Source organism: Diuraphis noxia, unplaced genomic scaffold (assembly GCF_037042655.1).
Source record: "Diuraphis noxia isolate RWA-SAM2 unplaced genomic scaffold, SU_Dnox_SAM2 contig0001, whole genome shotgun sequence".
NCBI classification, from domain to species: domain Eukaryota; kingdom Metazoa; phylum Arthropoda; class Insecta; order Hemiptera; family Aphididae; genus Diuraphis; species Diuraphis noxia.
The window spans coordinates 90,761,216-90,876,363 of NW_028301711.1; the positions used below are offsets into that span (position 1 = coordinate 90,761,216).

The 115,148-nt window shown below is 28.2% G+C and overlaps 6 protein-coding genes across 13 annotated transcripts; 3 read left to right on the forward strand and 3 right to left on the reverse strand.

The window, feature by feature from the left end:
- Positions 1–1,296: 1,296 nt before the first annotated feature.
- LOC149062391 (trehalose transporter 1-like protein) lies at positions 1,297–7,385 on the reverse strand. The gene is made up of 2 exons (XM_089216451.1): positions 7,349–7,385; positions 1,297–3,214 (listed from the first exon to the last, which is right to left on the reverse strand). Exons 1-2 carry the CDS (start codon positions 7,383–7,385, stop codon positions 1,857–1,859), a joined length of 1,395 nt encoding a protein of 464 aa, XP_089072577.1. The 3' UTR covers positions 1,297–1,856.
- Positions 7,386–10,190: 2,805 nt separating this feature from the next.
- LOC107167525 (ATPase phospholipid transporting 8A1) lies at positions 10,191–47,925 on the reverse strand. Of its 4 annotated transcripts, XM_015516615.2 has the most exons (24): positions 47,570–47,925; positions 29,954–30,060; positions 29,585–29,737; positions 27,705–27,925; positions 19,869–19,967; positions 19,628–19,788; positions 19,339–19,536; positions 19,001–19,278; positions 18,826–18,935; positions 18,668–18,763; positions 18,495–18,611; positions 18,292–18,418; positions 18,027–18,223; positions 17,676–17,960; positions 17,462–17,614; positions 17,200–17,400; positions 16,983–17,141; positions 16,733–16,918; positions 16,395–16,652; positions 16,207–16,325; positions 15,477–15,611; positions 15,306–15,401; positions 14,784–14,875; positions 10,191–14,641 (listed from the first exon to the last, which is right to left on the reverse strand). In XM_015516615.2, exons 3-24 carry the CDS (start codon positions 29,634–29,636, stop codon positions 14,544–14,546), a joined length of 3,438 nt encoding a protein of 1,145 aa, XP_015372101.2. In that variant the 5' UTR covers positions 29,637–29,737; positions 29,954–30,060; positions 47,570–47,925; the 3' UTR covers positions 10,191–14,543. The 4 variants fall into 4 exon arrangements, with proteins under 4 accessions (XP_015372101.2, XP_015372104.2, XP_015372102.2 ...); XM_015516618.2 differs by lacking the exon at positions 29,954–30,060 and having other exon boundaries at positions 29,585–29,682; XM_015516616.2 differs by lacking the exon at positions 29,954–30,060.
- Positions 47,926–48,054: 129 nt separating this feature from the next.
- Positions 48,055–56,634, forward strand: Vamp7 (Vesicle-associated membrane protein 7). Its single transcript, XM_015516620.2, has 6 exons — positions 48,055–48,898; positions 53,624–53,853; positions 53,929–54,066; positions 54,140–54,230; positions 54,290–54,450; positions 55,071–56,634. Exons 2-6 carry the CDS (start codon positions 53,650–53,652, stop codon positions 55,128–55,130), a joined length of 654 nt encoding a protein of 217 aa, XP_015372106.1. The 5' UTR covers positions 48,055–48,898; positions 53,624–53,649; the 3' UTR covers positions 55,131–56,634.
- Positions 56,635–63,498: 6,864 nt separating this feature from the next.
- On the reverse strand, positions 63,499–74,914 carry LOC107171747 (phenoloxidase-activating factor 2-like). 4 transcript variants are annotated; one of them, XM_089216887.1, is made up of 7 exons: positions 74,399–74,914; positions 70,663–70,884; positions 69,820–69,941; positions 69,517–69,673; positions 65,672–65,961; positions 63,896–64,059; positions 63,499–63,829 (listed from the first exon to the last, which is right to left on the reverse strand). In XM_089216887.1, exons 1-7 carry the CDS (start codon positions 74,629–74,631, stop codon positions 63,641–63,643), a joined length of 1,377 nt encoding a protein of 458 aa, XP_089073013.1. In that variant the 5' UTR covers positions 74,632–74,914; the 3' UTR covers positions 63,499–63,640. The 4 variants fall into 4 exon arrangements, with proteins under 4 accessions (XP_089073013.1, XP_089073012.1, XP_089073009.1 ...); XM_089216886.1 differs by having other exon boundaries at positions 69,517–69,676; XM_089216883.1 differs by having other exon boundaries at positions 69,517–69,676; positions 69,757–69,941; positions 74,399–74,911.
- Positions 74,915–92,284: 17,370 nt separating this feature from the next.
- On the forward strand, positions 92,285–100,205 carry LOC107167522 (ATP-dependent RNA helicase vasa-like). 2 transcript variants are annotated; one of them, XM_015516610.2, is made up of 9 exons: positions 92,285–92,481; positions 97,242–97,891; positions 97,958–98,179; positions 98,245–98,421; positions 98,529–98,727; positions 98,812–99,012; positions 99,075–99,247; positions 99,307–99,417; positions 99,929–100,205. In XM_015516610.2, the coding sequence occupies exons 2-9, from the start codon at positions 97,250–97,252 to the stop codon at positions 99,950–99,952; spliced, it is 1,749 nt and encodes a 582-aa protein (XP_015372096.1). In that variant the 5' UTR covers positions 92,285–92,481; positions 97,242–97,249; the 3' UTR covers positions 99,953–100,205. The 2 variants fall into 2 exon arrangements, with proteins under 2 accessions (XP_015372096.1, XP_015372095.1); XM_015516609.2 differs by having other exon boundaries at positions 92,287–92,477.
- Positions 100,206–107,667: 7,462 nt separating this feature from the next.
- On the forward strand, positions 107,668–110,603 carry LOC107167520 (leucine-rich repeat-containing protein 51-like). Its single transcript, XM_015516608.2, has 3 exons — positions 107,668–107,767; positions 108,702–108,919; positions 110,280–110,603. Exons 1-3 carry the CDS (start codon positions 107,668–107,670, stop codon positions 110,601–110,603), a joined length of 642 nt encoding a protein of 213 aa, XP_015372094.1.
- The last annotated feature ends 4,545 nt before the right edge of the window (positions 110,604–115,148 follow it).

Consider the following 115,148-nt stretch of genomic DNA (forward strand, 5'->3'; position numbering starts at 1 on the left):
TTTATAATCAATGGCGCCATGGCGGTACTATATGTCTATATACAAACGAGACACAAATATTATAGGTAGGTACCTAACACAATAAGTTATTTATAAGTAATTCCACGCGTATATTATTTTTGTGATCAAATAATGTACATGTGCACCCAAAACTATTAAACATGTTATAAAAATGATCGAATTAATTAAATAAAAGTTATGAGTGTAGCTAAATTAAACATTTAAAAATAACAATTAAAAACGTTTTTATGACTTATACATATTCAGTCAGATGTTTGATTATAACTTAAATATTTAGGTAGGTAAATCAAATCTTAACCAACCAAAAATTCAAAATAAATAATAATGTAATAATTTTTATGATATATAGGGTGTCCCGCGAGGATTTACCCATTGCGATATCTAACGAAATAATAGAGATATCAAAATTCTGGTTTTATAATAATAGATTCACATGGATAAGAACTACAATTATTTCATTTTTAAATTTATTTTAATGTTTGGGTAAAAAATCTAGAAAATATATTTTTTTATTTAATTATTTCCAAAAAAATTAAAGACAGCCATTTTGTAGAGTTTATTTTTCTGAAAATATTGACGTTTCAAAATTTTATTTTCATTAGTTTCCTGATTTTTAATATTTTTTCTAGTTTTGAAGAAATAAAATATGATTATAAATTTATAACTATTAGGAACACGGATAGTATTCGGCCGGCCGTATGCCCGTATGGGAATGCGCGCGGAGCGGCGGGTCACATGTTTGATAACATTACGGTGTTAAATAATTCACAATTTTTCTCGGAACAAAAAAAAATATTAAAAATCAGGAAATTAATGAAAATAAAGTTTTGAAACGTCAATATTTTCAGAAAAATAAACTCTACAAAATGGCTATCTTAAATTTTTTTTGAAATAATTAAATAAAAAAATATATTTTCTAGATTTTTTACCAAAACATTAAAATAAATTAAAATATAAAATAATTGTAGTTCTTATCCCTGTGAGTCTTATTACAAAACCAGAATTTCGATATCACCATTATTTCGGGAGATATCGCAATGGGTAAATCCTCACGGGACACCCTGTAGGTATATCTATCTAAAATTAATAAAACGAATAGTTACATATTATACCAAACAATACGAATAAAAATAAATCTCATTATCAATAAATTAATGCAACGAGGTCATGCAAGAATTATTTATCATAAAATATATAATGTTGTAAAGAGAAATACATGCTCGTATATAATTATCCAAGTTAAGTAGGTATTTCATAACATAACCAATATAAAGATAATAATTATTTATATATGCATAATATAAAGCGCTCGTTGTGGCAGAGTAGGTGCGTTATTTTTGAATAGAATAACCTCAAAAGAAATTTATCGAATAACGAAAAAAACAGTAGTATTTTAAATTGACTGAACGCATGGTCTGGTGATCGTTTCTGGATCGTTTAGATTATTTATGCTCGTGAAATGATCATCAACATTGTTCAATCTATATATTTTTTTAAACGAAAATTCATCGAATATTACGATTGGTTTCATATTCTATACATGGGTGGAATCGGTACAAGATCTTTTACAAGTACAGAAACTACGTTTGTTGTCTTCGATTTCGAGCATTCGTCCATATCTAGCAAGAAACATGTAGGAATTCAATTTAAACAGATTAAACGCGATGACGAGTATTGGACAGCCTGGCGCGCAAAAGCAACGCACGAGAGCTGTTCAGAGACAACTACGGGGATGATGGTTGTAAGTGGTGGGTGTGGGTGAGTGACTGCGGCGTGGTGTCCAGTGCGAGTGAGGGGTCAACAAATAAACAGGTGGTTACGACGGACATGATACGTTACAAACGTGCACCGGGGCTGGGCAGTTTGTCTTCGTTGTCAGATGACGATGAGCTGTTGTAGTCGTCAAGGTGATCTTGGATTGCGGACAGCGACATGCCTTTTGTCTCGAACAGAAACACGTACGCGAGGATGGCCCACGCGGCGTTTACGACGCAGAACACGAAGAACATGACGTGCACGCCGAACGCGTCGCTGACGGGCAGGTACGCTTTGTTGATGATAAACGAGCCCAGCGACGAGATGACGGATACCACGGTGACGGCGCGCGACTTGACGTTGGCTGGAAACATCTCACCGACCAGCGCGCCGGGCACGATACCGGCTCCCATCGAATAGGCCACCGAGAACAGGACGACGCACACGGATGGACCCCAGTTATCCGGCCGGTCCTCGATGTACATCAGGCAGAGGGCGTACGCGGCCGTTATGACGGCCAAGACCAGATGCGAGCCAACGAGCAGCGGTCGGCGGCCGTATACGTCGATGAGCGATACCACGACCACAGAACACGCCAACCGGACGACGGCGAACATGACAGCCACGTCTCCGGGACGGACGGGACCGTGGGTGGGCATCGTTGTGGTCGAGTAGGCCAACACGCAGCCGACTCCGCCAGCGCGCTGTGCGAAACACGCTCCGACCACCAGCAGCACTGCGGCCCGGTTACCGTCGTCAGTGAACAGCTCGTGGTACGTACCGGGATCGCGCATGTCGTCTCGCACGGCCAACGTTATCTGGTTGAGACGGCGGTTGTTTTCGATGGACGTGGACCGCGGCTGGTACCAACGGAGCGCTTTCCTCGCGTCGTCCAGCCGACTCTTGGACAGCAGGTAGTGTGGCGTCTCGGGAACGCGTATGACGGCTGCTAAGAATGCCAGCCCGATGGCCAGCGAAAGCCCATTCATGATCGCGTACTTGATCCGTGGCCCTAAGGATAGGGCGACGAGCATACCCAACGAGTCGGACAAGACCACGATCACGTTGAGCCGACCACGTGCCTGATCGGCTGATATTTCGGCCATGAACCCGGGCACCGTAGCGTACGCCACAGACTTGCAGATGCCGGCCAACGACCGCGCCGCAAACACGGCCCACCGGCTCGGTGCGAAGAGCACCCCGAACGACGCGACAAGGCCAACACCCACGGCCAGCAGACACCCCTTCCGGCCAGCGTGTTCCGCCAGCAAACTGGCCGGCCACGCGCTCATCAAGTTGGCCAGATCGAACGACGCCACGGCCCAAGAGTGGTCTTCCCGACTCAGCCATTCGGCTGGCGTGTCAGCTTCCGGCCGCTTAGTCAGCGCCCACGACGGCCACCCGGCCCATAGGCCCATTATAAACTCGCTAGCCGATACTGTTATAAAAAATATTATAATATTATATGACTTAAATATTATTTAATATTTTGATAATAAAAGCATATTTTTAATTCTTTTATTCTTTTTTAAAATAATTACTAGCTGATCCCCTATCTTTTATTGTATATTATAAAACCAACTTTAGTTGTAGTAGTATTAATGTATTTAGCTGTAAAATAATAATACACATCATAAACTGATAAGTGTGTGACAACAGGTGAGTAGGACTCCCTCCTACCTCCCTATACGACTAGTCGTGGTCTAAGGAAACTGCTGAATAAATCTTCTTGAACGGACTACCAGCTCGTATGCGGGGACTTGCACATATAGCAGATAGTCTTTGAGTAACGCATTACCATTACAGATCATTTTAGGGTGTTTTTTTTTATTAAAACATTATAACAATTAATTAAAGAATATAATTTTAAGCCAAAGTAATTTCATCTCGTTATTTTCCTTTGTTGCGGAGTCTCTAAGCACGCATCCATAACAGTGTAGCGAGCTGTGAGGCTGTGACCTATACCTATATATAAATCCATACTATACGTAGGTAATAAGAATATAATGATAATAGTGATAGCACGCAACAGAGTAATGACCATTATGTCAATACATAATAATAAATTACGCGACATCATATATATAGTGACCTACTCATATGAATATCCATTAAAGTCAGTCACGTAGGAATTGTGCGTTTAGCGTAAAACTAATATCACACCATAAAATATATGTTTAAGGGACATCCAGTTTGTGTGGCGCGAATAGCCGCACGTGCTCGCTTTATGGCCATGATATGAGATTTACGGGGATATTAAAATGTAGCGGTGACTAGGGATTATCTCTAAAAGAGAAGCTCGTCGACGACAATAAGACGACTAGCGACTGGATGACCAGAAGACCACACCACTCTGTCACACCTCGCTCATCCACATTTAAATTAATTGAACTTAGAAGAAATTCATTAAAATACCTACATTATTCAATACTATTATACAATATTTCAAAAAGTGTCTATTTATCCATCATTCCATTGATCCTCCTATTGGAGATCGTTACATATGATTCAAAATTTGTTTGATCTGTTATTTAATATTAGGCGTTTGTTATTCAATACTTAGGTAAATATGTTCTTAAATCACCTTGGATCTTAAAATACTTATGCAAGCATTACATTAAAATGCTAATTTCGGAAAATGCATAGGTATTATTTGTCATTTGAATACATTGTCATTATATATTTTTGCCAATTCACAACTTTGGTTTAGGTTAGAGTGTTAGACTATGAGTTTATGGCTCAAATTAATAATGTATGGTAGGTATTAAAAATAAAACAAATAACTATGCAAGTAACAATAAAAAATAAGTGTTTAAAAATCGCTTTAATTATTTGAACAAAACATTATGACGTTAAACCTTTATACATTATAGGTAGGAACTATTCATTAACCTTTATACATTATAGGTAGGAACTATTCATTTTTTTTTTTTTTTATTATAAGAATAACGCCAACCGGCTTTTACAAAATAGTGTAGGTATAAAATAGGTAGTATAATATTGATAATTATGATGATAGGTAATGGCAATACTATAAAATATTAGGCTATGAAACTATATAAGTATAACAGTAAATTAACTACCTATAAATACAATTATATGGTGAAAGTTAAACTAGATTGGCAGATTTAAGCATTCTGTGCATAGGGAGATTGTGGCTGAAGGAAGTCGAATGAGTGGGAATATTTAAAGGAGTATGATTTCGAACATTGTGAGAGGTATTTTAAATATAACTTAGAAGGTCTGATGCATTTATAAAATAGTTGAAAAGTACATAAATCAATAAAATTACGGCGTGAAGACAAAGAGTCAAAGAATTTATATTTTAATCACATCTAACATAAAAATAGTTATGGTGCGGTGAAGGTAAATTAAAAATAAAAGCAGAGTATGATAAAAATGTTTGTTGGGCACACTCAAGGCATAACTGATCCTTACTTCATAGCGAGTTGAAGGTGCCAGACGATAACCCCATACTCAAGTATGGATCGAACAAGAGTTAAATACAACGAACGAAAGGTATTAAATAATGAGAAAAGCTTATAGTACTGTGTTTATACGTTTATATAAAATATAAAACCTTTAGAGCAAGATCTATGTGATAGCTAAAAGAGAAAGTGGATGAATAATAAATACCAAGATTTTTAATAATAGATAAGTACCCGTTGTAACTGATATAAAATCATTATGAACGTAGGGGGAGTGTAAAGGGTTTCTGGATCTAGATGAAGAGATAACATTTCACTTATTAGCATTAAGAGAAAGATCTAATTTGGACACCAATAAATTAAATTGATTAAGCTCATTTGATAAAAGTAGCTGGTCAGAATTGTTATCAATTATATAAATTCTTTTTATGTAATTGGAAAAGAGAAAGAAATTAGCTTTTTTTCAGATACAAACAAAACTAAAAACGTCTCAAATGTCCACTCCTTGGTACTCCATAAGTGACATCTACCAAGTTAGGAAAAACACCATTTAACTTAACAAATAGTTTACAGTTAGATAGGTATGAACGAAACAAAAACAGAAGTGGATCACTATAATACGGCAATACCAATACAATAAAGTTCGTTGATAAGAAATTTGTGTGTAGAACAAAAGAACAATCATTATGGAACACTATCAAAAGCTTTAGAAAAAGCGGGAAGGATGACGTTAACCTAAGAGCCTTTCCTAAGGCTGTCATAAATAAAGGATCAGAAAGATACACTGTAGTTAATTGTACTCCTTTCTGTATTAAAACCATGTTGCTGAAGAATAAGAACATGGTTTAATATGGTTCTTAAATAATCATAGATGATAGATTCGGGTTTTTTAGCAATGTGAGGTGATATGGAAATTTGAACGATAATTGATTATTAGCAATGAATCAGAAGACTTAATAACTGGAGTTATATAGTTTATTTTCCGCACTGAAAGAAAAATAACTTCATCTAAGCATTTCCTGAACAAGAAATTTAAAGGGAAGAATAGGGAGGAACGATATTGGTAAAATACGTAAGTTATGATTCCACCAGAGCCTTTAAAAGAAACATGTTAACTTAACTGTTCTGTTTCTAATATTACAATAACAAGTTTTGGAATTTGTAATGTCATATAATATAACCTTACATTAATGAAATTGGTGTAATGGTGTCTGACATGGCGTTAGACTGGCAATAATATATCAGTGATAAAACTTCATTAATCATTGGTCACCGGTCGCCACTCACCGAAGATCGATTCATATTTTGTTTCTGTCTCAGGCGTATTAATTTAAGGAATAATATTATTTAATATTAACATTGACCAATAGATATATAGATTTGATTCTTTTTTAAATTTTACACCTGAAATTAATTATATATTTTAGCTTCGTGTTTTCGACCTACATTTTAATTACGTTTTAAATCGAGAAAAAAAAGAGTTCAAAATGTATGTATTATTGTATTTATGAAATAGACTGTATTATAAAACAAAATTGTTCGGAAATTGAATTCCATTCAAGTGAAGTCAGAGAAATATTTTATTAATTTTCTTCTGAGCTAGACAAGTTAAGACAACAGTCAAGTAACAAACTTGAATTTATAAATTTTTAAACGGTAAAAATAATTCCCTTAGTTGCTTACTCTCCAAAAATACAAATAAATATTTATAAAATATAAACTTAACCTTTTCAGCTGCTGTTGAACGACTATTTTAATTTGCTAGGCTTATTAATTTTTTCATGTAGATCTATTTGTCAGATGATACTTTAAAAATAGACTCTTTGAAAGGTAATTTATTTTAAAACATGAGTTATAAATTACTTTTACTGTAATATTACTTATAATTTATTTAAATTTAAACTTTTAATAGTTAATAAATAAACATTGTTAATTTATAAATATATATATATATATATATTGTACCTAATGTAAATGAATAAGTATTTTGTATCTTGCTATCTTAAATGTATCTCAGATACCTGTATCATGTACTTAGATACTTTGTTTGAGGTATCTTGCCCCCCAGCCCTGCCTACAATATTGCTTAGTATTTTTCGAAAAAATTATATCAAACTTATTCGAATATCCTGTTATAATCATACCAGTAACAACCGCATAAATTAATCGTTTTCGATTCATGATGATGGATTTTGACGAACTTCTGTGATCAAGTATTCAAGTTGGATTTTCCCAACAAAAAAATATCAGGTGCTGGTATTTTTTTTGTTTAAAATATATTTTCAACTCATAACCCGAGTAACATACATTCATTGTTTGTACGCTTTTTCAATGAGCTAATAATAAAAAAATAATAATAACTGTAACTTAACTAGGTACCTATATTCTAAATAATATATAGAATAACGTAATTAGTCGTTTAATACTTAATAAAAAATACTAATGTTACGCACATATATATATATATATAGCCTATAAAGTAGGTTTAGTTTACAAATCGATAATAATTATTAATATATTTTTAATATTTTACTGTAGGTGTATGGTACATCGTGAGATGATTTTCAATAATTGTATACCTATTTAAATTTGCGTTTGTCAATATTCGATTGTCGAGCTTAATAATTTGAACGGAGTCAAAAACTGTTGATATTTTGGGTTGGTAAGTTATTCTATATTGTGTATTGAGAGTATAATAATGTATAATAATATTTTATAGATTGTAACCAAATGTTACAGTGTATAAAGTATATACTATAAAGGCACATACGATGAATATTTTCTCACTAGGTAGGAGCCAAACGTAGGGTGGGTATTATTATGTTTTGTATATTGTATTACCTTTATGTATTACAAAATTAAATTGAAACATTATTTATTTTAGTATTAAGTAGTTACTAATTAGTATTTACTTACCTGCCTTGGTTGGCCACCTCATTTATAGGTAGTGTAGACTAAGACCAACTTAAATTTATTTAATATCTTATAGAGAAATAACTATAAAAATACTTTTAAAAATCACAATTATTTTTTTAGACGCGTAGGTATATACTAACCTACTTGAAAAACCTTGACCCAATAGCCCAATTTTAGCCTCCGAGTGATCGTCGATTTTTAAATATGTCACTTTCCTCAGTTACTATCTTAGGACTGTAATTAACTTAATAAAAATATAAGCCAAAGTCTAAGGATCCTTTAAATATTATTATGTGTGTGTACTGAGGGGAACATAATATTCCGCGGAAAAAAATGTAAGACTTTTACATTTTTTTTAAACCTTTTACAGTAAAAGTACGACATTTTGTTCCGTTTTAAGATTTTTTGATCCGATTTTGTTTATTTTGAAAGAGTAATAAAATGTCCACAAAAAATAACGAAATATCTCATCACCGGCTGAACGTGACTCGACTTCAAAGTAAATGCGGATAGTTACTGTAAGCAAGCTTTAAGATTTAGCCATGTAGCCTTGTAGGTACCTACATCTTCCTCTTTTTACGGATCTAGCCTAAATACAGCTATATATACGCATGGGATTACTGGTCGTCCACGCAATACCTACATCACTCGTACAGCCATATATATATAAAACATACTGGCAAAATCGTTCAATCCAATTCACCATTCATATATAAGTATATTTACTATATTATATTTCTTATTTAAAATTATTTTTCGGTGTTCGCTGGAATTTGGTGACACGTTTATAAAAAAGTCTAGGTAGATATATACTTTATGATGGAATACAAAATAGCTTTTTTATAGCTTTTTACAATGTTATTTATGATATTATACAGTATACACACAGACGTGTGAGCATTATGATGTATTTATAATCATATCTACCTAGCACCTACCTATATCTATTTAAAGAGTTTGGGACTAGATAAGATTTAACTTGGCAAACATTTACACATCTATGAAAAGAGCCTTCAAATTGCTAAATTCTAAAACCACACAATCAGTAATTACTTAAAAATGTATGTCTAGGTATATTTTAATGTAAAATATAGTATTTGTAACCTACCTGGGTATCTATTATACTACCTACATAGTTAAACTATAGTTTATAGCATTAATTTGACTGGTGAATAAAGTACCTAGATAGATATTTCATGAAATAACACCATTTGATACATTAACTCGAACATATAGATATTTTTGAAAACGAAATAATAAGTCTCTGGTTTTTGAATCAACACCTCAAATAAAATTTTCACTCTTTCAGCTATATCCTAATTGCTTATTCTTTCATCAATTGTATAGGCTGCCTGACTGCCTACTGCATAAATTGTATAAATACAGTAAGTAGACTGATCCATCCTATATGGCTAAATCTATAGGTACCTATAGATAGTGATTTAAAAATGATCTTCAAATATTTTAGCACTAACAACTAAATATGCTAAGGACAAGCGCCTTATCGACCACGACACGGCTACTTAAGCCACTCGAATACTATGATATACGAAGACCTACACCAACTGCTTTAAAATATGAATACTTGTCTTGTTGAATACTAAAAAATGACCAGAAGCCATCATAGGTACTCATTTGGTACTTATTTGTCTATGTATAAACTGTGGCAAAACAAATTTATTGTACAATCTGCGACAAACTCGATAAGATCTATATTGTAAAAACTAAGGCAATCTATTTTATATACCTACCTTCTATACACTGACATACGTATCGATACTATAATATAAATTATATAGGTACCTAAATCATATATACTTATATGCTATATACTTACATTGTTTCCACAATTAATTATATTATTTTGCATACCTATAAATTGGTAAAGTGAATCTAAATATATTTTTAACTTTTTAAGTATAACGCAATATATTAAATATTGATTCCTTAAGTTCCTTTACTTATGATGATAGTGATAACGTAGTATCTGTGAGTAGTTAGTAATATAATGTTGTAGTATTGGATAAGTTGCGAGCAAATAATTTACAGGCTGTGACAAATTTACACAACTTATGTAGAAATTGACATTTATATTTATCTAAAAACAGCATTTTGTATAAATAATATGTTAGGTACTACAGTATAAATAAGATGTATTTTGTAATATTAAAATAAATATAATATATGCATAGGTATTAGGTATTAGGTAATATATAGCTGTAAAAAATATTAAATTGCCCAGATCGTTCAGACAACACACGAGATTGACACATTACAATAGGTATATACAATGAACAACTGTGATGAAAATGAAACTCGTGTTTTTTTACTAAAATAGACAATATAGTAGACGGTTCCACAGATCAGTTTAGTGAAAGTAGTTATCACATTATTGTTGTTTAACAATTTAAAAATACACATTTATTAACATATACCTTTATATAGGTACTGAATTATAAGATAATATTATACATGTATATAAATACATATTTATGTATAATTAGGTAATTGCTTAATCGATTTGACATCAAACATGAAAAAATAATAAAAAAATAATAATGAACGTGCCCTATCAGTCATTGTTTACCTCTTTAATTCAACAGGCGTTGAATACAAAATAATATTATTAGGAATTAATGTACCCTGCACTGAACGAAACGACGCGCATGTCCCACTATATTCGCTAAACCGAATAAATAAATTTCGCATTTAACGTGAACATTTGAAAGAAAATGGAAATTGGTCTGTAGTGTAATGAATAATGATGCACAATTTTCTGTGATGTTACTGCCAATTGCCAAGGTCTTACTTACACAGCACATTGTCACATTGATATTTGTATCGTAGAGAGCTAACAGCAATGTTTAGATATTGTTTACCTGTTGTGTAGTATGCAATGTATGGTGCAGTTACAAAGGATAAGCCAAAATTAGAGGTCCAAAAGGAAAAACTGACTTAAACGACTATCAATTTAGTATAAAAAATGGGTGACCGAAACATCGAATACGGTCCGTGTATATTATAGGACATGCGGCGTTCTATGTACGATGACGTAAGTCCAGAGATTGGTTCATATACCTACTTATGTTTTAAAATGTGTAGGTATTATATCTACGTTATTGTTTTAATATAAATTAGTTGGTACGAAAGTACAATTCCTATAGAATGCCTAAGTATTGTACACACAGGTGGACGATATATACCTCCTATCTAGGAAACAGAAAATAATAGGTGTAACAAATTATATATTGACATATTATAATAGTTATAGGCACGAATAAAAATATTATTATCGACTAGTATCATTAAAGAAGGGAGAAGTGACGAGCGTAGCGTTCGTGAATCAGAGAAATGCTCAACGAAGACATTGAAGCACGGTTTCCGACTTAATGATGATCCTAGTCGATTACCGAGTTTTGTACGATTCATTTAGGCCTGTCTGAGGTTTTATTGGTCGACGAATTCATAGAAAATTACAATAATAATAATAACGATGATTAAATAAAATTAAAACTTACAATAATAATTTTTAATATGATTTTACAATCAACAAAAGTGTGACCGGAGAAAAATCAGTTGTGGTAGATGGTCACTCTAATAATGAGGGTTAGTGCAGTGGTGCGCGTAGGGGATGGGGAGGGGGTGATGGGGGATATCTCCCCCCAAGGGTTTTTTTTTTCATCAGGACTCAGGTCGTTAAGTACTAGGAGAAGAGCCTTTAGAAAATTATAACCTTCCGGGCACTACTCCGTTATCGAGCTACAGGTGGTGATGTTATACTAACCTAAGCATTTAATAATTGAAGCATCAAATAACGCAACTTATTTAAGTGGAAAAATGCAGAATGAAATTAATGACTCATGTGGAGCACTAATTCAAAGATAAATAATGTCAACAATTAATAAATCATAATGTTTTACAATATTTGCAGATGAAACAGCAGCTGTTCCAGGTCTAACAGTTTTCAATTTGTATCCGTTACTTTGATACAGATTTATCAAAAATCAGGGAAGACTTTTTTATTTCTGTGCCAGTAACAGATGGAACAGGAAATGGACTAGCCATAGTTATCTTAAATTCTTTAACAATTTTAGGCTTAAATTTAAACTATTTAAGAGGTCAAGAATATGACGACGCTGCTGCCACGAGTGGATGTTTCAATGGAGTTCAAACACATATTACTGAAAAGTATCCTTTAGCGTTATATCTCCATTATACTTCTCATTGTTTGAATCTAGGTCTTTCATATGCTTGTAATGTAAAAAGTGTTCGAAATTCTATTGGATCCATACAAGAAACTGCAGTATTTTTCTGGACGCCAAAAGACAACATGTTCTTGAAAAAAACTTAGAGAAAATATCACCTACCTCAAATATAAAGCGGTTAAAAATGATGTGCCATACACATCGGGTTGAACGGCACAATTTAATTTTAGTATTCTTTAAGCTTTTTGATTCCATTTTAGAAGCACTAGAAGAAATTAGGCAATGGGTAGATTTAGATACTTCATATAAAGCTAAACGACTCTTAATCGCAAGAGCCAGAATTTGTAATAACTGCTCATACTGTTGCTCGAGTATTTTCAATCAGTATGCCACTTAGCCATCAGTTACAAATTGAAAATATTGATTTGTTTTTGGTACTGCAGTTGCAAACGATGTTAAAACAGTTTTCCAAGATCTAAGAAGAGCCTCATCTGAAGGATTTTCCAAAGAATTCGAGAAAATTTAAGAATAGAGTAGAACTAAACATTTTGATATTGATTTTTATAAGCTAACCAGAATAAATAAAAGATCAATAAATGGAAATATTACCGCAGAAAACTATTACAGATCCAATGTAACCATTCTTGGACAATTTTTTAACACAACTAGAGGGTAGATTTTTAAAACATCGTGAGTTGTTACAATGTTTTTGCTGTTTTCTTCCAGATATATAATTCATTCAGACACCGACAACAACTTCAAACTTCTGATTAAAACATACAAAGATGATTTAGACTGCAGTGAAATGCAAATCCATGAGAATATCAACAAATATTGTGCAATTGTTTTATGAATGTGCGAATACAATTTTTCCACGTGTCTAATAAACTTTTAAAAATTCTTATAACACTTCTAGTAACCACAACGACCAGTGAAAGCTTTTTTTCTACCCTTATATGTTTAAAAACGTATTTAAGAAATTCAATGGGGGAGTCAAGTTAAATGGATTGGCGTTAATGAACATACATTGAGACATTTCATTATCTACAGAACAAATAATTGATGAATTTAGTGTAAAACACAGGAAGATGAATTTCCGCTTTGATTAAATTTTTTTTTGTATAATAATAAAGAATAACGATTGAAAATAATATATTTTATTTATGAACCCCCCCCCCCTCACACCAAATTCCTTCGAACGCCACTGGGTTAGTGTTAGTCGTAGGAGTACATAACTGAAGAAAATGCTAAAATGAGCTAAACCACAGAGAACGAAACAAGTCTGGCGTTGTCTTAAAAAGTGTTGCATGACTAGAAGTACTTGCTTTAAAAAAAGTAAAAACTTACGTTTTTTTCACATTAGTAAGTTTATCCTTGAGTAAGGAAGTTCACTCTAATAAAAAGCACTACATATTTTATCGAGATACTTTAAATTAAAAAGTGTGAGGTCCACTTAGTGTAATAGATCAACAATCTAATAGTTAGGTACTGTATTTGTCATGTACATTGTACCTACAGAAAAAAATGTTAACTTGTAATTAGGTTTACTATGTGCGTTCATATTTAAAACCTACACTTTTCGGTAGGTACTACACTAGATAAAAATTAAATGTCATAAAGATTCTTTTCCTAACATATCCATAATTACTGGAAAGCAAACATTGATAAAATATATATATATATATATAAAATATATTGTTATGCAAATTACGAGTTAAAATATAGCAGATTGACTATTAATTATTTGTTTCTAGTATCAAAATCTATAGCATATTATAGGCTATAAGATTTTTTTATTCTTCTTGTTTAATTTAGCAGTTAATTTTATTATCTTTATATAGTGTAGAATATAGCCATCTTTGTTTTTAATATATTCAATGAATAGATGAGGAATAAATGTAAAATATAAACAAATATCAATGAATATTGATCAATGAGATTTGTACCAGATATTTTGATGTACTTAACATTAAAAATAACATTATTATGGTGAGCACAATGTCAAAAAAAATGTTCACGATGATGATGATAATAATAATAAAAACAATAATAGTAAACATCATAACAAAATATTATAGCGACAGTAATAAAATTAATAATAAAATGAATATGTGTGACCAACTAACAGATTGTAAAACTAGGTGCTTGACACGTGGTATTATATGTTTAAGATTATTATTAATTATTACTAACAGTGGTTTAGGGACAGTTAACACATTTATACGACTTCTGGAGTTGGTGAGCACGTGTTGTACACGCGTATCATATCTGACTGACTGACCGCGCCTCCTTCTTCTTGTGAAAAAGCAAAACCATCTAAAAAATAATATTAATTAACCAATAAATGAACACCACCAGACATTGATCAAACCGGGTCACCGAACAAACAAAACCGCGTGCAGATTCCAAACTAATGTAAAAAACAATAAGTAACAACACCCAATATTTTGTCACTTACGGTTCATTTCAACTTCCGTGGTCGATTGTAATCGAGATTTGAAATTGAAAACATTTTTCACGTTCTCAAGGAGACGTGCCTTTTCGTTTGTTCTAGAAACAATAAATAAATAACGTGCACACATATTAACATACGTGATTACACTTGAGAACATTAACACAACAAATGAATAATTTACATATTAAAATATGTGCCACAGAAAATAAATAATATTGCATGTCACCACCAATGGTTTTTTATGGATATAGTTCAATTGATATCATTTTACATTTCAAATTGTATGCGAGATACCATTCAACCAATATCAATTTACATTTCAACTTAAGTACAATAGTTCAACAACACAATATATCTACTACAAAATCATTATCATTAAATATTCCTGAATAAAATATTTTACTAACTAATTAATAATGACACTTTTTACACGGTATAAAAATTTATTCATCTATTAAAAACTGTACATCAAAGGTTATTTCAAAAACAAGAATTTTTGTACCATACCAAACATTTTACACAAACCTATGTCTCGGATTAACAACATTGTTAGTTTCTGGTTTTCGTAATTCGTTTTCTCTCAATGTTTGAGCCAAAGTTTTTTTGGTAGTTGTTTGAATTCTAAAAATGAAATAATAGTTCAAGGATTAAAATATACACTGGGTATATAATGTTTTTTAAGCATCGTTTACTAACGATAAAGCTGCTAAATCCAATCCTATGACAACAGTTACTGAAAACAGCATCAAAATCCAGAATATTGGTGACGTGAATACCATGACATCCATGCCAGTAAACACAGAACCAATAGGGAATACCTGCCAAACACGACTGAAACAAAGACCTAAGTATTAATCATGGAAATGTAAGTAATTTAAAATTTTATAATATACTCAATTGTATGGAAAAATACATAAAAATCGATTATTATTAAGATACAATAAATAATTTGTCGCATTTTATAACAAACTGTGTTAATTTATATTTGAAAATCAATATACTACATGATATTTCAAATAATAAAGTTATAAAAACTTTTGAATTTTAATATAATTAAGGGGATTGGAATTTGCAGTTAGATATGTCTATATACAACTATATTACAAAGTAATACATTATACTACAAAAATCAGTATAGTATTAGAATTAGAATTTTACTAATAAAACTATTTTGGAATATTAAAAATTGCTTAAATAAAAAAATGTTAATGAATCAAAATCCATTAAAACAGAGTACAAAATTATTGCTAATCAATAAGGTCTTAATGCCACATTTAGTGTAATTACTGCAGTCACCTTAAATTGTGATACACAATAATATAAAATTATATACTTAGCTTTAATATACAATATTAATGACAGTAACAATTATTATAAATAATATTATTTTTTTCTTTCAAAATCAATTAAATTTAAACACTCTTACCTGTAGATGACTAGAAACACAAACCAGGCAGCAATTGAACCCCATATAGCTATGTGTACAATAATAGACCATGACTGTATGTGAAGTCCAGCTTTGAGACACACAACAATGACAACATACTAAAATACAAAAATTCAATGTTTAGTGTATATTTTGTTAAATTTCAGAAATAATGGAGTTTCATTTACTGTGTATATAAAATTTCCCATGAGTAAGTAACCGCCTTCTTTTCCATGAGACCAGACGACTTCATGTTTTAATGCAAACATACAAATCCAGAATAACAAAAACGAGTGAAATATAGCATTAAACACCCATATCCAAAATATCCGTACATTAAATGTATCCAAAGTCTGTGAATAGAGTTGAGGGAATTTGAGCCTTGTCTTCGCAGTACACACTATGTCAAATATTCCAATAACTAAGGGTGGAGCAGCAGTAAACAGCTATAAATATAATGAAGTGAGAACTTTAAAGTTTATTAAAGTAAACATTTTTAATTATAGTTAATTTTAAAAATACATACAACATTATACAGTCCAATTGTCCACCTTTCAAAAATGATTTGACCAGACCATCCGGAATAAATTGCAAACCACAATTCAATGATGTACAAGCAAATATTTTTGTAGAAACTATACAAAATCAACTTTGACATTCTATTATAATTCCAAGCACCGTGGACAAACAATAATTTCAACAGGAACTTAAACTATAAATTATTAATGTTATTGTGGAAATGTTAATAGAAAACAAAATATAATTATAATGCATACTTGGGCTATCGAATAATCAGATGCACATGCAGCCTGTAATCCTTCAACACCTGATATACCAACACCAACATGTGCTTTTTGGATCATTGCCACATCATTTGCTCCATCACCAATTGCTAATGTCACTTGATGTGTATTTAATGTGACTAATTCTACAACCTATTTCAAGATAAAATAAAATAAAAATAAACAAGACGATTGTAGAATTAAAACATACTTCTGCTTTTTGCATAGGTGATACACGGCAACATATAACAGACTTGCAACTCATACATAGTTCTAAGAAATCCATTTTTAGATCATGTGATAGAGCATGTTTCAATGATTGGCCATCAATTACCAGCGTTAAAGGGTTATCAGGCTTCCCTACAGCTGGTTGCCGCTCACTCATATGCTGTCGTAATGATTCTCTAAGTTCCTTTAAATTAAAACCGACAATAAATTATAATGATTTAATACTGACTGAATAGTATACTAACATCCAATGTAGGCTCATTGAGTATAATTAAAGGAGTTCCTTGTGTAATCAAATTTGTTGAGAATCCAATATTAATGGCAGTTTCTTGTTTATCTCCAGTCAGTACCCAAACATTAATATCCGCTTTAATTAGAGCTGCAATGGTTTCCGGTACCTATGTCAAAACATATTCATTAGATACTCATTATTAAACATTTAAATTGCTGCAAGCTGACTTGATCTTGTAATTTGTCTTCAACAGCTGTAGCCCCAAGCAAAATGAGATTTACTTCAATTAATTTGGCTACTTCATCAATAGCACCCTCTCGATTTGTGAGAACATTACCCGCTTTCAAAAATTCTTCATTCCAAACAGAGTAAGTATGCTCAGGAATCTCAGCATAAGCAAAACACAATGTACGATAACCATTATTTGCAAACTCTTCAAGATGCTTTAATGTTATTTCTTTGTACTCTTCACCTGCTCTTGAAAGTCGTTCAAAAATAACAGTATCTGCACCCTGAAGAAAATTAAGTTTAAATATTAAAAATCAACTATCTATTGTTGAAGTAATCTACAAACTTACTTTACAATAAAGATAAATCTTTTTATCTGGTGCACGCACAATAACAGACATTCTCTTTCTAGCGCTGGTAAATTCTATGACAGTTAAAACTTCATATTCCTCGTTGATGCCCATTGCTGAAACAGTGACTCCTCTTGGAGTACGGGTATGGAACACATAACCAAACAATTGACATCCTTTTAACAATGCTTGCTCATCTAATGATAATAATAAAAACAGGTTAATAAAATTGTACATTATTAAATAGTACGAGCAATTTAAAAACCTGGAGATGATGCATGGTATAACATTTCATCTGAGTCTTTAACCTTCTCCGGAATAACCGTATGACAAACGGACATCATTCTTAAAAATTCTAAGACATAATCTTTTGTTGGATGGTTTTTTGAATTCTATCAAAAGACAAATCCAATATTAAATTTAAAAAAAAAATTTTTAAAGCTCAAATGAAACAAAATATTGACATACATTTATTAAAGTATCTTGTGAACCTTCTAGGTAAAGGACTCCGGCTATTGAACAATGTTTAAATTCCATAACGTTTCTTGTTAACGTACCAGTCTTATCAGAAAAAATATATTTAACCTGAAAAAAACTGATATAACTTTTTTTATTCATACACAATGCTTAACACCAATTACCATGCCCAATTCTTCATTTAAATTCGAAGTTCGTGCCATAGCTGGTGTATTACTTTCTTCATGATACATTTCAATGTCATTGTTGATAAACAGTGCCTAACAAACAATTATGATTATAAAATACTGCATAACCATTAAGAATTCATAACATAACTTACTTGCATAAAGCGTACGACCTCAACAGTTACTTGCAACGAAATAGGAATTAAATTGTTAAATAATATAAAGAATGTGAGTAAATTAAATGCGAATTTGAATGTAACAAAATCTGAAAATAAAAATACATAAAAATATTTTTAATTCCACAGCTAGGAAGTAAATTATCTTACGTACCATCTACTTGTAAATACCAGTCTTTTGATCCCTTCTGTTTGGTCCAAATAATGTTGCAAAATGCACTTATCAAACATAATGTACACAGCAACAAGAAAAGCATTATAATCTGTGTGTTAACAATTTTGTCTACAGTTGACCTTTTCAAAGGAGCTGAAGTCTGGTTCATCATGAGCTTTGTCTCGTGGCCAGTGTAGATAACCACAGAACACACCCAAGCGGTGTTACGTAACATAGCACCTCGCAACAGCAAATGGTTGGGACCCAAAGACAATGGACTAAAAGTAAAAATTATTATAATGCTAAATTCTACACTATCTGCATAATCTGATACTCACACTCTATCTACCAATTTTAAGCTGCCAGCAAAATCGTAGATCAACCGATTTGGAAGCTCGCACTCAATTACTCCTTTGAAGCGCATGAGATCATTTGCATCGACGTAACGTGACGTTTCTGGAAGACCTTGTCGTATTTTGAGATTTGTTTCACCATCTAGGTTCATTGTTTCGATATAACACATACTTTGTGGTTCACTAGAAACAAAACAATACAATTACCATAAACCAGTAAACCAATGAACTATAATATGTGTTTGTATTTACACACATGATAAACATTATATACCTGGAAGAAAGTATTAGAAGATCGGCGGGGAAGAACGTATTATTTTTTACTTTAACAATGTCTCCTACATTAATGAGATCCCATCGTTGTGGAGTCCAAATACCGTTATTTAAGACTTCCACCTTTCGATGGTTGATTTCGCGGTCTGCTCTATGTCTTTTCTAATAAAACAAACGTACAAAAAAAATCAATAATAGTTTTAGTATAATGATTACAAAAATTAGAATTAGAAAACACTTACAAAGTCTTCAATAATTTCTTTAAGTGCAGAGACTAAGAGAATAAAACATAATGGTACTAAGGTTGTGAATCGACCAGTAGGAGACACTTCTGGTATTTGCTATAATAAAATAATAACAAAATATAAAATATAAATAACGATTTTAGTTTTTGTTTGGAAATGTGGCTACAATACTATATGACTAACAGCCATTGATATTAAAAAAAAACTAAGAAAATAATTTAATTAAACTTATATAAACTATGTTATACTAAAAAGTATTGATAAAAATATCAATGTTTGAAAGCGATATTATGTACCCGTATAAAAATAAAAATATTATATAATTTTTCTGTACTAATCAACTTATTTTATCCTACTTTATCTGATTATTATTTAACTAATTCTAATTTAGAATAATTTAAAATATCAAATATTATACATTTTAATGTAATATATAATTAAAATTATAAAAATAACTAAAATAAAATTTAATAAATTAAAATGATATTCATAAAAAAAAACAAATAGTTTCAGTTATACCAATTTTGAATGTAGGGGAGGACCTAGGCGGGGGTTTGGGAGGTCAGCTGACCCACTGTTTTTTCCTCAGTAAAATGTGGCCCCTCAAAATGACAAACTACATAACATCTATACTATTAAAAAAATATATATATACATGTAAAATAATGATTAATAAACAAATATTAAATAGTTAATAATAATTTATAAAATGTACACAGACTCTTATCAGTAATCTACTGTGAGGAATAATAGAAACTAATAATTCAATTTTGATAAATTGTTTTCTCATTTATTTAAATTTTATTATTTTATTATTTTATTTTACTATTCAAAAAATATTTCCAACAAACATTTAAAGCCTTGTATTTAGTCAGCATCATGTATCTTACAGTAGGTATATACAGGGTTTTCCATGAGGATTTATCCATTGCGATATCTCATAAAATAATAGAGGTATTAAAATGCTGGATTTATAATAAGACTCACATGGATAAGAACTACAATTATTTCATTTTTATTTTTTTTTATGTTTTGGTAAAAAATTTAAAAAATATATTTTTTTATATAATTATAAACAATAAAAACAAGCATGGTCATCCCCTGGGAGAAGGCAAGACAGGAAACTTGCCCCCTCTAAAATTTTACATTTGCATACTCTTCAAAAAGTAAAATTTAAACAGATACAACGTTATTAGGTAGGTACATAAATTATATTGATTTGTATTATACTTATTTAAACACTGAATAAACCAAATTTTGAAGTGTATTTGTAGATTATAAGTTGTAAGTTGTATAAGTGATGATGTATAAAACAAGTGTGTTTAAATAAATAACATCTAACCTACTTCATTTTAATGATATATTTCACTTTTTCAAAAGATGTTTTTAAAAAGGAACATAAATTATATTTTTCAAAAGTATTTAAAAGTAAAGACAAAATCACACTACCCTTAGTTTTATTTAATTTAATTTACATGCATTTAAATTAATCTAACTCAACAGTAGCATGTTATGTTATTGTGATAATGAATAATATTCCATAATATATGGTTGAAAATGTAACATCTGTGAATAAATAATAATGTAGTAAAATAAATTTGTATAGCTATTTATATTTTTTTTTGTTAACAATCAATTTTTTTTTTTTTTAATTAATACTAAAAGAATATACATAATTTATTCATCCAAATTTACTCAAAATTTTTTATAGGACACGTATAAGTAAAGGTACATATAGATAACCTAAATATTTTTACTGGTAATTTGTACCTGTGAATGCATAAATCAAAGTATTATAGAACATTATTAAACTTGATTAATTATTCTGCTGTTTGAAAAGCAATTAATTGTTTACACAAATACGCAGTGCTGAAATGATTTGAAAAACAAAACAAAACAAAACAAACTCCCGGACTTGAAAAAAAAACTAGTGTCTATTGAAATGTTATGTTTGAACTCAACTTAACTAGAGGAGGTGTGTTGCTACCCACATCACCATCATCAAGCACTAGAAAATTTCTAATATACGACTATTCGAGCCAATATAAGATGCTAGTAACCATTAACGATAACTTTAATTTTAATATTTCAATACTTTTTTTTAAATTACATTTCTCAGCTATTATGGAATATCAAAATATAATAAGTTGTATAGGTAATGTATCAAACCAAAGTATCTTATTAAATCTAGTTAAGAATAACGAAACGGCTAATAAAAATAATTAGTTGGGATGCTCTTAAAAATAGAGAGAAAACGTGGAGGAACTCCATTCCCCACCATCATTTGAAGTTCGAACATTTCACAAATGCCTGGAATTATATTCGGACATCTAATAAAGATATTTTTAATTAAGAACAAACCTAACGTGTGAACATAAATACGCAGATTACGTTTTACAAAATGTTTATATACGTAGATAATTTTAAAAAATATAAAAATATTCTGTCTGGTATTCTATGCATAGTTTATATTATTATCATTTATATAAACGTGTTTAATATAAATATATATTAATCAGAGCTTTTCGATGAATATAGGTAGTCGATTTTGTTGTGGACATGTATTTTAAATTAAAACAATCAATACGTACAATCATCAAATAAAAATATGCATAGTTGGAATGCAAATAAACTATGTACCTACTATATGTGATGTATAGTGTATAGAGTATACTACATACCCAGTGACTGCTAGATTCATAAAAATATAAAATGAATAAACCATCTCTACCACTATCATAATATATTATATGCGACACAATATGCATTTTATATATTATATCATGTATAATGTATGTACAATATTATTCCACTGGAAAAAAATTACTGAACTTTTCCCGGGCACTAGTAGTTATAATAAATCAGAACTCCGATACAAAGGTCACAAAGCCATTAACATTTACAGCCGAGTGGCCTCAACTGTAAGGTCAGTTAATATCAGAGTGCATAAAATATCATACTTTTAGCAAATTACACGTCAAATACTCTTGGGAAACGTTGTTTTCCTTATTTTATATTAGTTTATCGTTCAAATGCGTCGGCGGTGACACATAAATCCAAAACGGCGACGCCCAATAATAAATAAGTCTCACCTGTGACGACTGATGGTTTACGTCCGGCGCCAGGCAGATAACTCGTATAAATGTATTCAAATTACGATTTGTTATCAATGTGACAATGTATATACTATTCCGTATTCATAGTTATTTTTCTAACATAAAATACCTGATTTTAAACTTTTAGCACAAAAACCAAATTATTGATATAACAATCAAACATTCTCAGAATTGTTTTACCCTTGGATGTTATAAATTATATATTACACCAATGTACCTATAACCTATATATATATATTATGCACACATACGTAGGTATACTATATTATAAGCTACATATAGGCATATTGTTCATGAAATGAACCATTTTATCTGTAGTTTACGACTTAGACCATATGCTGATATGTATATATTAGCATAGATGATTACCTATATGTATGATCATTGATCAGTCTAAACAAAATTAAAAGGACGTGAAACTTATGTCATTTGTACGGCCAGTGATAACTTATGTACAAATTTAAAGTGAATTGTAAAAAACGTTTTAAAATTAGTTTATAATTGAATCTTAATAAATAATATTAATTTAATTTGTCTTCAGTAAAACGTAGCACTTGAAAATATTCAAACAACCTTACCAAACTTAACTAAGGTTCATTGTTAAATAATTAAATGCATAGAAAAAGATCATATTACAAAAAATTGTGATAGTTTTTTTATTTTAAATATTTTTAAATTGGTATGACTTAGCGTAAATTTATGATGAACCTTGTATTAAATTGTTTGACTTTCGTCCGAGCATAAACTATGGCCAAAATTCCCAATAGTATTCAAAAGCGTCAGAAGAAACAAACAAAATATTAAACTTTGAATTAAACTTTGAATTAAAACTAGATTTTTACGCAAAACAATAATAGCCATCGAAAAATTAATTTTGTTATTTAGTATATACCTCTAAAAAAATTAACAATAAATACATGTAAATATGTAATTTATAAAGAATGTTTATCATTATGATTTCTATGCAACATAAAATTTTTGAAGTATTGCTACTCTTTTTGAGTTATTTATAGGCATAAGACAATTTCAAGTTTAATTAATTAACTTAAAAGACTAATTAGACACCAAAACATGTACAGAAGAACGTTAATCACTTCTTAAATCTTAAAAAGAAAAATTAAATTAATTTTAAACTATAAAATATTGTTAGCGAATTTTAGATTCTAATAAATTGTTTAAAAATTTTAACTTTTAATGCTTAAATTTTTATACAGACATTTTTGACAATACCCACATGTGATCACTGCCTCATTCGTATTTACATTGATTTGAATCCCATACTTTAAACTTTAAAATATTATGTTAACCTTAATTATTATTTCATAAACTTCAAACTGACGTTCAAATTTTATTTTGAATACGCGGTTTTTCTAAAATCGTTTTTATGCAACATTTAATATGATACAGGTGTAATATTATGCAATTTAATGAGACCTAAATTCTGCGAAAGGGGATGTAACAGTGGAATTTTTTCTCCGTCTTACAAGTGTATAACATACCAAATATTCTATCGGCAGATCAAGTTTAGCGTCTTTGGTTAAAAAAATTTAAGAATATTGACCTATTATAAAACTTTATGGTAAAAGTATTATCTATGTTTGAAAATGGGATTTTACAATAGTTCAATTATTTAGCAAGTTTTGCGTATATGGGCACGATACGATACGATTGCGCGCGGCCCATATCAGCGGTACCTCTTTAAGCGTACGATTGCGCACGCTATAGTATTTTAACTTTTAAGCAACATTGCCAAATATATAGGACATAGGTCCATGGTAAATCCGTAAGATACTATAGTAGATTATAGTAGATTATTTACTAATTATTTTTTCCGATATCAGACAAACTTCCCATCACTAAGAATTAATTGGTTATATTTTAGATCATACTTTTATAACGACGGAGTACGATTGCGCGCGTCTTAGATCAGAAATATCATCTTTATTGTAAATTCCCATGCATATACGAATATACCTATACTGGCTATACTTTAATCGTTCATGATGTGACTATATCAATTTACTATCAGTTGTGTTCGGTGTTTAAATTGTGTCAGTGTTAAATTTTGTATTGATTTTTTTAAATGGAAAACGAAATTCACCGTATTACATCAGAAAGGGGAAATGATTTGTTGCTAGTGAATGGGCACAAATTGAGATATATCAAGCAAAGGGCTGATGGATATGTAAGATGAAGGTGCAGTAAAAAAACAGTGTACGTCCACGGTGTTAATGACGATTGATGATTTAATTATAGAAAATGCTTGATCTGATACAAAAAATTGATCGACAAGTATTAAGAGAAAGTTGCAAGTGAAAAGCTACAAGTAATATATCTACCCGACTTTCTTTTTTATCGCTCCAGATGATGTCGAGGATGCTTTTGTTCAAGTTATAAGTGTATGTCCAAATATTTCAGTTGGACAACTTTTTTCGGATTATGTTTTAGAAACGTATATTGAACTTAGCTGGTTGTTTATTTCCACCTATTTAATGGGCTGAAACACCATCATAAAATCCTAGGTAAATATTTACTAATAATTGTTTTAAAAAAAAATGTATTAACACTATCAACTATAATATATTATTTATTTTTAGAACTACAAACGGGGCTGAAAGTTTACATAGTACATATAATACACAATTTAATAGTGCTCATCCACCAATATTTGTTGTTATAACTACCCTTATAGAAACTCAGACAGATACAGTTACCAAATTATTAACCATTTCCAAAGGTATAATCAAACCATTATCGAAGAAAGAATAATTAAGGAAAGTTAAAAATCTGGAAATTGAACACAAAAATTAAATAAATAATAAAAAACCAGAAAATTTACTCAAGTATTTGGCAATAATTGGAAATAGGTATAGGGGGTTTAAAATTTAATTTCAATATTGATGTACGAGTATTATATTTTTTGAATTATTAACTTTTTTTATTTTGTATTATTTACCTACGTAAATTTCATGATATTTTTTTAATAATAATATTTTCTTAATATTATATTAATTTTAAATTAAATCTGTATTTAAATATTAAAAATAATGATAAATTTGACCACGTCGCACCCAATTTTGCGCGCAATCGTAAGCCTTTGAGTAATTAAAGTTTTATCTTTTGTTATCCTGGCACTGCGCGCAATCGTTTACCTAAAAAGGTAAGATGCGCGAAATCGTATGTAATAAAGCGTACATTAAAAATTGAATGATCGTAAAAAAAACCCACATACAAACATAGATAATGTTCTTACCATCAAGTTCTATAAAAGGTCAATTCACTTTAATTTTTAAACTCACGAAGTTAAATGTGAATATTGAGTGTAAATTTGGTATGTTCCGCACTTTCTTGTAAGTTGTAAGACGGAGATAACAAATACCAATGTTACGTCATCTTTAGAGTGTAATAGACTATAGCATATCAAGATTAATATATTATAGTTTGTTTGAAAATACGTGACCGAAGAAACGGCCGCATATAAATTCCGCCCAAAAAATACAATTAAAAAAAGGTACATGTAAATTCAACCAGAAAAATAAAAATATAATAGTAAAAATGCCAAAATGCCAAAATGCCAAAATGGTAATATTTATAATAAAAAAAAAGAGTCAAAATATATAATTATAATCAATACTTACAACATATGTAATGTACATATAAAAAATAAAAATAAAATAGTAAAAATAGTAATATTTTTGTAATAAATAAAGAGTCAAAATATAATCATAATCAATAATTACATATTATCACTCCTTTCATATTACTATTTTTTTTTTTGTCGAAATCCCCAAAATAATGAGCCACATTTTCTACATATTCATCAATACATATTTCATTATTTTTATATTTTTCAATTATATTTTGCTTGTATATAATATATTTTTTACTAAAAACACGATTATTATTTCAGATTTAAAAAAATTTTAAAATTTAGAATTAAATTTCCAATTTTAAATATATATACTCTATAGTACTTATACCTATTCGCTATATGGCTATGATCAACATTTTGTTCAGCGATGTTAATAGTTGTTTCACCAAAGGTTTTCACAAAAGTTTTACAAGTTTTAATTATGCATCCATTTTATTAAACCAGTAGCCAAAGGTCTATTATTTACATTTGAAAATTTAAAATTATTTAATACTAACAATTTATTTCCACGTTCCGATTCAATAAATTGAGTTGCCATTATAGATACGTACGTATGACTCTAAACGAAACTTAAGTGATCAAACAATTTATATTTTATAATAGTTCTATCTGATATTTCCAATTATTATATCCACAATATTATAGTAAAAGCTGATAAGATAATGACATGATTGACGATTGTCGTCAAATACGATTGTTCAGTGTACGTACATTTTGAACTTCCAAAGTTCCAAATCCTATATAACACGCCGCGTACAGTACGACGGTCGCGTCAACGAGTTGTAGTCACGGAACGCTTAGTTTAAAAATATTTGTTTTCCGGACGGAATTTACGAATCCATTTTTGTACCTGTATATTTTTTCGGTTGGAATTTACATGTATCTTTTTTTGCTTGGATATTTTCCCCGCGGGTGGAATTTATTATAGATATAATTTTTACCTGTTAATTTCAGGCGGAATTTACAATTTCCCGAAGAAACAATTCGATCACAATTATTATTTGTTATAATTGTATGATATTAAATCAAACGATATCGCCGTTTTAAGATAACACTTTGACTTACCTGTAAAAGCGCTATGAGCAGAAAAAAACAGTTCGAATAACGCCGGAACTGTTCGAAGAGGAATATGGGCAAGAACGACAGTATACTGTATTTGGCCGTGGATATACAGTTCGAACAGTGCTTTAAGTTATGAACGCTGTTAACATTTATTGTCCTGCTGTCTCTTGCACCCAAGCAATCGACAGCATCTGGTGGTCCATCGTCTTCGAACCCGTACTGATCTGAAACAATGATCGAAAACTCGGAGATTAACATCGGCCTGTGAATGTCCAGAAACCGCATTTCCTACTCAGTATTTACACAATCGCATAGGTACATTATTATTAATACTATACAAGTTTTATAGTTAACAGTGGGTCAGTGGCGTAGCTGAGGGACTAGGTTGTTGCTACCATTTGAAATTTTTAACTGCTGATGTATTAATCACGGTTATAGCCTATAAAGGTAGTACAGTAATACATTATTTAAATAGCCCCCCTCGCTTTATTGAGCTCCAGCTACGCTACTGATAGTTGATCACACACTAAGATTTTATATATCCGTGAACAGTATTCAATGTAATTCGAACAAAATGTACAGTATACCTATAGTGTGTCTGTGTGTGAAGTTTTTTAAAATGATCGAATCGGAGCAAAAAGTGAGCAATTATTCTCCCTGTAATCGGTATTCAAAATAGATATAAACCATAGGTAGAATCGTAGAACACTAAACGAACAACGATGATAGATATATAGTATGTGCTTAGTGCGAACTACACCGGACATTGTTTACGGATTAATAAAACCGTAATCTATCACCAGCTTGACTCACAACACTGCTGTCCATTATTGTTCCGTAAACAATTTTACTATATTTGACAACAGAGTCCGTGGAACAGCCTGTATAGTGTATACCTAAATATGCAAATATGAATTTTTTATTTTTTATTTTTTTCACAATATTTTTCGTACAAAACGTTTTTGGAAGCATTCTAATAAAGTTTTTTTTAACACGTCACTATAAACATCGTAGTTTGTTTGCTTTAAGATGATAGAAAATACTACGTAAAAAGTTAGAAATATATCGCTAAGGCAGTATAAATTATAGTAGTAAGTATATTAAACAATTTAGATTGAAAATGAACGTGGGAACCACACGCTACACTGTTAAATAAAAAAGTGTTTACAGTTAGTTATCGTTAGACATCTGAAAAGACCCAGCATAAGGTTAATAGTTTCTTTAATTTGATTTAATTATCTGGGATATTTTTAAATGTAAATATCTAGTAACAATGCGTAGTAAAATATGAGATAAACTGATCTGAAAAAAACCAATAGTTATAGTCTTTGGATTTTTTTAAATTAGTAGATAGTTGACAAGTTATTTAAATAAATAATGATCTTTTTATTCTAATGATGTGTTATTATATTAATAAGCATATATTTTGAACATGCGCACTATCTATACATACTTCTAAAAACTACAAAAGCAATTTATACTACGTGTTGAATTAAATTCGATTTTGTGTAATCATAAATATTTAAAGCAATATACATTTATCATTATTCTGTTGTTAAGTTCGATATTCATATGTCTAATTATTGAGTGTGAAATATAGTATGATAATGATAAAATAAATGGTCTTAGTTACATGTTAAATATAACAGGAACATAAGCATAGACATTTAGTTCATACATGTTTAAGAATACATAATATTAAGTACCAAATTAGCGAATGAAAAGAAAATTAAACAATAATAATAATAAATGTATACATATGGGTGTAGTGTATAAATAATATACGCAATACGCATATAATATAGGTAATCATAATATATAATTATACATGTGTAATATATTATAATATGTAATACAAATATATATTATTTTATTTTTCTTACCTATGCCTTGGCTACTGGATTGTGGAGCTAGTGAATTCCTTTTTTTTGACATTGATTATAATATTTGCACACTGAGGTAAGAACGATAGGAAGACAAGCTAGTACAACATTATATTTTGTCTGTTCATAAAAACCAAATCAGCACACACACTACTACATACAAATATAATTATACCAACTAAAATTTTACGATGTAAAATAAAATTAACCAACACCAAAAAAATTAAAATCTTATTTAATATTAAATAATTTATGAGAAAATTAATAAGATCATTTTGGTGTTTTATGGGCCATTTTGTGAGATAAGATAAACACGTGGACATAATAATTATATGTAAGGAAAATCATTTTTAAAGGCCAAACACGTACATTGTATATCAGGATAGCGTCGTTCATAATACGCTTCGTGTAAGTAATTACATTTTGCCAACATAATGTCCCTGCAACCATAATACCATATAAATCGCTATCTGAAACTTTAAGCCAACAAGGTCATAATGCAATTACCAATAAAAAAGTACTTAATGAATAATTTAAGACATGTTACTTTATAGACCATTAATCAATGATTTAAAAACGTATACTATATTATGGTACCTATAATATATAGTATATACATGTAATATATTCATAAAGGGTAAATAATTAACTGTATGTAATCCCTAATCGTAAAGTAGTCGAAACTTTAAAAACTCACAGCCTATCACTAAATTAGCCATAATGATAAAACTATCATATATTGAAGTGCATAATAGTTAAAGATTAATAAAATATTTAAAACAATAGAAATTCGACTATATATAACTTAATCTTATACAAAGAATATTGTCTTAATATGAATAATATTTATTTTTTTCAAAGCATTGTCCATTGGGCCTTGATAAAAAAATGATAAGAAAACAATTTTTCACTATATTTTACAATATTTTTACAACAAATTAAAGAAAATAACATTGTAGAAAAACATTATTCAAACTCACATTATTCGTGAAAATAACTATAGATAGGGATTAAAAAAACAACATTATTTTAATGGGTAACTGATACAAAATCAGATTGGACATTGAATATTATATATTTTTATCACAGAGGTTATACACTTTTTTTAAATTATGTGTGTTTTACTTTTACAATGTATACTGACTAATTGACGTAGGTAACACTTGTTTAATGAAATGTGACATTCACTGTAGACGAAAGGTGCATTGCACTCAAACCATTGAGTATAGATTGTACAACAGTTTTAACGAACAATAAATATTTCAAAGTTTTTTGTATTCATTATACCTACTGAAATAAAAAAAGTACAAAAATATTGTAAGCTAAAGTAAGTAAAAGTTAGTAAAACTATAAAATTAAAAAAGTCTGATTCCACTACCTAAGCTAAACGAGACAGTAGATACTTTAAAAATGATCTTCGATGATTATTTAAATAAAATGCAAACCAGAAAATTTAAAAACTATGAAAAAACGAAATATTTCAGGTACCTATTTCAGAGTTAGATAAAAATCAAATTTAATTGTAAAATGTATGAATTAATATTTTTAGATACTTTTCTAGATTTTATAGTGGCAATAGAAATAATAAGAACGGCTGAACCCACAACTGGCTATGACATAAAAACTCTTCATCATATTCAGAACATTTGATGTACCTAATTAGATATATTATGATGCATGTATAATATAATTTAGTATTTTAACAATAGGAATTGAAAATTAAATTATCTAATCTATCTGTGTTTAGTATAATATAATATACTTAATAGTAATATTAAATTATAAAATACATATTCAATACAATGACATGTTAATTGAACACATACGAGAATATGATATATATTGTATATAGATTAATTCATTTTAAAATCTGATTTAAAACACGTTCAAATATATATAAACTGATAATCAAAATATTTGAATAGAATGACTACGATCAAAATATACTTGAATACAACCAAAAAGTATTAATTTTTGAACAATATTATGAACTAGTTATTAATTTAATCAATGATACATACCAAAGTCTTTTAAAATATTATTGATATTGATATGGATTAAAATCACGTATTTAAAAAATACTATCACCCTAACACAATGTAAATTATAATTTAATATTTATAACTAAAAAAGATTTCATTACTCACTAGCACGCAAGAATAATTAAAACAACTTCAACATTTTATAATATGACAATAACTATACTGAGTTACACGAAATACTACACTAAGTTTAACAGTTAACAGTATACACAACATTAAATATGAATCATCAATTAGAATATTAGACTTTAAATGACCGATAAGGAAAATTTAAAGAAGATGAGTGTCTACTTAAAACATGTATCCACTCCAACTATTCAAATAAGTATTCAGATAATAGCAACGTTCAGTAGCTTAATCTATTGACTATTCCAAATATATTTTAAGCAAGTAATTCTACGATAAAATGATGTCGTTCAAAAAACGAATTAATATATGACAATTTAATGACAAAATATCAACAAAATAATTGCTATTAACTATTTCACTAATATTATTTAATTACGATGAAAATATTATTAACTTATATGTTTATAGGTATCTACAATAAACATAATGAAACTATCACATCATACGATCATCGAAAGACAAATTTCTACATTCCAACAAGATGTGAACTTTTATACAGACCATTTTTAAATATTTGAATACAAATATCACACGTCTGTACTTTCATTTAAACCTGCTGAAAGAGTAAAAAAAATTTAACTTAGAAATTTAAAAACTTGAATTTACCAATTCTACAAAGGACGACAATTAATAACGTGTAGATATGTATTTTTTTCTTTTACCGTTTGAGATCAATAAATTGTAATATTTACATAATTTCATATATATCAATGAGAAGGTATATATATATTTAACTGTGAAAAATGTCTAAAATAAACCTCAATGGTTTTCGTTTTTTTAAAATAATTTATTATTTAAAAAAATAAGCACTCTTACGGTCTAACGGTCTACAACAAACAACTTTCATACGTCCGCAAGCCGCAAGTATAAGTGAAAGACTGATGGTTATGCCATGTCAGCGGGTGAACACAATCAAATGCCATCCATACAAGGGTGTATGTTTCCTTCCCGCACTCCTTCCAATAGCACATAATTTTATTACCCACGAATCACGATAAAAAAAATAACTTTTCACAATATTAGGTTAAAATTAATAGGTAAAACAATAAACGTTGTGATTTTAAACACTAAAAGAGACAAAATGAATCAAACGATATTTATTTTACGCAATAGGTACATGATATAATGAAAATTAAACGTGTGCCTATTGATAGATTTATTTGTGTAAAAATAATTTGCCATAAATATAAAAATAAACTACTACAAATATTAGTATTATATAGGTATTATTAATCATTCGAGCATATGGAGCAAATAGGTGTTAATAGGGTGAGAGGTGTTGAGGCGGGTTTGGCCTCTTAGAAAGTTTAACATCCCCTCCTTCAAATTAAAACTATTCGAAGGATTATTGGATTGTTATAATTGGATTATTGTATCCACTAGATATTTTTATATATTTCCACTTCAAAAATTAATTGAAAATTTTAGTGATTTATACGAATTTTGTCGCATTTTAAATTCAGACGTTCATAAAAAAAAATTGTGAATTTACGCTTAACTAGAGTTTATTTATTTCCACAAACAATCGTTTATGATAACCCTTTGTATTACATTTTCAAGTGTTTTGGCCGAACGAAAATCTTTTATCACCATTAATTTAAAAAAATCAGTGAAAATGTCATGTATATATCAAAAAACAACGTCGATTTTGTCAAAAAAAAACTGGGTATTTTAAATTTTGACCTGCCGAAGCATCAACTAGATTCACTTATCTATCAGAAAAAATACTGAAGTTGAAAATCAGAGCATTATTTCGACTCCTTATCGTGTACAAAGACACAAAATATTTTAAAAACACGGAATAAATACATCGCTCTGCAGCTCTGCTTATAACCTAAAATATTATTAACTAATTGTATGAATCTTGGCCTTTGGGTATTAAACTTGCATAAGTATTTACAGGAAATTAAAAAAAATTAAATATTTTCACTTTAAAATATAATAAAAACAATCATCATTCATTACAACTAATCGCTAATACATATATATATATATATATATATATATATATATATATATATATATGGAAACCGTTTTATCGTTAAGTTAGAATTAACATACGAAAAATTAGAATCAACCTGTATAATTATGAATTGTGAATAACTAGTGGCAAAAGTACATCGTTAGTTAATTCGCTGTTTTGCAAGTAACATTAATAATATCATGGAACAATATTTAAACTAAATAACACGTAAACTACAGCGGTAAGACTTAATTCACGCTCATATACTATAATACATTTAAAGACTACAAAAGTACAAAGCTGTTATCAACAACAAGTTTTAACAAAATAGATTCAATACAAAATATATCAATGAAAATTTCTGTTTTTACTTTCACTTTATTTTATGTTTTTATGCTGCTTTATTAGAAAATTTAACACCAGTTTGAGAGACCTACATTTATAAAACGTATCAATAATATGCACGTTACTATACTTTTAAATTATTATAAGGAATTTTTTTTTATTAGCGTTTTAACTTCAGATTTTGATGACATTTTAAATTATAATAACTAATAAAACTTGAAAAGTTTGTTGGTCCTCCGGTATTCTAAAAATATCAAAATATATTAATTTTTTTAGTTTATAATTTTACAAAAAATTATTTTTAAACTAGAATAAGTATTTCCTTTAATTATTTTAGTGACTAATTTTATGTTACTAAAAAAATATTAATTTTCAAACTTTTCGCCATTTCGTTTATTATTATTTAATAAATATTTCTATACACAGTGAATTTCCAAAATATTTACACCGTTCAATATGGGAACGTATGTCAATTTATTGACTAATTTAAACTTTTAACAATAATATAACATGATATAATATTATTATCATAAAATAATATAATATGCCATATGTATTAATATAATAAAAATAAAACAACCCACTGTATTACTGATAGTAACGTAAATAAATTAAAATATTCTTAGAAATAGGGATGGTATTTTCAGTTCATAATCGTATTTCATAACATAAAATGATTAATCATTGAATTAAAATTTCACTCGATCATTTCTGAGGCTATTTCTACTCCATGGGTCAACTTTAAACCTATTCTATGCATTAGAGCAATTTGCCGGTTGTTTTTATTATTTATTCCAATCAAAATATTATTTTTCAATTTCCAGATAAAATAATTATAGCCCGTTGGAAATTAATTAACAATAATCATCAGTTCTATAAAAAAAAAACCTATATAGTTATATTAAGTTGTACATTTTTATATGTATACCAAAAATGACATTACAAATCATAAATATTAATTAATCATTAATTATTATCTCAATTTAAAACTGAAATACTATAATAATAAGCTAATAAGTTAGGTAACTAATATCTAGAGCACGGGTTTGAAGGCAAAAAGCCTTTTTTTAATAATAAAAGAATAATTATTTTTACATAAAAATGTGTTTTATTTGATATTTAAGATCATGGGTGTATTTTTTCGCCTTTTTGCTTTTTTATTGGTTTAATTTAATTTAAATTAAAATATCGATATCACTTAATACTTTATCTAGGTATAGTATTTGGTATGACAAGTTAATTTCAAGTTTGTAAAAGCTCACACTATATCTATCGATAGATTAAAAAATACCTATTCAAAATTCGCAGATTCAAGATTGTTCGTTACATAATATTGCATTCGTCGATTGTCATTTAGTCGTTATTCCATACTTTAATTTCAAAACGTCAAAGTTATTCAATAGGAATTTGATGTAAATGTATAAAGGTAGAATTTTTTTTTTAAATAAACAAACTAGTAAAATTAAATTTAAATAATATATTACAGTGTTTTAGTTAATTTATTACCTAATTGATGTTTTGTAAAACTTTTTAAGCTTTTTTAGCCTTTAAGTATGTGTGTTTTTTTTATTGTTTATATTGACTTAAAATCCTAATCAAGGTGTATATGAATTTTTAAATGACATTTTTAAATCAAAATTTTCTTAAATTGTATATTTCAAAAGAAATTTTCTATTTTATTAGATTTTATACGTTCAAGATACACAAGCGTGCTCAGTATAAACTCGTCGATAATACCTATAGGTAGGTATTAGTGTTTGTAGGACAACTCATGAAAACAAGGGAATATTAAACATTGAAATACATAATTCATAAAATATTAAAAACGTAATTAATATAAACCTTGTACAACCTTTGTACTCATTGCAAAAATATTAACCTAATATTATAGCTATAAATATTGTTGTTGATATTAAAATTATATAAGAGAGGATTATAAGAAATAAGAATTGTGAAATACTAATAAAATCATCCAGATATTACGTAAAAGGTTATTTTTTGTATGTGGAAACAACTTAAAAAGTTTGGTTGTCAAAACTTCAAGGAATATCGAGCTCTTTTTATTAATATTCAATCTAAATAAAAACAAGTGAAATTAATTATCTAATTTATCTAAATCCATTTTCAGCAATTTTATTATTTCAATTATAAAATTTAATTATTAGACATTCTTTCTATCTCATTCTTTCTAATCGTTCTTCTCTAACTCAATTCAAACAATTTCTGTTTTCAGTTTTTTTAAACTTTAAAGTGTCAAACAATTTAATTTCAATCACTACACTACGGTAATGTTCTCACCACTAATGAAAGTATAAGAGAATTAGTATCACAAAAAAAAGCTTCACATTTTTTTTTACCCCACGCTACACGCATATAATGATTTATTATTTTTCTAATTAAAATATAATATATATATATATATTATTAGATACGTATTACATCAATATTTGTATTTCGTTCTTTGCTTGTCATAATAAACGTCAAATAATCACGGAATCGTATAAGGTATGTTAATTTATTACAGCACAGCGGTAGACTGCCTTTTTATCTGATACATTTATTACTATTAATCAACTTCGATTGTCAGCACTTTTTATACACAGTTTTTTAGTCATTAAGAAAAAACTCAATCTAGATATACTTATTGAATCTGGCGTATTATATTACTTGACATAAATGCAATTTATGAAAAATTACAGTGTAGTATAATATTAAACACGAATAAAAAAATGATAATACAAATTAAATTAATATTAAGTATCGTTTATATTTTATAACCTCTATTCATCTTACGGCAAAGGAAAGCGGACATTTTATAGGCAATACAGAAAGCTTTAGAGTAAAAACTATTTCTGAAAAGTAAAGCTTAGCATGCTATCCAAACAAAGAATGTTGGATTTTCTTATAGGATATATAAATTATTGATTATCTTGGGCGGGGTGTTCCAATATTTCAAATATCTGTTTACATGGGTGTGGCAGGTTAACAAGGATTTAGATACTATCAAGTTCGTCTCCTAATTCAATTGGAAGGAAGCAATAACAACTAAAATAATTAACTAGCAAAAATAAACAAAACAAAATACGGATAACAATCTGAAATAATGAACAAAATAGTGTTTTTTTGTTTACTGAGTTCTAAATAGTATGGTAGTTTTACTAAATTAATATGACCATTATGTAATCAGATTTCACTTCCCACGAGGGAGATCAATATACAGTTTACAATTATAATATATAATACAATTTACTTTGTTAGTTGAATTACCTATGCGATTATTTAACTACTTATAATATGAGATATTAGGGAAAATATGTCTTTTAGATTTTTCGAATTTTTTTCTAAGCATTATAAATAACAATATATGCATTTTACTTCATGATTATTAATAAGTTTTTAAACCATTTTGATTTGAAGATAGCTAAATGCTTATTATTGGATATTACAATGTTTTAATTTAAGTATTTGATTAGGCCATTTTTGTATAGTTAAAATACAAATAATTTACTATTTACTACTTGCTTTTATTTCTGTTTATGATTTAACACGTGATATCATCGAGAATAGGCAAAAAACCCTTCATCGTCATAATCTTGCACCTAGGCCTGGTCGTGATAACCATTATTTTTCGATCGTTTGACACATTCCTCAGTTGTGAATAAGGTGTCACGTATATATTAATACGTATATATTAACACGTATATATTAATAAGTAATAACTAGGGCTCGGAACTTAATGCATTTGCATCTTTTTTTCTAATGCTCACATTCGATGCTCGTCTATACAGAAATTTGATTGATGAAAATTAAATGGTAAAATTTTTATTTTGAATTTTTTACATTTTTAGGGAATTTTGATTTACGGTCATTTATTAGTATTTTTGGTGCATTTTATTTATTTTTGCACTTTTTTTCACACATATTATTTGCATTTTTCTTGTTGAAAGTTATACACATGCAGTTTTCATTAGCTTGTCGATTATCAACGTTCATTATCTTCTTTTTTTTTGTCACGAAAACAAGAAATTCGACAAAAAAAGAAATTTTACTAAAAATAGTATTTTTTAATATATAGTTTTATTTAGTTAAATAATTTCAATGTTAAATAATAATAGTATGATATAATAATTTTAAAAATTTTTGTATCAAAACAATATTTATCAATTTATACAATAAAATATACATTTTAATATCATTTTTTGTGTAATTTTTTAACATTTTTACGTTATTTTATGCATTTTTCATGTATTATAGATTCTGAGCGGAGCGAGGAATGTATTGGTTTTACAATGATATATATTTCTTTTTCTTTTTTATTCTGTAAACAGTTTTTCTCCCTCTAAACTTGCTCAAAAGTACCAGGTGTAGCATCTTTTCTGAAAGATAATGTTCTTGAGCTGGTACTCTAGACAGGTAATTTTTCAATTTTCGAAACAGTACTCGAAATAAAAGCGGTTAAAGTAGAAAAAACGTACGATTTCACGATTTTATAATATTAAATAATCACGGACGACGTTTTCTACCAGAAATATTGCTTCAAATGAAAAATGACAAGTGATGTTTGTTGTTGTATTTTGGATTTTGTTCAAAACAGATGACCATAGATATAAAATTTTCACCGAATGTTTATATGATCGAGTATATTCTATCCACTTGCAATGTTCAAAAAATTTCGACTTAAGTTGAACTATAAATAGGCATATGCAAGTAAGTTTTTTTAAATTAATATCCATAAAAATATATTTATTGGGTAGAAAAGCTTGAAAATTTAATACAAGGCTCATAACAGATTGTTACAATAGCAGTTGAAAAATAAAATAAATTCATAGTCAAAGTTTGAATTTTGACAAAATACGTAATGTTTAAATTATCTTAGTTAGAAATTCATAAACATTTTTATTTTTAAATCTACGATTTGAAAACTTAATTCAAGATTCCTTATAATTTTGTCTAGTTTTACCAAAAAAAAAAAAAAAAGTCCACTGGAAAGTCAAATATTTTATAAGTATTTATAATCTGTAATAGACCCTAGACAGATAAACCGTCTCCGCTCAGAATCGTTTTTCGTATACAATGATATAATATCATTGGATTCAAATTTCAAATTTAATTCCATCCATTACAGTAACCCACTTGTAACCTACTAACTACTGTACAGCAGAGCGATATACACTTATCCGCTTTTAAAAAAAATATTTTTAGGTAATGAAGGTCTGGGCTCTAGTAATAACTAATAAATAATAACTTGTTTTTGAATTACAATAAACTAAAGACATTAATTAGGTCGAAAACTGATTTTAAGTAACAATTCCCGTCAAATCAATACATTTTATCAACAATTCTGAGCCGGAGACTGCCTATCATTTATTTTATTATAAGTAATACGGTAGGTTGAATATTTATTTTTACCAAAAACATTAAAAATATTATTAATATTTAACTAATATAATAGTATACATAGAGTATTATTATTAATAATATTTGAGCCAATGCTGATTTACTGTAGAACGGTGTTAATAGGTTTATAATATAAAATTATAAATAAGCAATCGCTTTAAAAAATTAAAGCTTTAAATTTTTGGAAAATGTTATCTATATATATAAAAATGGAGACAAAAAATTCGAAATTGCATCAGTGAGAACGGCTGGGCCGATTTGGCTCAAATTTTTTTTAAATGATAGTGAATGTCGGGGTTATAGCATAAATCATGGACCTAACTCCTGTGAGTTAGAGATTTAGAGACAAAAACTGAGTTACACCGGTGGCGCCCTCTAGCAGATAAAAATAAAAATATAATCTATATATATAAAAATGTATAACAATTCATCAATTAAGAATGGCTAAACCGATTTCACTCACTCTTTTTTTTTTGGGTCATTAATTACATAATGATATACGAAATTGAATATCGTTGTAAGATTATAATATATTTTAACCACTATCTATATCATTATGTATAAAAATATACTGATAGCATCATCACATGAAATGAATTAACACACAATAGGAACTATGGACCATAAAAGAGATAGAAATTTAACGGGTTCAGCTAGTTCTGTATATAAAATTAGAAAATATAATAACGTAAATGTTGAAAATCCATAATAAAATTTTTGAATAAAAACAAAATGATTAATTTAGTTGAGTATAGAATATAATAGCTTAAATAACATAAATGAAGCATTAGGACCAGGCATAAAAAATTTGGCAAATATGTTAGCTTTTCTAAAAAAAACCTACCAATACAATACAATTTTAACCTTATGCTAATGATAGCTATACTATTAATGGAAATATAAATTACAAAAAATCAACACCTTATTGATTGTATAATTTTAATTCTAGAAATCACTCAATATATTATATCAAACAAAAAACTAATAACCTTTGCTGTTGATGTTTCTAAGTTCAATAAAAAAAATTAATAATTTAAATAACAGTTGGATGTTTAAAGGTTCTACAACAAATATACAATTTAGTCCAAATTTAACTCAGGCACTCACACAAAATATTTGTGAAATCGCGTTAAATTTTTTTAATAATTCTTGCAAAAAAAACTTATAAGAAACTGTGTATTACATTTTAAAACTTAAGGTAATGAAAGTTCGATATTTTAAATTATGAAATATATCTTGGAGTTTACCTTGATGAAAAATTAACATAGAAAATGCATATAAATAAAAAATTAAACCAAGCCTATACACAATTTAAATCTTATACCCCTTAATAAATTACAGTTCAACCCTTCAGATCAAATGCTCACTTCTAATATCCATTAATTACATATGCATGCTCAGTATGGGCAGCCACATCTTAAACAAAAAATTAAAAAATTACAAGCAATACAAAACAAATTTTGCAAAATGGCTTTTAAAGCCCCATGGTACAAACAAATCATACAACTCCACAACGACACTGGAATACCATACCTAACCACATGGATTAATGAAAAATTTAAGAAATTTCATTAAAAATTAAAAACAATAAAAGGTGCCCTTCACTTCAACATTGGGAAAAGAACCAAAAACCGCAAACTAAAGCTACGGCTACCACAAGATGTTTTACTTGAAGCAATTGAAGCTCAAAAAGAGGACTATCCAGATTTTAAAATCTCCTTAAATAGCACAAGAAGAGCCGAAATATTTTTAAAATTATTTCAAGACTAGAAAATTCAATTATAATTATTTTTAAGTGAAAATTTTAAGTCTACAGCAATTCATTATTACTTATTAGTTATTAGTAACAAAAAAAAAATATAAAATTTTCCAAAAACTGGTCTGGCGTAAAATTATTTTATTTTAATATTAAGATAAGTATGGAGAAATTTTTTCTCTAGACTTTTCAAAATTTACTACTAAAATCCCCCTCAAAATTGGAGATTTAATTGATGACAAATGATACGCGAAAAAAAATCACATCACTGTAACAACAATACATTCATTACTCTCCTCAGAATCTAAAAGAAGTGTGAACAAAAATAAAAGTGACAATATCAGTATCGAGATAGGTACTATCAATTAAATACTAGAAAAAATAATAATAAATTAATCTCAACATGTATAGTCTTTTTCACAAGTCCAATCTCAAGTATGTTAAATGCTTAAATATAAATTAATAAGAGGTAATAGAAACTTAGACACTTTTTACACTATATACCCCTGACAAGATTTGTTAACAAAAACTCAACCCTATAATCACAAATTTTACAAGTTCTAAATTTAAAAAAACCTTATCAATGAAAGTAAACACATAGAGTTATGATTGAAAAATAAACATATTCATCATAAAATGCTTTCTATATGTAAATCGCCCTTATCAAAATTATAAATCAGCATAAATACACTAATGTATGAAACAACTGAAATAACTCATTAAATACAGAAGTTTTATATCCATAACCATAACAAATTTTAATGAACAAAAGAAATATTCCAATAATACATTTCTTCATATTTTTTTTTTTTATTTTTTATTAAAGAAATAACCCTCGGCAACTTGGCCATGGGGATAAAATAAATTTTTTTTTTGAAAGGTGTTACATAATAAAAAAGGAAAAGTTTAATAACAATAACAATAAATGCTTAAATTATGTGAGAATAATAATAATGTTGTGTTTTATTTTTTTTAAATGATTTAATAAGTTTGTCCAGTCCTGTCTCCTAGAGAAACACGAATATGTCTGGTGATTGCAGAAAAGGTCCTAGTATATCGTATATATAGATACATAGATATATAGATAGATTATTTTTTAAATTTATTATGTCCACTTTATATATTACTACATCTGTATTAAAGATCCATATATTTTAATAAAGTAATAACTTTGTGACAAATAAATTTATCTTAATACGGGCTTTTCAGTAAATTATCAGAAATTATAAACAGGACATTATTAAAGCTGATCTTAATTATTCGTACTAAATTTAAATTAAAATGTTGTTCAGAATCAATTCAAATTCTTAATAGACATATAAGTTAGTATAACTGTTAGTAGATATACAACTTTGAATGATAGAAATATAACATGAATGCATGAAGGTAGTGATTTTAATAATATAATTTTGAAGTTTTAAAAATAGAAATAAACCTTTAAATGTGATATCAATATCAGTTTTAAAGTTACCCAATCATACTAAATAAATGTGTAATAAAGTACATATTAGTATATTAAATTATTCTTACATAAGAAAACTTCAAAAAATAAATTTATAATTAAAGTGAAATTTATTTAATAAATCTTACTTTTATAAGTGTAATAGAAGATTTAAATCAAATATTTATACATTATAAATTATATTTGGTATCATAATTCAATTATTAAAATGAACTGAAATCATTTATAATCAACTATTGATTGTCACAATGTAATTTTGATTTGACCGTATTGACTTTATTATTTTTACCTCAAACAATGAGTTTTACAGAGAAATCTGTCAGTAAACAATCAACAATAAGCAAAGAACGATTCAGTAAACATTGTGTGATGGACGTACACCGCAAGAAATATATATAAAATTAATAATTAACCTGAAAATGTACTAATAAAAACTAAATTTACTAATAACTTCTAAATACAACTTTTATACGGCTTCTAGAAAAAACTACTAATAAAATAAAATTAAAATTGTACCACAACCCAATAAACAAAATTTATAAGTGCACCCATAATTAAATTTAAAGCTATTGCCAGCCAATAGCATACCTGTAGACAGTCATAAGAAACAATTTAAAAAAATACTAAGTTCTACTTGATGTTGAAGAAATATTTTCAAATTGAAATTATTTTTATTTTATTTGATTGTATTATTAATAAATGAGGTTTTTTTTTCAACCAATTACATTTTGCATAAATATTATGAAAAATTGATCTGATTAGCTTGAAGTATTCAAGTTCATTCAAGATGAGTAATTATATGACAGTAAAACTTAATGTTGATTTTATATCAAGAAAATATTCTGGTAAGGTATATAAATGAAATCAGTTCTGAGAATACCTACTGGTATTCTTGGTAGAAACGGTTTACAGCGCAATTATCATTAGGTTATTAATTATGTTAATTTTTGGCAAAAAATGTCAATATAATTATTCAGTTAGGGTAAATTGCTCCAAAAATATTACTATATGTTTATAAAGGAAAATAAACTTTTTCAAATTGACACTCATATTTAGCGAAATGATGAATAATAGACGACTAATTTGAATGTTTGATAAGAAAAATCAAATAATATACCAATACAAAATAAATATTTTATACATAAGTATGTAATGTCGATAATGTAAAAAAATAAATTACTGTATTTAGAACTAGATAATTAAATAACTGAGTGAAATTAATATTACATTTATGTATTATTAAATTATATATTTTACTTGATAATATTGAATAAATATGTATATTTTTTTTTTTGCATAAATGTATTTATTGATAATTAGGATGTATTCTGTTTTACTAGACATCCTTTTTTTTATTTTGTTAATGTATGCTTAAAACAATGGTGAAGTCAAAATTTTACGGTTGGACTTAGTTTTAAAGTTATAACTAATTTAAATTTATAGTATTTTCATATACACTCAACGGTGATCACTCACTAGCTGCATTCGTTCGGACTACAATTGAAAATGTCCCATGATTTGTTATGTAAAATCACTTTGGGCAGGTCTCTGACATCAAATAGCTATGACTTCAAAACTAGACTTCATTATTGTTTTGAGCATGCTTAACTGCATAATATGTTAAAAACAAAAAAAAAATTGATAAAAAAGGTGTCTGATAAAACAGAAATATACCGATATTTCAATTAAATAAAAAAACATGTAGTAAGCCTCATATAGTATAATATATTATAATGTTTAGTAACATGTTTAGACTACATATGGCATACAACAAGAATACCAACCTACCTACCTATTAAGTCAACAAACAGAAATATATTTAAATTTTTATAAATAAAAAATTTCAATGTGTAGCCGTGTAGGTACTATTTAATTCATATCTAGAACATTTTAGCGATTACTTGTGGTGTTTAAACTTAGTGCTTACCAATTACCACTAGTGTGTAAACGACATTTTTTAAAAGGAGATATAATAATTTAACTTTTATGCTGTTCTGAAGTAGTGATTTCTACCTTTTTGTAATCGCAGATTATCATATGATTAAAAAAATAATAATTTAGGACAATCGAATATTGTAGGTAGTTCAAAAAATAAAAAAAATAATGAATTTTTCTTAAACTGACTTTCAGATTGATAAATCAAATTTAATAAAATGTTTACAAAAAAAATTGTACTTAAAAAAAAATAGGTATATTATCAATATTAATTACCAATCATAATAAGAGGATGTGATACCCACATGTGTTGTGAATTTACCTCTCATACAAATTAAAGGTACTATTATTATCTAGGGCTTCTCATAGACTTTTTATTATATTTTAATTTTAAAGCGAGTTATGACTATTTTAAGATATATAAACAATTTACAGTTTAAAAAATACACACAACTCGCTTTAAAACTAAAATATAATAAAAAGCCTGTGAGAAGCTCAAGGAGAAGTTCTAGATAATAATGTAACCTTGAACTTTTATAAGAGGTATATTAACTCTAAATTTTAGACTGACGGAGCTAAAGTGATCTACTGAGCGTAAAATTTGTTATGTTATGCACTTGTAAGACAGAGACAACACATGCGGGTATCACGTCTTCTTAATACAATTTCACCATGAGAAGGTTAGATAGGTTTGATAAAAATTCCTAAAAATATGTTCTTTACTTTTAAATTTGGTATAAGAAATGAAACAACACTAAAATTGAACAACATAAGTATATGTGAATTATACATGGTACCTATATGAGACAGTTAAGAGTACATAACATTGACATTTGTTGTCTCTGTATTACAAATGTATAACATGGCAAATTTACGCTCAGAAAATCCGGTTTAACTTTGTGAAATTAAAAATTGAATTGAAATGACCTATTATCGAACTTGATGGTAAGAACATTATCTGTGTTTGTGTATAGGTTTTTACGATAATTTAGTTTTAATTGAATTAAGAGCATTTTTAATATATCCTATACGAGGGCGTACCCAAAAGAAACCGAACTGATGTTGTGCGGGACAGAGTATTAGTAGTACCGTGTTTTTGTCAGTAAGGGCGTATAGACATACTTCTCAACATTGAGTATGCCAATGGCCGTTATCGTAGAAGGCTGTGTTACGTTGATGTGATTTTTTTTCAAAGTTATTTTGTGTACTCGTCATTTTTGTAATGGCTGATTAGCGTGAACAGCGCACGGCAGTCAAGTTTTGTTTCCTGATCGGGAAAATAGGCACAGAAACCCTTGAGATGTTGAAAACAGCTTACAAAGTGATGCTTTAAGGATAACTCAAGTATTTGAGTGGTTTTCCCGTTACAAAAGTGGTGAAATGTCGATAGAATATCAAGCTCGCTCGTCCTTCGACGTCGCAAACCGACAAAAATGTAAAAAATGATCCTGGAAGATCGACGGCAACCATTGAAGAAGTAGCGGAGAGATCTAGTGTGACATGGAGTTTAGTACAGAGAATTTTAAGAGAAGGTTTGGGGATGAGACGGGTGGCTGCAAAATTTGTTCCTCGACTGCTGACTGAGCAGCAAAACCAAAGCCGCGTGGATTCATGCTCTTCTTTGAAAGAAGAATTCCAAAATGACCCAAATTTCTTTTCCAAGGTCATTACAGGTGACGAATCATGGTGCTATGGATATGATCCTGAAACCAAGCAACAATCGAGCCAATGGAAGACTCCAGCAAAAAACAGAGGAGTTGGCAGGCATCACAAAAGATGAGTTTAAAAAATGCTTTGAAAATTGGAATAAAAGATTGGACAAGTGCATTAACTCCAACGGAGAGTACTTTGAAGGTAATTAAATGTTTTTTTGTAAAAAAAATAAATAAATAATTTGTACAAAAATAGTTTGGTTTCTTTTGGGTACGCCCTCATATTATACACGTAAAACTTGCTAAAATTTAAACTATCATAAAAAATCTACACACAAACATAGGTAATGTTCTAACGATTATGTTTAATAATTGGTTGATTAATTATAATTTTTAAACAATCGAAGCTACTTGTGATTTTCCAAGTGAATATTTGGTTAGATTAGGTTATGCACTTATAAAATGAAGAAAAAAAATGACAGTGTTACATCTTCTTAATATGATTTAGAGTTAAATCTATTATATTGAAGTTAATAGTAGTATAGAAGTATTTAGTATCGCTATTGCCATTTACCTACGTCTGATATTATTTTATTACAAAATGAAATTTAATTATAAGTTTTTTCTTAAGGAAAATTAATAAAACAAAAGACAACTAGAAAGACTTAATTCTAAGCTAAACTCAGAGCTAAACATTGTAAAATGTGTTTCAATTGTTACCAAGTAAAGATGGTAAACAAGAAAAATGTTTTTAATTGAATAATGAAGTCTTAAAATTAAATGAGTGCTGATAAACGATAAAAAAAAATAAGTAAGTGGTATCAGCAAAAGCCAGTATTATTTAAACAAATTAATGTGTCTTTCAGTCAGCATTCAATACTTCGACCAACACAAAAAACTAACTGATCCTACATATTTCAAATTAAGCTGAAATAGTTTTGGATTCAAATATAATACCTACTACATTTAGATGAATCATTTTAAAAAATAAGCTAAAACATTATGAAAAATTGATCAATGAGATTTGTAAAGTGGCTTTCTAAAATATGTGAAAGTGAAAACGCCCTATTTCTCAAAATAAGAAATAAAATTGAATGATCTTACAAATGTGAATACTAGAAAATTGTGGAAATTTTTTACTGAATTTCCTGTGTATAACATAAAAGAAGAAATGTTATGCTAACTAAGCAAGTATTAATACTCATTAATTAGTTTTTCAGCAATTAGTTAGTATTATCAGTGTTAGTGTAAATTGAATATAATTAGCAGATATAAAAGCAACAAAAACTTATTAATATACTAACCAAGTCTGGTCAATTGCCTCCTGTTGCGAATCCAAGAAAACATGGTCATAGATTGTTCGTACCTTGAAACACAACTAACATTAACCACAGCCTAAGTATAAAACGTCACTGGAGTGTCGGCACATTATTGAGTGTCACAGGAAATACATAAATGCACCATTAACGAGGTAAAAAAACAAATAAGTTTTACGCGTTCGAACCAAATGTCGTAAACATAAAAATACAATTAGAGAAGTGTGTTTGTGAATTGATTTCTAGCGTTTTAATTGAAAAGCGACAAATAAGTTCTCTAACCCAAACAATGAAACAACCGCACGATGTGAATATGTGATGTCTGATGTCTATGAACTCGTTATCAGTATTCAGCTGCACTAGAGCATTAAGTTGTTATCAGTAGTCTTTTACTATAAATATTTTGTCATGCCCTTTGTGATGGCGTCATTTGCCCAACAACAACTTACTCCTATCGTCCACGACAAAGTTCTTCTGTTTTTCATTTTCCTTATAGATTTTTTTTTTTTTTGAGCCCAAAACACTCAAAAAATCAATAGGCACGCAATAAAACGCTGGATGTCGGCACGAAATTGATTTTTTGGGGAGCGAGTAAATTCAAAATAGTCGACGTAAATGTGCGTCACGTGACGGTACAAGTGGTCGATCTCCGAGATATCAATTTTTTCCCTGTTTTTCTTTGTCTATTTTTCATGGTCTTCAGATCACGTAGCTTGGACGGTGCCATACTCGAATAGTCAATTCAGAATTCAGATAATCAGCGGCGGCAGAGATAACGCGAACACTCGGCGGTCAGCAGGCTACGCATCGACAAAAACAACTTTAAATTAATAATTTTTTACCGATAGACCATTATGGCATTGTCGTTTTTTTAATGGCGACATCGATCATATTATTATAGTTGTAAGTTTGTTACAAGTTGTGTGTCCGTTATTTAAGTCGTATGCGCACCATCATCGAAAAACAATAACATTTCGAATAATAATATAATATTAATATCGTGTGTTGTCCTTGCACACGGTTGCGTCACACATATCATTTTCTCATTTCTGTTAGCGAACAGTTTCGTGTCTGGTGTTTCACACAACTGTCGTCGTCTGGCTTCCCAGTTTCCCACCCAAGCAACTAGCGGAAAGAAACCCCAAAACCAAAAGTGATAGGTATATATGCACCAATCGCTCGATCGAAGACAAGTGTCAATTACTACCCGTGCACATAATCAAGTGGTACTACACATTTGCCCATTGAGCTTTTGATACTTTAGATTTTCGAACAATGAACAATGAATGCTGATGTCTGAAAACTTTTAATTACGCAGTAAGTATCTAAGTAGTGTGCATCATAGATACTAACTAGTGCCTTCATATTTGTATAATGTTATTTTTTCCTTATTGTTAATCATAACAATTTTATGTAATGCAATCATCACTAGGACACTATTATATTATATTCTTACTTGCTGTATCCTTACTTAAACAATCACTCAAGACTAATCATGTTACAACTTGATTAAGTAGTTTTTTGATAGTTGATCAATATTTTTATTGGTATTTCTGAGTACTAGGAAGGTTCATAAATAGGTTTAATAATTAAAATTAGTACAACTTCACAAAAACAATTTTCATTTCTTTAGTTGCACATTTGAGACTGAAATATTTAGTTCTGTGAATATTTTCAATTTGTATATGTTGCTAAAAAAAGGAAATTTTTATCTCATAAGAATGAAAATAAATTAAAGTAAAAATTAATATATTTTTATGCTTCCTTTATATGATTGGTTCTTATGTAAAATATAATTGTTGTTAAATTGTATTTGGAAACTAATTAGATACCTAATAACCTATTCATTCATTAATGCCAGATTGCATGAACATCACTAAATATTTAACAAATCAATATAATGGTCCCTTAAAAACTAGCTTAAACATGATTTAGTGGGCCATTATTGAACCATTGATTTAATCAATTTTTCATGCAACATGGTTGTAGCGGCTCGTGCTATGTAAAACATGAGCACATACCCTACTTAAAATATTAGAATTTGTTAAATTTATTTAAGAATTTATATTGAATTAAAATATCATGTATTATTTCCATAGATTTATTTACATATTTAGTTAGTAATTTTGACAATATTGTAAAAATACAAGAAGGCATGAAGGCATATGCACCATAGTACGCAAGCACCAGGCAGCAAAAATAGATAATTTAATTTAGATTAGTTATTATAATTATGACTGTGAGTTTAACGTAGTAAATAACCTGAAAAGATGCATTTAAAATCTCAATCAATTTTTTTTTAAATGGACTTTATATATGAGTATATCTAAAAAAATGAATTCAGAATATAAAACAAACCTAGGTATATAAATCTATCAAGCTGTGCTAAGAAAAAACTATACTTATTATTATTTTTAACCATTTACAAAAATGTAAAAGAAATAATTAATAATTATGCTTCTGTGAACACCTCTCATCAACTTTTAAACCACACTACTCATTACTCAGCCCCACCAAAGTTGATAAATAAACATATATCTTGAATTTCCTTTGCCTATGACAATGCAACTCAAGCATATATTATCTCCTCATGAAATTGCATATCTAATTAATTAATCTTAAAAACATAAATCTCCCGGTTATGATTTAATCAAATTGCAGTTCATATCCCCAAAAAAAAAAATGTTCCTCACTTTTATATACAATTCTATGATAAGGCTCACCTACTTTTCTGTACTCTAGAAATATTCCATGATAATAATCCATAAGTCAGGCAAACCCACAGAAATTCCCCAATCGTTCGGACCAATCGACTTATTGCCCTATTTCTCAAAAATTTTCAAAAAACTGATCCTTAAACATCTTCTACCAATCATAGAAATAAACATAGGCGTACGGACAGGGGCAGCAAGGTGTGCTCTTGCTGCCCCTGGATGGTTTGAATATATTTGTATGGGCCGGACTATATAATAATAACATAACATAATAAATTAATAATATAACTGTATTATAATGATAAAGAATAATGTGTTATTGATATTTGATGTATTTTTAATTTTGATATGGTAACTGGTGTTGAGCAAAAACAATCTATGATTAACCAATGATTATCGTTTAAAATATTTTTATTTAATGGTCAGAGGTTAATTTTGATTTTGAGCTTAAAAATGTTAGTTTAATACCCATGTATGGGCCGGTAAAAATATTCGCTGCCCCCGACTTGAAACTTTGCACGCCTATGGAAATAAACCTTCCCAATACTCAATTCTGATTTAGGCACAATCATTCCACAATACATCAGATCCACCGTCTTGTAGATAAGATCTCTTTTTCTCTTGAAGAAAAGCTCATATGCACAGGAGTGTTTTTAGACGTTGAACAGGCATTTGATCAAGTTTGGCACCAAGGGCTCCTCCACAAAATCAAAGCGATTTTCTCCTCATAATTTAATCTACTTATAAAATCATATCTTAGTGATCGCCACTTCTCTGTGCACTCAGTAACAACTTTTTCAAATATTTCTAAATTGAAACCTGTGTCCCGCAAGGTGCAGTTATTGCACTACTCCTTTTTAAAATCTATACCGCGGACAAGTCTACTACTCTAAACACAATGGTGGCCAACTTTACGGATGATAAAGCACTGCTTGCATGCCACATTGACCCATACATAGCTGCCTTTATTATGCAAACCCATCTTGGCCTGCTATACACAAAATGGGGCCCTGAAATTAAACCAAGCGAAATCGCTTCATTCTATTTTCACACTCCGCCCCAGAGACTGTCCACAACTATTCCTTAATAGTCAACCTCTACCGTACTCTCAAAACGTCAAATATCTTAGACTAACCCTAAACACCGGCTCACATGGGCTCCTCATATATGCTCCAAACGTTTAATGCTCAATGATTGTAGCCGCCAGCTGCGACACCTACTGACCTCTAAACATATTCATCTGAATAACAATCTCCTTTTGTACAAAATTCTACTTAAACCAATACGGGTCTATAGTATATAGCTCCGGGGTAAGCAAAGCCTACCAACATCAATTGAACCTATCCAAAACTCTAAGACAAATGACTAAAGTACCTTATTACGTTTTCAATCACGCATTCCATCACAACCTCTCCATGCCCTTTGGCCCATGTGGGCCCCAATCAGCACGGCACTGGGCCGCGAGCCATAGGTATAATATTATATATTATATATGTATATTTATAATATAATTAAGTTTTTTTCTAATAAATTTTTTTTTTTTAATTTTCTTAATTTTTTTATTCCTAATAACTATATATACATGTATATAATATATATTATAGTTTTATGAAAACGTATATATAGGTATGCTATGGGTGGACCTCAAATATTTTTTTACAAAATTAGTGGTCCGCAAAACTAAAAAGGTTGGGAACCGCTGATGTACCTTATTTAAAATTTTTTTGGAAATAATTAAATTAAAAAATTTAAAAAAATAAAAAAATAAAATAATTGTAGTTCTTATCCCTGTGAATCTCATTTCAAACATTTTAATATCCATTATTTCATGAGATATCCCAATGGATATATGCTCGCGGGACACCCTGTATATAAATGGATTTCTGTCTATTTGTCCTTAATGCATTCCCATTCCAATCGCTGGACCAATTGCTAAAAAATTTGGTACAGAGATATATATTAAACCTATAGACAGAAGAGAAGCTAAATTCAAAATTAATAGGCCCAAATTATAAAATTATTAGTATCAATAAATATTATTCAATTAAATACTTCAATGATTAGGCTTTTCTCGATAAAACAAATAAAATTACATAATGTTAAACTAAATTGAATATCGTTGTAAGATTATTACTTAATATATTTTAACCATTATCTATCTATGTGTATAAAAATGTACTGCTAGCATAATCACAGGAAACAAATTTAACACAGTTTGAGATACATAAGAGATAGAATTTTTAACGGGTTAAGAAGTTCACAGGTTCAGTTAATATGTTATATAATAATAAATAATTAGAATAATAAAAAAAATAAGCAACCATCTATAAACTAAAATTCCCATCGTAAGTATCAAAATGTCTTGCACCTCCCATAGTTGGGCCTATCGCTTTTTAACTTAATCTATCTTCTGCCCATAGGTCTTATATTTATATCTGTACCAAATTTTGTCGCAATCAGTCCAGCGGTTTAAGAATGCATAAAGGACAGACAGACAGAAATCCATTTTTATATACATGTATAGATAGATAGATTAAAAGAAAACATTTTATGAAATTACTTTCCAACAAATGTCAAAGAAATCTAGTTACAAGAAACTAATCTCAGCTTATATTGTTATTTTTATTTTTACATTTATGATTGATATTGTTGAGTGCATAAAATTGGATTAAAAAAATGTATAAAATATTATATAGATCAATTGTCTGGTTATAGAATAGTAAGTTTAATATCTTCATGATGTATATAATATATATATAATTCTTGTGATGATCTTAATTTTGTATTTAAATATATTTAAATAGAATACAGAATAAAATGACATAATGTAATAAGTTGTGTTTTTAATCAAATAACTTATTTCTAAGCTTATAATTATAACACTAACTGCCTAAATGAATTAATCCTTGATTTAATTTATCAAACGTTATTAATTATTCAAACAAACTATAGGTAATAGATATAATGATGTAACTTAATTCTTTATGATACTAAATTTAAATATTCATTTTTATTATCAATATTAAATTCATATGGTTAATACTTAATCGTATATAATAATAACAACAATAATAGATAATAAATAATCATACATTATATTTATTTTCAATCAAGTAAAATTTAAAAAAAAATTGACATATTATGTATATTATAACAATTAATTGGTTATATCGGTGATTTTAGAATAGTTTAAAACACTGATTAATTTCTTTTACAATTAAATCGATAAATTCTTAATCAAGAATCAATTAATTTGAATAAATGATTATAAATTTCATAACATATGATACATTTATCAGGTTAATCAAGTTAAAACTATTTATTTCAGGCAGTTCATAAAATAATTGATAAACAATGCCGCTCTTCTACAGTGTAGTAGCCAGAGGTATGGTTGTACTAGCCAAGCATGCCAACTATCAGGGGAATTTCGCAGAAATTCTTGAAGGAGTCTTAATCCAAATTGGACCAGAAAACAAAAAACAAAGTTTACTACATGACCGATACTTGTATCACTACATTTGTGAAGATCAAATAGTTTATATGTGTATCACAGATGATGTAAGTGAATTTATGAATTATATAATGTTTTATGATCAACCTAACTAATATTTTATAATTCTTATGTGTTTATAGGAATTCCAAAGATCTAAAGCATTTTTTTTCTTAAATGAAATAAAACGAAGATTTCAAGCTACATATGGTCAACGAGCATCCAATGCTATTGCATATTCCATGAATTCTGAGTTTGCTCCAATACTTGCTTCTGAAATGGTAAACCACTTCAAGCATTCATCTATATAAAATATTTATTTTCAAAGATAGTAACGATAATTTTTTTTCATAGAAACGATTTTCTAGTCCTAATGAATTTGATACATTATCAAAAGTACATGGAGAACTAGATGAATTAAAAGACATAATGGTTCGAAATATTGGTAAATATATAATTATTATAAGCTATCATTTTATTACTATTTAATAATCCTATTTTCAGACAGTGTAGCTCTTCGCGGTGAAAAACTTGAATTATTGGTTAATAAAACTGAAAACTTGTGTTCACAATCCATGAATTTCAGAGTTCAAAGTCGTACACTACGTCGTTCATTATTCTGGAAAAATGTCAAAATATATGTTTTATTTATAGCTATAGGACTTGTAAGTAAAATATTTATATTATGTGGTTACATTCAACAACTTAACAATAATGCGTTTTAAAAAAAATAGTTAATACTTTTTTATATGATATTGAAATTATATATACAACATTTTAGAATTGGTAAAAAACCTGATGTTTTGTGTTTTTAGATATGTTCTTGTCAATATCCTGTTTCCTTAATAAAATAATTTTAATTCCAAATATTGTTGAAAAACAATCATTTAAATCTGCTATATTTTCTATCAACTTGAGTTTTTTCCTTATTATATTTTTACCAATATTAAAATGTTAATCAATTTTTTTTTTTTGTGTATTGTATTCCAGATCTATAAAATTAATTTTTTTTATGGAGTTTTAAAGAATCTGAAGTTTAAAAATGTAAACCACTTGAAAAATAGTATTTATAGTAAATTCATAATATTCCAAAATACAATTATCACATTTTCCCCTTATTTTTGAAATTGCTTTAATAAATTTTTGTTTTTAATTAAAATTATTTCAAAACCTAAATAGAAATAATTTAAAATGTCAATTAAGAATATTCATAAAAAAAAATAGTAAAACCTATTTAATTTTCAACTAGAAATTTTAAAATTGACTAATATGATATTTTTTTCAGGCTGTTATTTATTTCATGACTGCTTTCTTTTGTGGATCACTTGCTCTCAATTGTAGTTAATTTTCATGAAATTATAATATTTGTTTTATGTATAATTATGCCAATAAAACGTCTCAAATTTTATATTTACAAGAAAAATTCCAATACCTATGCTTAAAACGTATTTTTACTTTATTATTGTAAAATATATAAAAAATTTTTTGTTATATCTTTTTAGTCAATTGTTATACATGTTAGACATTGAAATATTGTGATAAAATATATTATTGTACAATAAATTATTCTATAAACAATTTTTACTATAAAATATAATCTTTTATCTCACAAATTATACTTTACTTACATTAATATTTTCCAATGTTTTTATTTTTTAACTAGAATGATTTATTTAATTCATAAGTATTGTTTTTTTCTAACTTATGAACGAAATAATTTCATGGGAATAATCAACAATCTCTTCAGTTGTCAAATAAATACAATATATAATATAATATTTAAAAATGTTGTAATTTTTATTTAGTTTACATTATTCAAAAGTAGAATTAGAGTATCATATTATTTTATTGAATAATCAATTCTTAAAAGTTAGAATTGAATAATAATGATTGTATGTTTGTTTAATATACTATCTAATATCTACAATCTAACTATAAAAAATTGTATTTAATTTTTATTGTAAGGCCAATGTTTGAATGATGTAATGAGTGAAATGGTTAAAATAGCATAATACTATGGTTGCATTCTGTTCACGTTGAACAACTATGAAGTGGAACAAATATTCAAAATATAAAAAATTTAAATACACTAAATTAAGAGTATTTAAAATAACATAAATAAAGATTAAATTAAATTTAAGAAATTAATCATTGTAATATTTATAATAATATAAACATAAGTGTGATTTAGTGACTTATACTTAAATATATTAAATTAAAAATTTTATTAAATAAGTTAAAAGTAAGACACATTTGTCTGTAGCAATGCTTATTATAATGTTATGATGAATTACTTATCAGTAGGGTGTTTGGATTTGAAGGCAAAAAGCCTTTCTTTTAATAATCATAATGGAAAATTTTTTATACAAAAATGTGTTTCAATTAATTTCTAAGACAATGAATGTATTTTATTTTTGCCTTTTTTATGTTTAATTTTCAGTTGATTTAATAATTGTATACACAGATTACATATTATTGGTACAAATTGATAAGAGCTTATGAAGACTGTGCATTGTCAATGTTGTTTCTATAATGATCTATCTGTTACTGTCTTTTCGAGTATTTTATATGACCATAAAAGTACCGTACTAGCTATTTAAAGATTTAAATATGTCCATAATACATAGATTTAAGACTGTTTGTTAGTTCGCATTCGTCGACCATAATTGTCTTCTAATAATTTTTCCACGTGTATATTTTATTCTATTTTTTGTTTTTAACTATGCCGAAAATTAAATTAAATTCTAAGGTGATTTTTTTTTAATACCAACTAGTTACTGAATTTATTTTTGTAGAATATTTTTAAATTGTTTTTTATATAAATTAAATGCCTTTTTTTACATTTTAAATACTTTTTTTATTGATTATGTTGCCTTAAAATTCAAACCCTACTTATCAGTTATCAGAAATATTAACCCTAAAAAAAACGCCAGAAATTTGTTGATTCTACAAAAAAAATTTGAATATTGTTTATTTTATAGGCATATATTCCTATATTTGAGGAACAATATGAATTTGTGAAATATCAAGTTGAATTTAAAAGTATTATTAATTGTTACTCTTGAAATATGATTTCTTTCCACGCAATCCACCAGTCTTTAGTTGTGCAACTTTTTTACAACCGTGTGAGCAAGAAATAATTTCTATAAATGAGAGATGGGCATGATATGACAGTGTGTCCAATCTAGTCTTTTATACGATAACTGATACAACTTAAACAGTTTCATGATAATCTATTCAACATAAACATATTTGAATATGAAATTTTATCAATATCAATAAAATCTACACATTTAAAATATTCAGATTAATGTAGAAATATTATTACATTATTGAGTAATCAATAACTGTTTCAGGAAACTATTCAAGTTGCATAGTTGTAAAAAATCAGGGGTTCTTAAGTAATAACTGAAAAGTACCTTGTTTTAAGGTACATAGCCTTATATTTTACAGCTATAGTAATAACTCATGGACCAGTTTAAATAAATAAAAATATAGATAAACTACTATACATAACTGTGACATACTTCTTTTTCCCTTTTTAAATAAAATGTATTTACATTTTTTATTTGTAAATTTAATATTACATTATTTAATAGTTGAAAATTAAATAATACTATATACAACTTAACTGATCTTTAAATTAATACACTACTTAATTTAATATGTATAAAATTTTGTATAGTACTAAATATGTCATAAATAAATAATATTTGTGTATATTTGATAAACGAATACTTTTCATATTTCATGAAAAGATGGATTTCATTTGATAGGTACTTCAAACTTTTACCTATTCTCCTTGAGTTTCAACATAATAAGATTTGTTTACTGTAATATGGAACTAATAAATATCAATCGATGACTAACAATTTATACTGTGAATTCCCCACTCCCATTAACCATTTAATGCATATTTAAATTTTATATGACTATTTGAGTGATAATTAATAATAAACTATATTTTTCTTTTAAATGTACATTGAGGTTGAATAAGATGAACAACAAACTGTAAATTTAATAAATATTAAATAGGTACCTATACCTAATTGTTGTATGAATATATTTCCTAAAGTAGGTAACTTGTAAGTGGTTATGGCCAGTACTAGTATCTACATTTTTATACCTTATTCATTATTCCCTAATTAGGAAATTAATATTTTAATTTTTAGAATCCCATACTCTTATATATGAATTAAATATAAATTATAATTAACTAGTTGTAACTTGTAATGTTGTAGTATAAAGAAGCAAGTGAAATTCTTTGTTTGAATGCTATTAAACACAGAGCATTGAAGCAATATCAATTAATATTGAAATGTAGATAAGTAAATCATCTGAATTTATCTTTATTTCAACTGTTTAGCGCCCATCTTGGAAATATTTCACAAATAGGTAAGTAGTTAAATATTAAAATAGTCTTCAACTAATTAATATTCTTTTGACTTTTAGTCTGAGTAGGTATATAGATTTTTTGATAAATTTGGATGTTTTGCTGGTATAAAGTGGCATTTGATGATGATTCATCTCAAAGTGACAGATTAAAAAAAATATTATAAAAACATACCATTGTAAAATCAATAGGTACATTCGTTGCTATTAATTCTTATTATTTTTTTTCATGTTTTCATAGCATTTAGTTATATATTTGATTTAAATAATGAATAAGCGCTTATAGGCTAGAAATTAATTAGTAATTACATATTATTACAATTTCTGATTTAAATTTATTACAATCTATTTTCAATTAAATCAATAATTAATTTAAGTCTATACCTATGGCTATATTAGATATTTGTAATAGGTACCTATATAAAAGCTTTGTATAGATACATCAATTATAGGTACATGTATAAGTATAGTATGTCTCACGAAAGAACTGGACCGTTTCGCGCATGTAGAAAGAGCTCACCGTTTACTCCTCACCACGACCGCCGGCAACCACCAGCGACGACCGTCGTCGTCGTTGTAGTGCTGTGGTGCGGTGCGGCGTGGGGATGCGCAAGAATGACCGATTTTGGTCGAGACACGGTCCCGTTCTTTCGTGAGACAGAGTATAGTGCCGTATTTTGTGGGCCCAAAGTTCACATAAATTACATATTTACTAAATATTATTATTTTACATTTTTTTATTCTCAAAATTATTTCAATATAAATATAGAACGAAAAAATATTGAAATGACCTTTGAATACCTAAAAATAAAATAAACTTCTAAATTTCTAAAATGTATGGCTGGTAACACAAGTAAGTAAGTAGGCACACAATTTCAACGTGCGGACATATGGTAAACTGGAACCGCAACATTATCGAAATTTCTATTTGTTTTGCACAGAACTATTGCGAGCAATACTTTTGATAAGTACTTGCAATAAACATAAAAATCGAAATTTTCGGCTCGCAAGTATTACATTTTTAATATAATTTGTTGTACGTAAGTATACTTTACACTAAACTTAATGTTGATAATTTTGTTAATTTATAAAATTATAAATTGATAAATTACACGTGCTTTTTTTTTCAGTTTTCAATCGACGACGCCGCGGGAACTGCTTTCGCATTAACTTCCGCGACGCCGCCAAAATTACACGTGCTTAACTAAATGGAAAATAATTATTTAGGTACAGTTCCTATTAATGACATACCTATTCGTTTAAAACGAAAGCCGTGGCTTAATTAAGAAAATGGAAAAGTTGGAACATATTGTCCTTATAGAAGTTGGAAATAAAATCTTATCAAGAACTAATGGAATGAACAAAAATTTACTAAAAAAAAACCTAACTATTGACGTAGACTTAAACTTTAAATTAGGTTTTTGATTCGCTGCTGCGGTTTACTAAGTGAGATTATAGGTGAATTTTATAATTATGAAGTTATAGCTAGAAAATAATTTTCAGATTCTGGCTATAATATGATTTAGATCAATAAACTAAAAAGAGGAGTTGGTATTCGTTAAACTTTCCGCTGCGAATGACGGAAGTAGGTATTAAATTTTTTTCAAGTTGTGAAAAATTCTAAGTAGAAATTTCAAATATACTTCCCAACAATTGACACATTAATAACTACATGAAAATATTGTGGTAAATCTTATATATCAAAAAATAATTGTTTGGATTTTTCCTCAATTTGAAAAATTTAAGAGAATAAAGAAATACAAATCAATTGTAAAACATTCGTGGAATTTTGTCAAGTAGGCATTAATGAAAATTAATTAATCGAAACATTCGAAACTTAAAACAAATAAATTCAGAGTATTTCTTGTAAATGTTTAAAACTAAATAGACTAGAAGAAACATTTTCAAACATAATAATATTTATTTTTTATTTTTTTATCCATTATGATACACGCTATAGTTAATACAATACCCTAATATAAGAAGTCCTAATTATAAATAATTTATATATGTCTACTCGTGCTAATCACGCTAGCTATACCATATTGTTATCTATCTGACATCTGTTCATTAAAGCAGTCTGTTTATTTTCTCCTGTATTTTGTACGTTAATTCTATTATAAATATAATATATATTATATTTTGACTTCGGCTGTTATTATATATTCAAACATTCAATTATATATAACGATATATTTTATTACCCTTATCTTTGTTTTGTCACGGCTTTATTTTTTTATAGTCAATTGCATAATATTGTTATTTTTATAATAATTGTTATACTACAAAAATTTTATTAAAAAAAGGACAAATAATTCACTTTTGATTGATTGACTTATCTTATATTATAGGTATTTAATATCTATAATATTACCTCCCATTATATATCTGTATCAAGTATCAACATGTAGTCATGGGTGTCCCCAGGGGGGGGGGCAAAACGGGGCACTTGCCCCCCTGGATTAATGTTATATCCACAGCAATTGGTAAAATTCTGGCATAATAATGTTTTTAATGTTTTAATTGTAATAATAATACCTACCTAATTGTAATAATGACGAAACATAATAATTAACTATGAATAAAATGTATAAAAAAAATGTCATTTATTTTTAAAATTAATTTTGTCCCCCCCCCCCCCCTAGAAAAATGTCTGGGGATGCCCATGCATGTAGTTAGTAGGTTACAGTACCTACCTACAGATTTGATTTTCTTTTCATAATAAGTTTTAAACATAAAATAATTAAAATATATCCAGCCATACTATAAAACGATTCAGACAATGTTCAAATGAAAATATGTTTAAACCACAAAATTTTTATTTTACGTGGCATTTAACGTGCTGAATTAATTTTTTCACATTAAATGAAAATCACAACTCTTAAAAAATTATATATTTATAGTTTTCTTGGAGAAAAATAATAAATTCACTATGTTTAGTAAATCATTGTTTAGAACGTGGGTTCTCGGTTCTATCATTATTTTGAAACATAATAAGTAATTACTAATTACTAATAATTATAGTATCACTTAATTCACAACCATCGTCCATCATACATAATTATTAGAGAAACACCAATCGAAAAACTTAAACAATCTAATAGTGTCTACACTTACAACTAGAGAACTTCTGTTAAACATTTACAGTTTTACATAATGCTCAAAGTTTAAAGATTACATTTTATTATTAAAATTATGAATTGTTTATACATCTTAAATTCTTAAAATAATCATAACTCACTTAAAAATTAAAATAAAATAAAAAGCCTATGACATTTTTCCTGGATCAGGGGTTACCAAACTGGCCACAGCCTACAATAGTTTTATTGACTTTTACACATATTTATTTGAATTAAATATGAAATCACCCCAAGACCATATTATGAAATTAGATATGATTAAGTAGACCATTGTTCTGATTTTACCAAAAAAGGAAGGTGTCTTTTTTGTTCAACTGGGCAAACAAGTGTAATTTGCCTAAAATATAACATAAAATTTGTGTTATGTAGAGGGTAGGAACGGTTTTAAAATGTTTCACTACAAATGATAGTTTTAGTTAGTAACTAAAGATTGAAAAACATGTTAATTTGTTTTCTGTTATTCCACATATACACATACCTAAGTATTATATTTTAAATTTCTTATATTTACAATTACCTATATAAACAAATTTTATAATAAAATGTTATGATTATAATAAAATGTGTTTTTAAAAAATACCCTTAATTGGTTTTTAAATCTAATAATATAATTTGTAAAACTAAGTAATAAGGAATATGGATTATGAATCTTCAGGGATAGGTACTAGTGTAAAACAATGGTCTCAAGATTTTGTTGTGTCCTAAAAGATACATCTCAAATTTCAAATTTGGGTAGTCAAATTTTTTTAAGGCAATGTTTTCTAAGTTTAGTGGCCTTATATTAACTAGAAAAACCTTACTTAAAAATTGTCTGTAGCTTTTTTCACCTAGTGAACATTTAAGGGTTAACATCCCAAAACATTAGCTTCCCCATTTATATGAATGTAATAGGAATACAGATTATTTACAATTACTTAAGTAATTCTGTCAATCTAGTATACATTTTATATTTCACGCTTATAGTTTTTATTTATTTATAAATTATAAAAATTTAAAAAACTTAAAAATTCCTCCGCGGATAAGTGTCTGTAAAAAAGTGGTAACCCCTGGCCTAGATCATAATCTTAATATACTATAATAATATAGTATGATTTATTATGTTACTGTAAGACTTAGTGTAAGCTGTTTAATGCATGAGGAAAAACAAATCAAATAACTGGGAATAATCATTGCATCACATATTTATACTTTATAAATTGTACCTACTTACCTTTTCAAAGTTTAGAATTGGGACGTCACAAATTACAATCAAATAAATCATGACAAGGAAAATAACAGATATTTGTAACTGTCAAGGCATTGAAAAATTAAATGATTGATAATAGATCATAATATAAGGAGTGAATATTTTCGTAAACTTATAGTTGTAATATGTTAACACTAACACTTAACAGTCTGCTGTACACTAAGTAGGTATCTAGGTGTCTGTTACTGTAATAGATGTGATGAATTTGAATTCAATAAATTATTGTTTACAAAAAACTATTCTGAGTGAAGACGTTCTCCTATCTGACTATAATATTACCAAGTAAATATAATTATGTATTATTGTGATTAATGTAATTTATTTTAATATGACCAGCAATAGTATTTAGTACTACGGTAAATTTTTATCATTAATTATAGTACTACAGTAAATTAAATACATTTTTGTCAAAAAAAATTGCATCAAAACCTAGACGGGGATACCAAAAATAAATTACCGGATAAATTGGCTTGATACTCCAAGGTCGTTTAAAATCTTTGTCGAGTTTCCGTATTAACAATAATATTAAGATTTATAATTATGTGAATTACACAAAAACAATTACCTATTGCGTATTGCAGAAAAGTTATTTTACTATTTCATTAGTTGTTTTGTTTTTGTTTTCAAAACGACATTTATTTGGTAAGCTTATAAATAACACTCAAAAGTTTATACACACATGCGTTAGAATATATGATTATTAAAAAACGAGCTCTTTTCAAATAAATTTTAACCTCTAGTACGAATTCAACTATGTATTTATGGAATGAGAAGGAATTCAAATAATATAAGACAAGGAGGTAAATGCGAGTAGTCGTGCTATTTTAGTCCAATTAATGCACATCAATACGAAATCAAAGGAGAAGTTTTATTCACAATGGACATCCTTTGCTGTCGAGTGTCGACTAATCAGGAAAAAAACAAAAGTTAAAATGTTCAAGGCGTAAAATTGTAGTATATTAATGACCATGTAATAATATAACGGAAAATAAATCGACTCAAATTCGATCAATAACTCGGTCAAAATGTGATAAAATATAAATTAAAATGTCAACGGTTGGAAAAAAAGCGACGTTTTCATTGTGATGTTATCCTTTTCAGCTCCTTGTTGATCCACTGAGAATTAACCACTACCGACGAGTATACACCAGGTATATTTTCATCACCGCACCCAATACCCCAAGACACAATACCCACTTGAATATATTTTTTAGGCTTCCCTTGGTATCCTTTCACTGCACATATCAATGGACCGCCACCATCGCCCTGTACAAGAAAAAAAACGTCTTGAGCTGCTAATCTGAACAAAACAAATACAATCGATTAGCTTACTTTGCATACATCCACTCCCTTTATGCCACCGGCACAAAGAAAACTTTCATGTAAACGGAAAAAATTCCCAAGACGCGTGCCCCGTAATTGCTGCTGGCACAAATCATTGGGCACAAGAGACAAATCAACTTTTTTCAAAACAGTTTGATATCGGCTACCCGGTTCTGTTGAGTAAAAATAATACAATTTATAAGTTTTAATGAAGCATTATTAATTATATATTTTTTATTACATTTTTAAGCTTTTCAGGCGGTTTCAAATGTCTATAAGTACATTAAACGGGTTAAAATGTTAAGGAAAATGTATCATGTACAAAAAATGATGAAATAAATATTTGACGAAAATTTAAAATACCAAGCATTATAAAGTCTTTGAATAACAACTAAATAATAAAATCAAAAATAATAAAGTCTTGCCAATTTTCGTGAATTTTGTAAAAATTCATTTCAACTTCAGGAATTTTCTTCAAAATTTCAACTTCAAATTTTTTGACCAAGTGAAAGATTTATTATAGACAAATCAAAAAAAAAAAATTCGAAATTTCCTTACAACTATAAAATAAATAGCTAAGAAAAAATCGCAATATTTCGAAATTGTACTTAAATAAATACTGATATAGTGTTATATTACTAATAAATTTAGGGTGGCCACTGGCCAGATATAGAATACGAAAATACGGGACAAAAGTAAGAATTTTTTAATTATAAATAAACATCTTTTTTTGATGAAAAATGCTTAAATATTTAAAGTCTTAAATCTTAATGATAATTGATAACTAACAAATGTAACCTACTAAAATAATATTTTTTGGATATTTACGAGAGAAATCATAATCTATTTACAAATATAAAATAATATACACATATTGTGCTATAATATTATGTCTTATTGTCGGTCGCGATGTCGTGACTCGTGATCGTAATCGTCTCTATGCGGGCTGTGATCCATTACGACGGAGACCAAAAATAACTTTATAGGTATTCGAATAATCGAATTCGATACTTACAAATCGGCTACCATAATAATATAGCAAAAACATCATTATTCTACACGTGTATACATTATACATTATACATTTACTCCGTAGACCGAAATTAATATTTAATACATAGAGATGAAGATTATATTTTTAATTTTATTTACATATTGTTTATTACCTATATGAAAATGGTCAGGTTAGGCTCGGTTATTAAAAAATTAGTAAAAGATAATATTAAGATTAACCAATAATTTATAATTTTAATTTTATGGTTGATGACAGGTTCGTGGTTGCATGTTTTTCCTAAATATCATTAATACGGGTACCTACCAATACTATGCGGTACGCTGATGTATTCATTCAGATTCCCAATGTTCGGTGTATTACAAAAATGAAAAAATAAATGTAAATTTTTTTTGTTATTTAAAAATGTACTTTTCGGATTTGGATACAATATGTTTTAAAAAAACATACTTGGAAACCCCTACCTGAAAAATCTAGATACGCCTTATAAAGCCTTGCAAACATTAAAATATATATTATTTGTATAATTCGTTGAATACTCGAGTGGTGTTGATTATGGTGATTTATGTAGACACTAGACACATATAGACGTGTATAAGGTAGATCCAGATCTTGGATGTCATGTATATTATTATAGTGATATATTAATGTAAATCAATTTTTCTGGGTTTTTCCTACAAGGCATGAACCATAATATTATTTTCTTCGGTTTTGTCATAAATTACTATAATTAAACAACTCGCATTATTTTATATCAAATAATTTATACTGACCGAATCCATTTTTACCCCATCCTGTTGATACACACGATTGAGGGTCATAGTTTATTTGTTTTTCATTGTTAGGAATGCATATAACATTAACATGTGGATGTAATATAATTTCAGATTCGAGTTCGACTAATGCGACATCATTAAACATAGTTCCATTATTATGATTTGGATGATAAACTACTTTTGAAACACCACGATCTTCGTGTGACTTTTCTCGATCATCTTCGTTACTGTTGGACTGGGTATCCCACACGCCAACTCGTACTTTCATTAATTTCCCATCCTTACCTCTATTTTAATACAAAAATAAATTAAACATTTAAAATTAAAATTAAAAAGATTCACTAAAAAACAACAGTTGAAACTAATAAATTAATGTTAATAGTAGATACTGCATTGTTGAACAATAAAGAAACTGCAATTTATTACTATTTTTTTTTTTTTTTTTTATGATTCGTTATTATCTCTAATCAGTCTAATCATATAGGAAATTTCTGCACCATTTTCTATATCATAGAACATGTTATTTAATACTATATAATCAATTGGTCAAATTATGTATAATATGAAAAATTAGAGTTTATGAGTACTTTACTTAATAAATGGAATTGATGTATGTAAATCATCAAGATGTATGACTAAGTAAGTAGCCCATACACGATACAATTAATCGTACAACAGATTGCATAAATTTGTTTGATACGATTTTACAAACGATTATCGTAACGTGTATGGTATTGTTGTACAACGTGTAGTACGACGAGATGACGTTTGAACTTGCATAAAATCTATCGTACGACAAATCGTAATGACGCTCCTACCAATATATACTATGAGTTGAACAACTTGTAGTACGATAAGTCGTATCAATGTGTGTCGGATATCGCGTACTGCAAATTGGTACAACTAGTACATAAAACCGTTGTACAATCGGTCGTGTGATTAGTACAACTAGTACATAAAACCGTTGTACAATCGGTCGTGTGATTAATTGTATCGTGTATGGGGCGCTAATTTAACGTGACCATACGTACCGCTTTGGGCGGGATAGACCCGCGTTCGAGATAAGTGTCCCGCTGTCCCCAAATAATTTAAAAATGTCCCTCTTTCAAAAAAATTAGACTTGTGGTAGGTATTTATTTATTGATCATATATTTACAATCATACATTTAAACTGTACCTATTTAGTTAACATACTATGTATAATGTATATCTACATATTTTACATATACTGTAAAATACTAAAACCCATGTGATCTATCATCCATGACTGTTGGGAGTCTATTGTTATTAATATGTTATCTGCGTTTTTCTGTTGTCATTTTTTATAGAAACAATTATTAATGTTTTTTTTTTCAATAAAAAAATTTTTATATTACGCAAAATTATATGGTTTTCTTATTAAAATGTAGAAGTGTCCCGCTTTCAAGAAAAAAAATTATGGTCACGTTATGTATGACCTACATTGATATTTTTTTTGAATATTTAATGATTTAAAAATGTACTTATTTTAAAAATGTAAATCTACTCAGAGGTGTAGCGAAGATTTTTAATGTATTGAGGGAAAATGTAAATAGGGGGGAGTTAAACATCCAATCCCCCCCAGCTGAATTTACTATATAGTTATATTGACTATTTAATATTTGTAATATTTGTATGATAAAAAATATAAATACTCATCGGGGTTAAATACTTAAATATTAGCAATGTACTTAATTGAGTAGGTAGATTTTGATTTCTGTTAGATTAAATTTGTTAAATCAGGTGCCGACAGCCCGCAGCCCACCAAATATATTTCATGGTGTTTAAAATTTAAATTTTATAGCTTAAATTGTTATAAATAATATTTAATCATGACTATTATATAACAATGCGAGAACAAAGCTATGAGGGATATCGTAATCTAATCGTATATAATGTATATAATATGGTTGATTACGACAAATACGTAACTGGTTATGGCCTTAGTGCAGTTCGTTTCAAAACATTCCAACTTGAAGTTTAAATTTCAACTGTTTTATAATCAAATAACCTATCAATTCAATGTCAAAAAATGTAAAATCAGTGATGAAAATCGTACATTCAACAATTCATGGACGGATTTGTATTTTTTTTATCGAAAATAAAGATAAACTGTTTAATTTGCCAAAAAAACCATTTTATCTGTAAAAGAGTATAATGTTAAACGTCAATATGAAACAGAGCATAAATTAAAATTTGACAATCTTACTGGTGATCTTGGAGGTAAACGGAAAACTGTTACGGTATTTATAAACTCGGAATACTGGTACTATACATAATAGTCAAGGTTTCACAAACTTAGATTTTAGAATAAGTTATGGTATGATTAACGCTTAAGCATTTTTACCCCTTATTGAAGTAATAGATAGAATGGTTTATTTATATACGACACCTGTACAATTGTTACCATTACTAAATTATTTTGACGAAACTTATTAGTGTGAAGTTTGGGAGCCCAATATTTTGTCCCCACTTTTGGAATGTGCATGAAATTACTTTAAATAATGGCAACAGAACAAATAATGTTTGTGAAGGTTGGAATAGCTATTTAAATAAGCTTGTAAATAATCCATATTTTTGGTTAGTAGTTAAATGTATCTAACAAGATGAAGCGACAAAGCGGATTGAAAGAACACACAATACAAATAATACCTAAATAAAATAAATAATGCCTAAAAGTTAAAAAAAACAAAATAGTTTGCAAGACAAACTATACTTAATTAATGTGAAAGCTATTTGAATAAAGTGATTAATTTAGGACAATTTTTAAATAATATAGCCAAGTGTACGAAATAGTCGTTTATATTTAATAACTGTTATTTTATTTATCAACTATTTTGTATGAACTTATTTGTGTGCTTTGTTCATTTTTATTTCCAACATTATTTTTTTGTTTTCAACGTATTATTTAAATTTAACTTGTTGACGATGGTTATTTATCAAAACTATAAATAAACATTGTAAATTTTAAAAAATCTTAGGACCCCTGAAAATTAAATTTTGAAGAGTACCATTATTCCATCCACGTTTTTGATTTATTTTGTTATAAATTCTATGGACCGTACCAATATTCCGAGCATCGATCTTGGACAGATTAAAATAAATAATTTTAAAAGTTCATTTTAGTAACTTAATATTTATGTATTAAAATGCACTCAAGAATTAATTAATAATTATTTTTAAACTTTTAAATGTTCTCTGCTAATGTTTTTAATTAAAAAAATTGTTAATAAGGACAGCCGCAATGTTAAACACATAATATGATTATTGTTGCTATCTACATATAAATATATTAGTATTATATGTTAAAACTTAAAATTATATTTTTTAATATTTTAATTTTGTATGCGGCCCCCCATAAAAACAGAAACAAATTATGACCCGTATAGGTGAAAAGGCTGCCAACCCCTGTCTTAAATAATAAATAATTTTGTATAAGTACAACATAATAATTATTTTTTTTTTAAATATCACTCAATTCCTACTGCAGTAATAAGTATGGAAAAGATTAATTAAGATTACACATACACTTACGACTTCAGAAAAAATTGTTAATTATCATTTTTGATAGACATAAAGTATTTAAATTTTAAGTGAATGGGCATTTTTATTTACAAATAAACTGGTCGACAAAAACTCACTCCGGTGTGATTTTAGGGAAAAAAACCCAATTATGAAAATGTAAAAAATAAAAATGATTTGGCAGGCACCAAGGAAATTATCTTCAAAAAATTTAATTCGTATTAATTAATAGCTGTTGAGGCATCTACAGTGATAACATTAAGTTTTTGATTGAAAAAAAAATAACAAAATTAATTAGATACCTGACGCAGTGAGCAGCAGTTAAAATGACTCGTGGATGTATTAAAGAACCACCACACAGGAAAACATTTTCAGTTTTTGTACCAGTTTCTTCATTTACATCTGTTTTTAGAATAGCAGCCATCCACGGAAATTGACCAAAATATGTGTTTGAGTTATCTGCTAAAACAAAAACAAAAGCGTACTAATATTATTTGAAAAATTTTTTTTACGTTTTTAAAATTTTAAATAAATGATAGTACCTTCGGTATTAACAATACGTGTTCCTATATTGTCAGAATTTATGGTACTCGAAGGTGACTTACCAATACCACAACTACGAACATTGTTATTGACGGAGTCACCAATAATAGGTGTTTCCTGGGTTGTTCCGATATTGACATATTCATTTACGCAACATACTTTATTGCTGCTACAACTACCTGCTCTAAATTATAAAGAAAAAGTAAAAATTTGATGATCATCTTTCTATTAGAAAAAATATTAAATTTTCGGCTGTAGCCCATAAGCGCAAAATAATTTTATAAAAAGTGTATTTTATTAAAATCATATAGTTATTAATATACTATGCTATTCGTGATTATAAAATGTGTATTTAAATATAAAATATATAAATAATTATAAAATTTTATTTAATATAATAGCAACAACTTACTAATAAATGTTTTGTTATTAAATTTGAAATTTGAAGCTCACAGATTTTAAGTAATCCAATCTTGAAATATTTTTTATCGTAATTTGTTACGATAAAATTCGATAATACTAAATAGTAAATACTAAATTAAACTGAAATAATACTACTATAATAATTTAAAAATGAAACATATAGTGTAACGGGTACAATATTGTATCAGGTAATACAGTTTATTTTTGTGCTTTTATACCACTACTAAGGTACAAAAGCGTCAAAAGCGCAAATTTGTTTTGCGCTTTTGGTTTATCGAAAAAAATTGACCTTTTGCGCTTTTGGGCTTCGCCTAATGTTCGGAATAATATAGTAAATAATAAAGTACAATTAATAATATAGCATTAAATTATTGTGTATTAAATATTAAATTTAAAATTACATAAGTTTCATTTAGTAATAACTAATAATAGGTACCTACTCCTTATACGGTTATATACTATTTTCAAAAACTAATGATTACCTAATATAAGAACTTTGCTGTTCATTACTACCATTAGGAGGTAAACATTGATTTCTGGAGACACATGTGCATGGCTTATTATTCTCAACATGAGGTTCCTGTGTAGTTGAACTAATTTCTGGTAATTCAGACGACGGTATATACGATTCGGTCACTGGTGTTGAAGGTACATCACTTTGTACTCGGCAACATACCAAATCGCCACAACCCGATTCTGTAGATCTGCGAGGTAAACAAAACAATCGTGGTAACTGGTAATCAGTTTATAATATTTATTTTTTTACTATATAAGTAGATAGGTATCTAAAATACTTTCTACATGAATAGTGGTAACAAATGAATAATAATCAACAATAGGTATGTGCCTATTAAATAATATGTTATTACCACCATATTACATAAGTGTTCTATAGTTTATTTATTTTATCTTATTTTCTTTCAAAGAAATACAATAGAATAAATAAATACCTTAAAATTTCAAGATATAATAAATATTATAAGAACATATTATTATCATTATGAAATGTAATGCTTATTAACATAACAATTTTAAAAATGTCAAACTAAACTTTATAATTTTACGCCACCGCCTAAAATATACTCCAAAACTTCCAAGTTCTTTGAGTAAGGTTGTTACCCCTTATATTATATCTTCAAAATTATTATTCACATAAATTATCAATATATTTGACTAACTTGCAAATTCGTAAAAGAATTTATTATGACATACATTCATACTTACAACCTACGCTTTGTACTTATATCTACATTCAATAATACGTAGGTATATTTTATACATATCACACGGAATCAATTAAATATAAATTACATTTATATAAAACATGACAATATTATCAGAATACAAATAATCTTTATAAAGATACGTAATAAAACTTTAAGAGCATGCACAACATATTGTATTCAAAATACAAAAAATGCAGAGAAATTAATTATGGTAAATGGAAAAAATATTAAATTTGACCATTGGAGTTCAACGGTTAATGTTGTATTGTTTTCTCTTCAATCTAATGATAGTATAATACTTTATTTTAGACCATTAACTATACACAAATCTGACCTGCATAATTAGTTAACCTTACCTTACTTATCTACTTATTATAGACATTAGAGTAGGTATTAGGCGTATTACATAGACTATGGTGAATAGCCCAAGAATAATAATTACGAGTAAGTGGCATGTATCTCAACTACTTCAAGAAAATTATATGTAAATACTATGATTCTATACATTCTAAGACTGAATTCCGTATGATCATATTTTTGTCGAATCCAAAAATAGTTACGTAACCTGTATTTTTTTTTTGCTTGAAAAAAATATTTGAATACTCAAAAAAGAGTTATCATCATTTCAATAGATTAGGAACTTAACGTTCATGAACAAGTAATATAGATGGTATTGTGGCGATCTTTCAAAATAATATCAGGACAGCGCATAGGCGTACGGCACAAAATTGTTTTGTATTATCATCATAGGTAACGTAATGATGGTTACGGTGAAACGTCCTTTGTCTAAAATTAAGCCAAACTTGGTATATTGAAATTGTTTTCGCTTAAGGGGGCTCCAGCGTATCATGTTTTAAGGAGTAATATTTAGGCAATTCACATAACATGAACATTTGGGCTATGTCTATGTGTGAGTAGTAAATGAACATTAGTGTGTGTAATCCATTATCGCGTGCCATGGACATTCGGTCGTCGACAGTATTACGAATTCCCAGAACTACGTATACCTAATTAAAATGGCAATATATCATGTTCAATTGCGCACGTTATCTTTTACTATTATATTACCTACTAAAGTACTAACTATTATTTAAAAAAGTAGTGTTAAAAACCATCCCCGATAGGAAAAGGAAACTCACGTTCATTTACTAAATCAATTAATTCTAAAACCATATAAAAATAAATAAAAAATAAAAAACTTAAAAATTGATAAATTTTTTTTTCGAAATATTCAATATATAGCCAATATGTAAATTTGATTTTCAGAAAAATTTATATGGTTAAAACACTTATTTAAGTCAAAAGGCTGATTTTTTAAAAAATTTTTAAATATAAATATTTTCGTTAGGTAAATTATAATATAATTTATAGTTTATACATCAAAAATTATTAAAATAAATACAATAAAAAATTAATAAAATTTAACATGCACTTATTTAAAAATGTTCTTTTAAAATATTTTTTTTAAACTTTATTATTATTTGAAATTACAAGGTTTCTAACATAATCTAGATCGTAATTTACATAACGAAAATATTGATAGTGTTATTATACTTTGTATTTCCTTGAAATTTAAATATATGTGGGTTGTATTAAATTTGGAAAAATATAATTATTATTGTCGCCCATTAGTAATGTTCTATACCTATCCAATAATCTTTATCGGCTAATTGTTTCCGACTTCCGAGAATCTATGACGGCCGGTCGGCAGCCGCGAGCCGCCGCAGAAATAAACTCTCGCACGCGCAGGAACATGTCAATACTTTACGAAAAGTGAAATATAATATTCATGTTTGCAATGCTATAAAAACTACTAAAAGCGGTAGTAAATTAAACATACTTCCTGAAGGCCGATTGTAATTTTGAAAAAATGGTTGAATTTATAAACTTCTAGACTATGCTCTTTAGGAATCACTTTTTCGATTTAAAATTAGATGTGCCAAAAATAAATACAAATGTAACGTAATTATTTCATGGAATTTTTGAAAAAAAAATCGTTATTTTAAGGTCTTTTAAAATTGAAAATTGAAAATCGACTTCCTAAATAACCTAGATATTTTGTCAAAGAGTTCATACATGTATAAAAAATTAAAATCGGACATTCCAAAGTATGTGTAATTTACTACCGCTTATTGGTCTAAAACGCTTGAAAAATTCGTCTGCTGCGACCCCCTTAACATGATTTTTATTGAATGTTATCACAAATAAATATTGTAACTATTATCGAATGTGCATGGTAATATTATATTATTTATATTGTAGTATGTGGAATGTGAATGCAGTAGTATAATATGCAGTATGCGCTTATATAAATATAATAGCATAATGTATATGATATATGATATTTAAATGTATAGGATGTAATTCCATAGAATGTTAAGGTCGCGGGAAACGTTCGTTTAAAATGACAAAGTAGTAATATGCCTATAGAGAAAAACACTTCTCATAAAAACACATAAAATATATTGTAATATTATTATTATTATTAATTATTGTATAGATCTAAAGCCACACAGCATCCTGAATTGACCAAAAGCAGTACGAAAATGGCGAGATATTAGAATAGGAGGGGAGTGTGCCAGTATAGGACCCCCCCTATTCCCAGAATAAGTATCATTTTACGATCCCTACAACACAAATAAGGCCCGGCACGGAGACAATTTCTGAGTATCAGGCATGATACGTCAAAGTTCGTAAGTTTGTTTGAAGTATCTTCACGCCTGTGACATCGCGGTTGGTACCAAAAGTAGCGGTTAGGTTATGAAGTAAAATGTACCTCCGGTCAAAGAACGCGAAAATCCGCATCGAAATGCGGGACACGAGCACAGAGGTTCGTAGTTTCGAGTGGGGTTGGCGTGGAGGGTGCAGCACAGGGCCAGACTTGGTTAAACCCCCATAAGCACGCTCCGTGCGCCCAACGACAAAGGTCACGCCACTGCGGACCGCCAACAGCCCGCCGCTAACACTATAATACTGTAATCGTTACACCTACCCAGAGGGCACGTCGACGGTGTTGCTCGACTCGCACAAGTAGAACGGCACGCACTTGCACTGCTGGCCGGCGATTGTGATCGTCGCGTCGCCGTCCGACTGCGGGGCGGCGACCGTCGAGTGGACGACCGCCGCGACGGCCACGGCGGCGACCAAGGCGATGGTCGTACGCATCGACGACGTACGGCTACAACAGTGCGGCGGCGGCGACGACGACGACGACATCGGCGACATGGCGATAAGGGCGGCCGCGGTTTAAAAGACGAACGACGACGATTGTTATTATTTACGCAGACGAACACCCGTGCGGCATGCGGTCGGCGATTTCGTAGAGGGCGGCGATGGTCGGCGGCAAAATGATCAACGGAAGAAATCCGGGCCAAAGGTTGGGCGGACGACGGGAAAACCGTGAACGGTTGCGACGCGCATGCACGCTTGCACTGCCTCGTCGCGGTGTTATCGTGGTCGCTACACCTCCGTCTCGCCCTGCCCACCAGCAATATAATCGCCTCGATCGGAAAAAAAAAAACCGCTTTCGTGAACGACGTCCGTGAACGGCGACGCGTCCCGCCCCAACCGCGTTTCGTTGTTATTGTTGTTTATTAGGTATTTGAAATTATCATACGAGTTACGCGGGTTTTGCCATCTCCGAGCTCGGTACAACGCAAATATTATAATAATATCGTATTAATTGCATTTATAGACGCGCCGCCGTGTTATTATACGCATTCCGCGAAAATAATATTATATCCACCGGCCGCCACTGAACCGTTTTGTTTATCGCGTTAATGAGTATGCGCACTGGTCAATGGTCATTATTTCGTGGTTTCGTGTATAGACATTATAATAATATTACACATTTTATCGGTAAACCAACGTCATAACGATATATTTTATAACGACGTCGGTTAATAAATACTATACATCTCGGTAAACCTCTACCATTATGGTTTCCAATAATATTATCGGACCTAGGCTATTAATATTATTATGAATATTAATTTATGACCCGACATAATCCGGTTTTGGGTACGCCGGTCCGGTTGTCGTTTTTAGATCTTTATGTTTCCGCCCGCAATAATGTAGCAGGAACGATCGGTAAACATTTGAATCGACGGCGAGCTAATGCCAAATGGAAATACACGCTAGAGTCGATAAATCGCGCAAAACAAAATACTTGAATTTCGGCGATTAATCTCCTTGATTGGTCCATTAGATTGTAGTGAACCATTGCGAAATTGTTTCTGAAACTCTGCATAATATGAATATTATTATCTTTGTACCGTTTATTTAGGATGAATTATTTTAATTATGATTATTTATCATTTGATTCAAAACTGACTCGTGTATTTTGTACCGTACTCGGGTGTGTGTGTGTGTATTTGTGTGAACTGACGAACGCAATCGCAAATAAACAAAAATTAAAAATAACCGCGATATCAACACTGTTGGTTTTTGAAAATACTAATTTCTTATAATAATTTATAGCGCTGAATTCAAGATTTATGATAATATATTAATATTGTAATGGATTATAAAATGTATTTATATTTAAAAGAGGTCAATTCACTCTAAATTTTAAACTCGCGGAGCTAAACGTAATTTGCCGAGGCGTAAAATTTGCCATGTTACGCATTTGTAAGACGGAGACAACACATGCGAGTATAACGTCCTCTTAAATCTTAAACAGTACCTACATCACATTATTTAAATTTTCAAAACCATTATTTATTAAAATTATTATTTTAACTTCCTATTATTCACTCTTAACTAACAATAGTATATTAGTATGTATTAAAAGTAGTTTTTTTTTATTCTGTATGTATGATAATTATATGATCCTTGTTTGTAAACACCTACTTTTAGCTTATCTGCTTCATATTTATTTTGTTCACCCATTTTTTTTTCTGAATTGGAATTATTTCCGTGGATAAAATGTTTTTATTATTAACACTTTAAGAGATCAAAAGTTCTTTTATAGTTTAATACACTTGTACTGTATAAAAATAACCGACGATAACCAATGACCCTATACAATAATAACTCATCAGCGTAGTTTTGTTATTCGTTAAATTAAAAGTTTCAAGGCTTATTTTGCCCGTTGCCCGATAGTGATACGGAATCAGGAAATGTCGAATGTCGATATAGCAGTAATGTGCAAGCAGCAAGCGTCCTAAAAATAATTTATAGAAATAAAAAAAATTCAAATTGGATAGTATAATATTATTTACATCTTGGGTTTTTTTTCATTCAATGATTAACTGTTAAGTGTTAAATAGTGAATACCTAATTCAAGGTAGTTTTTATTATATAAAAACAAGGTTAACCTATAATATAGCACTATAGTAGGTAACTATACAAACTAAGTCAATTTTTTTTTAGATAAATTCAATTTGCAATTTAAGAAGCATAATTATTACTATAATAATAATAATCATTTGTTATGTCCTTATGTAACTATATGATAGATTATAGGTATTTTGCACAAGTTTAATATTTTCAATGTCCAACTATATTTAAATAAAACGTAAAAACACTGAAAACCATTATTGAAAATTTTTGATTCTGTTTCCTTTTCAAACATTGTAATTTTTAGACAACAATTAAATCGCACTCTTTTGAAAAACTGCAATATAATTATTATAAAAAAAATATAGTTACAAAATACATTTACACATATATCAATATACAGCTGTGTTAAACAAGAGCGATGTAACTATATAAGTATAATTTATTCATGTTTATGTAAATCGATTAATTACTCAATATAATATGATATTTTCATTCACAAACCCAGTAAAACCTTAAAATTGTAATTATTTTAATGACATTATTATATTAATAGAATTTAGAATTATAACAACTAATTTATTTATAGCTATCAGCTATTGAAAATTATTAATAATATGCTCATACCTAAACCTAATAATAGTTCCTTAATCCTTTTCACAAATTAGTTGTAATACAAAATTCTCAAGTTATTTTTAATAATACGGCTATTTTATTATCGCGTGACGCTTGACAACGACAAAGTATATTAATTACTATTTGTCAACAAAATTATAAATTACAGTATATTAGAGTTATATAGTATATTTAATCTATGACTAAATATACTAACCACAGAATTTGTGAATGATGCCATTGCCACGTGATTAATTTTATTAATTTCACTGCTCGGCGCTATTGATTATGACCAACAAAAAAAGTTGAGTGGATATAAAAATTGTAAACAAATTTTGTTTCAAAACCAAAAATATATAACTTTATGTTATTAAAAAATGCAGTAATATGAGACATTTTTATTGAAATAACCTCAACAGTTAAGAAAATATACACAATGTAATATAAATTATACTTACAAGTACCTATACCTATTTATGTATTGATCAATTAATTAGAGCTCTAAAATTTCACTAAGCGTCTATAACGCCAAATTACTCAAAATATGCAAAAATAAATCGTTTGAAATATGTAAACCATATAGATGCGTATCAAAACTTGATAAAATGTGTCCAGATAAATCAAAATCAATCAAGTAATGAGTACTTTGTAGGTACATATACACAATATAACGATTTTTTTATAGGCATTTAAATTTCAAATTTTGATAAAATTGTCAAAATGTATTAAATGTTCAAATTTACAAATTATTTTGTAGTTAAAAATTTATAAAAGTTCAATTTTTAGCTAAGGATTGAAATTTAAAATAATATTCGATGCAAGTTGTTATTTATGTAACCAAAGAATCTAAAAAATATCTAAAACAGTTTTTTTTATATAGTGTACAACACGTCAACACTACGGGTTTTACACCTGTGTTGAAAATTTGTCTGGAATATAATTATACTCATCAATCATTCTAGCTTGGTCTATTATGAATCAAAATCATGTAATAAACAAAATTAAACTTCTACAACTTCCAGGACAATCAAGCCCCTTAATGATTGTTGTCTGTGGTGTTTTCGACGTTTTCGTAAGCAAAACTATAGGGATATATGGTACCTATCGCTCATTTATGAATTTAAAGGAAAGTTGCAATGAATATCGAATTTTTATAAGAGTACAATAACACCAGATTTAACTTATCAAAACTGTCTATGGTGCAATATATAAAATTATATAAGTATATGAATATTGATGTTTTATGGTGGTCTATGGTGCAATATATAAAATATCTAAGTATATGAATATTGATGTTTTTTGGTTATAATAACATAATATTAAAATAGTAAATTGACTGTCGGCTTACTACAAATATAAAGTTACATGTTGTATAAACTTATTTGTCATCAGATCTTTCTCATGACTGATACACTCAGTATATTATTTTAATTGTTGATATAATTTATATTATTAATTATTAATAATATAATTAATTCAATAATAGATTATAATAATTCCCAAGTCAAATTCTTAAGAAGAAATCACACAACGTCGTATTATCATTCACGGGTTTTACGATTATTTAAACATTATGTTTATTTTAAATGCGTTCAAAATTGTATTTTATTCTTAATCATATCAAACACACTATGCGCGTATTCGTTGTTCGCGGTTCGTAGTTCACTATTCGTTTAAATTCGTGAATAATGTGTAGGGGTTATTCATCATTCGTGGGCCAATATTGGCCCATAACTATTCACGAATGATAATGATTCTTGGTCTATCGCTCCAAAGGGTGGTAAAATCAAAAGATAAAAGAGAACGAATCGATTCGAATGAGTAAATTCGTGTGATTTCGTGTGATATCAAAAAATGACTAATAAATGTATATAAATCGAGAACCGCGAACAACGAATACGCGCATAGTTTGTAGCTACCTTGTTGAACATGTTCTTAGTCACAAATTATCAGAATGAATTAGATTATGAAGAAATTAATGGACAAAAAAATGCTTTATTAAATATTTTGTTTGAAGTAAAAGATAGCTATTTTCTACAAATATTTAGACGTATTAGATATTTTTAATGACACAAGAGTATACATAATATGTATAATTAATAATATTATGATCATTAGCATGACACCTATGAATGTATTAATATGTATAACATGCTGACTGGCCAGTGACTGCTAAGTAATGAATGTACTGGTTTTACAATGACGAGAAGAATTCTAAATGAAACTTAAACAAACAGCTTACATTTACTATTATTTATTAAAAGACTATATATTTTGACGTACTATTGTAATAACGCAAAAATTAAAGAAAATATATAAAATGTAATAAAATAAAATAATTAAAATAACTAAAGAGTAAAGATAATACAACTATTAAATACAACTAATGCTCCTGCCAATAATTATATTAATTAGTGGGAGATATTAGAAATAAAATGGTGTTTGGTTGATTTATTAAGTTACACTAAAGGATCTGTATTGTTCTCTACTCTTATAAGAGCTGGGGAATTAGTTACCAGATATAAATATTAAAATTGCGCTATTACCTTCCTCCTGATCACCGGAGCATTGGAGGGTTCTCGAGGTCGTGATTTGAGAACGATCAAGTACACCGTAATAATAAAATATTATTATTAAATTATAAAAAATTTAATAAATGCAATATAATACATAATATATAAAATTATATAAATATATGAATATTGATGCGCATTCGCCTTACCTTATTCGTAGCTGTGTTTGAATGCGCAGTTGACGCAATAAGATAATTAATAAAGGTTTTTTATTAAACATTCAGATTAAAGAAAAACAACACTGTTAAATTTCGATTTAAAAAGGAAACGGTCCAGCTGTCGCTCGCAATATCTGGTGTCGAATAGTTTTTACTGGTGCTCTTGCACTCTTGAGGTTGTTTTAGTGTTGGATGGTGCTCATGCACTGATGAGAGGAGACGACTTGGTCAAGCCAGCCAGGGTCGCAGGCGGCCCCATCAAAGGCCTCTGCGATCCTAAAGATTTACCGTTATCCTTGGTAGCAGAGGTCCTCATTGGGCCATTCCTTTTCTCTGGCTGACACACAGGCACACAAAATAGATCAAACGTGTGGCGACACATTGACACAACTACGTCTGGGTTCCTACATGACCAAACAATACAGATCGTTCCTTCCATCAGTGATTAAATACATTTATCGGGGTTTAATGGTTATTTGCGTGCGACAACTTGACCGTTATTTATTTTATTGGATAACTAAGCAATATACAATTATTAAATGTGAGCATAGCATACATAGGCGTGTCCACGGGTCATGCCTGTGCATGACCTGCAAATTTGATCAAATTTGAATAGTACATTTTGATGCATAATATGAACCTTTTTTTCTCAATTTCTATTTTCATATTAAATTTTTATTTTTCATCATGTGTATAATTCAAATCCCCAAACCCTAACAGAAATTTTTATTTTATTTTATTTTTTTTTTTTTTTGGGGGGGGGATTGGCAGTTTCCCCATCCCCTAGATATGCCACTGTTGTGCATGACCTGCGAATGAGGTCTGAACACGCCTATGATAGCATATCATTACACCATATTATAATATAGTTTAATTTAATGCTTACACATGAATATATTATTATATTGATTGCACTTAACATTCGTGTAAGTACTTACGACTTTACGAGTAAATAACAATAATGTTATGGTCTTAAGAGGACGTGATATCCGCATTTGTTTTCTCCGTCTTACATGTGGGTAACATACAGTGCCGTATTTACCAGTAAACAATCACCATAAGACATGACTTGTTAAAATTTAACATAATTTAAACTTATCATTTAAAATTGTATTAAAATTATAAGGTACCTAGGCACATTATAATACCTAATTATAAGTCTTCATAAATCATTATATAATTATATAAACTTTGGCTTATGTTAAGCAACTGACTGTTAAATTATTGCATAAATATAAAAAAAAAATTCTCAAATTGTTATTAAATTGCCTAATATTATATATTAAAAATACGTTCGTAGACGTTTTGGTTATGTTGACCGGCAAGGTACACCGAGTCGCCGACGAAACAGACTTCGAGGTACCAGGGGCGCATGAAGTAGTCGCTACTCTTTCAGTAGCCTTGACGGCGGCGTTCGGCAATTGCAGTGCACAGTGGTGGAGGCAACGGCAAATGTAGCTGCAGTTCAACAACCATTACATCCAAAGCATACTTCCCTGTTATAAATATTCCCCTCATTCGCTTTTATAACGCTTAAAACACGTTTTTATTTTTTTATTTTTTTTTATTTTTTTTTGATTGATAGCGTTGTTTCAGCAAACTTTCATTATCCATTTTATGAATACTTTTCAGGCACAAGTATTATTAATATTATAAATAATTAGTTATAAACTAAATATTAATATTAATAAGCTATTTTTCTTATTTAATATTTATGTTATTGACTAAATTAACAGGTAGCAAAAAATGTATATTTGTAATATTTGTGAATTTATATTCAAATTTTTTATAATTCAATAATTAATATTTTATTATTACGGTGTATTTGATCATTCTCGAATCACGACCTCGAGAACCCTCCAACGATTAGGAGGAAGGTAAAGCGCAAAACTAAATATAACTATATTACTATAATAACTTATAATAAATCCGACATTCATTCAAAGACTTGTGTCCCTTTTGTTTGCCAAGCATTTACTTAAACACAATAACAACTACTTATAACTACCTTTTTTTTTTTTTTTTCCAATATCAACCTATAACCAATATTAATAATCTTGTTCGTATCAAATTTTCATATTTTTATTTTAATCTTAGGAGTATATTATTTCTTTTATTTTTGTGTTATTACAAAATGTTCGATGTTTTCTGTATTATGTTGGAAATGTAGAAATTTAAATTAAATATTAAATAAAACGTGTCTCACTTTTATACGTGTTATCTGACATGAACATAACCAAAGTAACACATACTTAAGCAGATGGCTCAAAAACAAAAATACAACAAATAAATACATTTGTGATATGTACTTTGTTAAAATATAGTTAAGATATTGTTAAAAGATATAATATATAAAAATGCGTTCATCAGACTTAATTGGAGGGAAAATACTAAACTAGTGAACACTATGAATTGAAATAGTTTATAAGATATTATTAATATTTAATAATTAACTGAATGATTAGTGTATCATACAAAATACTAAAAATTGTTTGAATTGATGAAAAAATGGTTTAGCTTTATATTATTGGTAGGTGTTTAAGTAAAAACATGTTTTTAAAAGATAGCACTTCAAGAAAAAATATTGATACCAAAAAAAAAAGTCAAGACTTTTTAAACAATGTTTTCTATCGATGTATTTTTTATGGAATGAACAGTGATAAAAATTATATAAATTATAGTATTGAACCGCCAGTCTATAAATAATGTGACGTCAAAACCACATTTATTTTGTGTCAATAGTCAATACTGTTGGCGCTAAATATATCATCTGCTCACTCGTTATCTGCAAGCCGATAATTTCAAAGAATAAAATATTATTACGTTTGAATCATGAAAGTACATTTATTATAAGGTAACTTTTATTTATAAAATTACAATATAAACCCAACGATGGAATCCCGTATTTACTTAATGATAACAGTCACTATTAATAATAGGTATAAATAATTTGACTAAATAATTTGACTAAATTAGTATGGTTTTTTTATTATTAAATTAATTACATTCATTTTCGTTTAGAAACTAATAATCTAAAATTTACTTATTTCTGTTAACAAAACGGACAGAACACAAATGTGTTTTATATTATAACATGCGATATAAAAATTGTATTCTCTGTTCATAATATTTATTTAATGAAACAATTTAATTTTAGCTCACACTTATATTATTGCTATTTATAAGGTGAATTGTGAGCTATTTAAGATTTTTTTCACTGATCCATAACTTTGACTTGTATGGCACATTTTGTATTATTTTATGAGAATGGCAACGCCGATTTAAAATCGCAAGAACATTTGCTCAAAATGAAAACAAGACCGATTATTCGCGATTGTTCGCAACTTGTATCTAAGCGATTATTCGCGATTGTTTGCAACTTGTATCTAAGCGATTATTTCTATGTAAACGCTGTAACTTAAATATAGGTGTTTAATTTTGAGCGAATGTTCACTTTGTGTAAAACCACCTAATAATAGCCGCATGTGTTGCCTCCGTCCAACAAGTGCGTAACAGGGCAAAAACTGTTTAGCGCGGGAAAGAACCGAGAAGTCTACAGTTATAAGTTCATAAGTTATAACTAATAAACCAAATTTCATCATGAAAAAGGAGATTTTTAACACTTTAGCCGATAAAGGAGCTATTTTTGTCCAATGCGATTGCGGTGACCAGACAAGTATTATTCAATTATCGATTAATTGTACACGACTTGTACACACGACCAAATAATAATAGTTTATTGTTCAAATACTTTAATATTAATAATTATAATATTTGATATTATATTTATTTTATAGTAAAAATAAAAATGTATTTTCTTGAAATGTTTAAAGAAATCAGGAGGGCTAAGTACCAAGTCCTTATTCATAAAAATGTATATTGGTAACAAAGTAAATTATAAACAAAAAACGCATATTATAATATCAATTATCGACTATTATATGTCATGCACTATACATATGGTGACCAGACGTACTCTTTTTCGCAGGACAGTACTCTTTTTTTGACGTGTGTCCTAGTGTCCTTAACAATAGTGTCAAGTACATGAAATTGTACTCTTTTTTAAAAAAAATATAGCTAATACGTGTTTATGTGTTTTACGGTTTTTTATATTTTGATTATTACCACCGTTTAGATATTTACAATAATGGACATAACCAAATAACTAACATAACTGAAGATAATTTTAGAAAATTTTACACGTGGTATTTTCACCTTTAAACAATAATTTATACTTTAGTTTAAGTTTACTTAAAAAATTTTAAATTTAAAGTATTTTCATCTTAGACACACGCCAAATGAGTTGACATAATTTCAAATAATAAGTTTTAATTGTTGATTGTAGGAAAAAAATAATAGAGTTATTAGATAAAAAAAACAAATTATACAAATAGAGATGACTCATGGCCGCTAATAGCTATGGTATGGAAAAAATGGGTAGAAAAGTACACACATTGGTTAATTATGACAGAGGAGGACCTAAGTTTTAAAATGTACTTTTTTTTGGATTTTTATATCTGGTCACCTTAACTATACAGTATGTAGAAAGAGCCATAGAGCCCATAGAGGTATGACGGTATAAAGCATTACGATGTACCTAACTATATTATGTAGAACTACCTGTAAAGAAATTAATACACTATACTAATATAGTATGATACTATGATATGATTATTTTATTACCAAAATATGTTTGAAACATAAATTGCGTAGTACACATATAAGAAAATATCTTGATAAGAATTGTTATAATCTCATTCTATAAATAATCGTATTGTTATAAAGTTTTGTGAAATTACAACTCGGCTCCCTCCCAACCAATGTATTGTTTATTTGTAACTAATATATTTATGTATTACGCATTACGTTGATTATAATTAGTAATTACATATTGCGGATTTTGATCTAAAGATGCGTCCACATTACAGCAAATTTGTGTGTCCGTTATATTTTTTGAATTTGAATTTTGTAGCATGCGTCAAAATTTAGATAAGTATGCAGTGGCGGCGCCAGAATTTTAATACCAGGTGGACCAGGCTGGGGCACAAATATTTTAGGGAGGGCTAAATTGTTGACTTGATATTTATATATATAAACAATAGTGATGACAGGCAATTCCCAGAGGGAGGAGGGGGAGGGTCAACTTCCAATTTTTTTACACTTCATCGTGTTAAATTACTAAAACAATGATTTGTAAACATGTAGTAATAGTATTTATTTCCTAACAAAATAATATATATTCATGTAAAAGTATATAAAAATAGAATGCTTTCCCTTGTATTTTCTTTATCATAGTTGGTTAATCTAATCTAATAATCTAATCCCGTTGTTCATGGAATTTTCAAAAAAAATATTAATAATATTGATTAATGTTTAATAATAATTAGTAAGGATAACTTATTATTTTCGTATTCAGCCGCTGGAAAATACACGTTATTTATGAGGCATGAAAGCATAGTGCATAGTTTTCAACCCATTCAAAATGTTGTTCACGCCATCTATTATGACTTAATATTTTCATATTTTGATTTATTCATGAGATATTTTTAGTATTCTAGTATGATTAAATTTAATTTTTGGGATGAGCCACAGAGGGGGCCCGACGCCCGAGACTTTTTAAGGTGGGCCCAGGCCCACCGTGGCCCACCCCTGGCGCCGCCACTGTAAGTATGGATCGGTCGACACATGCTCAGTATTTCGTTCCGTACAACGCACACGACCCGAACGGTTGTCTGTCTCAGTGTTGGTGAGTTGCGGCCCAAACCCTAAATAACGTACGAATTGCGGCCATACAATAATGTATATATTACATATATATATATATATATTATATACTATATGTCTATATATAGTATATAAACATCACAATATTATGTAGGTATTTTCTAGTATAAATATTGTCGTGCTTAAATTAATATTGGTCGTAAAGAAAATAAAAGTATTCATAAAATTATAGAATATAATATAATATATTAATATTATGACATTATATTAAATAATAAATAATAAAAAAAAAATAAAAGTATAATTGGTGTACCTAATATATTATGATAATAATGTCCAAAAAAAATCAAAGCATTCATAATGTATAAGTCATATATGACAGATAATACGATAAAACGATCTATATTATCTTTATCATATTATATACAAAAATATAACTTCCCATACGTATTGAACATTTCGTTTATCGTTATTCGTTTATACGGTACATAGGTAATAGGTATATAATATAATATATATTATATAAGTAAGGTACATATGTAATGATAATTACCTGGGCCGCAACTCACCTATCGCTAAAATATTGTCGGGCCGCAACTAACCTATACCTAAAATATTATCGGGCCGCAATTCACCGGTCTCCGACACCGGAAACGAAAGGTCGGGCCGCAACTCACCCTCAGCCGTCTGTCTCTTGGTATCAAAAGAATTTGTGTGTGTGCGGCGCTCAGTTTGGAAGTCTTTTTCATAGTCTATTTTATTACGCACATATAGCGAATAAATCAATAGTTAAAATACAACTTATTACGAACTTATGTTACGATCATATTTTGTTAATATGGAGTGGAGTACAGAAAATTTTTATTTACTCATACAAGAATACCAAAAACATAGAATGTTATGGGATTCAAAAGATCCATTTCATTATTCTAAAACGAAAAAGCACAATGCATGGTGTTCTGTTGCTAACGGACCACGAAGAGGTAAAAAAAAATTGTTAAAAATGTATAAAATGTTTAACTTTTATAGCTAAAGATTGAAATTTTAAAACAAGATTCTACGTAAGTAGATAATTCTGCAGCAAAAAAAATCTATTTTTTATAGTTATTTAAAGTTTAAATTTGGATGAAATTACATATTAAATAGGTAACCAAGAATAATAATTTTAGCTATATTGTTGTAATTTAATAAAATTTAAAAAATGAAATACTCAAATATTAATAAACAAATTTGTTTTATTTGTTTTATTTTATTATTTTATAAATAAAAATAGTTAACATTATTCTGATTTTATAGTTTAAAACAATATTAATACCAATTTCGCTAGTTACTACTGTCCACCAGATCACTTAATTTAATACTTGGATTAGTTGGATTTTTTTATGACAGAACACACTCAAACTAACTAATTACCTACTATCGTAGTTATTAGTTAATACTCAAAATGTTTATTCGTCCATTCAGTACGGTAATTTATAAATTTCACATTTTATTACTTACTTGTTACATACTTATTTCTTATAACAATTTCGACTTTTACAAAATTATTATAATAATAGGAATCATAGCCATGCCGTTAAGATTTGGCACCCAGGGCAAAATTAAAAATATTCTCCCTGCTTTTAAAGTTTAAAATATTATTAAAAAAATTGTTGGCGCCCCTTAAAACAATGTGCCCGGAGCGTATGCCTCTCAGACCTCCCACGGCACGATTCTAGTAGGAATTCAATTAGAATTTTCCTGTTCAGTTTTTCTATATGAAATATGTAACAAAATTCAAATTTATAACTAATAAAACTGAACATTTTCTAATAGTTTGTTCAAATTTTCGTGTTTATAAACGTCGAACACTCAACTAAATTGGTTTTTTATTATCCATTCCAATTTTATAAGTAAAGACCGGATTTAGCATATTATGCATATTCATATCTTTATAAGCTATTACATGCAGTAAATGGGCTTTCATCAATCATAGTTAAATAAATAATGTTACAAATTTTTATTTTGCATATTTTTGCATAATTTGGGTACAAGTGCATATTTTCCATAAAAATGCATGTTTTTGCATATTACGTATATATTTTAATATTTTAATTTAATTTTATAACTGTATGTACCATTATTATACACAAATTTGTTCAAAACACAAAAATTGAAAATATTTTTAAAAATATAATAGGCAGATTGTATACTGATTTTCCCGTTGTATATTTTTATCTTATCTGCTTCATCTAACATTATCGAGTTATCGACTATCGTTTATACTACCGAACACAGACTGACAGACTAACGACTGTAGTTCGAAGTGTACATTCGGCAATAGTCAACGACGTCAACGTAGTATAAAATAAACTGAATAAACACATAATATTAATTTTATATAACATTGTTTGTGTTTTTTAAATTACAATGCCAAAGTTTCCAAGTATTTTGCATGTTTTATGATTTTTAAGTGCATATTTTCATCATAAATGTTTTGAATTTTTGATTTTATAAATTTACCATAAATAAAAAGCTGTAATAATCAAAAATTTATTTTGCATGTTTTATGATTTTTAAGTGCATATTCAGAACTTCTTAAGTGCATATTTGCATGCATATTATAACATTTTAAATGTATATAGATCCGGTCTTTATTTACAAGCAATACTCATAAACAATAACTTATCAAGATAAAACACTGTTTTAAAACAATTTTTAATTTTTGTCGTAAATTAATTTTTATATTATGTTCAATAATAATTTTATATTATTATGTATAGATGATATTAGTACTTGGTGGGTAGATTATATACACACTGGCGGATTGTCGATTTTAATTTGTAAATAAAAAAATATCTTGCATTATGAATATACTATATAGCATATAGGTACTGTATTATTCGTCTATACTCTATACTTATGTATAGTATATAATATTGTAATGAATGATTAAATATTTTGTTTAAAAAACTGATAATGAGAGCACATATTTGGTGAACATAAGCCTGGTGTACACGAGCATTTTACGTCATTGGACGTTAAATTTAACGTCTGTCGTAATATATTGTATTAGACGTAGGCGATATCGAACGGATGTTGAGTGTGATATGGTGCTTTAAAACAACTACTATAGCACTACTCTTATAGAGCTATTACAGCCATAGTATTGGCTATTACAGCCATAATTTATCTAGATTCTGAATTTCTGGATATCTGACTTACTTGCGAACCTATAGTCCCGTTAGAACGAATCGAGTTATTAAAGGCATGTTAATTATTACCTATAAGATTTAAAATATAATATTGAATTACAATTTTAAATAAAAGTTTTATATTTTCTCTGATTACATTAACTTAAGCCATGTTTTTATGATTTTTTATTAATAGTTGTGCTATTAATTTTAATTTGTATTTTTTTTTTTGTTTTTGATACTAAATTTAACAAAATGTCAATAAATATAAATGAATGTTTAGATCAACTTCTATCAATTACTTTGATTACGTCGTTCACATGATAACATATTCACATCCGTAATCATTTTTCGTATATAAAGTTTATATTACATTATAAAAATTAATTTGTATTTGTCGACATAGAAATCTCGGCACATAATTATTTTCCAGGAATAATAGAAATAATATTAAAGAACATTCGGTGTGTACGTAATTGAGTCCCACAATCCCGGAACATACCAGAACGAGGTAAAACGTAACTAAATAATTAAAAAATATATCAGTTGAAAAAGTAAAATGAATCAATTAAGTTCTTATATCTATACATTATGAAAAAAATCGCTTATACATTTTATATATTAACCGTATAATATATACGAGCAGACGACCACGTGATATTGTTCTTATTAAATATTCAGAATATTATTTTTATGATTTTTTTTGGTAAGTTTTGAAGTTACCAAGTTTAAACCCATATGAAAATTGTAACATTATGGTTTTTATTTGATTACGATAAATATTTCAAAATTTAATGATAAAGCGGTCGTAGCCATGGGGGGTATTCCATTATTAATTTGTCCTCATCTGTAGTTTTTACAATATCTGATTATGTAAGATTTTTTATATATTATTATATTAGGTACACATTTTATCATAGCTGACTAGCTGAGTATACAAAAACCGTATAAATATTATATATTTATACATATTGTACATTTTGTGAAAATGGACTGAGATAACTATTGTCTGTAGACCTGGAGTATACAAACGAGTAATATTGTCCTCTTCGTTTTATCACTAACACGTGTTTAACAAAAAAAGTGCCGCATCAGTGGTGAATATAAATTAAATACAGCTATGCCCTATAGGCAATAATTTATTGTGCTGAGTATATCAGTGTATTGTGTATGTATCTCCCGGTGACGACCGAGTGACTTAAATGGCGGTATGCAACGCAGTTTAAAATCACGATTAAGCAGTAAACACGATCGCCGCTAGCACTGCTCGTAGTACGTCAAGTCAACGTGATTTTATTTACTCTTTATTTTTTTACTACAATATAATTAGGCTGTTCCAAAAATCACTGAAAAGTGGTTTTACCGTAAAATCATTTATTTGTAAGAATATTTTTGATATTGCATTTAATTTAATGATAGTTTTTTTTACTTATTATCAATTGTTATAATTATCGAACTGATTAAAAAAATATATAAAAATCCCGAATTTATATATATATAGTTTAAAATCGGTTTTTAAATTAACCCTTTCAGTAAGTCATATTCCTAAATCCTGGAACATGTGAAACAAATTGTATGTCTTATTATTTTTATGTTATTGTTACAATCTTTAATAATTCAAATGTTATTACCACTTTTATGATTTGCAATAATTTGTCATATGCACTATAAACACAATTATCAAAACCAATATAATATACAGGGTCAGGGTGTAGAAAGATAGGAAAAACATTAAACAATTATGTTAATTAAACGTATAGTAAAAATTGTTATTATGTGATAAGTAAATAATTTAAGAAATATACTCATGTCAGCAAATTCTCAAAAATCATATTTAAAAAAAAATTATTATGTTCAAAATTAATTTAACCAACAAAGTATTGAATTTAAAAAAAAATCTAGAAAATAATTTACTTGACTTAAATAAATCTTTTTACCATCAAAATTGTTCTTATAATCAGATATACAAATAGGATATTTCGAATTTATCCAAAAAATTGGTGTAATAGGACCACACATCGGAGGCTAATTCGTATTGACAATAAAAATAATACTTCATCTATGTCACCAGAGAAAACAGTTAGCTAATCTAATTAATTTTAATAATTGGAATTGTCATTTAAAAATATAAAAATATGTCAACAATATCCATTATCCATAAAAATGTACTGGGTGTAAAAAATATTTTTTAAATGCTGTATGACATTTATCAGTCTTAGCTGTATTTAAATTGAAAATGTTATGCACTTTTAACGCAACATAATTTCAAATATTCGAAATTTTTCTTGTAGTATTTATGTCAAGTTATTAGCCTAATTCTTTTAATAATCTTATCAAATTTTCGCATACGCTGTATGAACTAGAGCTATATTGTGCCACAGTAAGGCGTGTTCCCATTTACGAATCTATTGAGCGTCGAACTTTTTTATTTAGATTTGATATTGAGATAGCCCAAAGCCAATAAGGCACACCTCACAACGGAAGCGTCGTTACAAAAAAAAAAAAAATGAATAGTTTGAATTAATCTACACTGTCCGTAACGTATCAACATGTATTACAAAAACAGTTACAATAATATTACGCCGTTGACGAGCATTCTCAGATATTCAAAATAAAAATGTTTTGACACACTTTTATATATTCTAGGTGAAAAATAACATCCTTTAGTTATATTACTTATCTAATCTATTATATTTCGCCTTGTCGCGCGGTTGTAATGGTAAAATTAGCAGATAATAATATAGGTTATATTAATATAATTAATATATGACATTTTTACGTTTACTGTAATTCAGATAACTTTAAATCTCATTCATTCGACGTTCAATCGTGTATAATATGCATTACACATCGTGTCGCGCAAATACAGTCGTGTAGTCGTGGAAACGTGTCGGAAAAGATTTCTGTCTTCAAATCGAAAAGGCGACGACGGCCGCCGCCGCATTTGGCGGTGTTCGTCGTCATCGTCGTAGTCGGCCTTCGCTCACCTCTCCCCCTTCAATCCACCGAACGACATCCGTCATTCAAAAATGTATTGTTTTCGGGTGGGAAAATAACATGATCATATTATTGGCGAGTGGCGACGCAGTCACGGAGACCCGTACCGAAAATGTTCAAAGTCCTCTCTCCCCGCACACTGCATCACTGCAGCGAATTACACTAAACTGCAGCCGGGCGTCCTGATTCGCCGGAACCGCCAAGACAATAGAATTTCACCACCACCGGTGCAGTCGTGGTGTGCAACTTTGCAACTTTCAACGGTTTCTTTTCCATGATCTGACTCCACACCGGCGGCGGGCCAGCGCGCTCCGTGCCAGTTGCACGTCTCGTCGACGTACCGCACCGCACCCGCCCACCTATCGCTGAACCGAGTTGATCAACGGGTAAACGGTATTAAACGCTTCGCAGTCCGCGGCCGTTATTTCGTTTTGGCTCTTCCGCCGACACGCACCCTGTCGCCGATCGACATTTGCTCTACGCTCTACAGATCGCTTCCACGTTGTGAGCCCAAACAACTTATTTTATTTTTGCGTTTATTACCAAGACTCGTAAGTATGTTGCTTTTTATTTTCTTATTGTTAACTGTAGTTATGCCATTGTGTGTGGCATCTCTTTACGACTTTAATCTGGTTCACCTAACCACGTTTTCAGAAACCATGCATTTAACTATGCTAACCGCCGCACCGAAAAGTCACGTGGTGGCGATTAAGTTCTCTCGTTTCGTGTTGTATGTCTACTCATTATTGTTGCATATTTTTGATTTTGCCATACATTGTAGGTAGTATTATTATTATTAATACGTGTTGAACCAATCTCGTTGAGTATTATCTCCAATGATATTATGTTTTTATTACGACGAAAACTTTATCCTTAATTTTTTCATATTTTATAATTCCGGATATCATAATATTAATATAAAATTATTCTCGCATTTGTTGTATCCGTTTTACAAGTTTGTCACATACTTATTTTACTCAGCAAATCTCGTTTAACTCCGTAGCTCCGTTAGTTTAAAAACTAGATTGAATAAATTGACCTCTAATAAAGTTCAAAGGTAAAAGTATAATATTGACGAGCTCATGTCGTAGATGCCTAAGATGTACAAACAATTTACAATTTTTAAATACTTAAACTCGCTTCAAAATTAACATATAGTAAAAAACCACACATAAGGTTGTCTAGATAATACTCCTACCTACCAATATATAATTATTTCTCAAATTTCTAGTTTATTTGGTGTAACGTGTTTTTGTTCCGCTTCAACATTCTTAATCTATACCAGTATGACAGTGAAATCGATTAAATGCTTATTTTTGAAACAAGTAATAACTTTTTCAATGTCGAATAACAAAGATACAATATACATTCATATTATACACATGGCACACCATAGATTCCATATAAAATTCAAAATAAAATCGAGCATGTTTTTATTTAAATCATAATATATTGAGTAAAAAAATATAAATTGATCAAATTGAATATGAATATAAATTATTTTAAAATTAATTTCATTCATTATTAAATATTGATTATTATTTCTAAATTTTTTTTGTCATTAAAAATAATTGGAAATTTAATTAAACATTAAATTATTTCAAGTCCCACTAAACATAAATTTATTTTGGGGTTGATGGATGTAAAATCATGATCTTAATCTCATAATCTAGTTAGTGCTGGAAACATGTATTGATGAAAAATTTTTGTTCAACAGGTATAGATACTATTTATAAAATATATTATGTCTTATTTTGGGGATGCATTTGATAGTTATATGTCTAGTTCAGTGAAGTTCAGTTTCATTAAGTAATTGATTTGTTCTTCAAATTGTCGATACATCTACTAATTATGTATAATAATATGTTAGGTTATATTATTCGAATATAATACTTTTTGATTTTTATCTACCTAATTTTGTTTTGATCCTTGAAAATTCAATAAAAGAAAAGTTTGTCTTTTTCTTAATACTAAGTGTATATGTTCATGAGAAATTAAATTAATTAATTTTGGCTATCATCTATTCTACTCTGTCCATACACTAAGAGATATGATAGTAATATATGCTATTTTTTATAGCTTCATAAAACATTTTATAGAATTTTTTTATTTAACATTTTTGTTTAACCTAACCTATTCATATATTATAATTATTAGGTATGTTATCATTTTGTTCTATGGTAGGTTTAAAAAACATGTATCAAGGTTTATAATGAATATTTATTTTTTACTCGTAACAATTACTTTTTATGTATAATAACTGATATTAAACAATTTGTATGTACTATTTTAAGTTTTGATTGTGGTATTATTTATTGTGTATATTAAAATGTTCATAGTATTTTTAAGTTGTCAAAAAAGATTTTGAAATACATTAAAATAAGAACCTACTTATCAACACATTATTTAATAACTTAATAATTAATACAATGCAAAAAACTAAAAAACTCCAGCTCTGCCGCTCTGGTGCCAGACACCATAATCTATTGGCATGTTTAATTTGGTATAATGAATCTTGTCAAAAGCATTTTGTTAAATTTGATATGCTAATAGGTACACGGAAAGATTCTATGACAGTAATAATTCAGAATTCTATATAATTTTGATGATATAGTTCTTAAATAACATTTACCTTACTAATAAGTGTTTTTAGATTGTTTATTTAAAGAGAATTTGTAATAGAGCTTGTTATAATTTCTTTGTTAGATATGTTTTTAAATACATTTTTGTGTTCTACCTATATATGATTTAACTTTAAAAACTTGTATTCTTGTACTATGTAGTTTAAGAATTTAAAACTAATTTAATTTCAAACCGTTTTAACGCCATCATATAAACATAGTAATGGTTGTGGATATAAATTTATTAGGCCATATAGAATATAATAGGGGTACCTATATTCCAACTTTTGACTTGTAATTAAGTATAATCTTTTAACATAATAGATAAACTGTTACTATAATATAATCTTTTATTTATTGACTCTTAATTTACATTATTTTCCATGTATGGAGTATAATTCATGTATAGATATTATATCCCTTTTATTTTATTTTTATGATATACCTACCTTACTATTTAAAATAACACATTTTCTTCAGTGACTATTAAGCAATTTATTATTGGCCGTCAAATATTTAAATTAATATAAACTTTTATTCTTAGTTTAACTCTGACTGATAACTTAAACATTTAATAGTAAATGGTAAAAAAAAAAAAACTAAAATTGTTATTTGTTTAATAGAAACATCAGTGTTTTCTGACTAGCTAATTTGAGAGAATCTTAAGAAAACACCCATTGAAAAATTCAACGGAAAAAAATACGGCAACCTAACTAACTGATGCATTATTTCTATTATTATTTTTATTTGTATCTCTTAGGCATCTTATCCATTATTTTGTACCAGTATTGAGCAATATAAGATAGAAAACGTTTTTATATAACTATTACCTACCTAATTAAATATTACATTTAGGGCTTAGAACTTAATGCACTTAAATAGTACTTATATGCATGTGCATAATATGTGCTTAAAAATAAGCACTTTTTTTAATTCAACATTTTCATAAACAAATATTTAATAAATTATGTTTATCTGTCAATACTACTCATAAGTTGCTGGATTTGTTGATGTACCTTTAGTATTCATAAATACAAAAATGTTAAAATAATACAAATATTAGTAAATATTGATTTTTAATTTTTAAACACAATATCCAGAAATTAAATTTATAGAATTAATTAAATACATAAATGGTAATATTTATAGTAAAGGAATAAAATAAAATTGTATTCCCATAGTAGATTTCTAGTGTGCACATATTAATATAGTATATTACAATACTTAGAATTTTAAAATTATGATATAATAATACCTAATGAAAACTTAAAACAAATATTATTTTTATTTTTCTATTGAAGAATTTTCAAATGACTAATTATTAATTTTTTATTGATCATCAACAAATATGTTCTAAAAAATAGTAAAATTAAGAAACATATTCTTTAAACTTCAAAATCACTATATATGCACTTTAAACCTAATACTTTTCGCATAGTGTTCTGAAACTAACTTCAGGCTTACTTAACAAAAAATGTAATACCCTGCCAAACACAGTCTGAGCCTTAGTAATAAGTTTGTATTAGGGTGGAACAGATCAAACTGACATTTGGAATAACTTTTGTTCAAATCAGTTTTTTTTATTTGTCTTTTTTTCTACCCTAGCGCTACATATATGATAATTTTTTTCATGTTTATTTTTTAGTACTGAAAATAAAAAAAATTTAATCTAATAAAAAATTGTTTGGATAAATTCAATATAGTCTATTTGTAAATCTGATTTTAAGAATAATTTTGACGGTAAAAAGATTTATCTAAGTCAAGTAGTTTTATTTTTAGTACTTTTTTAAAATTCAATATTATTTTGGTAAAATCAATTTGGAACGTAATTCGTAATTCTTTTTTTAAAAATATGATTTTTGAGAATTAGCTGACACGAGTTTTTTCTTAAATTATTTACTGATCATATAATAACAATTTTTGTCATACGTTTAATTAGTAAATTTTTTTTTTTGGTCAGGTCTTTCTGATATACCTTGTATTTTGTATACATATACATTTGAATTTGAGTTGTCGGGCATACATTTTGTTTTTATCCATACCATGCTAGTTGCCATTGAGGTTTGTTCTTACTGTGAAAAAATAGTGTAATTTTGTAACATCTCTGTATATTTTTCACGTGACCAAGGAATGCATTTGTTAGTGTTGGCTTATTTTAATAAAGACATAATATGAAATATTGAAATGTGAACTGCTAACTTTTCTGTTTTTGATAAAGAAACTGAATATACAATGATAATCTGTAGTTTAGTCCACAAACAAACACAAAGGTGTTTAAAATTTAAAATGTTAGAATTTTCATAAATAATTAATCTTATAATATTGTAAAGTAACTAAATACAGTGATTTAAAATATTTGTTTAACTTCTACACTAACCTTTTCACTGTTGAATTAAACAAATTCTGAATTATTTAAAATGTTCTAATTTTTTAAGCTTAAAATAATGAGAGTTCGGGATTCTTGAAGTTGTATGATTATCGGCAAATGATAATATATAATATATAGTATAAAATACAGAACGTAATAGGATTTTTGAAGCAGTGAATAGACGAAATGTGTACATTTTTCAGATGTAATAGCAGTGAAAGGGTTGATATACATATTTATGTAAAACTATAACCATACTTTGGATTGATTTTAATTTTTAAATTCACCTACATAACTTATTTTTTGAAATATAATTTTTTGTTTAGAATTTATAATGTCTGAAAGTGGTTGGGATGATGAAGAGTCTGGTTCTTCGTACCAAAGAGGCCGCGGCCGTGGTGGTAATCGTGGAGGAGGTCGTGGAAGAGGAAACTATAATAATAGAAATAATGATGACTTCAACTCAGCTTCTAATGGTGATAGTTGGGGAAATGGCGGTAGCGGTGGTGCAGATGAATGGTCCACTAATGATGACGGAGAACGTGAAGGTGGATACCGTGGCCGTGGTCGGGGCGGCAGAGGACGAGGTGGCAGAGGTGGAGGCCGAAATATGGAAAGAAGTAATGATGATGAAGAAGGAGGTGATGGAAACTTTGGTGGTGATGATGGTGAACCTCCAGTTTCTGATAAACCCAGACCAACGTATATACCTCCAGAAATTGATGAAAATGATGAATATGGAATTGGGGTTGGAAGCAATTTCAACAAATACGAAAATATTGAAGTAAAAGTTAGTGGTGATTCCGTCCCAAAACACATTGAATCCTTTAAGAGTTCAGGGTTACGTGAAGTATTAATAGAAAAATTGATAAAATGCAATTACACCACACCTACTCCGATTCAGAAATATTGTATTCCTGTTATTATTAGTGGACGAGATATGATGGCTACTGCCCAAACTGGTTCTGGTAAAACTGTGAGTAATGTTTAAAAACTTATAATTGTTGGTTAAATTATTATAATATAATGCATTTATATATAGGCTGCATTTGTTTTGCCAATTGTGCATACTTTACTTTCTCAACCTCAAGATTTAGTTTATGATCGGGATTACTGTGAACCTCAATGTATTATTATGTCACCAACAAGAGAATTAGCAATACAAATTCGTGATGTTGTATTTAAGTTGACCTGTGGAACTTGTATTAAACAATCAATTCTCTATGGTGGCACTGCAACATCACATCAAAGGGGAACACTGGCTGTAAATTTTAATTCAAATTTAATTTAAATATTCAAATTTCATTTTATGTATTTTTTAATTTATAGAATGGTATTCATATATTAGTAGCAACACCTGGACGTTTAAATGATTTTGTGGGTCGTGGATACGTATCATTTAAATCATTAAGGTTCTTTGTGTTAGATGAAGCAGATAGAATGTTGGACATGGGTTTCAAGCCAGATATCGAGAAAATATTAAACCATGAAACAATGGTTGATGTTGTAAGTAATAATACCATCATGTGTTTTATAAATATCAATGAACAAATATTTTTAAATAATTTGTGAAATGTATAACGCTATTTTTTTTTTTTAAATTTAATTTGAAGAATACTAGACAAACACTTCTGTTTTCTGCAACATTGGCAGAGGATATTCAAATGTTATCTAAAGATTATTTGAAACCAAATTATGTATTTGTTGCTGTGGGTGAAATTGGAGGAGCATGCAAAGATGTTAAACAAGAAATTAGAGAGGTTTCCAAGTTTGAAAAAAAGAAAGAACTGATCAAAGTTTTAGAATCCTTAGGTTGTTATTGATTACTTAAAATTTATTTGCAAATTATTTATGTATGTCATGATTGTTCATGTATTGGAATTATTCTTTTTTTAGGAGATTGTAAAGGGACAATGGTTTTTGTGGAACAGAAAAGAAATGCTGATTTCATTGCTGCATTTTTAAGTGAAAAAGACTATCCTACAACTAGTATTCATGGTGACCGTGAACAGCCAGAGAGAGAACAAGCCCTAAGAGATTTTAAGAGTAATAAAATGAAAATTTTAGTTGCTACTGCAGTTGCTGCTAGAGGCCTGGGTTTGTGATATCTACATTTTTTTTTTTTTTTGCTGTTTGTTATCTTATTTTGTTTTGTTCAGATATCAAGGGTGTTAACTGTGTTATAAATTTTGATATGCCAAGCTCTATTGATGAGTATGTGCATCGAATTGGCCGAACGGGAAGACTGGGTAATTCTGGCAGAGCAGTTTCATTTTATGATAGTTCTACTGATAATAACTTATCATCAGAACTTGTTAGGATTCTAAAACAGGTCTGTTAAATTTAAAACTTTTTTCTACTGATGAATTATTATATATTTTTAATTTTCAGGCTGAACAAGAAGTGCCGTCATTTTTAGGTGGTGGCGGTGGTGGTGGTGGTGGTGGAGGAGATTCCTATGGAGGAAGTAGTACCGCATGCAGTGACTATAGAGTGACTACGGTAAATATATTTTTGTATTTTAATTTTTTTTTTGTTAGTTAAATTGATAAATTTTTCCACATTAACAGTGTGAAGTATGTTTTTAAATAAATAAATAAATTAATGGGTTATGTTTTATGTTGTTTCTGTCCCATGTGCACTATAGTAAATGGCAAATTTTTATATTAATGAATTCACTCTGATAGTACTAAACTAAAAATATTATACTCATACATTGGCTATTTTAATTTCCATTTAAGTTATAAGCATGTCAATTAACTCAATTACAACTAATAAGATAGTTGCTTAGTTAGTAGGTGAATTTGTTCATATGGTTGCATATGTTACTTTCAGTAAGAATACAGGTTGAGTTGATTTTGCTTAACCTATTTTGGTATATTTGTGTTTGGATAGTAAAAAGTGCTTTGGCATCCTCTTAATTTTAAGGGTTTCCTAAATTAAATTATCTAACTAAAATATGTGTAATGCAATTATTTTCAATTTTGTTTTGTTTTTTTGTTCTTTATTGCAGCAAGCTGATAATGATGGATGGTGAATCAGTTTGTTGTTCCATTGGATTATTATTTATTTAAACAACCTAAATATGGACTGATTAGATTAAATTATTTGACCATTTAAGGTCCATTATTAAATTTTCCTATAACTTGCATTTAGTTTTATAATTATTTATGTTATGTTATAATTATGTTGTATACATATTACCTTTGTTATGCTAAGATTAATTTAATAACTTTTAATTTGAAATACATAGCAGTTATAATAATATATAATCCTTGTGGTTGTTTTTATTATTGCATTTATTTTTTTTCTTATTAATTTTGTGAAGACCTTTCATTTTATTTAGTTCTTAAATAAAATATTTTATCTATTTTAAAGTGCTAATAAGTATCTGTGTATAGTGTTCAGGTATAAACTAATTATTTAGGAATATATCTTAATAATTCATTGATTTTACGATTTATTATTTAACAACTTAGGGTTTTTTAATAAGAATATTTCGTGATGGTCAAACACTTCAATGAAGTTGATTGAGAGGTTAATGATTTGGAATAGGGAGGCCACACCAATGTGCATAAATTAGCTACTAGCTGCAAGGTAAGATTTATTTTGATATAATATATATTTACCATCAAAGAGATGTTCATATTGAAGTTCCTATTGGGGGCGTAACCGTAGCCAGGATTTTATTTCGGGAGAGAGCCTCTAAAAAAACTACCTTATACTGTTATGATATACAAGCGTGTATACATACATAATTATGTGTCTGGACAGCATAGACCACGCTCCCCCTGCTACTTCCTTGGTTTATATTATTTTAGGACAGGTATCTATAGGGTAGTCACTATTACAAGAACTTATTTCTGAATTACATTTCTGAATTTTTGCAATTAACTGTTAAATTCATTTTTCAAAAACTCAGAAAAAATTATATTTTTAGTGATTTATGGAGTGCCTATATATGAAGCATTAACTTGTAATAAAAAATATATCTATATATTAAACAATTTAAATAACGAATATTAAATTACAGTAATTAAAATATTTCTTATTTTTTTTGTCTACAAATTCTTGTTATATTTGTACAATCAATACTCCTAAGAATATAATTTTCTATTGATAGCAATGAAATCGAAGAAATTTTATTTTGAGATAAGGTGGATCTCAAATAATTTTTAACATGTCGAAGTACTGAAAATGATAGTAATGTTCACCACTCGTATTTGTGCATGAAATTCAACCAAAGATTCTTAAAATTATAAGAACATAGGAAAAGTAGCTTTTAAAGAAGAATTAGATAATTTTTTTATTGAATAAATTTTTCGACAAATTATGTATTCAAATCGTCAGTATACACTATACATAGTGTTCATCAATTTAGGGAACACTGAATTTCTCGGCCGAATTTGTTTTGAATAAATCAATTTCTTTTTTACAAACTGGTGGTATGAATACACATTTTTCTTGGTCTGCGCACGCACATGCGCTTTTTTTTAAATAGCAATACCTATTTTAATTAAACAAGACTAACATAATATGGATACAAAATTATTTATTAAAAATCGACTAGTTACAACTGGTACAAGTGAACAATAGTTATTTTATATTTACACAATAAATTAAATAAATTGTTCATAGTTTGCTCCGTGATTGTCGAAGCATAATTGGAAACGCTGTAGACATCCTCTTTTGGTTGCTGACATTATTTGATTTTTGGTAAGGTAACGCAACCACGATTTTATTTTTTAAATCTGCTAGATTTACTGGTGGATCTGCGTAGACTATTGTTTTATAATAAAAGAAATCAAGTTGAGTAATAAGTAATATCTGGAGATTTTGCTGGCCATTTAAAGGGGCCATAAGTGCCAAACCATTTTCACTCATATGCCCGATTTAAATGATCTCTAATAATATGAGCCAGGAGCTCCGTCGTGCTGAAAATAGAGGACAAACTTTGAACGTTTGAACGATTTATTTAATTTATTGTATAATTATAAAATAACTATTGTTCAGTTGTACCTAGTCGATTTATTAATAAATAGTGTTGTATCCATATTCCATATTATGTTAGTCTTGTTTATAACATTTCTAAAAAAAAAAATACGCACAAAAAGTAACCAATAAGAATTAACTATAATGTTTAAAAATGTATTATTTAATAAAATTGACATGGTTCTTATTCAGTCAATATTGAACTTAGAGTCATAGTTGATACATGAAAATTACTTTAAAAAAATAGGCCTATCCGAATTTTCAAAATTTTTTGAAATGTATCGAAAAATGTGTAGGTATTAATATACCACCAACTTGTAAAAAAAAATCGATTTATTCCAAACGAATTCTGCCGAGAAATTCAGTGTTCCCTAAATTGGTGAACACTGAACACACAGTATATACTTACAATGTTCAATGTACGCTAACAAGTAAGAAAGTATCCAAACGATTCAAGTAAAAAATAAATAAATACCAAAGCTTTAATTTATATCTAGATCAGTTGCTTTTCGTTCATTTAAATTTGAACATAATGTTATAATGTATCAACCATCAAACTTGAAAGTTAATAACAGTTACGAATAAAAAATATAATATAATAAATAAAATGGTTTTGCTAATTGTACCTACTATTAAAAACAAAATTCAATTCAAAACAACTCGAAACTCATTCTTTGATTTTCTATTTCTTTTGTTTGGCTAAATATCTAAACTTTGCGCCACTTGGTTTTCTTTTGTTTTGCAACCCCTCGACCCCCGACATAGTTAAGAAAATATTGTAAGTAATTTAAAATTAAAACGAACAAACAATTGCATTACATATATCCGTAGCCAGTCTACTGAGGGCCTGTCCAGTATAAATGTATATTAATTAATAGTAGGTACATAATATTATCAGAAAGATAATGAGAATTAACAATAACACACGCAAAGCATACAGGTATAACTAAAATTAGAATTTTCCTATTAACCATATTAATTATTAGATCCAGGAATTGGATACATTTGCATCTTTTTTTCTAATGCCCACATTCGATGCTCGTCTATACATAAATTTGATTCATGAAGTTTAGAATTTAATGGTACAATTTTTATTTTGCATTTTTAAAGTATTTTTAGTGCATTTTATTCATTTTTCACATACCTATATTTGCATTTTTCTTGTTGAAACTTTAAAAGTTACACATGCAGTTTTCATTAACTTGTTGTTTATCAATGTTCATTCTTTTTTTTTGTTGCCAAGAAATCAAAAAAATAAATTTTACCAAAAGTAGTATTTTCAGATTTTGACCGGAGCGATAAATGTATTGATTTTACAATGTTTTTTTTTTGTGTCTTTAGACAAAGTTGTCGAAATAATGCTTCAATTTTCAACTTCAGTAGCTTTTCCAGTTGGAAAGTGAACTAGTTGGTGCTTTGGTGCATCAAATTTTGAAATTCCCAATAGTTTTCAAAAGCACCGAGAAAAACCAAAAGAAAAAACAGGAAGTTTTATGCAAAATCAATTTTTGAGAAAATCGATTTTAGATGTTGTTGTAACTCTAAAACAAATAACTGTTGACACATGAAATTTTCACTGAATATTATTTATACTGGCATCTTCTATACATTATAACATTTTAAAAATATTTCAAATCTTTTTAGTTATTAATACCTAGATATTTGACATTTTCAATCTTTTATTATAAATTACAATAAAATCAAAATCTTATTCGTTAGGTAAAACAATTTAATACAAGGCTCCTTATATATTGTCACAGTGGTAGTTAAAAAATATTAAAAATACTTTTAGATTCTGAACGAAGTGATGAATGTATTGATTTTACAATGATGTGTGTTTTTTTTTTTTTTTTTGTTTTTTTTTTTGTGTCTGTGTACAGCATAACTAGTCGAAGTAATGCTTCGATTTCAAACTTTGGGGGTGGTTTCCGATGTAAAATTGAAGATCCTTGGTGCATTATAGAGGTCAAAAGTAAATATTTTCCAACAGTTTTCAAAAAAATCGAGAAAAACAAAAAAAAAAATGACAGAAAAACGGGAATTTTTACGCAAAATCAGTTTTCGACCAAATCGATTTTTTTATATGGTTGTAATTCAAAAAATAATCACTTTAAATACTTGAAATTTTCACCAAATGTTTATGTTAGTGTTCTCTATATACAGTTTAATTTTCAAAAATTTTTGACTTTTTTTGAGTTATTTATAGACCACTGAAATTTACACTTTTTTTGAGAATTTTTTTTTGAAGTGTCGGTAAAAAAATGTTGGACGACCAAAAAAACTTGAAAATTTAATACAAGGTTCCTTATGAGTTTTTCTTATTGTAGCTAAAAAAAATTAAAAATCGTAAGTCACAATTTTTTTTAATAAGCTTTTATAGTTCAAAATTTTACGAAATCTGTCGAAAACGCGAAAAGTAATTTTGAAGTTGAAAAATCATAAAATTTTTTGCGTTTATAACTAAGGATTAAAAATACAACACTAAGTTCTCCATAAGTTTTCCTTCAAGTAGCTATAGAGAAAACTCGAAGTATCATTATAGAAAAAATTTTAAGTGCGTTTGAATTTTAAATTTTTACGAAATAGCGTAACGATAACGATTTATCCTGAAACGATTTTAAATATTTGTTATTATTCAAAAAGTATAAGTCCTAGATACTTGAAAATTTTACCAGTTATTAAGATTGGCATTTTCTTTGCATGATTCTTACCGGTTCTTTTGGTTATAGCAGTAATAAATAAAAATAAGTATTAACTTATAGGACTATATATGCGTATATGCCACCAGTCCCTAAAGTATTCAAATTTTCGTACTACACACATAGTTCCAAACCAGTCAAATCTAAATTATACATAGTACGTATCAAAATAATAATATGTATTTACAAAAAATTTTTTTATATAAAACTCATTTTAAGGCTTCTAACACATTTTTACAATAGCAGGTGAAAAATAAAATAAAAATATAGTCACAGTTTTTATTTACGAGCTTTCAAATTTTGAATTTTGACAACATACGTAAAAATCATGAAAATTCGTAAATTATTTTATGCTAGAAATTCATAAAAAAATTTCCTTTTATATCTAAGATTTGAAAATTTAATATAAGGCTCCTAACATATTTTTACAATAGCAGGTGAAAAATAAAAGAAATATATTGGCACAATTTTTTTTTACAAGCGTTCAAAGTTTGAATTTTGACAACATAAGTAAAAATCACGAAAATTCACAAATTATTTTAAACTAGAAATTCATAAAAATTTTTCTTTTTAAATCTAAGATTAGAAAATTTTTAATAATCTATAATATATCCTAGACAGATAAACTGTCTTCGTTCAGAATCGTTTTTCGTATACAATGATATAATAATATCATTGGATTCAAATTTAATTCCATCCATTACAGTAACCCACTTGTAACCTAGCTACTATACAGCAGAGCGACATCCACGACTTACCCGCTTTTTTTTTTTTACAAGCATCGAAAGTTCGAACTTTGACAAAATATACTTAAAAATCACTAAAATTTGCAATTTATTTTGAGTTGGAAATTCATAAAAATGTATCTATTCATATCTAAGATTTAAAATTCAATACAAGATTCTTCATGAGTTAGTCTACTTTCATCAAATAAAAAATATCTATCGGAAAGTCAAATTAAATTTTTATGAGCATTTGAATTACAACATTGCATATTCACTAGATTTCTCGTGTAACGATATTTTTTAAATGCAATTCAATAACGAATAACTGTAAAAACTTGAAATTCACACCATATATGTTTATTTTATTAATTCCTCTATACTTGATATAATTTTCCAAATATTTCAACAATTTTTAAGTTATTTTCAGATATTTGAAATATTTCTGTTTTTTAGTTTTTTATTCTATAAATGTTAATTAAATTTTATCCGTTGGGTAAAAAAAATCGAAAATTAATACAAGGTTTCCCTTAAGTTGATAAAATCGCAGCTAAAAAATATTAAAAATACACACTCAAGTTTTTTTTTATAACTATTTAAAGTTCAAATTTTTACAAAAATTATTTAGTTTAAAATTTAAAACAAGATTCCACGTAAGTGGATAATTTATTCTGCTCTATAAAAACCTAAAAACTATTCAAACACAGTTTTTTATAGTTATTTTGAGTTCAAATTTGGATGAAGTTACATATTAAATAATCAAGAATAACAATTTTAGTTTTAAGTTGTAATTTAAAAATATTATTTGTGGGTAAATTTCTAGAGTCTAACCTAACCTGTTATAATACTAATAATAATAATTATTAGTCGTTTTTCAATTTCGAGTTTTCCATCATATTATGAAATTTGTATATTTTCTTTTTGACTCAGTGAGGTACATAAAAAACAAAATTTCAAATAATTTACCTCCCCCAGAAAACTTCCACCTGGGGCAAACATCCCTTCCCCCCTTTAATGCGCCCCTGTTTTTCATGGTTCCATATTATAATTTATTAAGTTCTTCTACCAGGTACCTAGATAAAACTTTAGATTAGGTAACAACATTTGTAAATTCTTCAGTCCGCTACATATTATATAATATGTAGGTACATTGTTTGCTCCTTGATTTGGTACCAGATGATCTGTAAAATAATTTATTACATCAACATTTTGTTTCAATATATTATATTATTATTATACGTTCGACTATACTCGTTAAAATTATATTAACATCCAGGATAATCCAGATATCTAATTCAATATTAGTCTGACACTATTACATCGTAACATGTTTTTTAGTGACTACCATAGTAGATTACATTACCTACCCAAGTTTCTTTTTCAGTTTACAAATCAAAACATTTTTACTACCTATATGAGATGCATTAAATTTAGGTTAGGTAAGATTGGAGATCCTATTTCATCTAATTTTCAAAGGATATATGTGACGAGTCCAAAATAAAATAAAGGTGAATATTTATTGTTTGATATTAACTAAAAGGGAGTTAACTTAATAGTTTAAATAGGTAATTAATAACATATAAAAGTAATATTTCTATAAAAATATTAGATCTGATGAATTTCGTCATAAGATTTACATTTAATGTTTAGGTAGATGGTATATCATATTCATATGTTTGAATTAAAAATTTACTTGATAGGTAGGTAATACAATATCTAGATAAGTACTTATTAAAATTTAACCACCGGTACCTATTAGTTATTCAATAATCAATATTCTACGAATTTTTAAGTGAGTATACTTAAAAGAGATAATTTAAAATGAAGAATATAATTAATGATTGACTCACAAACACTAACCCTAATTCCACGCACCCTCGAGATTTTGTCCATGTTTATTGGTTTGTAAAAAAATATAGAAAACACAGGTTAATGCCATGATGCCACACAGATTCCATCACATAGCACACGTTTATTGAACTATTATTTATATGATATAAATAATATCATCTATACTTTTATAGTTAGTTATCTTTTTTTGTATATCTTCCATTAGAAATATATCTAAGTAAATATCTAGGTAACTTATGTGACTTATCCACATGTTTCTCGACCATGCAAGTTGCGCTTCTGTACAGTATCTAAACATTATGTTACAAAATTGTGAATATTTAAACTCAACGGCGCAACCACGGCGACTATATTTTGTTTAATTCCGTGTGTGCATTGTGATGAAATAAATTAAAAACACAATCGATTACGTAAATCACACACAACACATTTTGATAAAAACATATTCACTTAACTAAGTTCGTCTATTTACACGCAAACGTCATCAAATGTCACAGGATGACGAGTCTAAATGTAACACGGCTTACCAATATTTTAAATGCGCAAAGCCATTGGATTTTTCTTACAGGAATCTTGTGTCACTTGAAGGTATACATAGCCAAGAGCTAAGCATACCTATTTGTATTGATTGTATTGATGGTATTGTGTATAGGCAATAGGTATGTACTTATGTGTAATTTCCATCCCTAACAGCAAGCCACGGTGGTGTTCTCCGTGAAAATTTGATCGTCACGTCATGTTTTTTTTTTTATTAGTATAATTTCATTATTATTATCATATTGAGGGCGTATTATTTGTTATCTTAACAAAACTACCATCCTGGAATAAATACTTAAGAGTTAAAAGTATAGCATATGTCATTATCTTACTACGCATTCTTCTTCATTGCAACAGAAGTGAATTCAGCATCTAAATACGAAAAACAACTTATTATTTTTCAATTATTTCTTATTTATATTAATGATCGTTTCAGGTTGAATTATAAAAATTTAAAAATGTACGTTAGATACCTACCTAAATGTTTCGATTGCTTGTAAAATGGTCAAGAGAAAGCTGGCGTGTAGTTTAATTGTGAAAAAAAGATATGTGTGTAAGCCAAAATACACTCGGACTTGGCACACGTTGGATAATATATGACCCAACATTTTTCATTAGCTCTGAGCAGTGAAGAACTGCATCGGAAGTGTAGAGCATTTGATTTTTAATAGTTATAACTTATAAATACTAAAAAATAAAAAAATAATTATCTGATTAATTTTTTGTTTAATTATGCAAACATTAAATGATATATGATCAAAAATATCAAATACCTATATGAAACAAACTTTATATTATTCTATCTATAATAAACGATAATTTTGTCATATTTTGTTGTACATATATGTTTATGTCTTTAATGGCATTGGTTCATATAAAACAATTTTATACTTGTGTATAATTTCATCATTATTAATAACTAATAATATATCATGGTAAATATTTACGAAAACATTAATAAAGTTAATAACTTGTGTGATTTCAGAGTTAAACGGAAACGAAGAACCACTGCCACTGAGATTAAGAGGAGCACCAAAGAAAAACCCAAAAAGCAACCGATACAGGACAGGTTCATTTTGGCTGAACAAAAACAATTTGAAGAACGTCAATGGTCTGAGAAACCTGGCTAATCGTCTTTTCGAAATGGCTGATTATCTTTCGTGGTTAGATTTATCCGACAATAACCTAAATTCAATCAGTGACGTAAGTATGTACTGTTATATTACTTACCTACTATTATAATACGATATAAGTTTATAATTATTAATTGGTATTTTTTAGGATCGTCATTTGTGATTGTAATTGATTAAAACTAGAAACTTGGCATTTTCACTGAAAGTTTAAATCTGCATTTTATAGTTATCATACAAATTTAAAATATTTAAAATTTGTTTGAGATAAATATAAGACAATTTTGATTATTTTTAGTGTTTTTGATACTTTAAAAAAAGAAAGTTAATCTGATTAATACATTCATTTTTTTATGAGCCTTTGAATTTAAAATTATTACGATATTTGGTATTGTGTTTTAGTTCAAAAAATATTAACCGTGGACACTCACCAAAACTGTTCTTCAAATATTTACAGCAGCATATTCCATACGGGTTATAATTTTCAAAATTTTTTCTATAAATATCAATAAGTTTTTTTCGTTGGGTCAAAATGCTTGAAAATCTAAAATAAAGGCTCTTAAGTTGTTAATTTATTTAGCAATTGATAAATGTTAAAGATCCATGAGTAAGATTTTTCATTTAAGTAGTTTAACTATTAAACTTTTGACTACATTCATAAAAGTATTGACAATTTTAAAATTATTTTGTTGTTGAAAGATTCTAAAATGTTCAATTTTTATACCTAAGAATTTAAAATTTAAAACAAGGATTCCCATCAATAGTTCATACTATTACCAAAAAATATGAAAAATATTTAACTACTTTTATTTTTTACTGACATTTTAAGTTTAAATTTGGACGAAATTATATATTAAAACCAAGAATACCTAACAATTTGAGTTGTTATTATTGTATATACAGTATATGCACAATGACATTTTCAAATGCAATTTTTTTTGTAAAAATTAATTAAACTCGCTGTGGTACTATAATGCCTAATAATAAAATATTTTACTAAATCACAATAATATTATACAATTTACTTAGTAATTATAATATATAGGTGTAGAAATTATATAGGACACAGGCCGTTTTCACTCCGAGTTATCTTTCGCATATACAATGATTATTGAATAAAAATGTATCTCATCTATTACAGGTGACTCTCTAGACTCCTAATTTTCTAATGTAGACCACAGCTTTACCCACTTGCCCGCCTTTTATTTTATGATATTCTTATAACTTCTGAGATATTGTTCGTAATTTTTTCGGAACGATCAAACATAATGGGCATGAAAATATTTAAGTTAAAAATTATTACGCACTTCGCGTTCCGTGTCCCATATCTCCGCGCATCATAATTTATTTTTTTTCTCGATAGAATTATTCATGGACCATTGGTACATAACATCAATTTGTAATGATGCCGTTAATGGTGTAAATGGTTCCAGGAATTCCTGCTTTTTCCAAATCTGTCAATGTTGTACTTGCACAAGAACAACATTGAAGACTGTGTGGACTCGTACAAACTGCGAAAACTGAATAAATTGCGAACATTGACGTTGCACAAAAATCCGATGTGCGTGTTCCCGTGTTACCGGAGCACAGTCATCTCTTTTTTGCCTAATCTCCGGAAGTTGGATCACGTGGTGGTGGTGCGCTCGGAACGTGAGCAAGATAGGAAATCGCTTGACAAAAACGTCCGAGTGCGCTTGATGAACATGTACCCGGAAGACTTTAATTGTGCATTAGAATCGACTAAAAGACATTATTAAAAATAGCCTCCGATATTAATTTCTCTAATTTAACTCTATATCTAATGTTGCGTCAATCCAAGTCACAAAATTATGTTTTATGATTAAAATAATAAAACAAAATGGAAGAAGACATAATCAAGCAAATAAAACTACTAACCTACTGTGGTATTGTGTTAAAAAAAATATTTTAACAGCAGCTAATTGGGTTCTGAGGCATGATCTTAATAGTAATAAATCGTATTAAGTTAAAGACCTATCTAATCTTGTAGAATGCATTAAAAAATATTTTATAATATATTATTTACTTTGATATTAGAATTTTACATTAATCCCACTTTCCAGAAACTTATTTAAATTTTGTTTTATTTGCAATTTATTGGGTGTTCCTTCATTTCTATTATTGTTACTAAAACAGTTATATATATACTATATATCAGTATCTCAGTTTCTGCACACAAAAATTTATTTTTATTTTTTTTAAATCATGTAATATTATGCTCAAATAAATTTTTAAACGAGAATAATAAACATTCTTTCACAGTTTCTGAATTGCATACTATAATACTGACATGACAAGATTTAAATTTATAATCAAAATTCCAAAAACCCTTGATATTTAGTTCAATAAAACAATTTTACTTAAAACAGAAGTATAGAACTATAATACTATAAAAATGTAAATGGTGTTGTGCAAGGCCCCAAAAGGGAGGGGGCTATTGGACTTACTCCAAGTCCTTGGACTTGGAGTTCAGTGGTCTATTTAAATAAATTTGTAATTTATGAAATTTCGAAAGAAAAACTTTTTTTATATTAAATAAAATGTTAATAATGTTAAAGCGCCCCCAAACATATTTAGTTAGGTATGAGTGACCAAAATTTTATGCGGAGGACCTGTGAACAACAACTAGGTATAGTCCACACGCCCAGGTCTCCCATTTGGCACTAATACAGAGCTAAATCTGCCCCCCCCTTAAATCACAATTAGTTTCGAAACATTTTTGCATGAACGCTGGGCCCCTAAAGTCCGAGCTCCTGCAGTACCATGGGTCCTTCTGATCCCTCCACCCCTTGTGGGGGTCATGCACACCGCACACGCTTAATAATATAAAATCTTATCTTCTATTCAGTATAACTGACCATGTCCATGTGAGTTTATAAATAGTATATTTATGACAAATAAAACATTAATTATAAACCTTCATAGTTCATTAGATAAATACGATTCCACATAACTTTTATCAAGTAAATATTCTACAACTTAATATGCAATTATACGCATTCCAATAAAAATATGTAAAAATATGTGAAATCGTGTACATAAATTACTAACGACCAATGTGTATTTGGACTAAAGATAAAAATATGTTAATACTCATAGAAGTAAATACTAGCGACTAGCCTATCGATAATAATAAAAATATTAATTGTTTTTGCATAAGTACTACCTACAATTGATAGGGTGAGGTCAATAAGCTCATAAAACCCCTTTAGCTAGTTTTTTATATGCATCTAATATCTATGTATATCATCCAAAGGTATGAAATAATGATTAATATTGTGTATTTATATAAAAAAGATGCATTTTTATTTATGGAACAAATATTGTAATACAGGTTATCTACCTGGTTACATACAATATAATTCTTGAACTCGACAAAAATTATCATAAAATTATTTTTTTTAAATTTAATATGCATAAAACTGGTTATGGATATTTTATCATTATTTAATGATTATTTGTTGCCAATTTATCCTTAAAACTATGTCAATGGTGGTTTTAAATTTCCTGCACTTAGTACACGTCATATATAACTTTGTATAAGCACACCTACTTATATAGTTATATTTTATATATCTGACTATAACTAATCTTTTCCACCAATATATTTATATTCAAATACATTATAATTTATGGTACCTAACTAAAATTTTAATTCTATAATAAGTCTTTACAAATAATATTATTTAAATTACTACAAATTGTTGTAAAAAAAACTTATGAAAAATATTCTATTTTAAATTTAAAAAAAGTGGGTAAGTCGTAAATGTCGCTATGCTGTACAGTAGGTTACAAGTGGGTTACTGTAATAGATGGAATTAAATTTGAGTCCAATGTTATTATATCATTGTATACGAAAAACGATTCTGAGCGGAGACGGTTTATCTGTCTAGGATATGATTATTAAAAATTTTCAAATCTTAAATTTAAAAAGAATTTTTTTTATGAATTTCTAGCTTAAAATAATTTGCGAATTTTCGTGATTTTTACGTTTGTTGTCAAAATTACAACTTTGAATGCTTGTAAAAAAAATTTTGGCTATGAATTTATTTTATTTTTCAACTGCTATTATAACAACATGTTTAATTTAAATTAATTTTATTTTGTTGGAATTGGGTTTTCCTAAAAAAATTCAGGCTTTGATATTGTTTTGTTTTTGACTACCTATTATTCATTTAGTTTGAAAGTAGGTAGTGAGAAATTATTAAATTATTACTTCCCAATAGCGGACATCTCCAAATAACGGACGGAATTTTGGGAACGGTGAAATGTGTACTCACTGTATTTCCCCTTTAAATAGCGGATGACATTTAAGCGACCGAGAGTGTCCGGTATTTAGAGGTTTCACTGTACATTCTGCTACCACGGACTACAATAAAGAGGACTGTACGCAATTAAGGACGGTTAACTGGTAGTTATCAAGACAGAATAATAATTGCATCGATAGGCTTATAGTTTTCCTACTAAATTACTAAACATTAAACATGTAACGCTATCTACATGGTAAATTATTAGCTATTCTACTTTTTTTTTTTTAAATATAAATAAAGGTTGATACGTCTTACTTAAGCAAAGCATAACGTTTTTAGTACCTACCTAACTTTGTGGTTCCTCAAAAATATTGTTATTTAGGATTTAAAAGTTTTATGTAGGTAAGTAGTTATTATATTTTATATTATATACACAATGTTGCAGAGAAATTTAAAATAATTTATACACATTTCATGATATTGTCTATTTAAACTACACCTTTCTACGATAATTTGTTATCTATACAAAAACAATCATAATTATTTGGTATAGTTAATATATACCTTCTACTAGGTATATTCATTAAATATTAATAGTTTAAAAATGCAGTGTTTTGACTATAATTAACTCAACTTACCATATTGACAATACTAAAATAATTTATTTTAATAACTTTATAGATGTATTATGTGTATCCATTTACTGTAGCTTGGTACGCTCTATTTGTGAATATGGCTCAATAATATGGTCTCCGAAGCAAATCATTAAAAAATTCAACAAAAGTTATTACGTTTTCTTTCATTCAAATTTTCTATAGCCAGAGAACCCCACTCTTCGTACACTCCACTATTAACAATTCTTAACTTAGAAACACTTGAACACCGTCGTCTGCGATTAGATTTGTACTTTTCGTACAAACTATTCTCAGGAAACAGATTGTCCCGAGTTCCTAAGTCGCTTCTCTTTCCATACCCCTACTCGTAACTCCCGGTCGAAAAACACTTTTTATCTAAACACAGAAGTAACTAATTATGCAAGCAATACTCCCCATCATAGAATTATGAAAACTATAAATAAATTAAATATTGATTTATTCATATCACCAAACTTCTACTCATTCAAAAATTATTGCAATATCTTACTTGTTAATTCATAGCTATAAGTATATTATATGATAATTAATATTGTACTTTATTGTTTTTCTCTTTAATTATTCAATTTTTGTATATTACTTTAACGATCGATTGTCTTTACTATTATCGTGTATGTAATTGGGCCTGGCCCGTTTAAAATTTAAATAAATAAATAAATATCACAACATCTTGTTGGATCAGTTGTAGAGTATGGGTCTGTGGTATGATCTCCAAGGACCAAGTAACAGTATACCATTTATGAAAATTATATCTGTCCATCTGATTTCCTAAAGATCCCAAGTTTTGAGTCATGGCGGTCTTGTACAAAAGGCGCAAATTACGTCAGTAATATAACGGAAAAATAGTACTGAACCCATATTATGTAATTTAGTTAAATTCTGTGTCGACGATCCGGTACACATCGTGATTTCGCTTATATTTTATTTATAATAGGTATTATGGTTAAAGGATAATAACTATATAAAAAAAAAATCCAAGGGTGGCGAGACTGCTCTACTACTCCCATCACCACTTATTAAGTTACACAAAAATCGCTTATATTCATTATTATCTACGCGGCGACTGGTGACGTAGGTATCTAGGTATATCGTATTATAATAGTGTGAATAATTTTATTGTGAACCTTCTCAGAAAGAACTATAAATACCTTGAAATTAGTCTATATATTTTGAAAATTTATGTCTGAAAAATTTAAAATAACGTATCGTCAAAAACTTTCAACAATTCATACTTTTTGAGATTAAACAAAATTACTTAAGTCTGGTGTTTTGTTTAAATGTCGACATTCGTCAATATTTGAACTTCAAATGTCTAGGTACATAAAAATATCGATATATGCATGTATTTTTAATGATTTTAGTAAGAACAGCAAAAGAGGAA

Bases quoted from the DNA above. Each gene is read 5' to 3' on its own strand.
- LOC107171747 (XM_089216883.1), bottom strand. From the start codon at position 74,631: ATGTCGCCGATGTCGTCGTCGTCGTCGCCGCCGCCGCACTGTTGTAGC. The intron at 69,942-70,662 runs GTAATCATTAGT...TTTATAATTTAG, and splicing joins CAGCAAAGTTCTTATATTAG to AGCAGGTAGTTGTAGCAGCA. The intron at 65,962-69,516 runs GTATCTAATTAA...GTATTAAAATAG, and splicing joins ACTGCTGCTCACTGCGTCAG to AGGTAAGGATGGGAAATTAA.
- LOC149062391 (XM_089216451.1), bottom strand. From the start codon at position 7,385: ATGAATCGAAAACGATTAATTTATGCGGTTGTTACTG. The intron at 3,215-7,348 runs GTATGATTATAA...TTTTTATAACAG, and splicing joins AATTTATGCGGTTGTTACTG to TATCGGCTAGCGAGTTTATA.
- LOC107167525 (XM_015516618.2), bottom strand. From the start codon at position 29,636: ATGTCAAAAAAAAGGAATTCACTAGCTCCACAATCCAGTAGCCAAGGC. The intron at 19,968-27,704 runs GTAAGTCAAAGT...ATTTTATTATAG, and splicing joins TGCTCATAGCGCTTTTACAG to CAAATACCAGAAGTGTCTCC. The intron at 15,402-15,476 runs GTTAGTAAACGA...TTTCATTTTTAG, and splicing joins TTGGATTTAGCAGCTTTATC to AATTCAAACAACTACCAAAA.
- Vamp7 (XM_015516620.2), top strand. From the start codon at position 53,650: ATGCCGCTCTTCTACAGTGTAGTAGCCAGAGGTATGGTTGTACTAGCC. The intron at 54,067-54,139 runs GTAAACCACTTC...TTTTTTTCATAG, and splicing joins CAATACTTGCTTCTGAAATG to AAACGATTTTCTAGTCCTAA. The intron at 54,231-54,289 runs GTAAATATATAA...TCCTATTTTCAG, and splicing joins CATAATGGTTCGAAATATTG to ACAGTGTAGCTCTTCGCGGT.
- LOC107167520 (XM_015516608.2), top strand. From the start codon at position 107,668: ATGTCACAGGATGACGAGTCTAAATGTAACACGGCTTACCAATATTTT. The intron at 107,768-108,701 runs GTATACATAGCC...GTGTGATTTCAG, and splicing joins GAATCTTGTGTCACTTGAAG to AGTTAAACGGAAACGAAGAA. The intron at 108,920-110,279 runs GTAAGTATGTAC...AAATGGTTCCAG, and splicing joins ACCTAAATTCAATCAGTGAC to GAATTCCTGCTTTTTCCAAA.
- LOC107167522 (XM_015516610.2), top strand. From the start codon at position 97,250: ATGTCTGAAAGTGGTTGGGATGATGAAGAGTCTGGTTCTTCGTACCAA. The intron at 99,013-99,074 runs GTTTGTGATATC...TGTTTTGTTCAG, and splicing joins AGTTGCTGCTAGAGGCCTGG to ATATCAAGGGTGTTAACTGT. The intron at 99,418-99,928 runs GTAAATATATTT...TCTTTATTGCAG, and splicing joins GTGACTATAGAGTGACTACG to CAAGCTGATAATGATGGATG.